Genomic DNA, 144,179 nt, shown 5'->3' with positions numbered 1-144,179 from the left:
AATCAGAAACCTGCCAAGAAAATGTATTTTTGTCACATACAACAGAGAAATAGTACGTATGTGTCAGGCTCTGGTGGACTTTAATGAACATGGATTAAGATAGCTATATACTAATAACATAGAATCCTAGCTCTGTATTTTCTCCACTTTTGCTCCTAATTACTCCATAAAACAAATCTTTCCTATGTCCATTCATATGGTTTAGGACCAAAATGACCCAGTGAGAAGAGGCAGAGGGAGGATAACATTGGTAAAACTAGTTTTGAAACTAGAACATGGCAGTAAGCAGTGGAAAAAAGCCCAGGCTTTGGATACTTCCTTGATCTGACTTTGAGAATCACATCTTTGAATAATATTCCCTCTGAATTACATGATAATTCCTAATACTTTTCATAATGAGGAGAATTAAATAATTATGATCCTGAAGATCTTTAGGATTATTCAGTTAAACTACTTAAATTCATTTATTTCTTCATTTATTTGATTTTTTAAATAATATTGGGTTTCATCATAGGACACTAAGAGCTGAAGAAGTTAGACTATATACTCAAAGTCAAGAGTTACTTACTGACTTAGTGGTCGGATCTAGGTCCCCTCATATTAACATCCAGAATATTTTACATTTTCTTTCCTGCCACTCTCAACTCCCCTTCTTGGTATGTGGGACTTTATGGCTCCATAAGAAATAAAGAACAATGTGTCACACTACCCAAGTGGAGCAAACAATTGTCTGTGAACTCTTTCTTCAATGATCATCTCTTGCCACCTTTCCTTGGTAAAATTTTCTTTGATTTTAAAATATGAAGGGAGGTTCTTCAACGGATTGTCGCAATACCAATAAAAACCACTCAACTTCTCCCCTACTTCAAATTGATGAATGAACTTCAGCATAAGGTAGAGCATGTTGATGAAGGATTAAAAATATTATAATTAAAGGTGATGGCACATCTTGAAGAGAATATGCGAACTTTATATTCTCTGGACTATTAAGTATTTTCAATAGGGCATCAGGGAGATGGATTAGTACTAGTAGAAGAAACAAGTAAGTATCTGGAGGAAGATATTTTGATGTATTGTTACATGACTCAGGTAACATACTAGGGCCCATCCAATGGATGTCTTTAAAGATCAAATTTTGCGGTGCCCCAAAATAACTAAAGACTATGGGCCCACCCATGGATTAGACTGAGGCCATTGGATCTCAACTTGGTTAAAATTTAGAGTAATCCAGAGAGCTTTTATAAGTCCTGTAGCCCAAGCAATGATCAGGATGAATTAAATCAGAATCTTGCACGGCAAAACAGGCATCAATATTTTTTTAAAATTTCCTCAGATGATTACTTTGAGCACATTAGAACTACTGATTAGAGGTAAATATGAGCCGCTTCTGGAATGATAGAGTAAGGAAATTCATGCAATCTGTCACAGGCAAAGTAGAAATATAAATGATAAGTGTAAAAAATAAAAAAAACAAAAAACAAAAAAACAAACTCTCTGGTAATTGCCCTAAGGGCATACAGCAAAGGAGAAACATCCATTCAAGCACACTATGAAATCTCAGTAAAAACAGTGAGAGTTTGTGTCTTTTGAGACACAGTTCACTCCATTACCATCGATCCTAGCCTTATGTTATAGAAACTCTGTGTAGCTGAGAAGACAAGGACCCTCCCTCCTACCAGCTTCAGTCTGGGGCTATGGTTTCAGGGATAGACTGCTGACATTTTTTCATTCCCCTACCTCTACCCCTTGACTAAATATCATGTTGTAGAAAGTCTATTCCAGGAAAACACAGCCCACAGAATTGGATCTCTCTCCTCCTCAGTCCTCATGCATAGAGAAGTCTATACTGGACATAGCAGGGTGAGAACATTAGGGCCTCCATCACCTATGTCCCAGCATACTTATAGGGTGGACACTCCATAAACAGGGATATGCAACTAAAAAGAGCAGGGGTTTCATCCTCCCCAGTGCCTATTCATAAAGCAGAAGTGCCACTTCGAAAAGCAGGTTCTACCTCCAGCTATAGTGCAGTGCTCTAAGGTTTCTGCCCAGAGAAAAAGGCAGGGTGAAAGAGCAAATAGCTCTACATCTCTGCCTGAGAGGATTGATTTTATTTGAAACAGAGAAAGGAGGACTCTAGTCCTAAAGTTGTTGTCAAAAAGTGGAGATCTTTGTGGATAGCAATTAAAAAAATGCAGGTAGCTTTTAAATTGGACAATATTTTAGAGCAGCCAGAAGTTTCATAGAAAGAACCAGGGGACAGTACAGCCAAAAAGAACTCTTCTAGGATCACATTTAACTCTGGGGCGTTGGAATCTTGTACACATGGGCTACAGTGCACTCACAAAGGAACAATAAAGCAGATGCATAATGTGGACTTGAAAACATTCCCCAAGTTGCACACAAATTTTTCACAATGAGGTGGAAGCCTCACTCGAACGAAAAACTTAAACATAACCTGTGACCAAACACAGACTGTGAACAATCAGCTACTCAGATCCAAGGATGTTCCTGGAGTCAGATTTATAAATATTATCATAATCACCCCTGGCGTTCTGTAAGATGGTGCATCCACATACAGAACACACTCAGGAATGATCAGAGGGAACCTTCAGAGTTACTAGTTCTTGATTGAATATGAAGGAAAAAAATCATATTTTTTTAAAACTCTGAACTCATATCCCGTACACATAGTCAAAAGTAAAGGATAAATATCTAACTGGTTAGGGAGGCTTACACATAACATGCAACTCATAAATGGTTATGCTGATGCAAGGCGGATCCCTTTGATAGTATTTAGATAAAAGTTGTAAAACATAAAAGAAAAAGCTCAATGAGAACATTAAAGGCTTAAAAACACAAGACAAATATTTTGCAGAATTGGTGGCATTCAGAAAGAAATGAACAACTATAAATATTATATTAAAAAAAGATTTCAAATAATACCTAAAAGTCAGCTTTAAGAACCCAGGTAAAGAAGAGGAAATGAAATCCAAAGAAAGGAGGAAAAAGGAAATGATGAATATGACAAAAATAAGCGAAATAAAGAATGCAAAAATGTTACAGAAAATTGTTTTAAAAATCATAATTCAACTAATAATTTTGAACTAACAAATTTGACAAAACTTTAGTCGGGCTGATCAAGAAAAAGTATGGATAATTCAAATTACTAAAATTGGGACTTAAAAAAGTGCTAACAATACCAACCTTACAGAAATAAAAAGAATTATGGGCAAATACTTTGAACATTACTCCCAAAATTGATTTATAGATTCAATGAAAACATATGTCTATTAAAAACTTGTACACAAATGATTACAACAACATTATTCATAGTAACCAAAATGGGTAAATGAACCAAATGTTAATCAACTGATGAATAGATAAATCAAATATATTATAGCCAATTACTGAAATATTATTTAGCAATAAAAAAAAGAAAGAAAGGACTGAATCATGGTACAACCTGAAAATATTATGTTAAGTGAAAGATGGAATTTATAAAAATTGGCTATCATGATTATATTTATTTAAAATGTCTAGAATAGCTAATTCTATAGAGACAGAAAATAGATTATTGGTAACAGAAGAATAGGATATTCAGATTAGAGTAAAATGAGAAGTGACAGCTAATGGGTAAGACATTTATTTTGGGAAGTATCTGTAAATATTCTGAAATTAGATTATAGTGATGGTTGCACAGCTCTATGAATATACTAAAATACATACAACTGGACACTTTAAATGAATGAATTGTATGTTACATGAATTGTATTTCAATAAACTTGATTAATAAATAGCCAGTGAAAGGAAAGAAAGAGAAGGAGTAAACGTTAATAATTGTTCGCACATGCTCCCTTGCCCCCACTCCATGCACATCCATCTGAGGGTGGGAAGGTTAATGGCTTTACAAATATCAATACAAAGCCATGAATGCAAAAATTCTCATTTTGTTGGTCTCATGTGGGCCACACTTTGATACTTGTTAAAATATCCTCAGATTATTCTAATATGTGCTTGCTTACTTTAAGAACCATTGAAATAGGAGAATTGGGGGAAGAAATAAAAGGAAGACTGGAAAGAGAAATATTTGGCTTGAACAGTGTGTGATATCAGTTTTGACAGGACTTTTTTCTCCCTTTTTTGGTCTAGTTAGAATTTTTTATAATGATATTTTGTACTTCCTTATTAAAAGTCTTCTAACAATTTTCCATAGAGGATAAATACAGTATAAAGTTTTTTTCTGTTTTTCATGTAAGTAAATTTTATTATTATTGCTACTTGGAAATGAAACAGAAGATAGGTATATTGACCATCTAGTGCTATTAAAACAACTCAGTTTTTCTACATTTTTGAGATTTCTTCTTAATCACATTGGAATTTCAAATATTAAACATTATTCACTGCATAGGACCCATGTGTTGTGTCCAAGAATGGACAGTATACCATCCAGCTCTTATGTTTGTTTTTGTGTTTGGGTGTTATTTACCACAAATATGACATCAAATCTGAGAAGAAATTTCACAGGATATTTGGATTCAAAATACCTGTGTGCCAGTCTTTTCAATTTTGAAAGCTGTTGCTTTTTACAGCCTCACTAGCTTCATTCTCAAGAAAGATTTTTCCCTTAGTAAATATTCACTATAAATGTCGATTACTTTCATCCTACAAGAGTCAGTCCCACCCTCCACCCATTTACTAAACTGAAACTCATATGCAACAATTTATGCAAAATGCTGGTATGGGTGGTATCTAGCAAAAATTATAACTTCCATCATGGAAATGTGAATGCATAATCAAGATCAAAGGTCAAAATTTCCATAATGATGTAGCCAGATGAAATGTGTTCCAGGATGCCTTTGGGAATCTAGCAACTTTGTCACACATTAATGCTTATTAGATGAAAATGAGTTTCACTGTCCAAATTAGATCTTGAAAGCTATTCCTCTTCACTTTTGGGCTGATTGCTATCAAATATTAGCTGACGTAATAGTATTTATTCAATAAATCTGATAGTTATATTTTATCAATTAATTGCAATTGATTTAAATGTAAATATCACTATACCATAAAAGGAGATGAACAAAGTCCTTGAAGCCTAAAGCTTAATATTTTAAAAATAATACAATGTATATGCTAATGGGAAAATTATATATGTATGATATATACATGTAACATATAGAGCTTATTGTCTACAGTTAGTGTATTGTTCACTACAAATTCTTACAGAGTTGGTTATGGATTAATATGTTAAAATTGAAAGATTCATGCAAGTGTGATAACATAATAAATTAATGAACAGAACAAATGACCGTGACTACATCCAATGTGAAATCTTTTCTAAATCCACCATCCTTCATTAACTGTAATGAATTGAAACATTTAAAGTTGTGATATAGAACTTCACGTGTTTTTTGAAGCTTCTTTGGTCAATGTGGTAGTAGGCATTTTATCATTTGTCAAATATAAAAATGATTTTTAATAACGAAAATATAAATTTGACAATACTTTATACCTGTTAAAATATTATCGTGAAGGTAAACACAAATGGTATTCTGTTGGGTAAAATTAATGATGGATCATGGAAATCCATTTTGTTTTATTGATTATGAATGCTAAATATATTATGAGATTTTCCCTAAAAACTTCAAAATAGGGTTTTTGTATTAACTTCTAAACAATGATTTAAAAACAAATACTGAAATAGTTAACCAATAAAGTGAGCAATTTTGTTGTAGATAATTTGAGTTTATTCCTATATTATTCATTTGGGCTCATTGAAAGCAATCCTTGAAAAACTCTCAAAACCATCAATTCACTAATTTTCTAACTTGGCTGCTTCTCCAACTCTACTAAACCTGAAATTCTTTAATAGCAGGCAGATTATGTATTTATTTTTTATTCTGAAAAGTAAGCTAAAGTAGGCACTGAAATGTTTATGTAATAATAAGCAATAGATTCATTATTAGTGTAGAGGAATACAACTGATTTCTGTACATTGATTTTATATCCTGCAACTTTACTGAATTCATTTATCAGTCCTAGCTATTTTTTGGTGGAATCTTTAGGGTTTTCTATATGTGATATCATGTCATCTGCAGAGAGCGTTTTACTTCTTCCTTACCAATTTGGATGCCTTTTATTTCTTTACGTTGCCTAATTATTATGGCTAGGGCTTTCAGTACTATGTTAAATGAAAGTGATGTGAATGGACATCCTTGTCTTGTTCCTGACCTTAGGGGAAAAGCTCTCATTTTTTCACCATTGACTATGATGTCAGCTGTGGGTTTTCATATAAGGCCTTTATTATGTTAAGATATGTTCCTTCCAAATCTACTTTGCAGATGGTTTTTATCAAGAATAGAATTTGTACTTTTTCAAATGCTTTTTCTGCATCTATTGAAATGATCATATGGTTTGTATCCTTTCTCTTACTGATGTGACATATCACAATGATTGTTTTGCTAGTTTTGAACCACCCTTGTATCACGGGAATAAATCCTACTTGATCATGGTGAATGATTTTTTTTAATATAATGTTGGATTTGGTTTGCTAATATTTTGTTGAGGATTTTTGTTTCTATATTCATGAGGAATATTGGTGTGTAGTTCTCTCTCTCTCTCTCTCTCTCTCTCTCTCTCCCTCTTTTCTTTTTTGTGGTATCTTTATCTGATTTTGGTATCAGGGTGATACTGGCTTCACAGAATGGTTTGGAAATTTTCCTTACTTTTGTGCATTATTGTGTTTGTTTTTGTTTTGTCTGTCTGTTTTTGGAATAGTATGAGAAGGCTTGGTATTAACTCTTCTTTAAATGTTTGGTAGACCATGCTTGTGAAGCCATCTGGCTCTAGACTTTTGATTTTTTGGATTTTTTTAATGACTGATTCAATTTCATTGATGGGAATTAGGTTGTTCAAATAAGAAATTAAGAGAACAATCCCTTTATAGTTGCGCCCAAAACAATAAAATATCTAGGAGTAAACTTAACCAAAGAGGTGAAAGACCTGTACTCTGAAAACTATAAAACACTGATGAAAGGAATTCAAGATGATGCAAAGAAATGGAAAGACATTCCATGCTCATGGGTCAGAAGAATAAATATTGTTAAAATGTCTACACTACCCAAGACAATCCACACATTTAAGGCAATCCTTATCAAAATATTAAGAACATTTTTCACAGAACTAGAAAAAACAATCCTTAAATATGTATGGAACCACAAAAAACCTCGAGTAACCAAAGCAATCTTGAAAAAGAAAAACAAAACTGGGTGTATCACAATTCCAAAGTTCTAGTTATATTACAAAGTGTTAGTAATAAAACAGCATACTGGCATAAAAATAGACACATAGATCAATGGAATAGAACAGAGAATCCAGAAATAAGCCCACAATTATATGGTCAATTAATCTTCAACAGATACAAAGGAAAGAAAATACAATGTGAAAAAGGCAACCTCTTCAACAAATGGTGTTGGGAAAACTGGACAGCCACATACAAAAGAAGAAACTGGAGCACTTTCTTTCACCATGTATACAAACTAAACTCAAGATAAATTAAAGACCTAAGTGTGAGACCTGAAGATGTAGAAAGCCTTAAAGAGATGAGAGTGATCTCTCTGACATCAGCCATAGTAACATTTTTTCTATTCATGTGTCCTGAAGCGAGAGACATAAAAACAAAAACAAATTGGGACTACATCAAAATAAAAAGTTTCTGCACAGCAAACAAAACAATCAACAAAACTAAAAGGCAACTACTGTATGGTAGAAAATATTTTCAAATGGCTTATCCAATAAAGGGTTTGTAGTATGCAGTACATATAAAGAACTTATAAAATTCAACACCCAAAAACCAAACAATCCTATTAAAAATTGGTAGAAGACATGAACAGACTTTTCTCCAAAGAAGACATTGGATGGACAACAGACATGTGAAAAGGTGCTCAACATCACTCAGCATCAGAGAAATGCAAATTAAAAGTACAATGAGATATCATCTCACACCTGTCAGAATGGCTAAAATCAAAACATAAGAAATAACCATTGTTGGTGAGGATATTGAGAAAAAGGAACCCTCTTACACTGTTGGTGGGACTGCAAACTGGTGCAGCCACTGTGGAAAACAGTATATAGCTTCCTCAAGAAATTAAAAATAGAACTACCCTATGATCTGAGAATTGCACTACTGGGTATTTACCCAAAATATACAAAAATACTAATTCAAAAGAATACATCCACTCCTATGTTTATTGCAATATTATTTGCAATAACCAAACTATGAAAGCAGCCTGTGTCCACTGATAGATGAGTGGATAAAGAAGATATATCCGTATCTATCTGTATCTATATCTATATCATCTATATCTATATCTATATCTAACTATCTATATATCTATATCCATATCTATATCTATATCTCACATATATATTTTTATGCCATAAAAAATAATGAAATACTGCCATTCACAATAACATGGATGGAGCTAGAAAGTATAATGCTAAGTGAAATAAGTAGTCAGAGAAAGACAAATACCATATGATCTCACTTGTGTGTGGAATTCCAGAAACAAAACAAATGAGCAAAGGAAAGAGAGAAACCAAGAAACAGTCTTAGCCATATAGAACAAACTGGGGGTTACCAGAGGGGAATTAGGTGAGGCAATAGGTAAAAAGGTGATGGGGATTAAGGAGTACACTTATCATGATGAAAAAATAAAATAGAATTAAGTAAAGCTAAATAACATAAAATGCTACCTTCCTGGCTAGGAATGTCACTTATGATAATGATAATGGTAACAATAAGAAGAAGAAGAAAAAGATTGAATGAGTGAATGAATGAATGATAGAAAACTAAAGCATACCTCTACATTTAATGATTTCATCAGTTGAAATTTAACACAAATTTGCAAAATATTAGATCTATCTCTTAACATTGTTAAAAATAACAAGATGATTAAATTGGAAAAGGATAGTGTTTAATAAATGATACTGAAAAACTGGATATTTATATATGGAAGAGTGACTTTGGACCCTTATCTCACACCATATACAAATATCAACTGAAAATGTATTAAAAACTTAAATGTAAGACATCAGCTGTAAAACTACTGGAAGAAAAAATATAGGGAAGAAGCTTCTAGACATTGGTCTGGACAATGATTTTTAGACATGACCCCAAAAGCATAGAAAACATTAACAAAAATAGGCAAGTGTGATGCATCAAATTAAAAAGCTTCTGCAGAGCAAAAGAAACAATTAACACAATGAAAAGACAAGCTATGGAATGGGAGAAAATATTTGCAAACCATACATCTGATAAAGGGTTAATATCCAAATATATAAGGAATCCAAGCAGCTCAATATCATGAAAACAAACTATTTAAAAACGGGAAAAGGACCTAGAGACACATTACTCAAGAGAGATACAGATGGCCAACAGGTACATGAAAATGTGCTTAATATCAATAATTATCAGGGAAATGCAAATAAAAACCACAATAAGATATTACCTCACACCTGTTAGATGACTGTTATTTAAAAAAAAAGGCAAGTGTTGGAGAGGCTGTGCAAACAAGGTACGTTTTTAGTACACTTTTGGAACATTTATGTACTGTTGGTAGAAATGTAAACGGTTGGTACAGCCATTATGGAAGACAGCATGGAGGCTTGTCAAAAATTAAAAATAGAACTATGATATGATTCTGAAATACCTCTTCTGGGTATGTATCCAAAGGAAATGAAATCACTATCCTGAAGAGATAGCATCACTCCTATGTTCACTGCAGTGTTATTCACAATAGCCAAGATATGTAAGTAACCTAAGTGGACACTGATGAATGAATAGATTTAAAAAAAATGTGATGCAAGTTGTGTGTATATAAAATGAAATATCATTTAGTTCTAAATGGAAGGAAATCCTGCTATTTGCAACAACATGGATGAACTTGGACGACATTATGCTAAGTGAAATAACTAGATACAGAAAGATAAATACTGCAGTATCTCACTTGTATGTGGAACCTAAAAAAGTCAAACTCATAGAAGCAGAGAGTAGAATGGTGGCTGCTAAAGGCTTGGGGTGCTGAAAGAAATAAGGAGATATTGGCCAAAGGGTAAAAAATGTTAGTTATGCAGGATAAATAAGTTCTGGAGATTCTAAGGTGCAACATGATGACTACAGTCAGCAATCTTTCTGACTGTTCTCACCACACACACAAAAAAGGTAATTGTGTGAGATGATGGATATATTAATTAACTTGATTGTGGTAATCATTTCACGATACATATGAATATTAAAATATCATATTATACACTTTATATGCAATTTTTATTTGTCAGTTATGCCTCAATGAACTGGAATAAAATAAAATAAAATAAAATAAAATAAAATAAAATAAAATAAAATAAAATAAAACAAAACAAAATAAAATAAAATAAAATAAAAGTTACCAAGGCAATTAAATGAACATCCTTTTTTCTCTAATGCATTTAGCTCAGTAGTTTGAGATTATTGCCTTTTAAATTATATACATATTAAATTAATTAAATTAAATATTGCATGTTAAATTATACTCAAAGAATACTTTCTCAAGCGGTAATTATAACACTGGTCTAGTGATGAGTAAAAAGATAGGCTAAATCTTTTAGTTTGATTAATATAGGATGAATATATATTTGTTTAGAGACAAATTTCATGAAACCTAGCTTTTCTGACAGCTAGGTATATTTCATGGCAATTTAAAATATTTTTCTTCACTTTGTGCCATGAATGGAATATATTTACAGAAATATGTTGTTATGAGTCCTAATGGAAATAGGTAAACTATTTCAGCCCACATGTCATTTCAGTCAAATGTGACCAAATGCGTTGTATATGATCATGAGATTCTGCCCCTTCTAACAAGCTAATATATGATGTGTTGCATTATTTTAATCAAAAATTAACATTACTTCAGTATCACCCATTTCTAGAAAGAAAAGAGTTACATTTTTATTTTAAATTCAAAAGCAAGAAATGTGGCAACTGTTCATTGTATTAAAAGAAACATTCAACTTTAGTAAGAACATATATAAAATTTCATCTTGAAAAAAATAAGAAAATAAAAGTTATTTGTATTTATAAAATAATTTATACATTTTAATTGTGTTCATTCCCAATAAAAACCAGTAGGTGGTCAATTGTCTATCAGTATGCTTTATAATAGAAATAAATTTTATTTTTTCACTGAAACAAAATCCTACTATTAAAAAGCACACTCTGATGTGTGTATGCATGGCAGAGCATGACTGCAATAATACTGCTTTGGATTTGTTGCAGAGTTTTCCAGGGTTGACTCTGTCCCTGGCAGAAATCTTAATATAATGTTTACTAATAGCTCTGTATGGGAACACTATTTCCATAGCAACAAATGAACAATACTAGAGAGATTAATCGCTTCTACATTATCAGTGTACAGTTTTCTGTAAAGCAATGTTTTGTAGTTTGATAATTGCAAGTCTAGAATGATTGTACATTATGAGTTGATTAGCATAAACACTTAAGATGAAGAATGTCTCTGTTGAAATGGGGAGAGCGTTGCAAAATAGGCAGGACTATATAATAAATATGGCCATGGTTCAAAGACTGTGTGTAGAGCTATTAAATTGTAACATTAGTCATATTATTTGACACTGGTCATTTGATATGGCCCATTCCTGGTGGACCCTTTATTGGCAACATACACACAATGCACACGCGCGCGCGCGCGCACACACACACACACACACACACACACACACACACACAAAACGCATGAAAAGAATGACATTAGAATTTTAGGCAGAGATCCTTCATGAAATTATCTCTATACAGCCCTAGCTGGTCTCTAGAAATTTCAGCCTTGACTACAAGTAGATACTACATGAGACCTATCTCTAGGCTCTGTTTGCATAAACATCTATAATTCATTAAAGTTATCTGAGTATAGTATAGATCTATCATAGATTGCTTCAGGTTATTGTACTAACCCGGTAGTATCCTTAATTGAGAACTATGTACTTTTACAAAAGAAGGAATACTGTTTGAAAGCTTTGTGAACAGTAGCCCCGTAGAAGTACAATGCATGTTTCATATATGTATAGGCACAAAAAATTGCACTTACTTAGTAATTCACTACTACTGTTACAAAAACAATTAGAAGAAACATTAACTTTTTGTTGTATGGAGAGACTCTGCTGGTTTTGTTATTTCGTTTGTAAGAACAAAAAGTTCCATAAGGATGAATCAGAAGAAAACATCTACAAAAATCTATGAAATCAGAAGAAACAATGATTTCATTTAAATCTATTAAAATTGGAACTCATCCTTATATTTGAATTGTTTTTTTAAGAATGAGTGGCAAAATAAATAAGGGGAAAAGTATTTAAGTGATTACTATAAAAATTGTACATTTATATTTGTCATTGAGTAGCATAGTAAATAGTAGGTGTACCGTAAGCAACAATCTCTGCATTTTGGATATTATAATGTTTCTCATGTTTATTTTTTATTATATTTATAAGGATTATGTATTTTAAAAGAAATAAAAGGATACAATATATGACAAATGAAAAAATTCATTGCAGCTGTTCAGTAATCAGAATATCATTGACTGAACAATACTTGAAGATTTTCATTTGTGCTGAATATGATTTGTATATAGGGAGTACTGTCCAATTTGGGCAATAAATATTGCCCATATGATTCCATTAAAACTACACCACAGTTCAGAATGATTGTAAAGGAAACAACCACCACCAGTGCACCTGGGGACTATGTAGTTATTTAGCATCTTTGGAATGAACCCAGTAAATAAGATTTTTTTTTTCCAATGAGCAGACCAGCTGTTCTTTCCATGGTTTCCCTAATAGCTACTTTCCCATGCACTATGGATTAATTAGCAAATTGATCAATTCCTTCATTAACCCATGGTTATTCTCACACATTGTACTGAGGAGACTCAATTGGATTTTATAACACAAAATATCAAATAATTCTTCTGTGAGAAATAGCAAAATTAAAATTAAATGACTATTCTATATTCATTTATTACATATGTAGATTCCATATTGATATATTCTAAAATTTTAGTCCATACAATAAGAGGATTCCAAAAAAAATTGTGCCAAATTGTTTCATAAACAAAATTCTTTTCAGTCAAATCTGGAATTTAAATTTTATAGATGGTTGTATTGGTACTTGGTTAGTTTCCAATTAAAAGAGTACCTAATATGTTCATGAATTTCACTGACAGTGCTTAATAGGCTACAAATAAACAGATACCACCTGTAAAATTGCCACCAGAAACCTTCTTTGAAATAATTAGTATGCCTCTTTTAGGTTTTTTAATTCAGATTTTCATATATCTGACTTTATTAAGACAGAGATTACATGTGGAAAAATGGTGAATTCTCTAGAACAGCACAGGATATTGTTTAGTCAACCCTAAATAATACTGTTTGAATAACAACTTTTAATTACTTTTATTTTTAAAATAAGTTACTCATTTATTACATATTATTATATTATATTATATTATATTATATTATATTATATTATATTAATTATGCTGTAGTAGAGAATATAATGCATGAATTTAGATTAAAACCCTAAACCAAGACACTAAAATATAAATGTAAATCTCCAGATATTAATATTCATATTTGTTTTTCCTAAAACATTATTCAACATTATTCTGGTGGAGATTGTGAGCATGGTGTGTGTTTTGGGAAGGCAGAGGAGAGTGATTGCTGTTGTCGGTGATATGTGGCTCCTTATCCTTCTCTTTGACCCTCTTGGTGTTTTGAATACTGGTAATATATGTAGTATGCCTTTGAATAAATGGATTAATGCATCTGCTTTAAGAAAATATAATACATTTATTTTAGATTGACTACAATGTTTTAAATTGGGAGTAATCTACAAAATATTTTTCTTTGGAATTTTTGATAATTACAGCACTCTTAATATGTATTAAAATTATAAAAGTAACATATATGCAGTATGTAAACATTTGAAAATATGCACAAGTGTATACATACAAGAGTGCATGTATGCAAAAGTACATAAAAGTACATCTGACTATGTAAAATTTGATGCTTATTTTTTAAATTTTTCAGGAAGAGTTGTGCCAAGTCCTCAAAAATTTAAAACAATACCTTTTTTTAAAATTGATGTATAATTAATGTACAATGCTATATTAATCCTCGGTGTACAACATACTGATTCAAAAATTCTATGTATTACTCAGTGCTCACCTAAAGTGTAGTCACCATCTGTCACCAGACAGATTTTTAATGATTGTAAAATAATATGTTTTATTAATATAAAATATTTTAAATGTCATTCTGTAGTATTAACATTTATATATTTTTTCTATTTTTGATATTATAAAAGTGGCATAAAAATTCCTTTAAGGCATGCAAGTTATATCTACATAAATTTCTTATTATTTAAGATAGTATATTAGATGTAAAGTTATACTTTTTTCTACGTGCAAACCACAGTTTTTAATTAAGATTTTAGTTTGTTAGGACAGTTTAAAGTCCACAGCAAAATTGAGGGGTGAATACAGAGATTTCCCAATATCCCCTGCATAACATTCCCCACTGTCAACATCTCTCAACAGAAGGTTAAATTTGATACAATTGATGAACATATATTAATACTAACCCTAAGTCCATAGTTTACATTACAATTCACTTACTGTTATACATTCAGTGTATTTGGGCAAATGTATAATGATATATCCATCATTATGGCATCCTACAGTTTCTCCACTGTCCTAAAATCTTCTTTGCTCTCTCTATTCATCTGTTCTCAGATCGCCTGTAACTACTGATCTTTTTTATTGTCTCCACAGTTTTGCCTTTCCTATAATATTAGTTTGAATCATGCATTATGTACCCTTTTCAGATTGGCTTTTTTCACTCAGTAATATGCATTTGAGTTTCCACCCATGTCTTTTTATAACTTTATAAAGTCATTCATTTTAGCACCGAATACTATTCCCTTGTCTGAATGTATCACAGTTTATTTATCCATTCACCTACTGTAGGATATCTTGGTTACGTCTAAGTCTTTTCATTAAATAAAGCTGCTATAAACACCTATGTGCAGGTGTTTTGCTTTTTGAGTTTTTTGTTTTGTTTTGTTTTGTTTGTTTTCTGTGAACATAAATTTTCAACTCATTTGGGTAACACCAAGGAGCTTGATTGCTGGATTGTATGGTAAGAGTATGTTTGGTTTTGTAAGAAACTGCCAAACTGTCTTCCAAAGTGGCTATACCATTTCGCATTCCCACTAGCAATGAATGAAAGCCCCTATACCTCTATAACCTCCTCAGTATTTGGTGTTGTCAGTATTCAGATGTAGAGCATTCTAATATGTTTGTAGTGGTACCTAGTTCTTTTAACTGTTATTTCCCTCATGACTTATGATGTGGAGCATCTTTTAATATGCTTATTTGCAAATAAAAGGTCATTGCCCATTTTCTAAATCAGGTTGTTTGTTTTCTAATTATTGAATTTTAACAGTTCTTTTTATATTTTGGATAAAATAAGAGTTACAGTTTTCATCACCATGTAATGAATTGGTTTTAACCATTTTTAAAAAGTTAGGCAGGTTGAAGGAATATCAGTAATATAATTTTGTTTTTCAATTTGACAACTATAGAAATACTAAATCATTTAAATCACTTTCTTTAAATATTTTAATGCCAGAAATATCAAATTCATGAATGAAGATAGTATTTCTTAAAACCTGCATATATAATTTCTGCATTTTCAATTGTGAACTCAATTGAAACCATCCCTGAGCTCATACTTGGCTTTTAATATACTTTTTTTCCCCTTGATAGCTAGTCAGCTATTGAGTAAAAAAACATTAAAAAAAATAGTCTTTTATGGATTTCCATCCTCGAATATATTTCAACATGCAGCAATTCAATGTTAAGAATCTGCATCAACTTACATTTAGTTTACAGACTTTGCTTCTTTAAATTTACATAGAAAACTAGAAATAAAGTCTTATCTGCACAAAATACAATTCTATGAATCTATTTATTCCCAGCAGATGGGATTTAAATGCTTCCACCAAATAACCACTTCAGCCATTTAGTACACAAAAACTACTTTAGCCATTAGACATTTTCAGGGCTGGCTGTTGGAATCATTTCTCTAGAGAGGCTAATGCAAGAAAGAAGAGAGGAGACACAGATCAGGAAAAGAGAGAATAATGTATTCGAAAAAGAAATTCCTGGCAGGGCATAAATGAGAGCCAGACGATGGAGGAATAAAAGGGAGAACACAGGGTTGGTAGCACTATTATAGCTCAGCTTGTTCCTGAGATCAAGTTAACCTGAAAAAGGAGATATTTCTTGTCCAAGATAAGTTACTTTGGTGTTAAATAAAATTCAGGATGTCCCTACTTAAAAAAAAAGTGCCTTTTGGTGGGCTTGGATGTTGTTAGATACTTTTGGGGAAAAATAAGGGCCATTTTCTTTGGGCCATTTTGTGTTGATCACAGATTCAAGAAGTCTTAGTTTATTTGTTGTAATAGTTGAATTTTCTGGCATAGAGAAAATGTCAATTTAATAATTGTCAATAGAGCTCTAGTTTATTCTTTAACATTTATCAGTATGAGCCTGACTTGCTTCAGAATGTGAATAAAAATAACTGGACAAGAGTATGAGATCTGGAATCAATTAATCAAGGATTTTCTTCATTATTTACACATCAATTTTATACACTTATGATTTAGCAATTACTGACTTTATTATTTATGATGTAAACAATTTCTCACCAAATTAATAATATTGATATTTAAATTAATGTTACATTAAATGAATAAGGTATTTATTTTAAATACATTTTTAGATTTTTTAAAAACGTTTATTATTTTTGAGAGAGAGAGAGAAAGCAAGTTGAGGAGGAACAAAGAGAGAAGGAGACAGAATCTGAAGCAGGCTCCAGGCTGTCAGCACAGAGACTGATGCAGGACTCAGATCCACAAACCGTGATATCATGACCTGAGCCAAAGTCAAATGCTTAACCGACTAAGCCACCCAGACTCCCCATGATAGGGGCTGTATATAATGGAATACAATTCGACAATGGAAAAGAATGAAATCTTGCCATTTGCAACAACATGGATGGAACTGGAGGATATTATGATAAGGGAAATAAGTCGGTCAGAGAAAGACAAATATCATATATTTTCACTCATATGTGGAATTTGGGAAACTTAAAGAGACCATAGGAGAAAGGAAGGAAAAATAAGATACAGAGAGGGAGGCAAACCATAAGAGACTCTTAAATACAGAGAAAAACCTGAGAGTTGATGGGGCTGGGGAAAATGGGTGATGGGCATTGAGGAGGCTACTTGTTGGGATGAGCACTGGGTCTTGTATGTAAGTGATGAATCATGGGAAGCTACTCCTGAAGCCAAGATTACACTGTATGTTAGCTAACTTGACTATATATATATATATATATATATATATATATATATATATATATATTTGACAACAAAATGACATAATTAATTAAAGGATTGAAAAAAGAAAAGCATAATAGGACATCTTATATATAATAATATACAATAATATATAATATAATATAATATAGTATATATAATATAATAATATAGATTTATTATTGTCAGGTTAGCTAACATACAATGTATATAGTGTGCTCTTGTATAATACCCTCCAGTTTCACCCACATTGTTGCAAATATCAAGATTTCATTCTTTCTTATTGTCAAGTAGTATTCCATTGTGTATATAACCACATCTTCTTTATCCATTCATCAGTTGATGGATATTTGGGCTCTTTCCATAATTTGGCTATTGTTGATAACACTGCTATAAACAATGGGGTACATGTGCCCCTATGAATCAGCACTCCTGTATCCTTTGGATAACTAATAGTGTTATTGCTGGGTCATAGGGTAATTCTATCTTTAATTTTTTTGAGGAACCTCAACACTGTTTTCCAGAAAGGATGCACCAGATTGCATTCCCACCAACAGTGCACGACAGTTCCCCTTTCTCCACATCCTCACCAACATCTGTTGTTTCCTGAGTTGCTAATTTTAGCCACTCTGACCAGTGTGAGTTGGTATCTCAGTGTAGTTTTGATTTGTATTTCCCTGATGATGAGCGATGTTGAGCATCTTTTCATGTGTCTGTTAGATATCCGGATGTCTTCTTTGGAGGACATCTTGAGAATTTTGAGGTAAAGTATTCAGCTATGAAATCCTTTGGAGATTTGCTTATTGGCATGTATTCTCCAGGAACAGTCTTCCAGACCTATGTTATATCACATAGAGAATAATACATTGAGGAAGATTGAGCATATTTTAGTCTGATGTCTAACATAATTTCTTCATTCCTATTATAGTCAATTTATTTTTCACCCAATCAGGTAATTTTTAGTTGTAAATAGTTTATCCACCTTTAGGAAATGTTCCTGGCCAACATATTACTGAATATAAAATATCCCAACTTTTTAAAGGAAAATATCAGTAAGTATGGGATAATCTTTGTTTAGGTTGGTGCATTTTAGCAAATGCTATTATTAATAAGGAAAAAAGCATCAGTCTAATAGTTCTAAGGTGCTTTAAATATGAAAGTGACCCATGTTTAATAAATTTAAAAAACATTAAATAAAATTTAGAAACAAATGTAATATCAGTCACCATAATCAGTTTGAGATACATTCCCATCCTCTGTATTTCTAGCATTTTATTTATTCATTTTTAAGAGAGAAATAGAAAGAGAGAGTGTATGTGAGTGGGGAAGGGGCAGAGAGAGAGGGAGAGAGAGAGAATCCCACCCAGGCTCCACACTGTCAGCGCAGAGCCTGAGGCAGGGCTCAAACTCACAAACCATGAGATTGTGACCTGAGCCGAAATCAAGAGTCAGACACTTAACTGACTCAGTCACTCAGGTGCCCCTAAACTTCCCTTTTAGAGTTGCTTTTGCTGCATCTCTTAAGTTTTGATATGTTGTGTTTTCATTTAATTTATCTCAAGATACTTCCTTTTGTTGTTGTTGTTTTATGTCAAGATACTTTCTTTTTTTTCTTTTTTTTTCAATATATGAAATTTATTGTCAAATTGCTTTCCATACAACACCCAGTGCTCATCCCAAAAGGTGCCCTCCTCAATACCCACCACCCACCCTCCCCTCCCTCCCACCCCCCATCAACCCTCAGTTTGTTCTCAGTTTTTAAGAGTCTCACTTTCTGATTTAACTTTTGATTTCTATGTTCACCCATTGGTTGTTCAGGATTTTGGTGTTCGACATTCACTTGTTTGTGAAGTTTTCAGTTTTCCATACATTATTAATTTCTAGTTTCATACCACTGTGGTCAGAGAAGATACTAGTTGTAATTTCAATATTCATAAATTGATCATGGCTTGCTTTGTGACCCAACATGTGACATATTTACAAAATAATGTTTCATGTGCTATTGAGAAGAATGTATATTCTGGTACTGTAGGATGGCATGCTCTATATATGTCTGTTAGGTCCATTTGATCTATAGAGTTATTTAGATATACTGTTTTCTTATTAACTTTCTTTCTGGATGATCTAGCCAATGTTGAAAGTGGGGTATTAAGTTCCTTAGTATTATTGTATCGCTGTCTATTTCTCCTTAAGTTTTGTTAATATTTCTTGTAAATATTTAGGCACTCCAATTATAGATGGATATCTATATCTATATCTATATCTATATATCAATATAGATATATTCCATTATTATATCCTTTTGATGAATTGACCACTTTATCATTGTATAATGCCTTGTCTCTTATAACTAAATTTGATTGAAAATCTATTTTATTTGATATAAATATAGCAACTCCTCTCTTGGTTACTATTTTCATGGAATACTTTCACATCCTTAAAGCTAAAATGAATCTCTTGTATATAGCATTTTGTTGGATATTGTTCTTTAATTCATTCAACTACTTTTTGCATTTTGATTGGAAAATGTAGTTTCTTACATTTAAAGCAATTATTGATAGGTGAAGATTTGACTTACTATTGCCATTTCTTTATTTGCTTTTGTGTATTTTTTGTAGTTCATTTTTTCCCTCCTCTCTTACTGTCTTCCTTTGTGATTTTCTTTTTGTAGTGGTTTGCTTTAATCCCTTTCTCTTCATCTTTTGTGTAATTGCTGTAGGTGTTTTCCACTATCTATGCATCATTATGTCCATGTAATGGGGTACTTTATTTTAAAAAGAAAGGACTAGAGATACTGGAGAAAGACTGTTGATGTCTGTCATAGATACTGCTTTAGAAATGGTAGTAATATTCAAAAGCATGCAATATTATGAAATAACATTGGTTCTTTGTCCAGACACGAAAAATACATTGCCAATAACCATAGGGAGATATTATCCAAAGTTATTCACATAAAAAATGTTTAATGTCTGTTTATTTTTGAGAGAAAGAGAGTTGGAGCATGAGCAGGGGAGAGGCAGAGAGAGAAGGAGACACAGACTCTGAAGCAGGCTCCAGGCTCCCAGCTGTCAGCACAGAACCCGATGTGGGGCTCAAACTCAAGAACCGTGAGATCATTACCTGAGCTGAAGTCAGACACGTAACCTACTGAGCTACCCAGGATCCCCAAGTTATTCACTTTTTAAATGCTCATAATATGATTCAGGTCTTCAGAAATCTTGCAGTTCACAGTTTCTCATAAATCTGTTCTCTTTGTCCTATATTCTCAACATTCTTGTCAAAAATTGTTTAATGCAGTGGTTAATTAGAAAGATTTACATAAATTCATCTATATTAAAACTTAAATGAAGAAATATTTGAAAGTTTATACTGGCATTTTAATAGAAATTCCATCCTCTAATAAAACAATGAAACCTCAGTGGTAAAATTTTTGGCATCAGATGGAAACAAATAGATAAATTAAGGCAAACATTTGGGACATTCTCTGTGTCTCTCATGTATTCCAATATAGGAGGTTGACCTTAAGCTTCTACAGATAATGCTGATTCCATTTAATTCAGACAGAAGAAAAAACGTTTTCAGTTGAAGACCAAATTTACACACTGTCTAAAAATCTCATTGTTTTTGAATCCTATACTTACAGGAAATTTCCATCTGGCTAGTCAGAGTAAAGTTTATATTACCAAAGAAATAATTTAATAGTATCTTAAGGAATGTGATCAAATTAATGAGGTTTGAATTTGCTTAAAGTCAAAGTAGAGTTTGGGCACAGATAATTTACATTATGCTGTCTTTTGTGAACAATATAAGTTCAGATCAAAATTGCAATATTTTAAGTTTATTAAACTCAAGGAGTTTATCTACATATATAAATTGTCATATTGAATGCATGGTCAACTTAATATGGAATTAAAGACATCATGTCAAATTCATTTCCCATTACTAATGATGTAAAGCAAAAATATGTAATGGCACTTGCTTTATTCAATCTGCTTTGCATAGCAATGATGATTTATGTAACTGATAATGTTACACTAAGCACAAAGTGGTATTTGTAATCATCTAGGATATTCATTTACCTTCATCAACTGACAATATCCCAACATTTTGAAGGCAAATTCTCATGTTCCAATATTTTCTCAAGGCTTTAGCCATTTGCATGGAGTTGAATTATTTTAAAAACAGCCTTCCTTTTTTAGGCAATAATACTGCACTTTGCAGTGAAATAAAATATTCTTGTCCTACTAAAGAAATCCAACCAACAAACTGATAAGATCTGTTTATGCAAACCTTTATCCTTCCTTGTATGGATTAGGCTCATAGTTTGTTAGCTGAGTTGGAAAGAAAAAGTGCCAAAACTTTAAAATCACATGGAAACAGCTCTTTTTTTCCCAGTATAGTTAATGTATGGTGTTATATTAGTTTCAGGTGTACAGTATAGTGATTCAACCATTCTATACATTACTCAGTGCTCATCAAGTGTACTCCTAATCCTCTTTACCTGTTTCACCCATCCTGCCACCTACTTCCCCTCTGGTAACCATCAGTTTGTTCTCTACAGTTAAGAGTGTGTTTCTTGAGTTGTCTCTCTGTGTTTTTGCTGTTGTTTTTCCTTTGCAGTTTGTTTTGTTTCTTAAATTCCACACATTGAGTGAAATCATATGGCATTTGTCTTTGACTGACTTGTTTTGCTTAGCATTATTCTCTAGCTCCATCCATGTTGCTGCAAGTGGCAAGATTTCATTATTTTTATGGCTAAATAATATTCCATTGTAGATATATACCAACCACATCTTCTTTATCCATTCTTCTATCAATGGACCCTTGGGCTGCTTCCATCATTTGGTTATTGTAAATAATCTACTATAAACATGGGGGAGGTGCATGTTTAATTGCTGACATACAAAAATCATTAAAAGTAGCAGATGTCAGTATACAGTTATACAAAATTAATCTTATTTTATATATATATTTTAATTTGAATTAGTGTGCAAACAACTCTTTATAAAGGGAACACATGGTTAATTTCCTTCAAGATACTTCCATACTGCCCCTCAAATTAGGTACATTTGCAAAATACTCAAAGTCAAATTGCTGATTGAAAGCACCTGAATTTGAAGCCAGCCTTTGTAAATACAACTTCCCTGTTATTTTTTAAATAAAATACTGTTCTATAATTTAATAATCATCAAAGCCATCATCATAAATCTATTCAACCCATAATATGTATTCTATGTTTTACAAATATCAAAATGAAGCTTGAAAATTATTTTTTTAAGAACTCCAGAAAATAGTAGTCAAATGTTTACCCCTTTACATTCATAATATACACCAGTTATATTCCAGATGAGCTTCTGGAATAGAAATTTGAACTCTGGGATATTTACAAAATAAATTGGTAGAACATATTATTATGAAACACCTTCAATTTTATCTCCAGTATACTTTTCTCAGAATAGTCATGTACTCTTCAAAAAATGGTGCTGAGAAAATGGGACAACTATATGTAAAAGAATGAAACTGGACCACTTTCTTATACCATACACAAAAATAAACTCAAAAGGATTAAGGACCTAAATGTGAGACCTGAAAATATTAAAACCCTTAAAAACCTTAAAGAGAGCATAGACAGTAATGTCTCTGACCTTGGGAGTAGCAACATTTTTTACGTGTGTCTCCTAAGGCAATAGAAACAAATGCAAAAAATAAACTACATCAAAATAAAGTTTCTGCACAACAAAGGAAACAATCAACAAAACAAAAGACAACCCACTGAATGGGAGAAGATATTTGCAAATGATATATCCAAGAATAGGTTAGGATCCAAAATATATAAAGAACTTATACAATTCAACACACACACACACAAAATCCAAAACCAAACCAAACCAAAAAAACCAAACCAAAAAAACACACACTCAAATCAATTAAAAAATGGGCAGAAGACATATGTCCAACAGATAAATGAAAAGATGTTTATCACTAATCATTAGAGAAGAGCAAATCAAAAACACGAGATATTACCTCCCACCTGTCAGAATTAAAATTAAAATTAAAAACATAAGAAACAAGTGTTGGCGAGGATGTGGAGAAAAGCAAACCCTCCTGCACTGCTGGAGGGAATGCAAACTGACACAGCCATTGTAGAAAACAATAGAATGTTTTCCACAAAACTCAGTATTTTCCTCAAAAATGTTAACAATAGAATTACCATATGATCCAGTTATTCCATGACTGGGTATTTACCCAAAGAATAAGAAAACACTAATGCGAAAAAATATATGCACCCCTATGTTTATTGCAGTATGATTTCAATAGCCAAATTATGGAAGCAACCCATGTCCCTTGATTAAATGGATTAAGATTAATGGATAAAGGTGTGGTCTATATATAGAGATATACCGTATCTATTTATCTATCTATCTATCTACCTACCTACCAAGAAAGAGAGAGAATGAAATATTATTCAGCCATAAAAAAGAATGGGATATTGCCATTTGCAATAACATGGCTAGATCTAGAGGGTATAATGCTAAGTGAAATGAATTAGTTGGAGAAAGACAAATGCCATGTCATTTCACTCATGTGTGGAATTTAAGGAACAAAACAACGAAAGAAAGAAACAATGAGATAACCAAAAAACAGACTCTTAAGTATAGAGAACAAATTGGCAGTTACGGGGGGGGGGGGGCAATAGGTGAATTAGGAAAAGGGGTTTAAGAGTATACTTATCGTGATAAGTAATGTACAAAATTGCTGAATCACTATACTATACATCTGAAATTAATATGACATGGTATGTTAATTATACTGGAATTAAAATAATAAAAAATAAAATAAAAAGGAAAAGAAAATGTTTTAAAAAGTCATTTACTTCTCATTTTAAGAATCATTTCTGGGGGCACCTGGGTGGCTCAGCTGGTTAGGTGTCCAACTTCGGCTCACGTCATGATCTCACAGCTCGTGAGTTCTAGCCCCGCGTCGGGCTCTGTGCTGACAGCTCAGAGCCTGGAGCCTGCTTCTCATTCTGTGTCTCCCTCTCTCTCTACCCCTCCCCCGCTTGTGCTCTGTCTCTCTCTGTCTCTCAAAAATGAATAAATGTAAAAAAATTTTAAAAAGAATCATTTCTGGTTGCTATGATAGTATATCCTTCATATAATTTCTTTCACACCTACTTGCTTCTAGAAAAACTCTAATGAACTCTATCCACCTTTCTTCAAAACAATAAAAAACAAAGGAAACAAAAAGAAGAACATTTTTTTTAATTCCCTATTCTTTCCCCTGGTCGTAAAAGTGGGGAGTGCAAATGAAATCATATCCCCAAATGTCTTCAGTTTTCACATAATCTTCAAAACACATTATAACTTTTTCAAAGTCTATTTCTACATTAGTAAATAAATCTATAACAAAAATCTGTATCTCTGCATTAGTTTCTTGCCATTGTAACAACTTGCCACAGTATTAGCTTAAAGTTGCTGATGGACAGAGTGGATAAATGAGCCAAAATATAGTTAAATCTAACATATCCATGAGGAACACAAGTAAACAGCAGCAGCAGAAACATCAGCATCAGCAGCATCTCCAGCAGGAGAATATGCAGCGCCAGAGTTGAGGACTCCCACTCCCTGAGGAGAATCTGTGCAGACTCTTCAAACTATCCTAGGCCCTGACAGCAGGAAATCTGTGCTCCTTTTAGGCCAGATTAACACCTATGGCCAGAACCTCAAAGAGTTCACTGCCCGGAATTTGGCCAACTCTTCATGGCCCAGGATTTTTAGTAATACAGTAATGAAAAATAAAAAGGAAGTTTTTTTTTTTTAAGGAGTTAATATTTAGGACTCTTGAGATTACATGAGGACAACTCTTGGAAGAAATACACTTGCATAATGAAAAGTCTTTCTAGCTAGTAATAAAATAAAAATGACAATAATAAAAACATGGTGTCTTAAAAACATACAAATTTATTATCTTATTCTTCCCAGCCAGAAATCCAGAATGGGTTTTACTGGAGTACTCACCGGAGTACAATCTATTCCTGGAAGCACATCTGTATTCCTTCCTGAGGCTCTAGACTCCCATTCTCTTGCCGTTTCCAGTTTCTAGAGGCTGTCAACATTCCTTGGCTTGTGGCCCTCTTCAATCTTCAAAGCCAGCAATGGTCAGTCTTCTCGATGCTGCATCACTCTGCCTCGAACTCTTCTTTATTTTTTTTTAAAGTTTATTGATTTTTGAGAGACAGAAAGAGACAGAGCATGAGCGGGGGAGGGGCAGAAAGAGAGGGAAACACAGAATCCAAAGCAGGCTGTAGGCTCTGAGCTGTCAGCACACAGACCAATGCAGGGTTCGAACTCACAAGCTGTGAGATCATGACCTGAGCCGGAGTTGAGTGCTTATCCGACTGAGCCACACAGGCGCCCTCCCTCTGACTCTTCTGTCTCACTTATAGATACTGGTGATCACATTAGGCCCACCTGGCTAACAGGAGAAGCCCATCTCAAAGTGCCACACTTAATCACATCCACAAGACCCCCATGTTCCAGAATTTTCTACATATACCATTATGCCTTCTTAAATGTTTTATTAACTCTGTGAAGTTTGTACTGACATCAGCTTTCTAATTTTTTATATTAATTTGTATGTTCTCTTTTTTTCCTGATCAATTTTACTGATCTTTAAGAATTGGTTTATAGTTTCATAGAATTTTCTTTTTTTTTTCTATTTCAAATTTATTAGCTTCTCATTTTTATTATTTCCTTCTTTTGCTTACTCGGTGTTACCTTGCTATTTTTTTTTCTCGTTTCTTGAGTTGTAAGCTTAAGTTTCTAACTGTAAACAGTTCTTTCCCAATGTAAGTTTTTAATGCTATAGATTTCCTTCTGTTTAAGCAGTATCCCACAGATTTAAATATGGGGGTTTTGTTCATTCAGTTCAAATTTGCTAATTTACTGATTTCCCTTGAGAGTTCTCTGAACTTGGAATTTGCATTTGAGATTTATGTAAAGCTTTATTTAGTTTCTAAATGTTTGAAAAATCCAGCTCTCTTCCTTTCTTTTTTTTACTGAAAAACCAAACCAAACCAAACAAAACAAAAATTGTAACTTGACAGTATATTTTGTTTTAGTACTTTAAAGATATCTCGCCATTGATTTCTGACTAGCATAGATTGTGGTGAAAGTTTCTGTAGTCATTGTCCTTATTCCTCTTTATATGTAATGTCTGTTTTTTCTGACTGTCTCTAAGAATTTCTCTTTATTACTAACTGGGACGCTTGGGTGGCTCAGTTGACTCAGCCCGGTCGACTAGCGTCGGACTTCGGCTCGGGTCAGGATCTCACAGTTTGTGGGTTGGAGCCCTGCTGCATCTGGCTCTGTGCTGACAGCTCAGCTGTCTCCTTCTCCGTCCCTCCCCTGCTCGCGCTTTGTCTCTCTATCTCTCTCAAAAATAAATAAACATTAAAAAATTTTTAAAAAGAATCTCTCTTCATTATTGATTTTCAACAATGTACTTACACTATACTTTGTTGTATTGTTGTTTCAACAATTTACCTATGCTATATTTTGTTGTATTATTGTAGTTGCTGTTACCCTGAATAAGTTTTTGTATTTCTTGGATCTGTGAGTTTAACTTTTAAAAAAAAATCTCACTTGGAAATTCTTTAGCTGCTATTTTGTTAAATGCTTTTCCTCTTTCTCGTGTCCTTCAATACACATATATTGAATCACATGATATTCTGCCATAAGTCACTGAAATCCTGTTCATTTTTTCAAGCTTTTTGTTTCTACCTTTCTGAGCCGCAGTTTGGATAGTTTCTGTCACTACATGTGCAAATTTACTCATATTTTCTACTCTAGTACCTACTCTGCTGTTAAATTTGAATAAGTTTTCCCTTTCACACGTTACATATTTGTCCCTGTAATTTCAATTTGTTATCTTTTTCTTATATCTTCAATTCATCCCCTCATTATTTGATGTTTTTCTTATAATAGCTTATCACATTTATAATTGTATATTTATATATCTTTATCTGTCACTAAATTTAATAGAAATCAAGAATTTCTGTCATTTCTGAGGTTATACATAGAGATTGATTTCCATTTTTGTTAGAAGTTTCACTTTTTTTGTTTTTTCATGTGACATGATAGACAAATAGTGTTGTCATTTGCCCCAAATATGTTCATGTTCTAATCTCTGGAATCTATGAATATGGTACTTTATATGATAAAGGGGACTTTGCCATTATTGTTACAGACATTGAGGAATGAGGAATGAAGAAATTATACTAGGTTATGTAGGTGGGCCTAGCTTAATTACAGGAGCCCTTAAGAGTAGAAAACTTCATGACTGAGGTCAGGGAGATACAACATTAGAAAGAATGTACCTCCATTCCTGGTTTTGAAGATGGAGGAAGGGGACTATGTGCCCATTAATGTGATAGCTACTTGAGGCTGGGAATGACTCTGATGTTACTGTCAGCAAGACTGTAAATAAGGTAAATAAGGGGTCTCAGTCCTAAAGCCACAGGGAGCTGATACTGCTAACAATCCAAGTAAGCAGGAAACAAATTATTGGCTAAAGCCTCTAGTAAGGGATGGAGCCTGTCAATGCCTTGATTTCAGTCTGGTGAGACTCTTACAATAATTTGACCTACAGCCCTGTGGATAATAGGTTTGTGTAGGTTCCAGCCACTAAAGTCATGGCAATTCCTTATGAAAGCAATAAAAATCTACTATACATTTTTAGTTGGTTTTCATCTGTTGCCAGACATTATGAATGTAATATCATTGAATGTTCAGGTTTGGTGTTCTTTCTTAAAAGAGGGCTGGATTGATTTGTCAGGTAGTTACATTACTTGCAGAGCAGACTGTTTTCAAAGCTTGTTAGTAAATTCTTTTAGGAGTAATCAAATTTAGTCCTAATGCTGTGGCATGACCTTGCTGTGGCCTCCACTAATTTCCTAATTTAAATAAATGTCTGTATTCTGGCCGGATAAAAAACTCAGATGTCTCTCAAACTTATGTTGTTCTGGGAATTGTTCACTTCATAGCTTTCCAACAATTCTTATTTTCCTCCAGTGCGTGATTTGTCATTACTGACATGTGCAAGTTAGTATTTGGCCAAGATTCAGAAGGACCTCTGCAGAGTTCTTCAGCTATCTCTTATGCTTCTCCTTTCTGTCCAGCACCTACTCCACTAGTTCCAACTGCATCCATCTACCCAAAACCTGGTAACATTTTGTAGCTCAACAGATTGCCATGTCCTGCTTTCGGTCACCTTTCCCTTTCTAGGAAGTACATGCAGACAGAAATCCACAGCTGCCGTAGGAATCCTTTCATTTGTCTCCCTCCTCTGAGTGATCAGAGTTTTGCTCTGCATGATAGCCAAAATATGAAAATAATTGTTTCATAAGTTTTTATACCTTTGTCCAGTTTTCCCTCTGTTTACAGCTTTGTTTTGAATAGGAGAGTAAGTTACATTGTCATGAGAAAAAAAATGCAGTTTGGTCTGCCGATTTTTTTTTCTTTATTGTTTAGAGACAAACTCAATTTCATGATAAAGGTTTAGAAAAGTCTCACACACACACACATACAATCTTAATAGTTATTTTGAATAAGTTTTTGTGTAGTTGTGCATCTTCCAGAGATCATCCCCTAAATAGTGAAATATGCAATCTTTAACCAATTACATATACTTTGTAATTTCAACAAGAAATTTGTCAAGTGAGAAAAAGAAAAGATTGTTATTTGATAAATGGATTGTTTTAAGAATATTGGCTATAAATTTAGTGAAGTGTGTCGCTTAGTTCAGTAGATACACAGTTATCTATTTTTATACATTCATACATACATATCTACATATACATTTACATACATATCTACATTTTAATTCAATGGACCAATGTTTAGTCCACAAACACTATTTTTATGGTACGAAGTGATTCAGTAAGAGCTGTGATTTAATAAGATTGACCACACAGGGGCGCCTGGGTGGCTCAGTTCATTAAGCCTCTGACTTAGGCTCAGGTCATGATCTCACAGTTTGTGCCTTGGAGCCCTGCTTCAGGCTCTGTGCTGACAGCTCAGAGCCTGGAGCTTGCTTTGGATTCTGTCTCCCTCTCTGCCCCTCCCATGCTCACGCTGTGTCTCTGTTTCTCTCTCTCTCTCTCAAAAGTAAATAAACATTAAAAGAATTAAAAAAAAAATAAGATTGACCACACATAAGTGTGGAGAAAGGAGGCTCTAGAGCCAAAGAGACCAATTAGGAGACTATTGTTTAATCCAGGTCTAAACTTGATAAGGATTTAAAACACAGTAGTAGTAATGAACTGCAGAGAAAAAACCAAAGGTCCCTAACTACCTATCAGGGTTTTTTTTTTTTTTTTACATTAAAAAAAAAATATATATATATATACTGAAAAATATATATATATATACTGATATCTGTCATTATTATCACCAAAAACTTTGCTGTCTCACAGAAAGATATTCAAATTAATGGATTTTCAGAATAGTTAATAGTTTACACTTCAAGGGAAGAGAAATCATGAAAATCATGATTTCATGATCATGAAGATCATGAAAATTTCCTCCACTAATGTCTTGTAGTAAATCCATTAGAAAACCCTTTGTATCTAATTGTCTAGTCACAACAGAAGACTAAGAATGACATAACTCTATTGGGATGAAAGTAGATTATGGTTCAATACCCTGTACTCTGATATAGTCTGCAATAGCAATAACCTTGGAGGCCATTTCATTTAATTTACTTAGAGCTGAAGAAGAAAGCGGGGAAATTTTTTATTAAATGGATTCGTAATAATTAAATGGGCTCATATTAAACTCCATTAAAATGGAGTTTTTATTAAACAGGACTCATAATGGTTTGTTGTATCTTTAAAATGTAAAGTTAAATCTGGGCTATATTATTACGTTGCCCTTCAACCACAAAGAAAGGCTATGATTCAAATTGAGTCTCTAAAAAGAAGTCAGCTGAAACTCCTCGACTAAACAAGAAGCTGCATGAAGATTGGCTCAGTAGATTCTAAGTTAGATAAGAAAATAACTATCATTGCTCAGAGTAACTATGGTGCAAAACCTTAGACAATCTGTAACCCCTCTTTGCTCTTACAAAATTCCGTTTCCATTCTTTTCCTGAAGAGGGGATATTGGATTCGATGCAAGGCAATTGTTTTTTTTTTGACTCTTGTTGTATTTTATATTTTAAGATATACTTTCCTCCAGTTCTCTTATACACCCACTGTAAGTGGTTGGAGCCCACCACTCCATGAAAAGTATTATTTTCCAATATCTGCTAATAACTATAGTGACTATGGTATTGTTAAATCTAATAGTCTATTTTCAGTTTTTAGCTTGAATATTCTTCGCAATCATTTCTCCGCATCCCATTACTTCTCTAGCCTCATCTCTTACCTCCTTTCTCTTTACTCCACTTTAGTAGCATAGACCTTCTTCTCTGTGAGTTTCAGTATTGCTGAGCCCCTAAACTTTCTCCAGCATTTGTCCAAAGGGCACCTTCTTAGTGATAGTTACCCTAACCATTCACTGTGTGTGTATGTGTGGGTAAATATATACATAGCATAAAATTTACTGTTTTAACCTATTTAAATACAATAAAACCTTGGTGTGCAAGCATAATTCATTCTGGAAACGTGCTCATAATCCAAAGCACTTGTGTATAAAGTGAATTTCTAGAACCATTGGCTCAGTTGTGATCATGTAGCATTCAGTGTCACATACTACTCTATTGTAAGATATCACTCTTTTATCAAGTTAAAATTGATTAGAAATGTTTGCTCATCTTGTGGAACACTCACAGCACAAGTTACAGTCCAAGGTTTTACTGTATATAGTTTAGTAGCATTAAATGCATTCGCTTTCTTGTTCAGCCATCACTACTGTCCATCTCTAGAATTATTTCATCCCAACTAAAACTCTCTGCCCATTAAAACATAATAACCCCCCATGTCCCTCCCTCCAGTCTCTGCCAACCAGCATTCTACTTTTTGTCTCTATAAATTTGATTATGCAAGGTACTCCCGTACAAGTGGAATCATAAAACATTTGTCCTTTTGTGAGTGGCTTATTTCACTAAGCATAATGTCCTCAGAGTTCACCCCAAGTTGTAAACTATGTCAGGATTTTGTTTCTTTTTAGGCAGAATGATATTCTGTTGTGTATAGACCACATTTATTTATCCATTCATTCATCAATGGACATTTTCAGCTATTGTGAATAATACTACTATGAACATGGGTATGCAAATATCTCTTTAAGTCTCTGCTTTCCTTACTTTGGGGTATATATCTAGAATTAAATTGCTGGATCATATGATAGTTCTATATTTAGGGTTTTTTTAAGAATTTTCATACTGTTTTCTATAGCAGACGCATTATTTTACATTACCCGCAACAATAGGAGTTCTAATTTATCCACATTCTATGTAACACCTATTTTCTGTTTTTTTAGTATGTTTTTTCTTAACATTATTATTTTATATCCACCTAATTGTAAAATAGTTGTTAACCTATAGTAATATAAGGCTGGATAATGTATTTATGTGTATATATATATATATATACACACACACACACATATATATATACACACACACACACACTTAGATATAATATTTATAAAGCATATTAACATTCCAGAAGAGAGTCAAGAGACACTCAACTTTGAGTTAAACATGATGGATTGTACACACACACACACACACACACACACACACGTGTATATATATATATATATATATATATATATATATATATCTTACTATTGCAGTTGAAACCTCTATAAAATGGAGGAGGAAAAGGAGGAGTCGGGGAGATGAGAAGGAGAAGGAAAGAAAAGGAAGTTGTTGTTAATCTGGACAAAGACAAAAAGAGAAAAAAGGATAATTTATTTATTGAATAAGGATATTTCTTGTTGCAATATTGATGGACAGGAGTCATCCAGCTAAACAGATCTCTGAAAGTGGAAACTAAGTAGACAGTGAAAGAATCAAAAAGTCAGCTGATGTGCACTGAAGAACAGCATAAAACCTCAAGAATGGGAACATCAGGTCTCTCATAAAATGAGGTGTTGGATGGTGCCAAAATAGAATAATTTTTTATAGACTTTAGGTCCTGCAAATCCCTTCCCCAAGGTATTGCTGTCCTAGAGAACTGAGGCTCAAAACATGATAGGATATCATACCAGAAACAGAGGAAGGAAGTGAAAGATTAGATATTGAATGATGAAAACACTGGGATCCTTCTCCCACTCAGCTCATGAACACTAATCTCAAGTAAGAGATTAGAGAGTTCTCTAGGAAAACTGCTTAATCCAAGGAAAACCACTATAGAAATCTATATTTAGTATTATCCCAACTACTCACTCCAGCTAGATAACTGGGACAAGCACAGCTTCTACTCAGCTTTTTAATGTATCTCTTTAAGTGTGACCTCCTATCCAATGATTGCCAGATACTTCATCAAAACTTCTCTACCAGACAGATATTAAATAAGTAAAAGAAAAAAGAAAATCAAAATATACTGTGCAGATACAGGAATAAAATTTCAAAGAAATAATTTAAAATACCATCAGATATTTAAGAAAGGATACTGAATTCACAATACAAGGATAGAAGTTTATAAATAAAAGAACAACCAGAGACCAAAGTAGGTCTCATAAAATAAAAGCATGATATCAAGACTGAAAACAATATCACTCAAAAGTTTGAAAATTAGGGGCAACTAGGTGGCTCGGCTGAGCCTCCAACTTTGACTCAGGTCATGATCTCACCCTTATGGGTTCAAGCCTCGCCTCAGGCTCTGTGCTGACAGCTCAGAGCCTGAAGCCTGCTTCAGATTCTGTGTCTCCCTCTCTCTCTGCTCCTCCCCTGCTCACACTCTCTCTCTCTCTCAAAAATAAATAAACATTAAAAAAATTGGAAAATTAAATTTGGTAGTTCTTCTAAAAAATGGGAAAAAATATGAAGATGAAAAATAAAAGTAAAATATAAAAAAAATAGTGCAGTAAATTATAAAGTGAATAAAAAGAAAATCCCTAGAAGGGAAGATTCTGAATTTTTAGACAAAGAAATCCCAGCAACTACCCTGCATAATTTGTCCAAATAGACCTACTCCTTTGTAAATCATTAAAAAATTCCAAAACAGTGGGTAGGAAAAATATCCCAAATGCATATAGGGAGAAAATCAAAATAGATCTCATGTGACAACCTGGACATAAGAATGATAAAAGACTTCTTCACAACCTAAATGAATTTTTGACAATAATGGGCCTGAAAAATGGAGCTCTCACCTTTCAGCCACATCCTGGGAGTTAGCTTTAGCAATGAGTAATTAGGGGCAGAATGAAAAATGCTGATATCTTGCTTTTCTCAAGAAGAAGGCCCTTTGAATGGAAGCTGGGGGGAGAGAAAGACGTGTGTTCTTGGCTGTAGCAATCTGGGGTTCAGTCTTCACCTTATTGACCTGGGTCAGGGAAGGAGGAAACATTTTGTTGTTGCTGTTGTTGTTTAAATACCATATTCTTGATTTTCTTGCTGAATTTTCATAGATATTCTTGAATAGATGTTTCTTCATTTACTACTTTCCCTTAGGACCATTTCCAAAGAGTTTAAATAATTATTGTTTAGTTTTTAATGATTTTCACCATTTTCACTGGAGACCAGGTCAAAAGAGTCCCTCCCACAGTCATGTGGTAGTCAGTCTCACAGATGGTTTTTTATTTTTATTTACTTATTTTTTTAATGTATATTTATTTTTGAGAGAGAGAGACAGAGCATGAGTGGGGGAGGGGCAGTGAGAGAGAGAGACACAGCGTCCCAAGCAGGCTCCAGGCTCTAAGCTGTCAGCACAGAGCCCGATGCAGGGCTTGAACCTATGAACCATGAGATCATGACCTGAGCCAAAGTCGGACGCTCAATCAACTGAGCCACCCAGGCTCCCCTCACTGATTGTTTTTTAACTTGAGAAGCAACATATACATATGTGTATACACATATTTTATTATATACATATGTGTGTGTGTATATATATATATATGTGTGTGTGTATATATATATATATATATATATATTTAGAAAGATAACTTTTAAATAGATTTAACAAAGCCACGAAATATCTAACTAATTTTTATTATGTGTCAAGCACAGTTCCATTGGTAATCTGGAGATACAATTGTGAATAAAAGAGCCCTTGATGGGCTGGACAAGGATATTTGTGGAACAAGGCAGTGAGAAATAGTCAATTACATGCACATGAACGAAGTTGAACCTGTATGATATCCTTATGCATCTGATGTTGTATGAGAGAGAGATTTTTGAAAATAGAAGTTAGAAAAATGGTGTTACCATGTAATTAGATAAAAAGGTTGAGGGAGGAACATTTGGAGTGTGTGGAAGTAGAATTTTTTTTTTGATCCATTGAGTTTGAGATGATGCCTGAAAATCACATGTAGAAAATAAATTTTCAGGGAACAAGAATAAGTGGATATAGGAAAACAACTTAGAGATTTAACAAAGTGACAGTAAAAATGTAGAAGCTTTACTCTTAAATAAAGAGAGACTCTTAGTGAGTAGAAATAATAATATTGTTGATTAATAAATGAATGAAAGGGAGGAGTCCAGAATGACTTTGTATTTTGGCTTGGGTGACTCTTTGGAAAATAGTGCCATTTATCAAAATGGGAATTGCAGGAGGAAGTATACACTTGAAACTTTATTATAATTGATTTTTATAAGGATGCATATTAACTGAATAGTACTTCTATAATATCAAATGTAGTGACTTTGGGAGATTAAATATTACTCAGTTAAGGCCACACTGGGCTTTGAATTCTTGGAAGGGACAGTGCTCCCAGACTGAATTAAAAGATGATGTTCATAGCCACCAATAAGAATTTAAACAGCTCCTGTTAGACCACTAACTAGTTCTCCAGTTATCCTCCTTTGAGCACTAGTTTTCTATATCAGGTAAGGATATAGATGGGTCCAGTCAATCCAGTTGTCTTTTGGAAGGTTAAGGTATTACCAAAGTAGAAGAACTTTTTTTAATTGCACTTGGTGAACATTTAACGACCTGAGATTGAAGCTAAAAATCTTAAAATCATCCAGAGGAAGAACTGGTACCCTCAATGAGTAAAGGGTATCGATTTCTGAAAAATATTTTATAATTTATTGAAAAATATGTTTATAACTAAGACACTAAGACAAGTTTTATTGCTTTTCAATGTCAGGATATTCTCTGTAAACTCATGGACTGAGTCCTGCAAATTCTCATGGCCACCATGAGACAGCATCTTCTTCTGTTAAAGTCACTACATGAATCTTATGTTAACCTATGCACTTGTGTTTCCTCATGTATGGCTAACAAGATGTTATTTGATCAAATTGGCTTTTCAAAGTAATATATTGTGTTCTCATCATGTTTTAAACTTTAAATTAAAACTAAATTACTTTTAATTATCCTCAAATAAATAAGATTCATTTTATCAACTATCAAACAGTGAATGAAATAGTACACTCTACTTGTGATTCCTAGTGTTAGAACATTTACATATTTCATGAATCATTTAATAGAAAGCATTCATCTATGATCAACACTGGGTATACCCCTCATCTGTAAAAACTGTCTTCTATGCTCAGATTTTCTTCTTCTATCAGAGCTATTTTACATTCTCTTCTCTCTCTTGCTCTCTCTCATATCCTCCTTTCCTTCCATCTAGCATTTATTCTGTTTGTTATATATGGATATCTGCAAAGTATTGTGCCAGGTTCTGGAAAAACAAGATGAATAAAACACAGCCTCTGCCATATCAAAGATTTTATAATCCTGTAAACATATATAGATAAAAGACAAAAATCAATAATCAGTAGTGAGATGTTCCAAAACTGTAATGGAAACAGTGAGGGGAATAACATACTCTAAGTGGGAAAATCAGATTCCTAGTGGAATCTAAAGATGAGTTGATGTTTACCTGTTAGAGAAGTGGGTAAGAGACATATCTGATACAGAGGTCAACATATATAAATCACAAGGTATAAAAGAAATGTATTTAGGGAACCATGCTGAATCATACATAGTCAGTATTATAGGGAGTGACTGGACATGTCTCTAGGAATTTAAATAGAACTAGATTATAAAGACCTTGAATGTCATGACAAGAAGCTTAGACCTGCTCTTAAGAAGGGGCAGAGCCAACATATGTTATACCAGTACCCATGCAAACTCAGCTAAGAGGTGTGCTGAATGTGGGGACTAAGGCCAGGAAGAATTCTTTTACAACAGAAGGAAAATGAATATATTTAAGGAAGAAGTACTTATTAAATATTGATAAAGTTGAATTAGGTTAAATAAAAAAGTAACTGAACTCAAAATAGCTTAAATAATAAAAGAGTTTCATTGGCTTGCATAGCAAGAACTTAAGCAGTCTTCAGGATTTAGATTGAAAAATTTTTAAATATGGTTCTTGGACCTTGTTTCTTTCTGACTCTGCTCTTACTTCCATGGTACCTGTTGGCTCCCCATTGTGGCTGCATGATGATTGTAAACAAAACGTTAAGTGTCATTCCTCATCATGCAACTACAATGAACACCTTAAAACTGGAAGGTTTTAATTTGTGGATAAAACACAACAGCAATGGTTTCTTACTTTTACCATCATTGCATTAAGAGAACAATAGTATTTTGCATCCAGAGGGGACATATCTAACACATTAGTGTTAAAACAGAATACCAATTAGCAGCTGGAAATATTATACTTTCAATATAATACTCTAGTCCTGGGGTTATAAAGTGCTAGAAACTATGGACTCTAGTCTTATTATCTGACTTTAAAACTAAGCTTAAGTTCTAATAAGAAATTGAAGGGAAAATAAAAACTTGAAATAATTTCATTGCATGGACTGAGCACTTGATAGGGTAAAGGTTGTATGATGGGAAGGGCTCATAATTTAATTTACAATGTGTGTTTTCACATCCTTATTTGGCATATATATAGTACATACCAATGTTGGATGCTCCAGACCTATTTAATGTATATACTGACAAATAAACACAAATATAAAATTCTCAAAGGGATGTATATTGTACTTTCAAACTATAGATTAAGTATGCAAAAAATATAATTCTTTTTTTTTAAATGTTTATTTATTTTTGAGAGAGACAGAGACAGAGCTTGAGCAGGGGACGGGCAGAGAGAGGGCAGAGAGAGAATCCAAAGCAGCTCCAGGCTCTGAGCTGTCAGCACAGAGCCCGACACGGGGCTCGAACTCACAGACCATGAGATCATGACCTGAGATGAAGTCAGAGACCCAACCGACTGAGCCACCCAGCTGCCCCACAAAAAGTATAATTCTTATATTTAATCTACTACACATATTTAAATCCCAAATAATATAAAATGAAAATTAAACTATTTTATGTAACTTTTAATTTTCAACATCAGAGACTCATTTTATCAGAGAGAATTTTTGAATTTATGTAACACAGACTTCTGTAGAAGATCATCTTCTTGATCATACATGTTGTCTGAGAGGTGGCCAATGTTGAATCCATGTATTATGCTATCACTGCAAATTTTATCCAAAAGTACAACAAGTCATTTGTGTAACAGAACATTTTTTACTTACTCTCTTGGAATATCTTCGTGATCTCTGCTACATAACCATTTTCTCTATTGCTTCTTTAAAGTACTTAACAAGCTTGTTTGTAGTGACATGCAGCCTTTAAATCTGTGAGGTCACACTCTTAGGAATAATGACTAATTGGTGTTAATTTTCTTTGCTTCCTTTTTTACTTTTCTATTGGTGACCTCTATAAGTTTCCCAATTTAGCATTGATTGAAGTCATTTCAGGTTAATGTATCATCTCTCAGCATTACTTTAATTCTCCAAATAAAGTAATTGAAAAAAAAGTCCTCATAATAAGAAAGATGTGGTGTAGGGATTCAAATACAAAATAATTCTTTTTTTAGAGAATTTTTTTGCGGGGAAGGAGTGTGAGGGGAGAAAGTTTCTTATATTTAGGGGTATAATGTATTCAAATGCTTACAAGTTTCCTGAATGTTTAAAACACACATCAAATTAAAATTCAATAGACTAAAATAAGCCTAACAACTTTTTCTTAAAAAAAAATGGCTTTCCTTCCTATATTCCGATTCTCAAGGAATAACAATAGTTGTTATCAATTTCTCTTCCTTATTTTCTATATCTAATCAGTCCCCAAATTCCTCCATTTCTAGCTCCTCAGTATCTATTTTATATGCTTTCTGTTTCCGGTGACCCGGTTCATTTTAGACATCATCATTTAATCCCATTTAAACTATTGAAAAATCCTCAAACTTCTTTCCCTGTTTCAATTTTTCACACTCTGAGCCGCATTACATTGTTGTTCAAGCTAACTTTTAAAAATATACAGCTGAAAATGCGAATCTCTTGATTTAATCATATGTAGCTACCTGTAGTTCCTTAAACCCTGTATGTCTTTTATCATTTGCAAAATTGTTGCATGCTGATATTTTTGTTAGGAATATTCTTTCCAGTATGTGTGCCAGTATGTATTCATAATCATTTTGGCCTTCTCTGGTAGAATAACCCCTCAAAGCACTTACCATGATTCACATATTACTGCTTACATATGTGGTTTTCCAAAACACTCTGGAGGGGGAAGGACACATTCTACTCTTGCTTCTCCCATGTAAAATATTGATATTTTGCAGAAGGCAGAGTATACCTTTATGTTGAATGAATAAATTAGTGAAGGCAAGTAATTAACTCAAAGCATGATATCTGTTTTTTTTTTGTTTTTTTTTTTTTTGTCGTTTTGTTGTTGTTGTTGCTGCTGCTGTTAAAGAGGAAAAAAGATCCCTAGTTAGAAGTAAAAAGTAGATATTGGTGTTAGGAAATTTGACAAAACTGGTAAATGTAAAATGCATTGCAAGAACTCCATCTGTGGACAAGTATAATCATTGTCTAGCAGTAGTGAAGGTACTAAATTAGAGTATAAACTCTATAGTCCAATATACTAAGCAGCAGAATTTAATGTTTCACCCTGTAGCAGCATCAGGATTCAAGAGAAGAAAAATGACTTGAGAAATTAAAATAAAATATTTTATTTGAAAAGAGTCTCCATGGCTTTCAGAATGACAAACAATATTGAGAGTGGGAAAATTTAAGAGGAACTGTGATTTTTCAAAAGAGATTTCTAGGAAATGAAGGCATGAAAGAAGTGGAAAAATAGGAGATTGTAGCCATGGAATAGATTTCTTTTGAGGTTTTTTTTTTTTTTTTAGCGCACCACCATATTCTATGCTAGAAGGAACATGATCTCTGAACAGAAGGTCAAGCTTCTTTGAGGTTCTAGGACTGGAAGCATTTTTACATTTTACTTCTATTTAAATTTTCCAGCTGAATTGCTGAATCAAGATTCAAAAATAGACTATGTTCCCGGTATGTAACATCCATGAGCTGAAATGTTGAGACATTCTAACCATTAGGTAATTAATGATCATTTTATCTAGACGCTATGAGCCTTGAAAGAGAAAGAGCCTTGAGTACCCCATTTATACATTCATAGCATCCCTCCAAAAGTCCCAGTTTCCTGGTTTTGTATTAATTTTTCTATAGGTAATGTGAATTACTATATGATAAAAAAGAAATAAAAAAGGATAATCACATCACCATAAAGTATATAGCTTCTCAAAAACTATACATATTTATTCATGGGTCTTTTTGTTTTGTTTTTATGGAATATTCAGTGACATTTTCAGTAGTTAAAAAATCCTAAAAAACTTAAAATATTATTTTGGTTTTCCAAGAATTTAGTTATGAAGATAACATCAAGATAGTAAACATTTGTTTATATATATATATATCATATATAGTGATATATATATATTGATGCACAAAGGCATCATTTGTATTTTTCCATTTACTAGAAAATCCAATGCATTTGTGACATACATATACAAAGTCATTTCTGGCATAATGAGAACAGTAACAGGAATTGCGGCCTTTGTTTTCATATTTAAAAAAGTCTTGCACTTGATGAACACAATCACCTAAGGGAAGAAAAAAATTGAAAACAGAAGATGGGATTATCAAGTATAAAGAAATAAATTTAAATGACTATCCTTTAAATGATCTTATGCTTAAATATGTATTTTACATGCTACATTTCTAATGTTTTATTATATTAATTATTCCTATCCTGCTGAATTGCTTCCTTTCTTCATCTTGGTTTTCGTATAGAAATAATTTGTGCTTCCAGTATATTATGAAAGTAAAATTTTGATGTATAGCTATATTATTTGTAAAGATAACTCATTATCGAGTGATTAATCTTTTTACAGAATTACATATTTCAAATTACTGAAGAAATTAAAACTAAATTTCAAGGAAGTTTGCAATTTTTTCAAAAGAAAAACACCTCTCAGTTAGATGTCATCATTGTTTTCTCATGATTTTGAGACATCTAAATATATATCCCATACATATACCAAGAATATGTAGTGAGAGTGTTTTTGACTAAAGTCTATCATGAAAAATAACAGGCACATACATGGTAAAAAATTTTCATATCAATTAATGTGTTTGCATTGAAAAATATGAAGGTTTCTTCCATCCCAAATTTTCAAACTCACATGCAATAGAATATCTAACTTCAAAATCTATTGTGTCTCCTAAATAATATTATTCATTATTTGTGTATTTTTTTCAAACAACCAAGCAAACAAAACAAACTGCAACATACTATACCAGTTGTTTTGATAGTACTGTCTTAAAAATATATCATTTTTCACGTTTTTCTTTCGAATCACACAGATTCATCTCATTCTTTCAATGGCTACATATTATTTCTAGCATAGATGTGCTATAATGTATTTGTTCTCCATCGATGGACACTTATTTTCGATGTTAGATCCTGGTCATAAAATATTCTAGACATAACTTGTCTTTGATCTTTGATTACCCTGTCAATTATTTAAGTGTTATTGCTGAATCAAATTAATAATTTAGGTTTCCTGTATAATTTTGAATCAAATATATGTGTGTTTATATTTTTAGAAAGTAGGTCAGCCTATATTTTCAAATCTTATACTCTTACTTCAAGTCAACCAGAAAATTCCATTAGCTCTATCTTAATAATATATGTAGGATTAACTATTTCTCATTTAATGTCATCATTTTGGTGACGGTCACCTTTATGTCTCACTTATTTGTTTCCTACCTCGTTTCTTTCCTTCTGAACTTGCCATTCCTCCTTATATTCTACACAAAGCAGCCAAACTTAAATTTTTTTAGGCCATATTTCTCCACCTCAAGAACCCTCCAAAGCTTTTTTTTTTAAGTTTATTTATTTATTTATTTTGAGAGAGAGAGTGAGAGAGAGCAAGTGGGGCAGGGGCAGAGACTGAGGAAGAGAGAGAATCCCAAGTAGGTTCCACACTGTCAACAGTGAGCCCAATGTGGGGTTCAAACTCTCCAAACCTGAGATCATGACCTGAGCCAAAGTCCCATGCTTACCCGACTGAGCCACCCAGGTGCCCCACCCCCAATGGCTTTCTATCTCATTTCAAGTAAACCTCAGGTCCTTAAAATGACTTAAAAGGTTCCAAAGGACCAGGTGCTTTATTACTTCTCTGGCCTCATTTTGAACTCTTCAGCATCCCCTGCTCCCTTTTCTCTAGGGATCGCTGCCCTTCCTCAAACATACCAGGAGCAGCTTGATTCTTCTACTTCAAGGAGCAGCTTGATTCGCATAAATCTAAGGTATTGTAACTGGTAGGTGAGTGTTTGCTGTATGAATGGAAGTCTCCGTTCTTGGAGATGAAAGATTTATGAAAGATTTATGTGAAGAACGGCCCACGAATGAAAAACAGCCAGAAGGAAAGTAGCAAGCACAAAGCAGTTTGTTCAGGTCAGGACACTCTCAAGGTGGGAGCGCGGGCAGGCACAGAGGTGGCAACTGCACCTGGGTTAGGGGTGTCTTTTCTTTTTATGTTTTCATAGGTTATGGGTCATAGCTAGGGCAGTCTCTGACTGAGGTTGTTTCCAATCATCTAAGGGATTCCTCCTGGTAGGGAGAGGAGTTTTCGGCGCTACAAGGTTCCTGCTGGAACTTCCTCTAGAGGAGTGGGGGGTGGAGGGGGTGGGGTGTGTGTGGTCAAAACCACAATGTAAGTATATGATAATGAAGCTATTGATAACCTTGGGCCAACGGTTGAAGAGGACAGCACATGTTCTGTACCTGTGGTTCTTGGTCTGTCAGCCCTGAGGTGTTGGAAGCCATAGGACAGGATGCTAAAAGCCCACAAAGTCAGGCTTTGTGCCTTCAGTTTTCCTATTTGTCACCAACTTATCGCTGCATTTGCCTATAGCTCATGTCCAAATAACTGGCTACTCTCTCAATATGTGCATGATTTACTCAAACTTCTTTGAGGATTTTGCTCAATTTTACTTCTCTGAGGTCTTTCCTTACCACCCTATCTAAAAATTGCAACCCACTTTCTTATTTTATTGTTCTCTGTAGTACTTACTACTGTCTGATATGTTATACAGTTTAATAATTCATCTTAGTGATATACTGTCTCTACATGCTAGTGTAAGTTCTATGACACTAGGGATTCTGTCTGTTATGCTACTGCTACACTCCTAGCACGTAAAGCAATGTCTAGTACATAGTGGTTGCTGAATACTTGTTCCCTAAATGGATTATGCTTTCCTTCTCATTCATAGTATTGTTTATATTCTCTTTTTTCTTCCATTTCCTTTTTTTTCCAGGTTTTTCCTGTTTTATTGGTCTTTTAAAGATTTACATCTACTTTAAATCAAACCTTTTCTACTTAGTATGGATTTATATTATTATTTTTGTTTGTTATATTAGCTTCCTGATTTGAATGCCTAGTTTGTTGATGCATTTTTCCTTTAATAAATTTTCCTCCAGGAAACATCCCTCCTGATCTTATTTGCAGAGATTTTATTGTGTTGATTTCTAAATAATTCTTGTCCTGATTATCCTCTTTATTGTTTAAAAGAGTTTTTCCTTTGTCCATTGTGTTGTTATTGCCATTTGTTTATTGGTCGGTCAAGTAGTTTATATTTTCCAGATGAAGGGAGTATTTTGGTGTCCCTATCATTGATCATTTTTAATTTATTACATAGTAATAATATAATATTTTTGTATGATTTTCACCTTTTTTACAATTGTTAGTTTATATTTAAACTTTCTATGCCACCCTATTAATGAAATTTCTCTTACTGTACCGTTATCTCCCTAACTTCATCACTAGCCATTTTATTGCCTTCCCTGTTACCCTTTTTTCCTGTTATCTTTCTTTTCCATATTTTAAAGTGATTGAAAGAGGTTCAAGAAAATTTGAGGGGATAAACAAACTGAATTTATTTCCTCAGGAAGCTATAGGAAAACGTTTTTGGATAGTTTTCCTCTAAACTCTTTAATCAGTTTGGAAAAGTAACACAGGATATAACTTTTTTCTGTGTGGCAGAGATCTGGAAAATAAGAAACACTGATACAAAGGAAATGTTCAAATGGAAAAATTCCAGATTTCATGATATGGTCATTTCAAAAATAAAACACACATACACAGGAAAGCTGCAACTAAATTAAAGACTTTCCTTGTGGAAATTTCTTCTTTTCACAGAAAGAGAAAGAGATACATTTGCCAGTTTACCATGAGCTGATATTAAAAACAAGCATAATAAATTGGGTCAATCAAATGTTTCATCATATAGGTTTACTTTGGCTTATAGGTCCAAACATGAATCTAAACCTTTGAGTGCTGTAATAAATTAAACTTTATGTTTAATTAATATTTTCTATAAGTTAAACATTATTTCTAAAATAATCTCCCAAGAATTTATTTTTTTAATCTTCCAAAGCAAATATCCTATATACTTGGTGAAACTGGGTAATGAACTAGTAACTAATACAACTAATACAACTAACAGTATATCATACATAACAACTTCTATGACTAAGTTGGTATATATCAACATAATCTGCCTGAGCACCAAGATAAGTAAATTTGTAAGGTATAATTGATTTTTTTCTTTTTGATACTTTGCTGAAGGAAAAAAACAATAAAGATGCAACTTAAAGTCTTAAAGATAGAAAGTGGCTTGAAACTTATGTATATAACTCTAAATGATCTTTGAATTGAGCCTTTTTCAAATCAGAATCACAGATCAGTATTGTTCTGGGGCTAAAACAAGGACAAAATACAGGGTTTATTTTTTTTTAAGTTTATTTATTTATCTTGAGAGAGAGAAAGAGGATGAATAGAGGAGGGACAGAGATGGAGAGAGAGAATCCCAAGCAGGTTCCATGCTGTTGGCGCAGAGCCCCACGAGTGTCTCAATCTCACAAATTGTGAGATCATGACCTGAGCCGAAATCAAGAGTCAGACCTTTAACCAACTAAGCCCCTCAGGCACTCACAGGGTTGATTTTTAAATGGAATGTATTTAATCTAAAGAACCTTACTAAATTTTTAATTCCCTTCTCATTTTGTACGTGTGTGTGTGTGTGTGTGTGTGTGTGTGTGTGTAGGTAAACATTTATTTTGCTCTGACGATATGCTGATATAAGTTTTTTTTTTAATGTGCTCACTTGTTAAAATAGAAATTGGCAATCTTGTGGATTCTCAGAGGTGTCTCCCCACCCATAAAATCAAAATATGTGGGGATCTGGGACCTATGGTGTGCCAAGGGCAAGGGGTATTAATATTGACCTAAAAGTTCTGTGACTCAGCTTTCTTTTACTGATATACATAAAAGGGCTTCTCTTCATATTTATTCCATGCAGAATTATGAACTTTCCATGAATTGAAAGCTCATCCTAAGTTTTATGACCTGATATACCTTTTTCTGCTTTTCCTATTTTGAAACCATCATAGTTAAAACATAATAGGGACTGGAAGGAGTTATAGAGGAAACTTGTTTCTACTACCCTTCCCCCAAAAGAAAATGGCTAACACTTCCTGCTGTGTAGAACAGATCTTGCTGAATTCAAACTGGCAATTCACAAAAGAGCTTTCTGTAAACAGGAGCTTAACATTTAACTGCCAACATAAGAAATTTAGAGTAAATTGAATTTTCTATGGCCTCCCAGGTCCATCAATGGAAATCAAAAAGCTGAAGAAGCCACACTTAGCTGTTGCTAAGTTACAGTGAATACCCATTGTAATGCACGTGGATGTACATTAATTCCAAGTACTGTCATTATGCATTGTGGTAATACAAAGAAGAACAAATAGATTTAAAATGATTTTTAAAACCCATTAAATTAAACAAAGCCATATCCTCTAGTTCCATTTTTTTCCTTTTGTCTTCAAGTCTTTTTTTTTATTGTTATTATTAGAACTTAACAATAAGGGAAGGGAGGAAAATGTGGCTTTATAGGCAGAAATATAGCACATACTATGTTTTTACCTATAAGACAACAGCAAAGAAAGCAGATCTAAGAGAGAAATAAAGTGTGCATACACACAATAAAAATGTAGTACATATCTTCAACATTTTCTTCCTGCTCAGTGACAACACAATGCTATTACTGAAGCTTACTTAAAATGAAGTTTATTCTGAGACAGAAATTTACAATTCTACATGAAAACCCAATAACTGGCTCAGCTATCCTGAGTTCCTGAACTGAAAAAGAGAGAACTGTTAGCACATCATTCTGAAATAGATATTCCTTATAAGGTCTATTCACTCTAAAGGCCCAAATTGCCAGCATAAATGCCACATCTTCCAAAGAATCCTGAAAAGACATTTCACTCCTATCTTTAAAAAAACAACACACAATTTTAAAAATGGATTGCTCGTTGTGTATGAATTATATTTGACAATTTATTAAACAAGCTACCTAAGTTCTTTCTTTGTAACATGATATACTACATAGATCCTTTACAACATCTAACATGTACTAGATAAATACCATCAGTAATATGAATATACAGATAAACTTGATATTAACCCATAATCTCTATTCACTGCATCCCATGTTCCATTCTTCTTTTTTTTACTTGCTAATCTGCTTCTGCTCTTGTCATCCCATTCTCAGCATTTCATACTCTCCACATTTTATCTTACCTGTGTATTTTCTTATCTTTCATTTAGCCAATAAATATTTGAATACCAGGCACTAGGTCAATGCTAGATTCTAAAAAACAGAGTAGCTGGTAGTATTAGCTTGGGTTTCTGCCTTCTAAGGGCCTATGGCGTAAATGTAAATATTAAGTAAATGATTATATATGTGTGTGCATGTGTGTATACATATAATAAGTGCTATGGAGGAGAGTTGCAGGGTGCCTTGAAACCATGTAACTAGAAAACAGAGGTCAAGGAAAGCTGACTTAAAGAAGTAGGAACTGAAAGGGGAGCTGTAGGATGAGTTTATATTCCACCAGGCAAAGTGAGTAGAAGGTGAGATTTCCAATCAAAAGCATGAGGATAGGGACATCTGAGTGACTCAGTCTGTTAAGCTGGCTGACTTTGGCTCATAACATGGTCTCAAGGTTTATGAAGTTAGAGACCTGCATTGGGCTATCTTTTGTCAGAGCAGAGCCTGCTTTGGAATCTCTGTCTCCCTCCCTCTCTGCCCCTCCTCTTCCTCAAAAATAAATATGAATTTTTAAAACAGCAGGAAGATATATGACATGGTTAGGGAACATAAATTAGGCCAGTACAGGGTGTGAGTGAAAGGCCTATGTGAAATGACGCTAATGAGATAAGGACCAGTTAATATAGTGCCTTGAACAACAGCTAAGGAAATTGATATTTATCCTAATAGTTATGGAATATTATTGAAATAACCTGAGGTGGATAATAGAATTTTAAAAAGGGGACAAATAATTAACACTGATGCTCTACTGAGGAAGGAATTGCCCCAATATAGTTTAGAGAGGATAACTCTTTGCATTAAGGTAGTGATAAGATCCAGGTAAGTAGATGGGTTTGGAAAGGTTGAGAAATTAACATTAATAGATAATGGTGATGCATAGGATATAGGACATGGCGGGTGGATATATTAAAGACTACTTTATATTAAAGACTGCTGTGAGGATGACTTTCACAGGTTTGGGGGTGAGAGGCGAATTGGATTCTCCATACATTAAATTTGAAGGACCTTTGAAAAATTCAAATTGAAATTATGAGCGCAATAAGTTCTAGGATGGTGGTTGCAGTATATAAGTTGACCAAATGTTGGTAAAAATTGAAGCAGTGTGGGTATAATTCATTAGAGAGAGAATATGGAATGCAAAAAGAAGAGAACCCAGGAATAAAATTTGAGTACTCCCAGTGTTTAATGACTATGTGTAGGAGAGCATTTCCAAAAGAGAGACGAAAGAGTGACCACAAATGTCAGGGAAACTCAGGAGAGTGGGGAAAATGTTTCAAGGAAGGGGAATTCAGAAATGTTGAATGTGAGCTTTTTGGTCTTTTTGGGGGAAGCTTCCACATGACACTGAGTTGGACACCATACTCCAACAGGACAGAAGCTCCCTTGTTTGGGACCTCGGCCTGTGTATAACATCAGGTGGCAGTTTCAACATTAAGGCTACTACGAGAAACAAATCAAAGCACATCTGGTGGAGGGAATTCAGGAGCCCACAAATGTATAAAGCAATTAATCGCAAACATAAGCAACCTTCTTGATAAGAATGTGGTAATTGCAGGAGATTTTAATACTCCACTTACAACAATGGATAGATCATCTAGACCCGGGATCAATAAAGAGACAAGGGCCCTGAATGATATATTGGATCAGATGGACTTGACAGATATCTTTAGAACTCTGCATCCCAAAGCAACAGAATATACGTTCTTCTCGAGTGCACATGGAACATTCTCCAAGATAGATCACATACTGGGTCACAAAACAGCCCTTCAGAAGTATACAAGAATTGAGATCCTACCATGCACACTTTCAGACCACAATGCTATGAAGCTTGAAATCAACCACAGGAAAAAGTCTGGAAAACCTCCAAAAGCATGGAGGTTAAAGAACACCCTACTAAAGAATGAATGGGTCAGCCAGGCAATTAGAAAAGAAATTTAAAAATATATGGAAACAAACGAAAATGAAAATACAACAATCCAAACGCTTTGGGATGCAGTGAAGGCAGTCCTGAGAGGAAAATACATTGCAATCCAGGCCTATCTCAAGAAACATGAAAAATCCCAAAAACAAGATCTAACAGCAAACCTAAAGGAAATAGAAGCAGAACAGCAAAGACACCCCAAACCCAGCAGAAGAGGAGAAATAATAAAGGTCAGAGCAGAAATAAACAATATAGAATCTAAAAAAAACTGTAGAGCAGATCAATGAAACCAAGAGTTGGTTTTTTGAAACAATAAACAAAATTGATAAACCTCTAGCCAGGCTTCTCAAAAAGAAAAGGGAGAGGACCCAAATAGATAAAATCATGAATGAAAATGGAGTTATTACAAGCAATCCCTCAGAAATACAAGCAATTATCAGGGAATGTTATGAAAAACTATACGCCAACAAACTGGACAGCCTGGAAGAAATAGACAAATTCCTAAGCACCCACTCACATCCAAAACTCAAAAAGGAAGAAATAGAAAATTTGAACAGACCCATAACCAGCAAAGAAATTGAATCAGTTATCAAAAATCTCCCAACGAATAAGAGTCCAGGACCAGATGGCTTCCCTGGGGAATTCTACCAGACATTTAAAGCAGAGATAATACCTCTCCTTGTCAAGCTGTTCCAAAAAATAGAAAGGGAAGGAAAACTTCCAGACTCATTCTATGAAGCCAGCATTACTTTGATTCCTAAACCAGACAGAGACCCAGCAAAAAAGAGAACTACAGGCCAATATCCCTGATGAATATGAATGCAAAAATTCTCAACAAGATACTAGCAAATCGAATTCAACAGCATATAAAAAGAATTATTCACCATGATCAAGTGGGATTCATTCCTGGGCTGCAGGGCTGGTTCAACACTCACAGATCAATCATTGTGATACATCACGTTAATAAAAGAAAAGATAAGAACCATATGATCCCGTCAATAGACGCAGAAAAAGCATTTGAAAAAATTCAGCCATCCTTTGTTAACAAAAACCCTCAAGAAAGTCAGCATAGAAGGAACATACTTAAACATCATAAAAGCCATTTATGAAAAGCCCACAGCTAATATCATCCTCAATGGGGAAAAACTGAGAGCTTTCCCCCTGAGGTCAGGAACATGACAGGGATGTCCACTCTCGCCACTGTTGTTTAACCTGGTGTTGGAAGTTCGAGCATCAGCAATCAGACGACAAAAGGAAATCCAAGGCATCAAAATTGGCAAAGATGAAGGCAAGCTTTCACTTTTTGCAGATGGCATGATATTTATACATGGAAAACCCGACAGACTCCACCAAGTGTCTGCTAGAGCTGATACATGAATTCAGCAAAGTCGCAGGATAAAAAAATCAATGTACAGAAATTGGTTGCATTCTTACCAATACACCAATAATGAAGCAGCAGAAAGAGAAATACAGAAACCGATCCGATTCACACTTGCGCCCAGAACCATAAAATACCTAGGAATAAACCTAACCAAAGATGGAAAAGACCTGTATGCTGAAAACTATAGAAAGCTTATGAAGGAAATTGAAGAAGATACCAAGAAATGGAAAGCATTCCATGCTCATGGATCGGAAGAATAGAATAAATATTGTTAAAATGTCAATACTACCGAAAGCAATCTACACATTCAATGCAATCCCAGTCAAAATTGCACCAGCATTCTTCTCGAAGCTAGAACAAGCAATCTTAAAATTTGTACGGAACCACCAAAGACCCCAAATTGCCAAAGTAATATTGAAGAAGAAAACCAAAGCGGGAGGCATCACAATCCCAGACTTTAGCCTCTACTACAAAGCTGTCATCATCAAGACAGCATGGTATTGGCACAAAAACAGACACATAGACCAATGGAATAGAATAGAGACTCCAGACCTGGACCCACAAAAGTATGGCCAACTAATCTTTGACAAAGCAGGAAAGAATATCCAATGGAAAAAAGACAGTCTCTTTAACAAATGGTGCTGGGAGAACTGGACGGCAACATGCAGAAGAATGAAACCAGACCACTTTCTTACACCATTCACAAAAATAAACTCAAAATGGATAAAGGACCCAGATGTGAGGTAGGAAACCATCAAAAGCCTAGGGGAGAAAGCAGGAAAAACCTCTCTGACCTCAGCCGCAGCAATTTCTTACTTGACACATCTCCAGAGACAAGGGAATTAAGAGCAAAAATGGACTATTGGGACCTCATCAAGATAAACAGCTTCTGACTGCAAAGGAAGCAGTCAACACAACTAAAAGGCAACTGACGGAATGGGAAGAGATATTTGCAAATGACATGTGGGATAAAGGGCTAGTATCCAAAATCTGTAAAGAACTCACCAAACTCCACACCCGAAAAACAAATAATCCAGTGAAGGAGAGAGAGAGAGAGAGAGAGAGAGAGAGAGAGAGAGAGAGAGAGAGAGAGAGAGAAGGAGAGAGAGAGAGAGAGAGAGGGAAAGAGAAAGAGAGGGAGAGAGAGAGAGTTTCTTTCTTGGCTTCTCTTTAGGCATGGTGCTTACACATATTGCACTTTTCTTCTATTGGCAGCAAAATCTACATCTCTTAGAAAGGAGGAGGAAGATTTTGAGCCTTGCAGCTTTCTCCTTGACTGCATAGAGACTTTTGGATTGCTCTGGGGTTTTTCTGTGATGGGGTGATAGGTATGCAGTTCAGGAAGCATTCCCACAGAGAACCTCCATAGAATATATCAAGACGGTATACCTGACTGCAAATCAACTACCCAATTGTTAGAAAGAAGGATAATTGCCTGGGGATTTTATCTGTTCTTGTGGGTGATGCCAATAAGCGAGTGTGTTTATTAACAATTTATTTACAGAACACAGATTGATTTCACTGGGGCTGCATGGCCAGCCACTGCAAAGAAGAAGTAAATGATTTCTTCCAGAGCTTATAGGAATCCACTGTTGTGACTGAGTCAGTATATATTGAAGTGAATTTCAGGATGTAGCAGTAAAGTGATGATCTTTGCAATATAGGACACAGAATAAAATCTGTCTAGAAAACAAACTAGAATAGGTTTTGATTTACATGTAGACAATATAATCTCCACCATCCCAAATTAAAGGAAAAGGGGTGCAGATCAAATAGAGTCAACTACCTAATTATGCAAATTATATTGAAGATAATTACTATGGGATTGTGCAGTGGTACAAAAGTATGATTTGGTTTCATATTCCTTAATTAGTGAGAGTGATATGAGTGAAAATAAAAGGGACAAATTAGGAGAAAATACTGTTTGGGTTTATAATTTATATCATTTGGGTAAAGCAAAAAATTACAGGATCAGGATCCAAAGATATAGTATTTTAATTGTCTGATTAGTTTTAATCAAGTGTAAATCTGAAGCTTATTGCAGAAAAGGAAATCTACACTTAAATATATGAGTGTACAAGTAAATCATTTTATCATCTGCAACATCATAATTTCAAAGTATGAATTATTACCTGATTTTAAAAACAAAATAAACATATGATTTCATATTTGGTAAGAATTCCAAATACTGGTGGCAGTAGAATGGATGTATAAAAATACATTGGAAAGTGACGACAAGTAATATATGAAATATAGCTATGAGTATCTAGGTACTATTTTTCCCGCTGTGAATTCATTTGTACTCATCCTGGGAAATATGGAAAATATAGGTATCCAAAAAGTATTGGTAATTTGGCCTCAATTTTACTTTTTTTGCTGAAGTGAATTGTTGGTAGCTATAGCTCTTTTCAATTAAAACTGTGTGTGTGTGTGTATAGTCATTTACATAAAATAGTTATATATATAGCTGGTATCTATAGCTTTTTCAATTAAAACTCTTTTCAAAATAAAAATAGTTTATATATATATAAACTATAGACAAACACACACTTTAGGAAATAATTATGTTAATTATATAAGATTTTGGTTATTATCAGGAAATTACTAGGGAAGGACTACTGTTTTATCAATTTTGGTTATGAGGATATAATTCACTTTGGTTTCATGTTTATGTTTATAAAGATTTGAGCCTTGAAAACAATGCCACCCATGATATTTTTTGTAATACACTAACAGATCCAATTGTAACTATTAAATCTCTGCTCTTGACATAAAAATCTTTCAAATCCTGATCCACAGATGTTTTGATGATGTGAGATATCCCAAAGCATTGCTTATGAAGAGATTGTGAATTTTTTCACAGCTAAGCCAAGTTAAGTTTTCTCTGTATTTCCATAGTATTTAATAAATATGAAAATGCATGTACCCTATAACATGGGGATTCCATCTGCATTGTTTACTTTAGAGAAACTTACGTGTTTGTGCATAAGGGCACAGATTTATCGCAATATTGCTTATAATGAAAAATGAGAAGTAACTCCAATTTCCAGTGGTTGCATAAATTGTGGTGTATGCTTATGGAGGAGTACCATGCAATTACAATGAATGATCTAAATCTGTGAATTAAATCTACATTGATCATCAGGGCAACATGTCAAAAACAATGCTGAGTACAAAAAAAAAATGTAGTATGTCTCCTAAGTCACTTATGACAATAAAAGAATACACTCTCCAAACAAAATGTTTGTGGAGATAAACACACACACACACACACACACACACACACACACACACAGTGAAAGGACACACTCCAATTTATGACAATACCTTCCTCTGAGGAGGAATGATGAAGGGAACAACTTTATTTGTAAAATATTTTACATCTTTCATTTGAAAAAGATGAGGAACAATGATGAAGATTCAACACTGGTCAATTACAAGTTGTAAAAACATGAGAATTGTTGATTATTTACATATTTTAACTATTGCTCTTTTAACCACTATTCACAAATGGGGAGCCTGTGTCTATACTGCATTATGATTAACAGGGCACCATATTTTGAAATAGCACTGATATTGCAATGAAGATTATAGTATTGTGGAAGCAACAAAGTAAATATTTATTCACAACCATTGTTTTTTATAGTAATAATAGAAATAGCTAAAAGATAATCTAAATATAAATAATATATAACTTCTGTGCTGACAGCTCAGAGCCTGGAGCCTGCTTCAGAATCTGTGAATCCCTCCCTCTCTGACCCTCCCCTGCTTGCACTCTCTCTCTCTCTCTCTCAAATAAATAAACACTTAAAAAATATCCTTCTGAATGTAAATTTTATGGAAATGACAAGTCAACTTTGACATCTTGAAGGAGGTTAAAGAAATCAAATGGAGTTAAAATAGCTGATATCCTGGCATTTCTTATTTCCAGAACTCTAGTCATGTACATCTGCTCATCTAGAATTGGACTTTCATGAATTCGGGAGTTGAAATGTAAATCTTTGTTAGAACGTAGATCATGTGGTGTTACTATTTGTCGTGCAAGACAAAGTTGATGAATACATGTTGACAAAAATTATTGAGAAAGGATATTTTTGAAGCTGCTGTTGCTTGTGAACTGGCACTTTTCCCACTTGTATGACTCTCAGAACAGTTAAGGAAATTCCGTGCCAATGTCATAAGAAGCAAGTAACATTTGTAATGGAACACTCCAAGATTCTATTGGACTAAAGACTATACGTGACACATACAATCCTTGGACCTGTTTTTCCCCACTTCCAAAATTCTAGGCAAAATAATAGAAAGTGTGGATATTAAGTGGTGGGGGGGGGGAAGGGAAGGATGTGTGTGAATGTGTGTTTGGGAAAGAAATCAAAGATACCATCTTGAATGAAGAATGACAATGCCAAATAGTCTACTCCAGAACAAGTGGGTACTATTGCTAATTATGCCAAACAGACCTTAGAGCTTTCTGGCTATACATTTGAGAGGGAATGGTTAAATAAATCATGAAGCTGAATTTAAAAACCATAAATGACTGGATTACAATTCTGACAGTCATAGCAGTTAGCAACATAAAAATTATGCATTGTTTCTGTGTTGCTTGAAACATCTGATTCTGATCTACTTGCTGAAGACATGGTATAACCTAAACAAAGGTTGATGATTTGAAGCATTTATCTTAATCTGACAGCATTAGCTTAAATTTATGGGGAGACAAACTGTCAGGAATGGTTAGTCTTGCCTGAAACCCTGTTTTTCCTTGGCAACATCTACTGTATTTAACAATTCAAACAAAGTGTTCTTTCTTTACTAAATTTTGTGGGAATTCTACCAAATAAGTCAAGCTATTGCTTCTGACTAATTCCAGTATTTTCCAGAATTCAATTCTATGATATAACTATGTCAAATTGATAGAGGAAAGATTAGACATAAAATGTATCGTTTGTCTCTTTTTTTAATGTACACATGGCCTTTTTGAACTTTCTAAATTCACTGAAAAGCACATGAAAAAAAGAAACTTTCAGCATATTTTTCTTAATTGAATTAGTATATTGAGAAAATAAGTGTTATTTTTCTCCAAGACACAATTTGTCCAAGTATTAAATAAGGAAGTAGAGATGTCTGGGTTGGGTCACTTTCTATATTTTCCATCACACATTTAACAATTAATTTTTCCTAAATGATTTCATTTTGGGGACCTAATATATGGTCTCACTTATTGCTCCCTTCACTGTGTTTTATTCACTTATTATTAAAATAATGAACTATATTTTGCCTACCTTTTGTTATATTACTCCATCGAGATTATGTTTATTCAAGTAAGAGTCCATGTGATGGGGGAGTAAAGACTCAGAAAGACAGCAAGTACGACTATGAAGGAGAAAATGATTGCTATTCTTTTCCTACCTGGGCACCTCCTCTATTTTGTTATGCTTCCAGGAAAATTAGACAATCCGTGAACTCACATATGAGCTTTCTCTGCAGATAATGGTAGGTTGGAGTGTCTGGATTTTCCTTCCAGCTTTTCAGGGGCCTTCCGGAGATAGACTTCTACTTGTACCAAAAGGTGTAAATGTCAGTCTGGGCATGAAGAAAGGGTGGGCTCTCAGCAGTGAATGCAAAGACGTACTTAGGGGCCACTGAGATCTTGTAGTTCTCAATACCTAAAGTTACATTACACTAAAACTGCTCTTGGCAAGGTCTTATCTGTCTCAGCAAAATGATCTCAGTCCTTCTTAATAGAGTGATGCTCACGTTGAAGAAGAAGCTGGAGGGCACGCATTTTGTTAAACTTAAAGTTAACTTTGTCACAGGAATCTGTTGGATATTAAACAATTTTAATACAGTTTTTATTTTAGATATGAAAGATTTACTATATTTCTGTGGTAGCACAATGTAGTGTTAACCTTTTATCAAGCAGATTACTTATTTGGCACATTAACAGCTTAAATAATATTAAATATTGCACAAACACACATATAGGTATTTTTCTTTATATTCTACATCTTATATTATTTAAAGAGCATTTGGAAGCATCTGGAGGTCCAGATTGCAGATGACCTTCAGTCAAACACTGTAGAACATTTCATAGAACCTGAGGTTAAAAAATATTTTTAAAAAAGATAAATTCAAAGAATGCCCTTATAAATATGGGACATTATTTTAACTAAATGACTATGGTTTTGCCTTTTGCCTCTCCTCTACAGGCAATATTAATGAAACAGTGATTTTTCAAGTGTGTATGTGTGTGCTCACACATGTTTTTAAATGAATCTGTTTTATACATTTATGCATACATGGAGTTAGAGTGTTGGGAATCAATATACTCTAACTGTTGGGCACTCACATAGTTCTTACCACCAACTTCAGTTTCTCCAAACTTGGTACTGATGTTTTCATGACAGTCGCTGTACACCTGTCCACAGGGCCTTCCTTACCCTGGCTTGAGAGACCACTAATTCTACTACAGAAATTAGGTTGCATCTAGTTCTTGGTCCAATTTTCCATTACATATGAGTTTCTTTTTAGATGGGAAAACACATTGCAGACTAACCCAACCTTCATTCACCTCCTGGCACCTACATTTGTAGATCTTCCCTCAGCTCTCCTATTCAATCTTGGCCACTTCCAAAGAGGCCACTGACCCATTTATGTGTTATAACCATAACCACCAAGTTGCTGCTGCTACGGTATAGTCCCCAGAGTTCAAAAAGGGAGGCAGAAGTGTAAAGATGAGAGTTTCTTCAATCTCTGTTTTTAAACAGAGGAAATTTGCTTAGGAAATTTGAGGGTAAAATTAAGGACTTGTAGGGAAGAATATGATGTCTTACCAACTTGCTTTATCTCCTCACCTCACAAAGTGAAAGCACTTTATTATTATTTTTAAGTTTTTATTTTAATTCCAGTTAACATATAGTGGTATATTAGGTTCAGGTGTACAATACAGGGATTCAACACTTCCATACATCACCAGATGCTTACCACAAGTGCACTCCTTAACGCCCATCACCTATTTAACCCATCTTCCCACCCACCTCCCCTCTGGTAAACATCAGTTTGTTCTCTGTAGTTAAGAGTCTGTTTCTTGGTTTTTCTCTCTCTCCCTTTCTTTCTTTAGTTCCCATTGCTTGCTGGTTTTGTTTCTCAAATTCTACATGTGAGTGAAATCATGTTATTTGTCTTTGACTGACTTGTTTCACTCAGCATTATACTCTCTAGCTCCATCCATAGCAATGTAAATAGCAAGATTTCACTTTATATTTATATCTGAATAGTATTTCATATTTTATATAGATATAAATATTCCATATTTTATATACCATATTTTCCTTATCCATTCATCTATCAATGGAGACTTGGGCTGCTTCCATACTTTGAATATTGTAAGTAATGCTACAATAAACATAGAGGCGCATATATTACTTTGAATTAGTGCTTTTGTATTCTTTGGGCAGATACCCAGTGGCATGTTGCTGGATGGTGGGGTAATTCTATTTTTAACTTTTTGAGAAACCTCCATACTGTTTTCCACAGTGGCTGTACCAGTGTGCATACCCACCTCGTCAACACTTGTTATTTCTTGTGTTTTTTTTTTTTTAATTTTAGCCATCCTGACTGTTGTGAGATGATATCTCATTGTAGTTTTGATGCATTTCCCTGATGATACATGATGATGAGCATATTTCACGTGTTTGATGGCCATATGGATTTCTTTTTTGGAGAAATGCCTATTCATGTCTTACTTGGATTATTTGGCTGTTGAGTTTTATAAGTTTTTTTTATACATATTGGATACTACTAACCCTTTATTTGATATGTCATTTGCAAATATCTTCGCCCACTCTGTAGGTTGCCTTTTAGTTTTGTTGATGATTTCCTTTGCTGTATACAACTTTTTATTTTGATGTAGTCCCAATAGTTTATTTATACTGTTGTTTTCCTTGCCTCAGGGTACCTATCTAGAAGCAAGTTGCTATACCTGAAATCAAAGAAGTTACTGCCTGTGTTCTCTTCTAGGATTTTTATGGTTTCCTGCCTCACATTTAGGTCTTTCATCCATTTTGAATTTATTTTTGTGTGTGGTGAAAAAACGTGATCCAGTTTCTTCTTTTGCATGTGGCTGTCCAGTTTTCCCAACACCATTTGTTGAAGAACCGGTCTTTTTCCCAGTGGATATTCTTTGGTGCTTTGTCAAAGATTAATTGACCATATAATTGTTGGTTTATTTCTGGTTTTTCTCTTCTGTTCTATTGATCTATATGTCTGTTTTTTTTGTGTGTGCTAGTACCACAGTGTTTTATTACTATAGTTTTGTAATATAACTCGGAATCATGATGCCTCCCGCTTTGCTTTGCTTTTTCAAGGTTGCTTTGGCTACTTGTGGTCTTTTGTGGTTCCATATTTATTTCAGGATTGTTTGTTCCATTTCTATAAAAAATGCTGTTGTTATTTTGATAGGGATTACATTAAATGTGTAGATTGCTTTGGGTAGTATAGATATCTTAACAATATTTGTTCTTCTACTCTATCAGCATGAAATGTCTTTCCATTTCTTTGTGTTGTCTCTAATTTCTTTCATCAATGTTTTACAGTTTTCAGAGTATGATCTTTCACCTCTTTGGTTATGTTTACTCCTAAGTATTTTATTATTTTTGTGCAGTTGTAAATGGGATTGCTTTCTCAATTTCTATTTCTACTGTTTCATTATTGGTGTACAGAAATGCAACAGATTTCTATACATTGATTTTTGCATCCTGAGACTTTACTGAATTCATTTATCAGTTCTAGCAGTTTTTGGTAGTATCTTTTGGATTTTCTTTTTTTTTTTTAATTTTAGAGAGAGAGAAAGAGAGAGGAGGTAGAGGGCAAAGGGAGAGAGAGAGAGAATCTTATGCAGGCTCCATACTCAGAACAGAGCCTGACATAGGGCTCAATCCCATGACCCTGGGAAAGTGACCTAACCTGAAACCAAGAGTCTGCACTCAAACAACTAAGCCACCCAGGCAACCTTATATTTTCTATATATAGGATCATGTCATTTGCAAATAATGAGTTTTATTTCTCCTTTGCTGATTTGAATGTCTTTTCTTTTTTATTGTCTGATTGCTGTTGCTAGTACTTCCAGGACTATGCTGAATAAAAGTGGTTAGAGTGGCCATCCTTGTCTTATTCCTGACCTTATGGGAAGTGCTCTCCGTTTTCCCCCACAGATGCTAGCTGTGGGTTTTTCATATATGGCCTTTATTATTAAGGTATGCTCCCTCTAAATCTACTTTGTTGAGAGTTTTTACCATGAATGGATGTTATACTTTGTCAAACGTTTTTCTACATCTGTTGAGATGATCATATGGTTCTTATCCTTTCTCTTATTGATATGGTATATCATGTTGATTGATTCATGAATGTCGAACCACCCTTGCAACCCAGGAATAAATACCACTTGATTGTGGTGAATAATTTTTTAATGTATATTTGGATTTGGTTTGCTAGTATTTTGTTGAGGATCTTTGCATCAGAGATGCTGGCCTGTAGTTCTCTTTTTAGTGGAGTCTTTATCTGATTTTGGTATCGGGGTAAGGCTGATCTCACAGAACGAATCTGGAAGTTTTCCTTTCTTTTCAATTTTTTGGAATAGTTGGAAAAAATAGGTGTTAGCTCTTCTTTAAATGTTTGGTAGAATTCACCTATGAAGCATCTGGTTCTGGACTTCTCTTTGTTGGGAGTTTTTGATTACTGAGTCAATTTCTTTGCTGGTAATCAGTCTGCTCAAATTTTAAAGACACTTTATTTTTTTTAAATAAGACAGGGAAGGCTTTTCCAAATGTGTATTCCAGCAACTATGTATATCCCACATTCTCTATCTAGTGCTCTCCACTAAGTGGTGCAAGGTGGAAAATACTAAAGTGGAGCAAATAAGAATGATAGAAAAAGAAATATTTGATATAATTTCCTTCTGCATCTAGAAAGTAGTAGGTTAGTGTGAAACACCTGAAATGTGGGCATAATCAGAATCACAAGTCAAATGAATAATGTATAATTTTTAAACCCGAATGGTTATAGAGAGGCAGAAGCAAGCATAAAACAAACAAATAAGCCAGCACACAGAGAATAAAAACTCTAACAAATTAAAGAGATACATCTCGTAAATTACTACTCTGTTGTTTTTTGCTCAATATTAGTAAGATCTATGAGGTATCCCCAAGTATAAAATGATTCCATTCTGTAGCATTACTTTTGGAGGGAAGAAACAACATAACACCTATGCATCACAGGTTAGCATGCATATTTTTCATTATATGATAAGAATTAAAATAATAGATTCTCAGAGACATATTCAAGATTGAATTTTGAAATACTGACAACCTAAGACTTATGAAAATGATTTTCTGTATTTCCTTTTCTCATTGTTTACCTTCTCATTCACTTTCTGACCCACTCTACTCTGCCCTTAATTCCAGTTTTTATTAGGATAATTAATAAATAACCTCCTTGTCTCTAAATTTGGTAGGAATATTCTGTATTCATTTCAATTTGCCTCCAAGAAACACTCAACATTCCTTTTTTAATTTCAAATCAATGTTTTTATTTTTTTGTTTTTCTTGTTTTGCTCTTTATTTTTTTTATACGTAATTTATTGTAAAATTGGTTTCCATACAACACCCAGTGCTCATCCTACAGGTGCCCTACTCAATGCCCATCACCCACTTTCCCCTCTCCCCTACCCCCCATCAACCCTCATTTTGTTGTCAGTATTTAAGAGACTCTTACGGTTTGCCTCCTTCCCTCTCTGTAACTTTTCTCTCCTCCCCCCATCTCCTCCCCCCCGGTCTTCTGTTGAGTTTCTCAGGATCCACATATGAGTGAAGCATATGGTATCTGTCTTTCTCTGCCTGACTTATTTAATTTAGCATAACATTCTCCAGTTCCATCCACGTTGCTACAAATGGCCAGATTTCATTCTTTCTCATTGCCAAGTAGTATTCCATTGTATATATAAATCACATCTTCTTTATCCATTAATCAGTTGATGGACATCTAGGCTCTTTCCATAATTTGGCTATTGTTGAAAGTGCTGCTATAAAATTGGGGTACAAATCCTTCTATGCATCAGCATCCCTGTATCCCTTGGGTAAATTCCTAGCAGTGCTATTGCTGGGTCGTAGGGTAGATCTATGTTTAATTTTTCAAGGAACCTCCACACTATTTTCCAGAGGAATCTCCACACTGCTTCACCAATTTGCATTCCCACCCACAGTGCAAGAGAGTTCCCATTTCTCATATCCTCAAGCATCTATAATTTCTTTATTTGTTCACTTTAGCCACTTTGACAGCATAAGTTGTATCTCAGTGTGGTTTTGATTTGTATTTCCCTGATAAGGAGTGATGTTGAGCATCTTTCCATGTGCCTGTTGGCCATCTGCATGTCTTCTTTAGAGAAGTATGTATTCATGTTTTCTGCCCATTTCTTCACTGGATTATTTGTTTTTTGGGTGTGGAGTTTGGTGAGTTCTTTACAGATTTTGGATACTAGCCCTTTATCCCACATGTCATTTGCAAATATCTCTTCCCATTCCGTCAGTTGCCTTTTAGTTGTGTTGACTGCTTCCTTTGCAGTCAGAAGCTGTTTATCTTGATGAGGTCCCAATAGTCCATTTTTGCTCTTAATTCCCTTGTCTCTGGAGATGTGTCAAGTAAGAAATTGCTGCGGCTGAGGTCAGAGAGGTTTTTCCTGCTTTCTCCCCTAGGCTTTTGATGGTTTCCTACCTCACATCCGGGTCCTTTATCCATTTTGAGTTTATTTTTGTGAATGGTGTAAGAAAGTGGTCTGGTTTCATTCTTCTGCATGTTGCCGTCCAGTTCTCCCAGCACCATTTGTTAAAGAGACTGTCTTTTTTCCATTGGATATTCTTTCCTGCTTTGTCAAAGATTAGTTGGCCATACTTTTGTGGGTCCAGGTCTGGAGTCTCTATTCTATTCCATTGGTCTATGTGTCTGTTTTTGTGCCAATACCATGCTGTCTTGATGATGACAGCTTTGTAGTAGAGGCTAAAGTCTGGGATTGTGATGCCTCCCGCTTTGGTTTTCTTCTTCAATATTACTTTGGCAATTTGGGGTCTTTGGTGGTTCCGTACAAATTTTAAGATTGCTTGTTCTAGCTTCGAGAAGAATGCTGGTGCAATTTTGACTGGGATTGCATTGAATGTGTAGATTGCTTTCGGTAGTATTGACATTTTAACAATATTTATTCTATTCTTCCGATCCATGAGCATGGAATGCTTTTCCATTTCTTGGTATCTTCTTCAATTTCTTTCATAAGCTTTCTATAGTTTTCAGCATACAGGTCTTTTCCATCTTTGGTTAGGTTTATTCCTAGGTATTTTATGGTTCTGGGCGCAAGTGTGAATCGGATCGGTTTCTGTATTTCTCTTTCTGCTGCTTCATTATTGGTGTATTGGTAAGAATGCAACCAATTTCTGTACATTGATTTTTTTATCCTGCGACTTTGCTGAATTCATGTATCAGCTCTAGCAGACACTTGGTGGAGTCTGTCGGGTTTTCCATGTATAAATATCATGCCATCTGCAAAAAGTGAAAGCTTGCCTTCATCTTTGCCAATTTTGATGCCTTGGATTTCCTTTTGTCGTCTGATTGCTGATGCTCGAACTTCCAACACCAGGTTAAACAACAGTGGCGAGAGTGGACATCCCTGTCATGTTCCTGACCTCAGGGGGAAAGCTCTCAGTTTTTCCCCATTGAGGATGATATTAGCTGTGGGCTTTTCATAAATGGCTTTTATGATGTTTAAGTATGTTCCTTCTATGCTGACTTTCTTGAGGGTTTTTGTTAACAGGAGGATGGCTGAATTTTTTCAAATGCTTTTTCTGCGTCTATTGACGGGATCATATGGTTCTTATCTTTTCTTTTATTAACGTGATGTATCACAATGATTGATCTGTGAGTGTTGAACCAGCCCTGCAGCCCAGGAATGAATCCCACTTGATCATGGTGAATAATTCTTTTTATATGCTGTTGAATTCGATTTGCTAGTATCTTGTTGAGAATTTTTGCATTCATATTCATCAGGGATATTGGCCTGTAGTTCTCTTTTTTGCTGGGTCTCTGTCTGGTTTAGGAATCAAAGTAATGCTGGCTTCATAGAATGAGTCTGGAAGTTTTCCTTCCCTTTCTATTTTTTGGAACAGCTTGACAAGGAGAGGTATTATCTCTGCTTTAAATGTCTGGTAGAATTCCCCAGGGAAGCCATCTGGTCCTGGACTCTTATTCGTTGGGAGATTTTTGATAACTGATTCAATTTCTTTGCTGGTTATGGGTCTGTTCAAATTTTCTATTTCTTCCTTTTTGAGTTTTGGATGTGAGTGGGTGCTTAGGAATTTGTCTATTTCTTCCAGGCTGTCCAGTTTGTTGGCGTATAGTTTTTCATAACATTCCCTGATAATTGCTTGTATTTCTGAGGGATTGCTTGTAATAACTCCATTTTCATTCATGATTTTATCTATTTGGGTCCTCTCCCTTTTCTTTTTGAGAAGCCTGGCTAGAGGTTTATCAATTTTGTTTATTGTTTCAAAAAACCAACTCTTGGTTTCATTGATCTGCTCTACAGTTTTTTTTAGATTCTATATTGTTTATTTCTGCTCTGACCTTTATTATTTCTCCTCTTCTGCTGGGTTTGGGGTGTCTTTGCTGTTCTGCTTCTATTTCCTTTAGGTTTGCTGTTAGATCTTGTTTTTGGGATTTTTCATGTTTCTTGAGATAGGCCTGGATTGCAATGTATTTTCCTCTCAGGACTGCCTTCACTGCATCCCAAAGCGTTTGGATTGTTGTATTTTCATTTTCGTTTGTTTCCATATATTTTTAAATTTCTTTTCTAATTGCCTGGCTGACCCATTCATTCTTTAGTAGGGTGTTGTTTAACCTCCATGCTTTTGGAGGTTTTCCAGACTTTTTCCTGTGGTTGATTTCAAGCTTCATAGCATTGTGGTCTGAAAGTGTGCATGGTAGGATCTCAATTCTTGTATACTTCTGAAGGGCTGTTTTGTGACCCAGTATGTGATCTATCTTGGAGAATGTTCCATGTGCACTCGAGAAGAACGTATATTCTGTTGCTTTGGGATGCAGAGTTCTAAAGATATCTGTCAAGTCCATCTGATCCAATATATCATTCAGGGCCCTTGTCTCTTTATTGATCCCGGGTCTAGATGATCTATCCATTGTTGTAAGTGGAGTATTAAAATCTCCTGCAATTACCACATTCTTATCAAGAAGGTTGCTTATGTTTGCGATTAATTGTTTTATATATTTGGGTGCTTCTGTATACAGTGCATAGACATTTATTATTGTTAGATCTTCCTGATGGATAGACCCTGTGATTATTATATAATGCCCTTCTTCATCTCATGTTATAGCCTTTAATTTAAAGTCTAGTTTTTCTGATATAAGTATGGTACTCCATTTTTGTTTTTACTTCCAGTAGAATGATAGATAGTTCTCCATCCCCTCAGTGTCAATCTGAAGGCATCCTCAAGTTTAAAATGAGTCTCTTGTAGACAGAAAATAGATGGCTCTTGTTTTTTTTACCCATTCTGATACCCTATGTCTTTTAGTTGGAGCATTTAGTCCATTTCCATTCAGTGTTATATGGAAAGATATGGGTTTAGAGTCGTTGTGATGTCTGTAGGTTTCATGCTTGTAGTGATGTCTCTAGTACTTTGTGGTCCTTGCAACATTTCACTTACAGAATCCCCCTTAGGATCTCTTGTAGGGCTGGTTTAGTGGTGATGAATTCCTTCAGTATTTTTTGTTTGGGAAGACCTTTATCTCTCCTTCTATTCTGAATGACAGACTTGATGGATAAAGGATTCTTGGCTGCATATTTTTCTCTCTTCATCACATTGAAGATTTCCTGCCATTTCTTTCTGGCCTGCCAAGTTTCAGTAGATAGGTCTGCCACTACTCTTATGTGTCTACCTTTGTAACTTAGTGCCTATTTATCCCTACCTGCTTTCAGAATTTTCTCCTTATCCTTGTATTTTTCCAGTTTCACTATGATATGTTGTGCAGAAGATCAATTCAAGTTACGTCTGAAGGGAGTTCTCTGTGCCTTTTGGATTTCAATGCCTTTTTCCTTCCCCAGATCAGGGAAGTTCTCAGCTATGATTTGTTCAAGTACACCTTCAGCCCCTTTCTTTCTCTCTTCCTCTTCAGGAATTCCTATGATACGGATATTGTTCTGTTTGATTATGTCACCTAGGTCTCTAATTCTCCCCTCATATTCTTGGATTTCTTTTTATCTTTCTTTTTCTCAGCTTCCTCTTTTTCCATAATTTTATCTTCTATTTCACCTATTCTCTCGTCTGCATTTTCAATCCGTGCTATGGCCGCCTCCATTTTATTTTGCACCTCATTTATAGCATATTTTAGCTCCTCATGACTATTTTTTAGTCCCTTGATCTCTGTAGCAATAGACTGTCTGCTGCCCTCTATGCTTTTTTCAAGCCCAGTGATTAATTCTATGACTATTAGTCTAAATTCTTGTTCTGTTATATTGCTTAAATTGTTTTTGATTAATTTGTTAGCTGTCGCTACTTCCTAGAGTTTCTTTTGTGGAGAATACTTCTGTTTGGTCATTTTGGGTAGTCCCTGAAGTGGCTCCAAACTGCAGGGCACTTCCCCTGTGCTGTCGGAGTAACTTGTGTTGGTGGGCGGGGCCACAGTCAGACCCAGTATCTGCCCCCAGCCCACCGCTGGGGCCACAGTCAGACTGGTGTGTACCTATCTTCCCCTCTCCCAGGGGCAGGACTCACTGTGGAGCAGTGTGGCCCTGTCTGAGCTATTTGCACACTGCCAGGCTTGTGGTGCTGCTTGGATGGGATTTTGCGTATTAGCTGGGGTGGATCCTCAAGGTGCACAGGGGCAGGAGGGGCAGGCTTAGCTCACTGTGCCATCACTAGTCCCATGCAGGAGAGTCCCTGCAGAACCGGAAGGGAGGCAGAGCCATCAGAGGGATGGATCCACAGAAGCACAACATTGGGCGTTTTGTGCAGCGGACTCAAGTTCCCTGATGGGAACTGGTTCCCAGCTATTCCATCTATTCCCTACTATTTTTATACTGACTTAGGTCAAGAATAAAATTAATGTTAATAATCCAAGAGAAGTATCAGGTCAGTTTTTACATACCTGTTCCAAGTGGCAGTGATGTTTTCTGGTAGAAATAAGGAGATGTGAAAAAAGCGTATTGCAAATTTTCAATCTAATCCAAGTTACCATGCTTAATGTTTTCTAAATATTTTCAGGAGTGTACTATATGAAGAAGGAACTACTGATACCAGTAACTCATCCCTCACCATTCTATCACCCTTGGATCATAGTTGAGAGTAGTAGATATTTGCCCTTAGGATAGATGTGATTAGTAACAAGTGTGTCAGGACTCATTTACATTTGACTGCTGTTGGCCACTGTTAGGGCCACTCTCATTGCCTATACCTGGGCCTCTAATGATGCACTTTTAGATCTCAGTGTACGATCCACACAAGCAGGATGAAAAGCCACAGATGTCGTAACTCATGATCTTAGCTTTAGTATTTTTATATGGTCTAATCTATTTTTAGTGATTATGGCTTTTGGTGATTGACTTTACTAATAGCATTTATATAATATAATAAAAATAATCACAAATATTTTTTAAATCCCTGAAGAAATACAATTTAAGTCAACTTTAATTGCCCATAACCATCATTATTAAAGAAGGATAAGCACCTTGAAATCAAGGACCAATAGAAACATCATTTTAATACTTGGTAATTTCATTTACACATATAGCTTCTAATTCCAGAGGTATATTGGTGATTCATAAATGCTATTTCCAGCTCAGATCATTCTGCCAAACTCCTGAGTCTTAAATCTCACTTCAAACTGAATATATCCATGTGGATTTCCACTAAAAGCTCAAAACTGACATTTCCAAAACCAAAATGACCTTTCCCTTCTCTAAACAAATTTCTACCACAATAGTCTCACCATTGACAGCACGTATTCACCCATTTACATAAGTTATGATTCTGAGTGTCATTCTTGAACTTTAATTTCCCCTTTCATTCAATTAGCTACACAGTTTTATTGATTTTATCACCTGGAAATGTCTCAAATGTGCTCTCTCTTCATCCTTTCTGTTACAATCTTAGTTTAGTCTCTTACTGTTTTGGACTTCCACAATAAAAATCCCATTGCTTCTACCCCTTTATCTCATTTGCATTCTCCACACACCAACACAGCAACCCATTTACAATTTAGACCCCCTCCTGTGTGATTCCCCATTGCCTATGTTGATGTGTCCTCCCCTGGTTACACAAAAGTTCCGGAAGTTGTTGATTGGTACTCATTAAAGAGACAAGACATACATGCAAACAAATATATGTGTGAAACGCTCAGTATCATATCTCCGTTTTGGATGGGCACAGTATGTGCCAGTTTATTACATGTTTGAGAAGCCCTGCAAGAGGGATGCCTGTTTAAATTTTTATCCTCCAGCCTGAGAATTTTCTAAATATCTATGATCAGAGAGCCCCCTTTTATTTAAATAACAAGTAAGTAATCAGGGAATGCTATGTCCAAATGAAGAAATGCAGGAACAAAATATGGAGTCATGACAATGTGTGATATGTCTGAGCAGCTCACTATGTCTAAAGCATAGAATCTATAAAAAAAAATCAATGAGTTAAGAGGCTGGAAAGTCTGGTTAGATTAGCTTTCAGGTGTTCTGAATGCTATTCTTGGGAGATGATCACCTTTGTTACATTCATGGAGTAGATAGAATATGAAAGTAAGTTCAGAATAATTCCTGGCTTTTCTTTTAATTGTAAAAATAATTCACATAAAATAGTTTTGAAGGCATTATGTTTGGAAGTACATTGTATGTAATATTTTATATAACATATAAATGTATAATTTATATAATAATTGTATATTTATCCAGGTGTTAGAAAAGAGAAAGAGAAAGGAAAAAAAATGAATAAAACCAGGACATTGTATCATCAAAGGGAACACTAACACTTCCACAAAAAATTCATCTTAATTAAAACATTTGCTCTCCTAAGAGGGGTCAACTTGAAGAAGGCCTGAAAAAAGAAATTCTCATTATCAAAAATGACATATCCAGAGACTTCAGAGAAATTGAGTTTGAACAGGGAGTGCAAGGAGAGGGGTCTTGAAAAGTTGAGCATCTAAGAACTAAAACAGAATTTGCACATTTTGAAAATCAGATTACCACCACACCATGCCCCACCCACACCCAAAAAAGAGAGCGAGAAAAAAGAAAAGCGCTTACTCTGCTGAAACATTGAGTAGCTTAACCATAGACAAGAAGGGAATAAGAGATATGTGCTAGTTTCCAGCCAAGGATTTAGGACTTAAGCTTGAAATTAGATTTCACTGATCTTTTGGATCTAATTTGCACCCTCACTAGGGGAAATGGATGTGAGTTATTTGGAGTATTATTTATAGAGATAATATGAAAGTTGTCCAAAGAAGCAGGGTAAGGAAATAAGAATTAAGTAATCAGCCAAAACTGTTTACAGTGGAGCCAGAAAGCAGGCAAGGACAGGTGACAACTCCAGGTAGCCCTCAGTAGCTCCTTCAGAAGTTTTTGTTGTCATTGTCCTCTCCACCCTCTATCTGGTGTCGCTGGAAGATAATGGAGTCAAGAAAGCCAGAGACGTTATAGCAAAGAAACTGAAGGGAAACAATAATAAAGGGACTTTGTTACTCTGTGCCAAATCTCACAGGGTGAAACTGAGAACTTAAATGGTGATCTGAATAGTTCAAGCAAATAAAAATACTTTCCATTTAGTATCTTGGATTTTATAAGAAAGATTTAGAATGAAATCGAAGACCATTTTCACTTTGTCTTTTTAGACAATTTGCAGTGGAAACTTTCACATTCAATATTTTCAAATAAGTTTAAGAAAAATTAATATTTGTATATTAATACTGACTTATAAATTATATTTTTTCTATAAACCTAATTCTTCTTTAAGAAACAGGGTTTTTTGATATAAAATTATGACCATAAATATGATATATATTTAGTATATTTATAAGTGCCTTTGACCAACTATTTTGTTCTCAAGCAACCATAGTTAATTCTTTTTGGCATGTCTTCCGTTATACCTCCTAGGGGGAAAAAAAAACAAAACAACAAGCCTTTAAAACATTAACAACTACATTAACTAACTACACATTATGGGTAAACCAATTTAGGGGAATTTTAGGGGAATATCACAAGAAATTCTAATTGTGGAAGTTGCTAATTGCTTTAATTGGTTACTTGGGGATATCATGTTGTGATGTCTTTTATGAAAGATTTAATCTTGTTTCAACACTCCTGATCCCTTCCAGCTCTCAGCCAAATGGTTACAAGGGCAAACTGGAACCCATTATCAATGAAGAAGAAGCAAATTAAAAAGAAAAAAGTTAATAGTCATTAAACCATATGAAGTGGAATATAGAGGTGTGTATCTCCAACACCAAAATATGGAATTTAACATTTTATGCAGGAAAATTCAAAATAGACTTACATTCTAGAATCATAAAAATTGAATATGTGAGCACACACACTATGACATTTACACAGGAGGGAGAGACCTGAGAAATATAAAACTAAACAGGTTTTTTTATTAAAAATGAATTGGACAGACATTATCAGAGGTTCTTGATGGGAAGATTTATGTTTACTATTGCATCTTTCCATGATGGAATCTGTGTTAGCCTTTGTCCCTTGTTCTCTAATATTCTTTCATTGCCACATAATTTTGCTGCATAGATTTTATACGGTGTACGCCTTCAGTACCTTGCCCTTCAGATGCTATTTCGATTTGTGTTCTGCTTGACTGGATCTGCATCATCAGATGCCTCCTTGTCAGATAGTCAGTGAAGATGCTGGTTTTATTGCCCATAACAAATAAAAGTTATCTCCACTCTTTAAAGCTTATCTGTGAGTCTGAGACACTACAAGTTCAACAGCACTCAATGACAGGAGGCTATAGCACCAAGAAGTAGATGAGACAATGAGATTGTAACCATTTGTTTAAAGGATTTAGAACCTCTTTATAGCCATAGCAAGCCACTATGAATGCTTTATTGTCTTCCTTGAGAAGGACAGATAAGTCAAAAGATAATCTTAAGGTGTGTTTATGAGTAGATAAGACTGAGAAATCATTAGACAAAGGTTTCTGGGTGTTAAAAACTCAGACAATGAATATAAAATGAAGGATTATTGGAAAATAGTTCATTAAAACCAAATGAAATAATATACATTAATGTGTAACCTTTTATCATTTAAACCTGTTGACTTTAGAATATTTCAGAAACTGCCTGTAAAACAATTTACACAATATAGGTAGTATTTTTTGCCAAACATAATTTTGTAAATGATGATGCATATTACTACTGTGTTCTTATATGATGTGGCATAGTATGGAGGAAATACAACTTTGAAAACATGATAGGGGAAATTCATTCCACAAAGCATAGAAGATAAATAAAGGTGATGGTGATGCTGACGTCTGGACCTAAATCATTAGCTACAGTTCTCAAAAGTTTAAAATATGTAGAAAATTACACTCAAAAGTTTCATATTGGAAAAAGTTTATTGCCTTCCCTCTGAGTTAGAGAGAAAGTTTTGGCCTTATGATTATGGCAAATATGTCTTTGCTTATTATTTGCCAGTTTTTCAGACCAGTTTACATTGACCGTCTGATTTAATCCTCATAATAGTTTATGGGTTGAGAACATTTACTAACCATGGTAATCCATGTTTTATAGATTAGGTAATTTAAGTTCAAGTAGTGTACCCAAAATTATATTTTGTTTAGGGCTGATGTATCAGGATTTGAATACAAACTGCTTTGAAAATTGAAGAAAACTTGTGTAGTGATACATTTGATCATACAAAGTAGACAAAGCAAACTTATATTGGTTCAGCAGAACTGAATTTACAGGAAACTTGATCACATTTTTAAAAAATTACACTTTGCTAAAATGGGAAAACCAAAAAAATAAAATAAAATTCTATAATAACTCATGATATTATGAAAATATATAAACCGTAAGAGCCAAAGGGATATTATAGGCTATCTGTATAGAATAGTTTACTTCAAAATTTAAAAATTCAATATATTTTCCTTAAAGGGTTAATAAAGGAATATAATATATTTAGTAAATCTTTATGGCTTGCATAACCACACACCTTTTTCCACTGCAGTGGCAGAATTACAATGCAATAAGACAAACATAGTTGTGTCATGGCCAAACAAAACGTGTGTGTGTGTGTGTGTGTGTGTGTATACCACACATATATACATGCATATATACCTACACACATACACATAACCAAAAACCCCTGTTTATTATGCGCACAGAAGAACCCACAACAAATAAGAAATAATTACTCCTATTAAAAAAAGAAGCTCAGAATCTCAAATTAAGAATTTTTATTAGAGAAATTCTATGGAGTTTTTAAATGCTTATTCTTAGACATAGTTCAAATATCTATTATATATATAATATATGGTAAAATCATATATATATATTCAAAAACTCAAATAAAAATCATTTATCATCAGTAATTGTGTAATTAATTTCTGGCAATATTTCTACATTATATGCCTCAAGAAGACATTATTTCCTTAGCCTGTGCCTCTAAGAACCTTTAACGCAAAGCTCCACTATTTATCAATTAATGAGAATTGATATATAAGATTTAACTCACCCATCAGCTCAGACTTAGATATAATTAACTTTCCTAGATTAATGTAAACACTCGTGTTCTTAAATAGTGAAAATATATTTAAGAAGACATGTATCAAACTTATGGTTTTATTGAGCTGTTGTTTAAAGTTAAACACACTATTAACTTTATGCCGAATATGGAAAATAAAGATCAGAAATAATCTTGTTGGTTCCATTTCCCTTATTGGTGGTTGAAGTATGATGTGCTAGTTTTTCACTTGTGAAGAATGAGGCCAGGGAAAGACTGGAAAATAGACCCATGTTTATATGAATCATGGGAGTTTCACAAATTCTCACAAAGAGATGCTTCAACAATTTTAATTCTCTTGGTAGGTTTGTTAATGTAAGCTTACTATAAAACATGCCTATGTAATGAGTTCTATTTTAGAATAAACACTGATCAAGTTGTAAAAAAATATAAAGTTCTGCTAAATATTAATACTTAACTGTTTTCTTCAAGATACCTTAAAATTAAGATAAATTGTTTTTGAGCTAAAATTCCATCAATTTTAGTAAGAAGTAGGTAAGCCTGGGTGGCTCAGTAGGTTGAGCGTCTGACTCTCGATTTCAGCTCAGGTTATGATCTCATGGTTCATGGAATTGAACCCTGTGGGAAGCTCTATGGTGATAGTATGGAGCCTGCCTGGGATTCTCTTTTTCCCTCTCTCTGTCCTTCCCATCTTGTGCTCTCTTTCTCTCTCTCTCTCTCTCTCTCAAAATAAATAAACTTTAAAAAAGTAAACCAAGAAGTAATATTTTATGCTTAAAATGTGGTAGAGTCATCGTCTTTGGATACTTTTATTTCTTCTATATTTTGTATTTATGGTGATGATCCCATCCCTCAATTGCTATCATAACTACTGTTGAAAGTAAGTAGGAAAGCAATTTACATAATTTTGGTTTGTAATTTCATTCTATTATGTGATTTTCTTATTGTTTACATAGTTTTCAAATATAAAATCATCCTAACCTCTTATCACATTTATTTGATAGAATTGAATAATCAATTTTATCACTGAGAGATAAAATTAATATATAATTTTCAATTTTTTTTCATGAATTATCGAAGGTTATTTAGAATCTTTTAGGGAACATTGAGCAGAAGAAAGGAGGAGAGTAAGAGGGCAAGATCAGTTTCAATGAGGAGGGGACAGGGAGTCCGGGTGGCTCAGTCAGTTATGCCTCGGATGTTTGATTTAGGCTCAGGTCATGATCTCATGGTTGATGAGTTCCAACCCCACAAACCTCATGTCAGGCTCCGCGCTGGCAGTGCAGAGCCTGCTTGGAATTCTGTCTCTCTCCTTCTTTCTCTCTGCCCCTCCTGCACTAAATAAATAAATAAATAAACAAACAAACAAATAAATAAATAAATGGAGTGATGGAGCTGCCCATTACTCCTGCAATCAGAGCACTTCTGTCTATGTGTATAAATGCTTCTGTGCACAATCACACATGTATGTGTAGGAGTCCTAAATTTTAACTGAAGTATGTATTCTTCTGCTAAATGAAAATATTTGAAATTCTCTGATGCATATCTGGAATCACATGATCTCTTCTATCAATTAAATTACTTGGGATTAATTACTCTGAGCCTCAGTTTCCTAATCACATAATGGAAATAAGCCAAAATCTCTCTAGGATTCATTATACACTAAAGATTTATAAGCCATGGTTTACACAGAAGTACCTCATATCCGAATACACACAAAGAATTGTGAGACTTAAAAATTATCTCTCTATATTTTAAGATTCAATACTCACAACATCAAAAATTAATAAAATAAGAAACCAAGTATATTATACTTTTGGCAAGTCTATATTATCATCAATTAAGTTTCCTGATCACTTTAAGTGTCAGTTATTCATTTGTTAAATAACTGAATGACTATTTGGGGGATATTTGCATTGATTTCCAGTATATAGAATATAAAATTTTATGATATGCCAATTGTGAAACATTATGAACTATTTGTATTTTATGCATCACAAATACACTGTCTTTTATAATAAAAATTAAACTTTAAAAATGTATTTCTGCCTGCAAGTCTCAGCTAAAAGTGAAGAAAATATATTTGTCATATACCAAGGACCCACAGAAGTGCCTATTGATTTTATAAGCATGACCTCATCACCCTGACTTCAGCCTTCAACGGAGTTAACAGAGGTTTGGAAATGTGTTTAACATCACACAGACTGCAAATAGTAGATCTCAGATCCAAACCAATCTTGTCTAATTCCATATCACATCCACCTTCCACTGTCAGGTACTGCCTGTGGTTGTGGCAGGAGAAATCGGCTAAAACTTGCAGGTGCTTCTCCTATTCTATCCAGGTATGGAAAAGTGTTTCACTATGTACTTTTTTTTTTTAATGTGTATTTATTTTTGAGACAGAGAGAGAGCACAAGCAGGGGAGGGCAGAGAGAGAGGCAAACACAGAATCTGAAGCAGGCTCCAGTTTCTGAGGTGTCAGCACAGAGACCAATGAGAGGCTCCAAGTCATGAGCCCAAGTTGGACACTCAAATAAACCACCCAGGTGCCCCTACAGTCTGGCAACTTCTAATTATCCATTATTATGTTAATAAATGAAATGGATGAAAACATTTTAGGAAACTTAATATTAACATGGCATCATAGTTATTATTTCTTAGGAGAGAAAACAATGGTACTCTAGAGAAAAACATCCATTGTAGAAAATATAAGAAAGTAATACTTATCATGATAGTCTTAATATTTGTTTCTACCTAGAAGTACTCTAGCTATATTTCCTCTATTCAGAGAAATTGAGACTCCCTTTTACACATTCTGTTAAGCAACAAGTAGAAACTCTTCCTGAAAGGTTTATCAAGCCATTATTTTCTCTCTTCCCGATTATATGCAACTGTGAACTGACAGTTCGTGCAGAACCACACAAAAGGCAGCTAATTCATCCAACAGAACACTACACAGAGGCCATTTGTCTGACATGTAGCATTTGGGATTTTCAATAGTTGCTTATCTACCAAGGAAACACGCATACCAAGTTCATCCTTTAGAAATGGTAAAGGGAAGTATGCTGGCTGTGTGCCCTAAAACACAAGGATACCATTTAGTTCAAGATCTTAAGAGTATGGTTGGGGTGCCTGGGTGGCTCTGTCGGTTGGGCGTCTGACTTCAACTCAGGTCATGATCTCATGGTTCATGAGACTCTGTGCCCAGCATCAGACTCTGTGCTGACATTTGAGGAATCTGTTTTGGATTCTCTGTCATCCTCCCTCTCTGCCCCTCCTCCTCTCCTGTGCGCGTGCTCTCTCTCTCTCAAAATAAATGAATAAACTTAAAAAAAAAAAGCATATTAAGAGTACGGCATTAGAAGACTAGCTGAAGAGTAGGCAGCCAAACTATATTATCTTGAATTAAAACAGACCTTGAAATGTTTCATTAAACAAAATATACAATTGTAGTTATTTATGCATTTGCAACTAACCCATGAGAGCTCAGACAGACAGACAGACAGACAGATAGGTAGATAGATAGACAGATAGATGTATTTCCCCCAACTATCAAAATCAGTCTTGACTCTTGCTATTTCTCTCTCTATGAGGTAACCATTATAGCATCCACCTTATAGTGTGTTATTAGGATTAACTGTAAAACACTAAGAATAGTAACTTGTTTTTAGTAAGTACTCAATAAATTTATCTATTATTATTGGTGCTGTTATTGTGATGGTGTTTTTTTTTAATTTTTTAAATGTTTATTTGTTTTTGAGAGAGAAAGAGAGAGCACAAGTGGGGAAGGGGCAGAGAGAGCCGGAGACACAGAATCCAAAGCAGACTCCAGGCTTTGAGCTGTCAGCACAGAGCCCAACATGGGACTCAAACCTACAAACCTCAAGATTATGGCCTGAGCCGAAGTCAGAGGCTTAGCTGATTGAGCCACCCAGGCGCCCCTGTGATAGTAGTTTTTAATTAAAAGATTGGTTTTTAGGACAGGAGCCTTTTGCTTTGATCAATGCATACCTCACTCAATGCCACAATTATAATAGAGTGGTCTGATTACTCCTTCTTACATTGCCTCCCTTGTCAGTAAACTCTTTGAGGTAAAGGCTGTGTTTTTTACCTGTACCCCACCCAGCATGGTGCCTGGCACAGAATCCAGAGTCAGTAGGTATTTACAGTATGAGTGAGTGAGTGAATGTACAAATGAATAAAAGTTCTACTTAGTGTTGCTATTTGGGATTTTTTTCTTACATGTGTGAGTGAAGTGTAAAAAACTTCTGAACCTTGTTCAGTAATTCTAAGATCATTTTAAATCAGCAAAAATATTTCCCTCCTATAATTCACCAAATAGAATGGAACCACTCCTCATTTCTGTTCAGTCATATTGTCATCAGGGTCCTTACGAATTTCTTGATCTGCTAGTGATGGTATGTGACACGTTTGTTTTCATTCATGGTAGAGGGTTAACATTTGAGCACCATTTAGGAGCCAGATATTGAACTGGCAGTCTCCAACAACACTGTATGATCAAAATAGAATGAAACAAAAGAAAGAAAAAAATGAACAGACTGGGTGAAAATATTTGTAAACCATATATTCAACAAAGGACTAGAATCCAGAATAATATTTTTAAAACCCTCAAAATTTAGCATTAAAAAAAACAAGCAATCCCACCAGAAAATGGACAAAACACATATGCAGACATTAAACTGAGCAAGATATGCAGATGTCAAATAAGCACATAAATAGATATGCAACATCATTCGCCAAGCAAAAAATGCAAATTAAAACCACAGTGAAATATCACTACACATCTATCAGAATGCTACAGTGAAATATAATGAAAAAACAAAATTCTGGAGAAGATGTAGGAAAATGACACCACTTATATATTACTAGCAGGATGTGAAATGGTACAGCTACTCTGGAAAATTGTTAGTTCACTTCAAAACCAAAAATCCCAGTAACTGCACTCTGCAATTGAGAACTTATTTTCTTGCTGGAATTAGTATACCAATGTTCATAGCAGAGTTTGTTTTATTATTATTGTGGTAAGAACACTTAACATGAGGTCTACCCTCTCAAAAATTTTTGAATTGCAAGCAAGCTATTATTATTTGTGGACGCAGTGCCGTAAAGCAGGTCTCTAGATTCCATGACTGCACTTGCATAATTGCATGACTGAAATACCGTAGTCACTGATTAGCATCTATCCATTTCCCCCTTCTCTCATACCCTGATAACCACTATTGTATTCTTTGATTCTATGAGTTTGACTATTTTAGATTCTTCATGTAAGAAGAATCAGGCAATATGCGTTCTTCTATGGTTGGCCGATTTCACTTAGTGTAATGGCCCCCAGGTTCATGGATGTTGTTGCATCTGGCAGGATTTCCTTCTTTTCTAAGGCTGAATAATATTCCATTTTACATATATACCATGTTTTCAATCCGTGCATTGGTTTATGGATATTTAAATTGTTTTACATTTTGGTTATTGTGAATAGTTCTGCAGTGAACATGGAGTGCTAAAGCCCTTCAAGATCTGAACTTCAGTTATTTTGAATAAATGCCAGGAAGTGAAATTGTTGGATTGTATGGCAGTTCTGTTTTTATTTTTTTGAAGAATCTCCATACTGTTTTTCATATTGGCTGCATCACTTTACATTCACAGCAACAGTGGAAAAAATGTCCAATTTCTCCATATCCTCACCATTACTGTCGTTTGTTTGTAGGACATATTATTCTGGAAGGAATTTACAAACATAAATTTTGGAATCTGTCAAGCTGTTTTTCAGCTTCGGATTTTCTGACCATGCGTGTAGTATATATAACTCCATACCATAAATCTGTTTGAAGTTTGTGTTTATTAATTCTTAGAGTAGATCTTTTTCTCGTACAAAGCCTGTACCAAGATAGACAAGAATAGTTGAAATGTCTTTCCCTTCTAGGTAATTCAGTCACAGAAGTTTCAAACCTTTGGGGGTTCCAGCATTATATGGCAAATTCAATTCGCACTGTCTATTTTGGGAAGGTACAAGCCTTGCTCTCTATCCCTTCTGTAGTCAGTGTAACTAAAAATATAAGTCATGTAGCTGTTTATACACTACCATAAAAAGCAGAGCATCACCTCAAAAATAATTTTACTAGTCTCCTGATTTCCATCTCCATGTTACTATTTGATTTCCTGCGGATTTCCATGTGTGTATGTGTGTGTGCAATCATGTGTGTATAAGATGGATAGAGAGAAACAGATAAAGAGAGAGAAAGAGAGACGTGTTTTGAAGGATATATGTTATGTACCACCCAGCACTTCTGAGGGCTGTTAAGGCGGGAGGATTTTTCAGAATATTTTGTTTGCCATCATCTCACATCTCACATTCCAATATAGAGCCAGGTCTTACACGGTGTTTGGAGCCTCCTGCCTCGTGCTGACGTTGAAGATATCTAAACAACAGCTAAGAAACTACCCAAAAGCTTAATTTAATGCCTATTGGTAAGGAAGGGTCAATGTCTTTGCCACAAATTCCTATGAAGTCTATAAAGCCCTCTCTCAGATTGGCCTTCAACAGTAACCTCAAACTCACTGCCAGCTGTCATATCTGAAAACCATTAGATCCACGCCATCCCTCTCAGTGTTTTTTTGCATTTCTTGTCCATTTTACAATACCAGAAGTTATTTACATTTACTTTTTTAAATTTATAATGAGCTGTGCCTCTGACTTTTTTCATATTTTATATACCATTTCTAAGTGTTGCAGGCCAAGTGTGGTATCCAAGCATTCATTGCCTGTTATGTCTTCACTGGATATCAGATATACATTTTTAAAAGAACATTCTTGAAGCAGGAGAGAGCAGTAGAAGTTTTGGGCCTGATTTAGATATAATTTTAAATTATTGAGTGTTATCAGAGAGCTAGAGTGGGCACACCCAGGATTCAAACATAGGTGGTACGTTTCCAGGACCTCTGCTCTGAATCTCAGTATTATACTGATCTGTTGTGTAGAAGAAATAACCATGATATGAGACAGCTATGAGTGTGAAAGAGCTTAAAAATGAAAGAACAAGCATAACATGAAAGAATGAAAGAAGGAAAGAGAAAGCATAAACGTGGATAACAACAAATAAGAAAAAAAAAACATCTCTTTACACAAATGATCTCTAGCCTGCTCTAGCAGGCAGAATCTAAGATCTTAGGCCGAACCACAGCTTGGCTGGGGATATCTTTTATGAAATCTCTTCATCTGTCTTTGTCAGATCTGTCTTTGACAGAAATCAAAGACGTCTGTCTTTGTCCTTTCTTCACCTGAAGAGAAGTGGTACTGAACTGATTCTTAAATTCTTTGTTTCCTCTGATTCTATGCTTTAAGAAGTAGATTTTTAAAATATATATTCATGCCAAAAAGAAAATAGCTCCCTAAAGCTATAGCTCATGAAGATTCTGAAGTCTGTTCCAATGGCCTGTTTCCTTAAAACATAAATAGAGACAAGCTAGCCAAAATAAATAAATAATTTAGAGAAAGACCTCACTATTCTCAGCTATCTTCAAATGATTGACCTAAAAACAGATTTTTGTCAAAAAAATGATTTCTGAGGTAGTAAACATGGAGACATAAGTTGCCTTCATTTTCTCTGTTCCTTCCTACTCATTTAATAAACTATAACTAAGGTGAAAGAACAAATACTTTTCAGTAATTTATGCCAATAGGAAAGACATAAACTTCTGTGTAACACATGTACACTATATAAAAGAATTATAATTCTGGGGTCCATATTGAAAGTGATTTTATGTACTGTTTTTGTATTTTGAACCTCAGGTAAAAAATACACTTTATTAATTAAAATGACTTATTCTATTAACATTTATTTATTAAATACTTTTATGTATTGTGTTGTGTCCTAGTGGCTGACAGGAAGAGTGAGGTAAATTTTAAAAATATTATGATCAACAGGAAAATAAGATTTCTTTTATACTGGAGTAGTTTGGAAAGGCATTTAGAGTAATTGGTGTTTGAGTTCCATCCTTGAGCATAGGAGGATTTCACCTTGTGAAGAAAGTGGAGGAGATCTTGTCACATGAGCATGAAGATGAAAGTGGAGGTGGGAATCCATATTAGTTGGTAGTAGGGACTCCACCAAGTGAGTTAGTACACACTTCACTGGGACCTCAGTAGTACAGATCTGAGTAGAAAAGCAAAGGGGTCAGATTGTGTAGCAGATCATATATCAGGTAGGCAGGAACTTGTCAAAATCTTTATGTCGGTGTGTGTCGTTTATGCTCATATCTAAAAGCTCTAATATCCCTCATTTGTGCCTGTTGAAAATAACCTTTTCCTCAAGCTTGTATTTGTTTTTTCTTTTTCTTTTTTTCTCCAGTGTTTACATACATACTCTGTATATCTGGAATTTTGTGTATCCCTTCTAGAAGACTAGAAGCATTATTATTTACCATTTCTATTTGTGTGTAAGTGGATTGATTCCCCACTTTTCCCAGAAATGATCAGACAAAAATATCAGAAGGTGAATTCAGTATAAACATTAATCTCTCTCTACACCTCCTGTGTCCTTGTCATTTCTCATCTTGATTACCATAAAGCTAACTTCATATAAGCCACGACTTGATTTAACTAAAATTAATCATTTTAATAAGATGAGAGTTATTGTGAAACAACTATTTGAAAAGCAATGTCATTAATTTAGCTACTGCTATGAAGTATTCTCTCACACTAGAATCAAAACTTCAAATATTCCCGATTCTTTGTGCTTAATGAAGCATAAGAGGACTTTGCCATTTCCTTAGAAAGATTAAACAATATCATAAAGCAAATTTATTTAGTAAAAATATGTGATACATTAAAGTTTTGTTAATGGCTATGTATTTATCTCATGAAAGACAGTTGGAAAGGTAATTATAACATGCAAATTAGTTTCCATTGGGCTGCGTATTAAAATTATATATTAATGTACGTATCTGCAATTGCAACCCGTGCTTGGGTTTTTTTCCAGGTAGGCAAATCACTGAGGCTTTGTCTTAAGTTTGTGTTTTTTCTACCAATCATTTCTGTGTGTTATTTTATTTAAAGTCCTCTAATGCTTTTATCTAAAAGCCTCCTTTTTTTTCCTGTTAGTCAATTAGAGAGATGTTTTTCTAGTCCCCTATTTTTTGCTTCTCTCTCATGTATTCATCGTTTCATTACTAGAGTTTTTTTTTTTTAATTCATCAATATGTGCAATGTTGTCATTAGAGTACAACCCAAAGCAGGAAGTAGATCATTTTCAAAGAATTTAGTGATAGGAAATACAGAATATCTTTGTTAAAAGTATTCAATTTTGTGACCTATTAACATTTACCATGAAGTTGTTGGTTTATTCTCAGACAAAAATATACCTATCTTTTTAAGGAATTCAGATTATTTCTTCAACTTTATTTTCTCATTACAATCAACAGTCATTGATTTCATCTTTGTTTGAAACATCCATATCTCATTCTGTGCGTGTTCTTTGGAGCTGTTACTAGAAAATCACTGAATAGTACCGTTTCCATAATATAATCCCCCTCCTTGATTTCACTGCATATATGTATTATCACCTATTATGGTTTGAGAGTAGATTGCTATTTGGGTTATTAGAAAATTCCAAATACCGGAGTGCCTGGGTGGTTCAGTCGGTTAAGCATCTGACTTCGGCTCAGGTCATGATCTCACAGTCCATGAATTGGAGCCCTGCGTTGGGCTCTGTGCTGACTCCTCGGATCCTAGAGCCTGCTTCAGATTCTGTGTCTCCCTCTCTCTGACCCTCCCTCGTTCATGCTCTGTCTTTCTCTGTCTCAAAAATAAATAAACATTAAAAAATTTAAAAAACTAAAATTCCAAATGCCTAATTTCTACAGAAGACTCTGATTTTCCTTCACTTTACTGTATACTTTATACTTCCCTAATGATAGCTTTAACATTTTATAGCCCCATTTATATCCGCTGCCATTCCCTCACTAAATATATTTGTCTCATTATATAAGTTCAGAATCTTCCCGTTGAAACTGAGTTGTTGTTTTCCTTTTTTTTAATGTGTGTGTGAAAATGTTCAGGTGTGTTAAATATAAAGGATGCCCTTGTGTTTAGTACCCCCTGTATATTAGATACAAATAATACTCTTGTATTTAGCATCTAGCTTTATTGAACCTTAATATTTTTGCCAAATTTCATTGAAGTTTTTAGAAACTAGTAAAATGTTACAAATAAGTAATATCGTCCGAGTACTGTATCTGTTACCATTCTTGAACTTCCAAGGTAGTAGTTATTCTGACATAACTGTTATTTGACTACTTTTTCTAAAATTTTATGACTACTTCAAAAAAATTTTTTTAACCTTTACTTATTTTTGAGACAAAAAGAGACAGAGCATGAACGGGGGAGGGTCAGAGAGAGGGAGACACAGAATCCGAAACAGGCTCCAGGCTGTGAGCTGTCAGCACAGAGCCCGACGCGTGGCTCGAACTCACGGACTGCGAGATCATGACCTGAGCCTAAGTCGGACGCTTAACCAACTGAGCCACCCAGGTGCCCCTTATGACTACTTTTTATTATTTTATGCATATATAAGTATCCACAAAAAATAGTTTGTTCGATAAATGGCACATATCTTTTGTGACTTGCTTTATTCACTCAATGTTATGTTTTTGAGATTTATCCGCATTGATGCATGTAGCTTTCATTTACTTATTTTAATTCATATATTATACTTCAGTGAATGAATAAAACAAAATTATGTTTATTATTGCTTATATTTGCAGATACTCATCTGTTTTCCATTTTTGCAGCATTATCAAAATGCTACAATAATACCTGTCTCTTTGAACAAATCAAAATTAAATAATTCTAATGACTGAGGCCCATCCCCAGAAATTCTGTATTAATAGCACATTATGGAAGATTGTTATTTTTACAAGTTCACCAAGTGATTCTAATATGATTCCAGGATGGGAAGTCACCGTTTTTGGTTCTTAGAAATGGAATTGCTGGACTGTAAGATATATAGATCTTCCGTTCAGATGGATATAAACTTACTTTTCAAATTTCTTATACCACTGTATAAGCTCATACAGGTATATGAGAGTTTCTATTACCAACACTAAGTATTTTCAGGTTTTTTTTTCAATTGTGCTAAAATAAAAGCACACTAGTGTTTTAACTTGAATTAGTATGATTATCTGTATGATCATGTTTATTAGGGACATTACAATGGACATAAGGGTTTTTTTTTTTTCTTTCATTTATTATTTCCTGTTTACATTTTTTTCCTTCATTCTTTAACGCTTTTCTTTTTCTTTGGTGAATTGCAGGACTCGTTTCTCTAATTTTAATCTTAATCCTTTATCACTTTTCATGACATACATTCTCTTCAGTTTTGTAGTTTGTTCTATTTTATTTTAGCATCTTTATGATAGTAAGTTTTGGGGTTTTTAGTGTTCTAATATATCAAGCTTATCAATTGCTTCCTTTATATTTTGTGCATAACAAATGGTCTTAACACCATTAATTTGGTAGTCACTTTTCACTTCATCATGTTCTTATGAATTAGTCAGTCAATCGACTAACAGACTTTCTTAATTATTATGTGTTCATAATCTATATTGTTTCTGGGATATAATCCTAGTATCTTTTTGGGGGTTGTGTGTGAAAAACTTTTAGCTGTTATTAAAACTTCAGTATACATTTTAAGAAAAAAACAAAATTTTACACACACACACAAAAACACAATTTCAGTTGTGCATAATTGAATTTATACGTTATGGTTTGGAAGATTTGACATCACATCTACTTTTTTTCATTTATGAACATAATGTGCATATTTATTTATTTATATACCTTATATTAATGAATTGACATAAAATTGTATAACATACTGAATATATATTGTATCTTCTCCTTAGATATATCTTTAGGTGCTTTACAAACATTTTTATTACACTAGTGTAGTTTTTAATTTTTAAATGAATTTTAATTTTAGAATAGTTTTATATTTGCAAAAACATCACAGAGGTAGTATAGAAAGTTCTGATCAACTCTACACCTGATTTTTTCTTATGAGACAATTTTTATTTTAGACAGAAAGAGAAGACAAGTGTGGGAGAGGGGCAGAAAGAGACAGTGAAAGAGAAAGAATCTTAAGCAGGCTCCATGCTCAGTGTAGAGCCCCACATGGGACAGGATCCCACAACCCTGGGATCAAGAATTGGATATCGAGAGTTGGATGCTTAACCCACCCAGGAGCACCTTATTTTTCCTATTTTAAGCCAATTTGTTAAATATATAAGAACTACGTTTTTGGATCATACGGTAAGATTATGTTTATGTTTAAATTACCAAAGTGTCTTGCAAAGTGGCTGAACCATTTCACATTCTCACCAGCAATGAATGAGTTCTCTAGTTTTTCTAGAAATTGGTGTTAGTTTGTTTGTATTTTAGCTACTCTTACAAGTATGTAGTGATATCTCATCATTGTTTTCAATCTGCATTTCCCTAAAAACATGTGACGTAGACCATCTTTTCATACAGTATTTGCCATCTGTATATATTCCTTGGAGAGTTGTCTATATAGGTCTTTCAGTCATACATTTAATTGGGTAGACTTTTTTTTGACTCAGAACTGTTCTTTCCATGTTTTAGATACAAATATTTTACAGATGTGCGTTTTGCAAATATGTTCTCCCAGTCGGTAGCAGTTATTCCTTTCTCCTAATCATATCTTTTAAAAAGCAGAAGATTTGAATTTTAATAAATTAGATTCAGTAATATGATAATTTTAATAAAGTTTGAACTCTCAATTGCTTTCTTGTATAATACATTTTGTGTTGTATCTCAGAACACATATCCAAACTGAAGCTTCCACAGATTTTCTTATACGTTTGTTTCTAGAAGTTTTATATTTTCGCATTTTACATTTAGATCTCTTATCCAATTTTAACTTAATTTTTGTATGAGTTGTTAGCTGTATGTAGGTTTATTTATTTATTTATTTATTTATTTCTCTTTCTTTCTTTCCTTCTTTCTTTCTTTCTTTCTTTCTTTCTTTCTTTCTATATGGATATCCAATTGTTCTTGCAACACTCATTGAAAATCTATCCTTTCTTTTTATCATTATTTTTTAGTTTAAATTTAAGGTAGTTAGCATATAGTGTAGTATTGGTTTCAGGAGTAGAATTTATGATTCATCACTTACATATAACATGAATGCTCATCCCAACAAGTGCCCTACTTAATGCCCATCACCCATTTAGCCCATCCCCCCACCCACCTCCCTTGCAGCAACCCTCAGTTTTGTTCTCTGTATTTAACAGTCTCTTACAGTTTGTCTTCCTCTCCATATATATCTTATTTTTCCTTCCCTTCCCTATGTTCATCTGTTTTGTTTCTTAAATTCCACATATGAGTGAAATCATATATTTGTCTTAACTAAAGTGTATTATATGAAGAGAAATAAGTCAGTGAAAGACAAATATCCTTTTTTTTTTTTTTTACCTGGATTGCTGTTATGCATGTGTCAATATCTACAAAATAGACTGCTGGGATTCTGATGGGGTTGCATTTAATTAATAGATCTAGTTGGGGAGAACTGACATCTTAAAAGTACTGAGTCTTCCCATCTATCTCACACAATATCTTTTCATTTATTTAGATTGTCTTTGTTTTTTTTATAAGCGTTTTATAGTTTTCTGTATACAAAGCCTGCACATATTTTGTTACATTTATACATATCTTATTTTGAGGGTGCTATTTTAAATGTATTGGGGATTTTTTGACATGTTAACTAACTTTATTGTAGTAATCGTTTCACAATATATACCTGTATCATATTATCATATTGTACACCTTAAACTTACACAGTTATATGTCAATTACATCTTTTTTTTAAAATTTAAATTCAAGTTAGTTAACATAGAGTGTAATAAGGATTTCAGGAATAGAATTTAATGATTCATCACTTGCATACAACACCCAGTGTTTATCCAAACAAATGTCTTCCTTAATGCCCTTGCCCATTTAGCCTATCCCCCCACCAATACCCTTCTAGCAACCCTCAGTTTGTTCTCTTATGGTTTGTCTCCCTCTCTGTTTTTATGCTATTTTCACTTCCCTTCCCTTATGTTCGTCTGTTTTGTATCTTAAATTCCACATATGAGTGAAGTCATATGATATTTGTCTTTCTTTGACTGACTTATTTCGCTTAGCATAATACACTCTAGTTCCATCCATATTGTTGCAAATTGCAAGATTTCCTTCTTGTTGATCACCAAGTAATATTCCATTGTATATATATATACCACATCTTCTTTATCAACTCATCAGTCAATGGATATTTGCACTCTTTCCATATTTTGGATAGTGCTATTATAAATATTGTACCCCTTTGAATCAGCACCCCTGTATCATTTGGATAAATACTTAGTAATGCAATTGCTGGATCGTAGGGTAGTTCTATTTTTAATTTTTTGAGTAACCTCCATAATGTTTTCGAGAGTGGCTGCACCAGTTTGCATTCCCACCAGCAGTGCAAAAGATTCCTCTTTCTCTACATTCACACCAACATCTATTGTTGCCTGAGGTGTTCATTTTCGCCACTCTGACAGGTGTGAGGTGGTATCTCATTGTAGTTTTGATTTCTATTTTACTGATGATGAGTGATGAGCATTTTTTCATGTGTCTGTTAGCCATCTGGATGTCTTCTTTGGAAAAGACTTTATTTATGCCTTTTCCCCATTTCCTCACTGTCTCCTTTGTTTTTTGGGTGCTGAGTTTGATAAGTTCTTTATAGATTTTGTATACTAACACTTTATCTGATATATCAGTTGCAAATATCATCTCCCATTGTGTCAGTTTGCTTTTAGTTTTGCTGTTTCCTTCACTATGCAAAATCTTTTTATCTTGATGAAGTCCTAATAGTTCATTTTTGCTTTTGTTTCCCTTGCCTCCAGAGATATGTCAAGTAAGAAGTTGCTGTAGCTGAAGTTAAAGAAGTTATTGCCTATTTTCTCTCCAGGATTTTGATGACTTCCTGTCTTACTTTTAGTTCTTTTATCCATTTTGAGTTTATTTTTGTGTATGGTGTAAGAAAGAGGTCCAGGTTCATTCTTCTGCGTGTTGCTGTCCAGTTTTCCCAACACTATTTGCTGAAGAGACTGTCTTTATTCCACTGGATATTCTTTCCTGCTTTGTCAAAGATTAGCTGGCCATACGATTTTGGGTCCATTTCTGGGTTCTACATTCTGTTCCATTGATCTATGTGTCTATTTTTGTGCCAGTACCATACTGTCTTGATGATAGCAGCTGTGTAATACAGCTTAAATGCCTCCAGCTTTTCTTTCTTTTTCCAGAATTGCTTTGGCTATTTGGGGTCTTTTCCGGTTCCACACAAATTATAGAAAACAAAACAAAAGACCAAAAACAACAAACACCAGAAAGGACCAGAGAACAGCACCAGAAACATCAACTCTACAGGCAACACAATGGCACTAAATCCATATCTTTCAGTACTCACTCTAAATGTCAATGGATTAAATGCTGCAGTCAAAAGACATACAGTTTCAGAATGGATAATAAAACAAGACCCCTCTATATGCTGCTTACAAGACCCATTTTATACCTAAAGACACCTGCAGATTAAAGTAAGGGGATGAAGAGCCATCTGTCATGCTAATGATTGTCAAAAGAAAGCTGAATTAGCCATATTTGTATCAGACACACTAGATTTTAAAATACTGTAACAACAGATGAGGAAGGGTATTTTGTCATAATTAAAGGGTCTTTCCACCAAGAAGATCTAACAATTATAAACATTCATGTCCCCAGTGTGAGAGCACCCAAATATATAAATCAACTAATCACAAACATAAAGAAACTCATTGATAATAATACCATAATAGTAGGGGACTTCAACACCTCACTTACAGAAATGGACAGATCATCCAAACAGAAAATCAACAATGAAACAATGGCTTTGAATGACACACTGGGCCGGATGGGCATAACAGATATAATCAGAACATTTCATCCTAAAGCAGCAGAATACACATTATTCTCTAGTGCACATGGAGCATTCTCCAGAATAGATCACATACTGGGACATAAATCAGCCCTCAACAAGTACAAAAAGATTGAGATTATACCTTGAGTATTTTCAGACCACAACACTATGAAACTTGAAATCAACCACAAGAAAAAATTTGGAAGGACCAGGAATACTTGGAGATTAAAGAGCATCCTACCAAAGAATGAATGGGTTAACCAAGAAATTCAAGAAGAAATTAAAAAGTACATGGAAGCCAATTAAAATGAAAACACGACAGCCCCAAACCTCTGGGATGCAGCAGAGACAGTCATAAGAGGGAAGGATACAGCAATCCAATCCTTTCTAAAGAAGAAAAAAGGGTCTCAGATACACAACCTAACCTTGCGTCTAAAAGAGCTAGAAAAAGAACAGCAAATAAAGCCTCAAACCAGCAGAAGAAGGGAAATAATAAATATTACAGCACAAATCAATGATATTGGAGAAAAAAACAGTAGAACAAATCAATGAAACTGGGAGCTGGATCTTTGAAAGAATTACCAAAATTGATAACCCCCTGGCCAGATTGATCAAAAAGAAAAAGGAAAGGACCCTAATAAGTAAAATCATGAATGAAAGAAGACAGATCACAAACAACACTGCAGAAATACAAAAAATAATAGAATATTATGAATTATATGCCAATAAATTGGGCAATCTGAAATAAATGGACAAATTCCTAGAAACATATAAACTACTAAAACTGAAACAGGAAGAAATAGAAAATTTGAACAGCTCATAACCAATAAAGAAATTGAATCAGTAATCAAAGGTCTCTCACAAAACAAGAGTCTAGGGCCGGATGGCTTTCTAGGGGAATTCTATCAAAAATTTAAAGAGTTAACACATATTCTTTTGAAGCTGTTTCAACAAAAAGAAAGGGAAGGAAAGCTTCCAAACTCATTCTACGAGGCCAACATTACCTTGATTCCAAAACCAGACGAAGACCCCACTAAAGTACAGAATTACAGACCAATTTCCCTGATGAACATGGATGCAAAAGTTCTCAACAAGATACTAGCATTGAATCCAACAATACATTAAAAGAAGTATTCCCCATGATCAAGTGGGATTTATTCTTGGCTTGCAGGGCTGGTTCAATATCCACAAATCAAGCAATGTGATATACCACATTAATAAAAGAAAGGATAAGAACCACACGGTCCTCTCAATAGATGCAGAGAAAACACTTGACAAAATACAGCATCATTTCTTGATAAAAACCCTGAAGAAAGTAGGCATAGAAGCGTCATAACTCAAGATCATAAAAGCCATATATGAAAGATCCACTGCTAATATCATCCTCAATGGGAAAAAACAGAGCTTTCCCCCTAAGGACAAGGATGTCCACTCTCATCACTATTATTCAACATAGTGTTGGAAGTTCTAGCTTCAGCAATCAGACAACATAGAGAAATAAAAGGCATCCAAATCGGCAAGGAGGAAATCAAACTTTCACTCTTTGCAGACAATGTGATACTCTGTGGAAAACCCAAAAGAGTCCACCAAAAACTGCTGTAAATGATATATGAATTCAGCAAAGTTGCAGTATGTAAAACCAATGTAAAGAAATAGGTTGCATTTCTATACACCAATAATGTAACAGCACAAAGAGAAATCAAGAAATCAATCACATTTACAATTGCGCCAAAAAAATAAAATACCTTGGAGAAAGCCTAACCAAAGAGGTAAAAAATCTATACACTGAAAACTGTAGAAAGCTTATGAAAGAAATTGAAGAAGACACACACACACACACACACACACACACACACACAAATGGAAAAACATTCCATACTCATGGATTGGAGAACAAATATTGTTAAAATGTCAACACCGCCCCAAGCAATCCACGTATTCAGTGCAATCCCTGTCAAAATAACACCAGCATTCTTCACAGAGCTAAATGTAATGGTTTTTTAAGACTTAAAATTCCAACTGCTAATTGTCAGTGTATTGGAAAGCAAAAGACTTTTGTATATAGACATTGTATACTGAGAGGGAATATATTTGTTAGCTCCAGGAATTTGTGTATATATTCTTAATATTTTCCACTTAGGCACTCATGCCATCTGCAAAGAAAGATAATTTTATTTTTCTTCCTATGTTGTTTACATTTTAGTCAATCTATATATATGCATATATATATATATATACACATATATATGTTTTGATACACTAAATAGGACTTCACATATGATATTAAATTGGACTAATAAGAGAGGACATCCTTGCCTTGTTTCAAATCTTAGGGGAAAAACATCTAATTTCTCACATTAATTATGATAGTTGTAGGCTTTTATAGCTACTCTTTATTGAGCTGAGAAAGTTTTCATCTCTTCTTAGTCTGCTGAAGATTTTTATCATGATTGAGTTCTGTATTTTGTCAATTTTTTTAGTCAATTGATATGAACTACGTTTTTTCTTCATTATCCTGTTTGTATGGTGGATTAAATTGATTGATTTTTGAATGTCAAACCAGCCTTGTGTACCTGGAATAAATACCACTTGGATGTGCTCTATAATTAATTTAACACATTACTATATTTAGCTTTCTAATATTTTGCTGATGATTTGTGAATATTTGTTCATGAGACATTGGTCTGTACTTTATTTTTTAAAAATTATTTGAAGCGTATTTATTTGAGAGAGAGAGAGAGAGAGAGCACTAGTCGGGGAGGGGCAGAGAGAGACAAGGAGAGGCACAGAATCTGAAGCAGTCTCTCCAGGCACTGAGCTGTCGGCATAGCCTGGCACAGGGCTTGAACTCACGAGCTATGAGATCATGACATGAGTGAAGTCAGACACTTAAGGTACTGAACCACCCAGGTGTCCCTTGTTCTGTACTTTCTTATAAATGCTGTATGTGGTTTTTGTATTAGGTTAATGCTGATCTCATAAAATGAATTGGAAAGTATTCCCTCTGCTTCTATTTGCTGCAAGAGGTTGTGAAGAATATATATTATTTCTTTCTTAAATTTTTTGTCGAAATCAAAAGTGAAACTAACTGAGCTTACTGTTTTCTTTTTTGGAAGGTTATTAATTACCTATTCAGCTTATTTAAAAGATAAAATCCTGTTTGGCTTATCTGTTTGTCCTGTGAATTTCTGTTGCTTGTTGCTTTCAAGAAATTAGTCTGTTTTATCTACATTATTAAGTTTGTGGGCACAATTGTTCATAATATTTCTTTATCATCCTTTTATTTTCCATTGGATCAGTAGTGATGACCCTTTTTCATTTCTTATATTGGTAATTTGTGTCCTCTCTTTTTTTCTTGATTGGCTTGGCTATAGGTTTATCACTTTAATAATCTTTTAAAAGAACAAGCTTTGATTCATTACATTTTTCTATTGTTTTTCTATTTCAGTTTCATTGATTTCTAGTTTAGTTTTTATTATGACTTTTCTTCTGTTTGCTTTAGCCTAATTTATTCTTCTTTTTCTAATATCCTAAAGTGGAAGCTGAGGTTGTTGTAGGTTTTTTTTTTCTTTTCTAACATATGCACTTAATGCTATAAATTTTCCTTTAAGCCCTGCTTTTGCTGCCTTCAACACATTTAGTTCAAAATATATTTAATTTCTCTTGAGACTTTTTGATCCATAGGATTTTAGAAATGTGTCTTTTGGGAATTTTCCAGATATCCTTCTATTAATAGTTTCCAGTTTAATTCCTTTGTGTTTTGAGAACATATACTCTGTATGAGTTTTGTACTTTTAAATTTGACAAAGTGTGTGCTATGTCAGTAAATTATGCAAGACTTCACCTTACACAAGACTCTGTTAGTAACTCTTTCCCAAAACCTCAAACCTGTAGTATTTTAAAATCTACTTTAAAATAGGGCTTTGGAGCTGAAAACTGACCACCCAACTACCAATGAGAACCATATCCCTGATGATAGGTGGAGTATCAGTAGCCTTTGACATGATATAGCTGTGCAGTTATTAAAATGTGCACTGTCTTTAATGCCATGTTTTTCTAGGTCTTTTGTAGGGAATGCACTAGAGGGCTTAATATCTCAGGCATTTGAGAGGTGTGGGGGGTAAGAACTCTGGAATTAGATTTCTGTTGCTCAGTGCTATTTATAAGGGAAAGACAAAAAGGGTTTTATGAAAGACAAAAAGGCTGAGAGTAATTAATCATGGATTTGAGGTACATTGTGAACATCAAAATGCCTCTTTGGAAGCATAAAACAAAACTTTCACTTCTTGCAGCTGGAGGGCAGAAAATAGAAAGCCAAAGGTCTGGCACATAACTTAAAAAGTAGTAGAGTTCCAGAGAAGATTAAACTCTTAACCTAGGCAAGACTGCTCCACTAAGGACAGACTTGGGAAGGAGTAGAATGATTACATTTGGAATAGCAACATATGGATTGATGCACTAGCAATTCCTGAATGCTCAGATGTCCCTGAACTTTTTGTGTCTATGTAATTGGCCCACTCCTCTCTGTTAAAGGGTCACGTCCCCCTTGCTTGAAGGTGATTCACAGACTACCTTGAAAGAAATGCATGCCTCCTTCTTGCTTTCCTCCTCTCTTGTCCACAAAACCAATAACACAATCCATCCAGGGAAATGTTGGGAATGGGCCTGCTATAGAAAGAAAAGGTTTATAACCGAAAAGAGATGCAGAACCTCGCCAGTAAATACCAGCAGGATCCAAAAGAGTATATATTTAGGACTGAATCCTGAGGCTGCTAGATCAAGGGTTTTGAAATATACACTTGGATGTGGAAACCCTGTCAGTGTGTCAGCACTGTGCTGTGATGTAGAATTTTATACCTTTGCAATGACCCAACTCGTATGACTCTGGATTACTCTTAGGAGAAATAGTCCCAGATTAAATGAAGTAGAAATGCCAGAACTGTTTGAAATATACTCCTAGAGATTTAAAAACTCTCAGAGAAGTGGACATACTGGAGTGGATAAACATCTCATGTGAAGGCCTGCAGAACACTCTAGTTACCAAGGTGATAAGGGATGCTCTCATGAAAAAAGCATCAGAATCAGTGAGAAGCTCAGCAGTACCTGTCATCTGTAAGCCCAGGGTAATGATAAGAGATGCTATTGAGAACTTGCCTTTCTGATTTCAGTGGGAATGACAGGATCTCAAAACTGGAGAGGCCAGGTGGCAGCATTTTAATCATCACAAGTAAGGTGGATGCAATTATATAATAAATGACAAGTCCACAATTCTAACCAGATGGCCCGACCCAAAGAGAGCTATAGAGATATTAACAGACAAAATTTCTCTCGGGAAAAACAGATGGGCTATCAACAAGTATATTGATCAATGCACACAATAAAAGTAAATCAAAGATAGATGATTATGAAACTGAGGGCAACTGAAATGATATGTTTTTTTTTTTCCATTTCATGGAATGTTGTTTTCTGACCTGGACCCATTTGAAAAACAAGGGTGTCAAATAGAAAAAAAAAAGTCCAAATGTAGATAAAGAGAGACTTTATTCAACAAGTGTATTGCCATAAGAAGAGGGGTACTATTGCATTAAGAGAACAGTCATTTACCTACCCCCAATAGGGATAGGCTCCAAATAGAAGATCTACAAGCATCCCAGAGTTCATTCAGGAAAGAGATTTCTTTTTATAGAGGGGAGTAAACAAAGCTAGAAAGAACTGAGTTTGGAGAGTGGGATGAGAGGATGGCTTGGTCAGACAGTTGAAGTTTCCCCTGAAGTCAGTTGCCAGGACAAATGGAGGAGGGTGTTAAGGAGAGATTTTTCCATGTTCCAATGCTCATACAGGCTCATGGGTGAAGGAAATTTCAAGATCCTGTGAGGAGGAGAGAATTTTGTCAACAAACATTTTGTTCTGATTGATCAATAAAAACAAATAGTCCAGCAATCATTTGTGAAACATTGCATGGGAATTTGGAGTGTTTTGTTTGTCCTCATCATAGGTGAACATGAGAGTTATCCAGGAGATTTATGTAAGTCATATGGGGAAAATTGGTTCCTTGAAGTAAGCAATTTCCCTGAAAACAAAGTGTGAGGGGACTGTGTGGGGGTCAGGGGGTGTTTTTAAACCATCACTGTCTTCCAGGATCACAAGGCTCCGGTCATCTTTAACATTGTTAAAAGACAGGACCTGGTGATGCTATAGTAAGTGAATATGGTAATGATCTGCTAAAGGAAACCATGACCACTTATTCAGGAAACTATATACTGGGGGAAAGGAATACTCAGAAAGAACTCTTTGACAAAAAATTTGAGCCAGTATTTCTAGTGAAGGAACCGCAGCAACATCATGGGGTCTTTGTTAGAATGGAAGTATATGTAGACCAGTTAATAAATGAGGTCACTGTATATGTGTAGTTCACAGATTTACAACTGAATTGGACATAGTTGTTGACAAAACCACATTTATTCCTTGGCCTTGGAGTAAAAACTGTGGTTGAGGAAGGCCAAATAGAAACATCAGAATCTGCCTTCACATCAAGACAAGGAGTAATTAAAAAAAAATATTCCAGAGCAATAGCAGGAATTAGTACCTCTCTCAAAAATCTAGATGATCTGTGGCTGGTAATATCAGAAAATCATATATGATACCTGAGAATACTGGATTAATTCTAGAGGAGAGCATTGTACAACTACAAATAAAACTAATTAGTAGCTTAAATTGTGGGTAGCTGTTGTGCCAATTGTGATGTATTTGCTAGAGATGGTTAATAAGCTTGATCTTATTTACTTATATCCCATTCTGGAAGAAGGAAGAAAAATAGTTCATGTTCACTTGGGATGAATAACTAAACTATACATTTATGGGTTTTTTAAATGGGCTATATTATCATTCCTGCTCACTATCATAATATAGTCCAAAGGGACTTAGACTTACTACTTAGATATTCTGCAGACCATCACATTGGTTCTCTATTTTGATGACGTGATATTAAACAGGCCAGAAAAGCAAGCAGTGGTAAGTATATTAGAAGCCTTGATAAGACTCATGAATTCCAAAAGTTGGGAAACAAATTCTATGAATATTTAAGGACCTAACACATCAATGGAATTCTTAAGGTTTCAGGAGTATGGCAGGACAACTCCTCCAAAGTAAAAAACAAATATTTAAATTTACTCCTGTGGTTAAAATAATGGAAAGCCCAAAGTTGAGTAAACTTCTTTGGGTTCTGGGAGCAGCAAGTTTCATGCTTGCAATTACTTGTCTGAGTAACATGGAACTTTGCCAGATTGAGTAGCACTAGTGGATTTAGTCTGTGTTGTAAACAGCTCTGCTACTTTGGCCATACAGCATGGCAGATCCTATAGTATTAGAGGTATCTGTGGTAGAAAATATACTCTGTGGAATCTATGGTAAGCTCCAACAGGAGAGTCCCAAAGTTGATCCATGGTGAAAGGGGGCCAGGTCATGCAATCTACAGCAGATACTTAGCCACAATAACATTAGGACCTAGTAGATATAGAGTGTTTGTCTAGGGAACTAGAAGTGGCAATGTGGTAAGAACCCATCAACTCATAAATTCAGGCAAACCAAGGAGCAATTCAGTCTAAGATGAATGTAGTATATCCCAAATTGGGCGTGTCAGGGTCAAAGGGCAAAATTAAGCCTCAAGACTAGTCCAGATTCCCATGCTATCTACCATAGCTGCACTGTCGTGTCTTCCTCAGGTCATACCTGTGGCCACACGAGGAGCCTTTTTGTAGCCATCTTTAGAGATAGAAATGTCAAGCCCAATTCATGAGTAACTATATGAGTGCAAGCCAGAAGTATACTATTGCCATAATATCTTCAGGGGTGATCTGCAAAGACAGAAGGATGAAAAATTCTCCCATTAAGCCATCTACTTTGTGTGGAAAGAGAAGCAGATATAAACTAATGGGCAGGGGCAAGTAGCCTGGCTGGTTAGTCACGGTCTATAAAGAGAAAAATTAGAAGATTGGGGACAAGGAGATCAGAGAAAGAAGTATGTGGATGGGCTGAAGAGAGAGGCTATGAAATATGAAGATTTTTGTATGGCAGGTTAAGGAAAGCCAGAATAGTCACTATGGAAGAGGCATTAACAACCAATTAGAGGGAATGGCTCTTCCAGTTGACATCAGCCAGTCTCTACCATTACTACCAGTCCCTGCTCTCCATCAGCCAATGCTAGCAAAATGGGATCATGAGTGGAGTAATCCATGTGAGAAGGATGGAGGTTATGCATGAGCCTACCACCCTGCTGCTGTCAAATATCCAAACTACCCCTAACAGAGACCAGTCAATGTTGAGCCCTATATCTGGAACCGTCTCTCAAGAACACCCAATAACCACAGGTTGATACTTTAATTACTTTCACCATATAAGGGACAGAAGTTTATCTTGACTGGAATATGTAAATATTATGTTGTGGTTTTCCTTCCCTTCCCACAGGGACTCTGGAAGCCCCACTATCCAAAGGCCTACAGAGTGTTTTAGCTGACTTACAGAGGATCCCACATAGCATTGCCTTGCAACAGGGTACTCATATTACAGCCAAAGAGGATTTACATGACCATAGGACCCAGTATCCAGTTATATCCTATCCTGACAAAGAATTAGGATATTTAACAAAAAATACAGCCTGCTTAGGTCAGATACCTGTAGGATGGGAAGTTATCATCCATAACAGTATATACACTTTGGTGATCTTTATATGGCATTGTGTCTGCAGTAAGTAGGAAAAAATGGAGGTTCAGAGATCTTGGTTCCAAAGAAGAAATGCCACAAATGCCACCTGATCACTTCAAATTCCTCATGCACTGAGCAAAGAAAGGAGCCATATTATGGCAGGGGTAATTGGTCCTGTTCATCATTAGAAGTTCAAGAGATATGTGGTCTTAGGCATAGTGGTGGCTGAAATAAATAGAACATAAGACATCATTAGATTTCCCGTGACGGTTACTCCCTAGAAGGGGAGTAAATAGTCAGTTTTAATTATAACTTACCTTTAGGAGCTGGACTTTTTGGCAGATTATGGTCTTAAGGGAGGGAATATATGTGTGTGGCGAGCCTTGCCAGGAGCACCCTCTTTATTCCTGCCAATGATGGCATTGAGGTAGGAAGAGGGGCATATTGCCAGGGTCACGTGGTGCTCTGTGCACCCCCTGTACATTTCTGCTAGTGAGTATCATCATTATCATTATCTTGGTAGCAAGAAGCCACAGCAGGAAGGATAACATCAACACATTAATAGATTAAAGGAGAAAAAAACATTTGATCATCTCACAGAGGCAGAAAAATAATTCATGATTTTTTAAAAAATATGTTAAGCACACTAGAAGGAACTTTTTCTTAACCTAATATAGGATCAAAAACTTGTAGTCAGTAATGTTCTTACTGGTGGTACATTAGAAACATTTTATTAATCAGGATGGTTACATGAATGAGTGTTACTATCACTTCTACTTATTGTAATAGTGGAGATCCTAGGGAGGGAAGTATGTCTAGAAAAACAAATAAAAGGAACATGGAGAAAGGAAGAAACAAAAATATCATTAATGCTTTACATATTTTATAAGATCACATATGTTTGAGACTACATGTGTTATAAATTCATAAGTATGATATTTTTAAAATCCATCCATCAAATTCATGATTATAAGTTACCACAAGGGAGAGAAGATAATGAGACTGGGGATGATAACCAAGTAGTTTCAAAAATATCTAGAATATTACTTAAATAAAAAACAAATCTAGGGAGGAAGGGGAGGGTAGGGCGATGGGTATTGAGGAGGGCACCTTTCGGGATGAGCACTGGGTGTTGTATGGAAACAAATTGGACAATAAATTTCATATATTGAAAAAAATAAAAATAAAAAAATAGAAAACAAATCTAAAGCAAAAACTGTAAAATTTTACACTTAAGAAAACTAGGGGGTAGATACATGGAGGGATATTTACTATATTAATTATTATGATTTAATTTTGAAATATTTCTTAGCAAAAAACCTGTGTCTATCTATCATGTGTCTGTCTATATACAGATATATCTATCTGTGTGTCTATATAACTATATATCTATCTCCTCATGCCAATGTACTTTAAGAATCCTTCCTGAATAGAATATTATGCGTAATATATCATTCATCATCTGTTCCCAGCAGTCTTTAGGCTTGGTAAATGCACTTCAAGATTCAGAGTAAGTGTCACCTCTTACAACTCTACTTTATCTCACTATTCTGGGTAGGATTCTCCTACTTTGTACTGTGTTAACACCCAGGGCTTGTACCTATCATGGCACATGTCATTCAGCATTGTAACATTCTTGTTATTTGTATGTGTCTCACCAAGTAGACTGTACATTCTTTGAGATAGGAACTATATCCTTTACCTTTGTGTATCCAACTTCTGTGTATACAATAGCATATATTAGAGAATGAATGGCTTTTGAACGAATAGAGATCTACTCAAAGTTAAGGAAGTCATATTCAATAGAAGCCGAAATTGAATTAGGAAAGGCGGAGATAAATATTTAAAGTAATTTCTAAAAGATTTATTTTCCATTAAAAAGAAAATCTATTATTTTTAGTTACTACCAGAACAGCATTACTTCGCTGCTTTGGATTTCTGTTATCTCTGAAATTAGAGGAGACAGATATCAACCTGCTACCTCCTTACTCCCAAACTTAGAAAATTGTTTTGAACTCATGATGCCCCCAGAAAATCATGAACACCTAACGTCATCATGCACTGTTTGCGAACACTGGAAAGAATGTACTAAGGGGGACGGTGGCAGGTGCCTTTGCAGAACTCAAACAGTGGCAGAGAAAAATATCATATATGTGTTAACAGGAAAAAGTACATAGTTACCAACCACTACAGGTGCTATCAAAGAAAAATGCAGGGATTCATGAAGTGTTCTAATGGAATGATTCTAGTGCAAAATCTGAATGGAAAGAACCTAAAAATAAACTGGTCAGAAATAGAAGGTAATGGAAGATTATTCTCCCAAAGAAGTATGTACAATATCCCTGAGGTGCTTGAGATATTGATTAAAGGCCAGTGTGGTTGGAGCCAAACGAGGATGGAATAGACCCATGACATGGGGCTGGGGGCGGTGGAAGGGATGCAGAGGAAACAAGGCAGGGTATTTCTAACCTTGGTAAGGAAGCTGCTTAGAGCACTGATACATGGGAAAGAGTGGAAGTGGGAAAATTATTTGCAATTTTTTACAGTAGAAAGAAGCGAATGATTCCAAGATACATGTCGGAGATGGAATGAATAAGATTGGGATAGGGGCGCCTGGGTGGCGCAGTCAGTTAAGCGTCCGACTTCAACCAGGTCACGATCTCGCGGTCCGGGAGTTCGAGCCCCGCGTCAGGCTCTGGGCTGATGGCTCGGAGCCTGGAGCCTGTTTCCGATTCTGTGTCTCCCTCTCTCTCTGCCCCTCCCCCGTTCATGCTCTGTCTCTCTCTGTCCCAAAAATAAATAAACGTTGAAAAAAAAATTAAAAAAAAAAAGATTGGGATAATGTAATGACTCCAATCTAACATAAGTAAGTCTCATTTCAACCATAGTTAATATACTAAAATACAAATATTTATTTTAAGATTTTCCGAGGTCATTCCTAGTGAACCTCTTTCCCAACCTCCTTTCCACATAGCAACTCCTATCCCATTACATGTACTAAATTCATTATCAGGAAGGATTGGCTGAGCTGGCCTGACCAAACTTCTATGTTCTCAGTTTGAAACTGTATTAAAGTGTTTTATATAGTAATTATTTTTTTTCTTTTCTTTTCTTCATTTTTTTTCTTTCCTTTCGATTTCTTTATCTTTTTAAAAAAAATCCATTGACATCTTGTAATTCTTAAGAACTGACAAATAAAAATTTGATAAATCAGGGCTTTCAAAGTCTTGATTTCAATAGTGTGACTCATTACCATATATAGACAGAAATAAGATCACTTGAATACCAAAAGTTACATTGATCTTACATATCCATAAGAAGAAAGGGAAAAGCAATATATTCAAAGATTTTAAGGAACAATAGTTAGAAGCGGCTGGCCTTGAATAATGGAACTTCAGAATGCTAGATCTTAAATTGAGTTAATTCTAGAGAACAACAGGTAAAAAATATGATTCCAAGCCCTTCCTCCATGTGCTTCCTTAACTGGGAAATTCAGTATAGCTTCCCCAGTTCTGAGTGAGCACTCCTTTTTATTCCCCCTTAGTACAATTAACACCTTGTTTCTGAAGAGGAAACAAAATATATAGATATATATATGTATATTTTGATAGGTAGATATATTGGTAGATACATACATACATAGATAAAGAAAGAGAGAAAGAAAGAAAAACCAATATGGATCACAAATATGCACAAGTTAGGAAACCTAAATAAAATTTGAGGTGAGGAAGTGTCTAATGTTTTTAAGTACTTTATTTTTTGTGTTTAATTATTGTTTGGTTTGTTGGTTGGTTGATTGATATTGTGTGAATATGAGTGTAAGGACACATGAGGAGCTATATTTTAGGTTCAGTCTTGCCTCCCAAAATAAGAAATAAGCAACAGTCCCTTTCTTGTGCCTTAGTCAGGAAGCATGCTAAATGGCTTGTTAACTTTAAATGTATAGCTTAGTGTTTCTTTGTTGATGTATTGTTAAGAGCTTGGAAGAAAAGTTTGCATTTCATAATCATGGTTGGATTTCTGGACATTCAGTGAGTATGGAGAGCATTAAACTTTAACTGAAGAATAATTTGAATGACTCATGTGAGCTCCTGGTTTTTATAGCTTACTTTATATTCTTATGCACTCCAAGAGACTTTTTGTCTCACTCTTATAATCTGACTGTAAGTGTGGTGATGCACATTTAGTGTTGTTTTATTTGTTTGTTTGTTTGTTTTTGCATTGTATAAAGATGTCAGAAGCAAGAAAAAATGGTCAATACAGAGATTATGTGGGATATCCTTTTTTATTTTATAATAGTATTAATAAACAACCAGGGTCTATAATAATTTAATTTCAAAATAAATTGGTGATAGAACAGGCTAATAAAAAATATCCAAACTGATATATAGATAAGATAAATCAATGGCAGATATGAAAATTACCACTTAAACTGGCTATTAAATTATAGAGATGATCATCTCCCAGTGATAACATTCCATATACCACATTTCATTAGGTTCTCTTTATAACGTACTGGTTTCCACGTATGTCTTATAATATTTTTGTGATAAAGCATCTCTCCTTTATCTTAGATTGCCAATGTGCATAAGTACATTCATAAACTTAAACTTTGTCACATTCTTTCCTTGTCATTCTTCTATTCCTATTGATAACATCAGTAAAACTTCTGTTTTATCAGATGACTATATCTTCCCATATTGGCGATTTTCCTTCATCAATACAATAGCTTAAATAAAAAGATGTTTAGAGAATATTATTACTCTGAAAGGAAAAATCCCTTCTTAAGACTCTGATGGGGTCTTACAGCACCTACAAAGTAGCACCATCCTTAAGGAAAAAAAAATACGGAAAAATAGTGAATAATTTTATGCATAATTTAGAAATATCTGCCTTTATCTAGAGATAACCATGTTTGTTAAACTTTCCTTTATACTGTTTTTTTTAATATAAATTTTCTCCTTTTTTGTTTCTGTTTCTGTTTCTGTCAGCCACATGTTTCTTTCTAAGGTAGTCATGCAGAAAATATTTCCCAGCTATTAGTAATCAGTGTTTGGATGTTTCTCCATATATCCAAAATGACATTATAAAGTATGAACACTATTTAGCTATTTCATTCTGGATCTCTTTTTAGTATCTGTTCGTGTTCTCTGGGTGTTCATATCATCACTCAATTTAGTATCATTTGTGATTTGAATTAATGTGTTGTGTACCTCTATGTCCAAACTGAAAATAAAAGTATTAACATTCTTCTGGGATACTTTAAATTGAATGCAATTTAATACCAATAAAGCGGTGCCATCATGTTTTTCAGAAATGGATTGACATAATATTTCTACCTAAGGCAAGTGTGGCAGCATATTAATCATGAAAAGAGATTTGGAACTTCCTTAAAAAGAATCCCTTAAAGCCTTAGCTTAATCTACTGTATAGCTGCAGTAAAGAAAGATAACAGTATGGTTGGGGAAATTATTATTTTTTTTAAGGCACTTAAATTGAAAAGGAAATGACTAGAGGAGATAATCTTCCATGTTATCACCATGAAACTTTGGAGACAGTAATGAGCATAACAAGTGTGAAATATCCTTAACATACTAACATGAGAAGTACTTCCTATTCAGAATTTCCACCATTTAAAAGATAAGCTATATCCCCACTATAGCTGTATTCCTCAGAATGCCTGATTTTATTACTTTACACACAGGTAAACAGAGAGACTTCAAATTTCAATGAGCATGCCCTATATGTATTTTCTCATTCAGGGAGCTTTATGCTACCTCAAAAATGCCCCTAAAATAGTATGGAATAAAAATCCAGAAGCAGCAACACCCATCCATATGGCTGGAAATCCCACACCTGGCTGTGCTGCTTACTTGTGACATACTTTATATTCTTCCAGCAGAATCTCATTGCATTCAGTTTTTATAGGTATTGCAGTAATATAATTTTTCACTATTTCATTCTTACTTTGGAGGCAATGAAGAGGGAAGAAGGTTGGACTATATGGAACTAAGGAAGCATGACCTTGATTCACTGCCCTTCTGAAACACATTTATCAGCTTTATATGGTCAACCATAGCATATTGAGCTTTAAACACTAAAGGACTCTGAAGACCCTAGTGTATTACTTATCACTGCCTTTGCAAAACAAAAAATTTACACTGTCTTGAGATATATATATATATATATATGTATATATATATATGTATATATATATATATGTATACACACACACATATATATATACTTTGCTATGTGAATGAATTCTGAGTTTCTTGTATGTTTATAGACTTATATGCTATACCTTTTCCATGATGGAATTTTAAAATCCTTTTCTACTGTAAAGCTCTACTTATTATCACCAGCACTTTCCATGTTTCACTAGTTTAATCGTTGATGCAAATGATGGACTATATTGGATTGTGTGTGTGTGTGTGTGTGTGTGTGTGTGTGTGTGTGTATGTGCGTGTGTACTTGTTTCTTAATACGGAAAATTTCAGGTAAAATATATTTCCAAAATTCTGTCTTCTCTCTTACCTATTTTATAACAAATGATTCCAAAAGACACTACTTAGCCAGCAAATAGACCAGCTTAATTTTTCTAAGACTAGAGATACTGTTTCATCTAAAAGTATGCAAACATGTAGAATTTGCGTAAATAATAACTAGAGCATCCGGGATTTGAAGACAGTGGACACTCCCTCTAGTCCCTTTTGAAAGGCAGTCAGGGCAATTTAGAGGCTGATCATTCTGTTTACCAGGAGTTACAGTACTTGCAGAGTAGACTATCCTTAAGGAAAAAAATACTGAAAAATAGTGCATAATTTTATGCATAATTTAACCCGCCACCTAGAAATATCTGCCTTTATCTGAAGAGATTAATTGCCAGCAGAATCTGCATACCCAATACTTCTAGGAGACAGCTTATACAATACACTTTGTTGAATGAAAAACAGTATTACAATAGTATTTCAACTATTAAGAAAAACATTTTCTGTTGAAAGTAATTAAGGTAATGTTAAGACTCCAATAAACTGTCATGGAATTGTGAATGGAGAAATATGGAAATAGGTGGCATTCCCTTGTCATACATGTTCAAGACAATTTTGGAGCTTTCACATATTTGACAGTGTGGTGATCATCTAAACCATTATTAAGTATACAGTTCAGTAGTATCAAGTACATTCATATCATTATGCAGCCAATCTCCACAATTTTTTTTCATCTTGCAAAACTGAAATTCTATACTCATTAAACAAAAAATCTTCATTCTTCTTCCACCAGCTCTGGAAAACCCCCATTCTACTTTTTGTTTCTATGAATTTGACTACCCTAGGTACTTTTAGTGGCATCATATGGTATTTGTCCTTTTGTGACATGCTTATTTAAGTTAGCATAATGCCTTCAAGTTTCACTCATGTTATAGTACATGTCAGAATTCCCTTCCTTTTTGGGGCACCCAGGTGGCTCAGTCAGTTAAACATCCAGCTCTTGGTTTTGCCTCAGGTCATGATCTCACATTTCATGGGTTTGAGCCTGTGTCTGGCTCTGCACTGACAGTGTAGAGCCTGCTTGGGATTCTCTCTCTCTTCTCTCGGCCCCACCCCCACTCATGCTCACTCTCTCTAAAAATAAATAAATAATTATTAAAATTATTTAAATTAAAATTATTATTTTAAATTTATATTAAAAATATTATTTTAAAATTATATTAAAAATTAAAATTATTAAAAAATAATTTCCTTCCTTTTTAAAGGGGGAATAATATTCCAGTGTATGGATATACCACATTTGTTTATCCATTGTCAATGGACATTCAGGTTACTTCTATCATTTGGCTATTGTAAGGAAGGCTGTTATGAATGTGGGCTTACAAATATCTCTTAAAGACCCCACTTTCAATAATATTTGATATATCTCCAAAAATGGAATTGCCATATTATATATAATAATTCCAGTACTTCTTTAAGAATAGAGAGATATTACACTAGAGTAATCCTAGAACTCATTGGATTCTCTGCTTTGCCATACATGTGGCTGATTTTTCTCTACCTGGCTTTTCCCTCTTCTCTACATCAAATAGCTGAACCATGCAGAAAATGGGAGAGAATAAGAAAACAGAAATAAATTACATGTAACCTGAATTCATGTTCATAAATGAGTTTTACAATACTATGAAATTTGGCATTATTATTGATACATAAAGACAACATTGATAACTCCTTCATTAAGACAGGAAGTCAGGTTTTTTTTAAGTACTTGGATTTATATTCATTTGTATATATTCTATGACCCAGGTTTTCTTGTGACACTGGCATAAATTAGAAACAAAACCTGTGCTATCCACAGAATCATAAATGTCAATAATAAATCTACACTTTGTGCAAAAAGAGAAAAAAGAATGTCAGTTATAAAGCAAAATGACATGATACAAAGAACTCTAATTTCTTTACCTTTGCATTTAGCCAATATAATGGATATTTCTTGGGTTTGGGCCATAAAGAATCTGCAAACTTTCCTAACATTTCAATTTTCTTTTGGAAAATTACCCATTTGCCTTTAGATATAGTCTGATACCATTGTTAATTATGTTCCTTGCCTTACTGACCTATGGGAAGGCAAGAGACTTAAGTTAGATCAGTCATACTGACACTCCCTAACTGAGGAAGAAGGAATAGATAATAGTTGGCATTATTCATCCCATCAAAAGTATTAGGACCCAAATATTAAATAATATGAAAAGTTTTCCCTAACATTCATGATGACTAATTCTCCAAACTCCAACTAATTCTCCAGTTGAAAAGGGGGGAACACCTCTCTGTATCTGTCCCCATATATGTATAAGGTAAAAATATAATGATGTACGTAATTCTTTTCCAAATGCCACTCAAATTACGTAACAGTTACTGGGACCCAGTTCTGCTTCCATTTAACTGTGTCTAAGTACCTTGCATTATCTCTATCACAGTGTTCATGAAATCTTCTTAATAAAGGGTTTTATGTTTTGATTTGGTTTGTTGGTTTCTGTATTATATTCACTATCACAAAATCTTCTTAGTTTATGAGTTTTCATGAAGGATACTTATCTGTAATAGCCACAGTGGGGCAATAGTTTCTTCCTTTAATTAAGCTATATAGAATTTTATACAGCAGTATATCTATCTGCATAATATATATAATTTATTATTGTTTTATTATTATATATCATTGTATATAATGTAAAAGATAACAGTATACAGTATTATCATGCAATTATATATATATATATATATATACACATGTATATATTTAATAGATTATATATGATGATAGAAGTTTTCTTCATCACTTTATTTTCATAGAATCACAAGTTTATATCTTTCAAATATAGGATTATGTAAATTATTTTATAAGATAAAAATAATTTTGGTCCATTTAACCAGTATGTTCATACATTGATCTATTAAAACAACAATTATTGAGTACATACCATGTCCTAGAAAAATGTTATGGACTAGGAATAACAAAATGAATAGAACTATACCCTGACCTGACTCAATCATACAGGTGAGTTTGTATTGTTTGTTTTGTTTAAGTTAAATTTCCTGAAGTTTTATACTAGATCTCAGCCAAAAGGCCGAGAAGCAATAAATTTCTTGAAATTTTGTGTTGAAAATGGACATACCTACGGTGATGTGAACTGAGAGTATATGATATTTTAAATGTTTACAATGAAATAATTAACAGTGATAATTCTGGTATATTTGAGAATGATGGTTACTTGTTTCTACATTACAATGACTGATAATTTGTGCGAGAACAAAAAGGAAAGTATGTTTTTTCTAAATTCTGTAGGACCAAAATATAGGTGTCCAACAGATTAAAAGTAATGGGGCCCCTGGGTGGCTCAGTCAGTTAAGTGTCCAACTGTTGATTTTGGCTCAGGTCATGATCTCATGGTTCATGAGATTGAGCTCCAGGTCGGGCTCTGAGCTGACACTGCAAAGCCTGCTTGGAATTCTCTCTCTCCCTCTCTCTCTGCCCCTCCCTCACTTGTGTTCTCTCTCTCTCTCTCTCTCTCTCTCTCTCTCAAAAATGAAGAAACTTAAAAAAAAAAGTATTGACAAGATATCTAAACATTCCAGAAATGATGCATTTTGAAAACTATTTCATAATGGTGATAATCAACATTTTATATCAAGTAAATTGCTAATAAATGATATTAAGACTTAATAAATGATTGTTAAAATGAAAGAATATATAGATACATGTAAAAATGTAAAAAAAGAGATTATTGTTTTTTGAATAGAGACGGTAAATAAAATAAATAAATGATTGCTTGATGCATGCAATGAGGAGAGAAATGCAAAATATAATCTTATCTTATTGACACGTTCATCCCTAAGTATCATATGAGAAAAAGCATACCAGAATTGTTGATTGGTAAGAAGAGAATGTGGCTGAGATCTAGACATATTTAGAACATAGGAGCCTGTAGAGAGTTGGATTTAGGCAAAGAAATATGCATGAGTCAAGAAATGAGTATGAACAATAGTTAGGCAGAGAGTTATGGAGCACTCACAGTGCCCATGGCTAAGATAGGGTATAAAATCCACTGCTTTTACTCATTTATGTATTATTCAGCAAACATGTATATTATTCAGTAAATAATATTCAATGTCTTTTATGTGCCAGACACTGTTGGTAGGGGAGGTGGGGGGAGAGATTACAAAAACTTTCTTCTGTTGACATGTGGAAGGAATTATTCTTGCATTCTATACATATTTATTGATTTATTGTGTGCTTGCTTTAGGGGGCAGGGAATCACAGAGAATACTGCCATAAGAAAAAGAGAGAGAATTCCCTGCATTGTAGGTTCTAGATTCTAATGGTGATGGATTGAAATAAAACAGTCTTTTAGAACAAAAGACTGTGGCAAAAAAAAAAAAAAAACAAAAAAAAAACAAAAAAAACCCACCACAAAAACCCAGAATGGGCAGGAGAAACAGAAGTAAGAGTATAATTCAATTATCATACATGTGAGATTGAGTTCCATTAGGCTTCTATTAGGTATCATTAAATAGTACTGAGGAGTAGTTCAGGAATAATTTAATTTTCTAGAGGTAACAGAGTCATGAAAAATCTGAAACCCATCCTGGAAATAAGAGTGAATTAGACATTCATAGAGAGAGAGATTATTTTCAGTTTAGTGACAACTAGAAGCTTGCTTACACTTTACAAGCATAATATGAAAACTGAAAGTAGTTTAATGGTTGATGTCTGTAAAAACAGCCACAGCCTCTCTATCATCTACCAAAAGGAGCATGATGAGGAGATTTAGGAACCGAGCCCCTCAATATGTGTCCTTAATCCCAACTGGAATCTAGATAATCCCGAGCTTTTTACATCTTTCTCTGTTCCATCAATAAAAAAGAACTCTGGCTGAAAAAAAAATCTCAATAAATACCAAGTGGTTTTAATATAGATACAACCTTATTTTCAAAAAAAATTATGGGGTCATTTTAAATTGAAGTCAAGTGTGGTTTTCTGTTGTGTATTCTCCACACTGACACACACTGGCACTGCAGGAACAAGGAGCTTTCTCCCTTCCAGGAAAAATCAGATTCTGGTTTTGACTATCTGATTTTTCGTTTGTTAATCTGTTTGTTTAAATTTTGATACCAGTAATCTTCAGAAGTGAGATTTATTAAAAACCATAAAAGAAGATAATGTAGAGTGTCCCAACATTCAAATCTCTAGACACCTAAATGTTTCTTTATATACTTTATATTAACCATGGTGTTTCTGAATTATTGCTGTAATATTTCAGTAATGGGATAGAAACTGTCAAGGTCAGAACAGCCTCATAAGGGAGATGTGCAAAGAGAAAGCATTAGATCTGAAAAGCACAATTGTAGCTGTTCTAAGGAATCTTTTCATTAAAGTAATGGACCAAATGATATCATGTAGAACTGTGAGATACCAGAAAACGCCATGTGGCAAGTGTGCTTGGAGAAAAAAGTGAGTTTTCTTTTCTGTTTCCTTTACATTTTCGCACATAAAACACCTTGGCTCCTTTCATTCAAAGTAAAGCATATATTTTAATATCTATAAAGTTTAATGAAAGTGCTTTTTACACAGAAAGATTGAGTTAAATGACTTTAAATTGGATTTTTAACCCACAGAACACAGCAATATTATTTGCAATATGCATGGTGGTCGGCGGGAGGGGCCCTGGGCTGTGCAAATGTCCGTGGGTGCAGCCTCTTCCAGTTTCCATATCATACCTTTCTCATCCTGCTCTGGAAGATCATGGGTATTGGGTACAACCACTAGGAGCATAGCTTGGTCATTACTCACTTCTTTCTCACTAGGAAACAGAATGTTTTATCTAGTAGCCCTTTCTCAGATCCAAGTGTTTAACCAGTGACCCGATTCCAGGTCATTGGATAAGTCTTCTACCTTTCTTTGTCGTCGCCACACTGTTACAAAAGAAACAATCAAAAAAGAAAACAAAACTCAGCAACATTCAATTGTAACTCCACAAACTGTAAGCATTTAAATGGCATTCACAGTTTACTAAGTCTCTTACCTGTGTTCTCTTTTGCTATTCCCACTACCCCAATACCCTACTATTGTCTTTTTTAAATTTTTATTCATGTATTTATTTTTAAGTAATCTCCATGCCCAACATGGGACTAGTACTCATGACCCCGAGATCACGAATCACATGTTCTAACCACTGAGCCAGGCAGGTGTTCCCTTACTATTATCTTTATTTGTCATCTAAAACTGAAGTGCACAGATACAGCTTAGTGGATGGTTATTAAGTCAATAGGTGTTACTTTCAGGACCCAAATCAAGACACGTTTACATTAGATTTTCTAGCCTTTTCTCTGCAATTACACATCCTATAAAAATTCTCCCATCTTTTCTTTTTTAATGTTTATTTATTTATATTTAGAGAGAGAGGGAGAGAGAGAAAGGGAGGGACAGAGAGAGAAGGAGAGAGAGAATCTGTTAGCACAGAGCCAGATGCCAGGCTTGATCTCACAAACCGTGAGATCATGACCTGAGCTGAAATCAAGAGTTGGCCCCATAACCAACTGAGCCACCCAGGTGGCCCCTCCCATGTTTTCACAGTACCATGATCCCAAGGAGACCCAGATGAGTCAGAGCCTGCAAAAGCTATGTAATCCTAGAGAAGGCTGAAATATTCCACCGTGTTTTTGTTATTTTTCAAAATAATTTGACAATAAATTTACAAACTTTTTTTTCATAAAATTTTATTATCTATGACAAAGTATTCTATATAGATGTTTACATTTTATTTCTGTGTAGGTAATAGTTATATTAATACTACCAAAGGAAAGAACTCTTAAATTATATCTCTCATTTTTTTTCTTTGTTGCTCTAAGCCTGAAATAAGCTCTTGAATTGACTTTTTCACTAAGGTTTTTTGAAATCCAAAAATAAGGTCATGTTAATATTATTTAATTGTAAAGTCCCTTGCCATGACTTACTAAGTCAACACATACACCTGATGCATCAAAATGCTGTGTTAATGAAATCACTGGACCACAAAATGATTGTTATGTTTTTCTCCATCATTTAACCAACAATGATTTTTGTAAAGTTTCTCTATGTAATTAAATGTGTCTGTGAATCATCAATGCCATCTAAAAATAAAATATCCATAAGATTATTGATTTCACTGTAATATAAACATGAAGCATGAATGTTCTCAGGTTTTCTGAGAGGCAAAGCTTCTCTAGGGCAACATTAATATTTTGCCATTATGGGACTTTTAATTCTTAACCAAATACAAAGCTAATTAGTTAAATGGCATTTAAGAAATTCTATTCTGGCATAGTATTTCAAATATTATTGACTGGCAGATTATTCTAGATGATCAACAGTTTCTAAGAGCAAACTCATCTTCAGTTTAAAATAATCATGAACTTACTCCAAAACGAATTTCAAACGATAACCATTATTAATCTGAATAATAATTAAATATCTCAAGTAAGATTAGCACAAGGCCAAACAAAAGGCTGATATGTACAGAAGAATTGTATGAGCATGGGCTATATAACCATGGTTTATTAGGCCAATTATTCCCTGCCTCCCAAATTTGGTTACAATTGAGCAGAACACTTAAAACATTTTAGTTTTCATTGATACAGTATACAAGGAAAGGCATGGTGTTTGCATCACTTTGACTTAACTTCAGATACCAGCTCTGCCACCCTTAGTTGTTTCATTGCAAATAAACCATTTAAACTCTCTTAAACTCAATTTGTCCTTCCTTAAAATAAAGAATATAAAAATATATGCTTCACATATCTCACAGATTTCTTAGGGTAATCAGATAAGATTGTGTGTCCAAAGCACCCTACCATTCCTAGCATGTAATAAATGGACAATAAGTAGTGGCTATATTTTGCAAATCCTTCCTACAGGGAAGTGTTTAGATCACCTAGATCACTTGTTTACAGTGTTCAGATGTCTTAAGTAATTGGATTATCACATCCCTTTGACAGATTCTTTTGTTTTTAATCATCCAGTCATTTAATAAACATTTTTGAATACTTATTATGTGTCACCACTATATCGAGATACAGAAATAAAACAAAATCTTTGACTCAGAAATTCACAGTATTATTAGAACTAAAATACCTCCCATTTATCAAGAGCACATCATATGAAAAGCCTTTAATTACGCACTTTGAAGATACAATGCTATTTAATGAGAACTGTTCTTAAAGTCAGGATTTGCACCTCTGTTGTACTCTGACCTTTAAGCCCAAGATCTCAGTTGGTAGAACATACTACTATGGAAAAAGGAAGCACAATTTGATACAGAGAGAAAAAGCAATAATTGATATGCATACTGAAACAAAATCCCCTTTTTTACCATTTATTTTTCAACTTTATCATGATTTCAGGAGAGGAAAACAAGTGGGTTTGATTTATTTAAGTTTTTCTTTAAACAACAGACATTTAGTCTCTCACATCTAAATGCTAGAAGTCTGAAATCTAGGTGTCAGTAGGGTCACACTTCTTCTGAAGTTTCTACAGAAGAATCTTTACTCGCTTCTAGCTTCTGCTGGACCTAAGCATTATTTGACTTGTGGCAGCCTAACTCAATCCCTGCCCTCATCTCCCCATGCCTTTTCCGTCTCTGTGTCCTCTCCTCTTGCTATGAGGACGCTAGTCATTAGACTTATAATCTACTCTAAATTCAGTAGATCATCTCAAGGTTAGGTACTTACTAACACATCTGCAAAGACTCTATTCCTTAAAAAGGTCATAGTCTGAGTTTCTAGGTGACCAAGAATTTTGTGAAGGAGAAGACATTATTTAACTTACACAATTTATAATTTGTGATTTATTGGAAATAGCAGAAATTTCCTATTGAAAATGCATCAGTATGCATTCACTTATTAATTTAACATAATTTATTAAATTTCTGGGGCATACATAATACAGAGTTTGTCTTTAATTAAAAGATGTCTTGATATTTATTCCGCATGTCTATTACTATATGTGATAGGTATGTATAGAGTTCCAAATTCACGGATTACCTTTAAGTCAAACAGTCTAATAAAAAATCCAAGCATGTAACAACTAATCCCAAAGACACATTTAGTTATATATGTGGTACGTGGAACAACGCAGAAGGACAAGTACTATGAAAACTTATATAAGGTTTATATATCTGGTGTGCCTGACCCAATCTTGAGAGTTGTATTCCTTGAGGAAGTACTATTTAAATTTATGTTAAAAGGTAACTAAGAATTAACCAATAAAGATAATTTATCTATGCCTCCACTATATTTCCTGAGCAATCTGTAGTATAATATAAGCAATTCCAATTTGATGAGAAGCATGGTAATTATACTCCTTTCTTTATGCACCTTTATAAAATAGCCTAATATCCTGCAAAGAGAAACTGATATATTGTCTTGTGAGTCGTCAAAATAAGCTCACGTTTGCATTAACTTTTGGTATACAGATGCAGCTGGACAGAAACAGTTGGAAAACTTTATGGATAGAAGACCCATAATTTGAATTATAATTAACAGTAGTATATAATATTAATAATATATTATGTATTATATTATTATAATTATGTTATCTCTTATTTATGTATAATTTTTATCCAGCAAGGCTTTTACCACCTATAATATACACCTTAAATAATATACCTATAATATAATATAATATAATATACAGTAAGACTCTTAGGAGATTACTGTTTCTGCATATTCTCCTATTTCTTCAAACACCTTTGGTAATTTTGGGAAAATGGAGATATTTCAAAACAGATCAGAGTCTCTGCAAGCTTATTTCCTAACACAAAAGGGGATTGATTGGAAAATCTCATTGACCGTAACATTCAGGTTAATTAACCATAATAAAAATAAGTCAAAATATCCCTTAAGATTGTCCCATGTGGAAACATGTCTACTTCCTGATAATATGGTTGAATGCTTTCCATGAATCGCTTCCTCAGAATATCCTAGGAGTCCAGAGAGCAGATACAAAATTTAATAAATAAGCTTCTGCTATAAACAAGGAAGTCCATATGAGACAAAGAAACTTAGAAGACCAAAGGTGACAATTTAATTTAATTTAATTTAATCATATTATTATCTCTACTATAACAAATAAGACCTTCCTTTAGCTAGAGATTGTTTGCACTTTTTTTGGCCTCTTATCAATTAAACAGTCAATCGAGGTCCTGTTTCCAGCATGACTCAATAATAACATTTGATTAAAGAGACTCCAAACAACTCTTCTTTGTTGGTTTAGGAGAGTTTTGCATACATCAGTTGGGAAATTATGCATGTGCTTTTGTTGAATGCATGATATTACTCTTTCTACTTTCAGCATTGAAAACCAGTATAAAAAAGATGTTTGATTATATACTCCATAGCTCTAAATCAGGCAAAATTTCCTCCTTTATTTTAGAGTGTAATAACCCACTGCCCAGAACTGGGTGTACATTTGCTGTATACATCTGTCCCACTAGTGTCTAAAAACCAACTTCTTACCTTTAGATTGCAAAATTCATTTAAATTCTAATCACCAGATATAAATCAAGGACTATGTTTCAAGCACTGAGCTGGGCTCCACAGGTGCATGAGTAAATTTGTCTTTTCTCCTAGAGCCATCTGTACCGTAGACAAAACAATTATGCAGAACATTTCTATACAATTTTAAAATTGCTGTAAAACAGCTGATATGTATTGGGTTCTCACTCTGTGCCCGGAACTGTTCCAAGCATTCTTCATGTACTGATTTAATTCTGTATAGTGTTACTGTCGAAAAAAGCAGCATGGAAATTTTAATTTGCCAAATGTCCCAAAACTGAAAAATAAGAAAAACACAATCTTTTTTATACTTAAAACATATCACTAGTTATTATGTTTGTGTATTGGCAGATATATTTATTGATCCTTTCATCTCTGCTTTGTATCCTAACTCTTTCCACCTTCTAAAGGACTGTCAATCATCTCTTGGTTCTTCCATTTAAAACCTCTCTCTGAACATTCTTCACATTAACATAAATATGCTCATGCTCATCTCCTACCTTACAATGAACAATACTAAATATAGGAGTATGTTAAGGTCCTAGACTATGATTTTTTTCAATATAATCTTTTCCTGGGAAACTTTACCCTTTCTAAGACTTCCACTCTCATTAATATGACAATAAGTTCAGATCCGTATGTTCCATTCTTAACTCTTGGTACCAAGCTATCACTGATTTTTATTATCTCCTACTCCAGTGAGTGGCATCTTTATTCTTCTATTTTGCAAGCTAAGAATCTAGAGTTACTCTATTTTCCAAGACTTTCTTTCACAACCACAATGTCCTGTAGCTTTTACCTTCTAATACTGAAACGTATTCACTTACCTCCAATTCAAATGACATGATCCTAAATCAAACTATTTTTTTTTCCTACTTGGATAGAAATAGCATCAAAGTGGATTTCTTTCACTTTGGCCATTTCCAATTTATTCCACACTCTGTAACCAGGATGATTTTTTTAAAACATAAATATAAGGAAGACAATTCTCCCATTACATTCCTTTCAATAGCTTAAAATATCTCCTATGATAGACATTCTTAGCATAGCATGTCTCATCTACTTTGGCGCCTAACTGCTGCCCTGACCACATTGTATAATGCCGTCTCTGTTCATCTCTGCACTCCAGCTACATTTCCCTGCATTCAGTTCCAAATTCCTTTGTCGCAGACTTTGAGTCTGGAGGTCTCTCTTGTCCAACAAGAGAGGAGAAGCAGAATTGACTACAAGAGAGGCTAATGTCAAGGAGGAGACAAGAACCCTGAGTAAGGGTCCTTGCTCCATATTTACTAGGATCAGGAGACTTACAAATGTGATGGACGTGCAGAAAGAGACAATGAAACAGTGATCATTAACTCAAGTGTGTGAGAGAAAGAGGGTTTTGAAGATTTGTGGTGTTAGGGGTTTGGGTCAATACAAAACAAAATCCTGGGGCCAAGCAGATGGCTGTTTACAGCTAGCACCAGGCACCAGGTACCAGGCACCGTGTCTGTTTATCTTAACTTGCCTAGGGGATAAGACAGATAGAGCATGCTACCTCAGGGTCAACAAGGCATCTGTCTTTTGCTAATTAGCTCCAGGTAATTTCACCTTGCTGCAGTGGTCTATTGCCCTGTTTACTTGTTTACCTATTCTGGACATTTTCGTCCTGTGGAAGCAGCTTTCTGCTTCTACGTTTTTGTTCTGTGCAGGGGGGCACTTTCACCGTTTATCTATTCTCAGATGCTTTCTGCTTTAAGCGTTGTTAACCCATTGGTGCAAGCGCAGGGAATTCTTAAACTCATTCCCTACGTTCCTTCATATCAGAGACAGTACATGCTACTCTCTCTATGTAGCATTTTCTGTATCACAACTCTATTTTCACTTCAAACAACAAATTGGGCTTGACTTCCTTAGGGAAACCATACTTTGAGCCTTCAGAGTATCTTAGATCTGCTCTATGTCCCTTAGAAAACCTATGTACATTTTAAAAATAATACTGATGAGTTCCTCTGACATATTTGTATTTATGATTATTATTAATATGTGTGTCTCTCTAACTAGAAATGCGCTCTTTGAAGTTAGCTAAAATGCCTTTTTAAAATGTTTACATCTCTATCATTCAGCCTGTAAGTAGCATGTAATAGATGCTCAATAAACATATGGTATGTAAGTAGGTGAAAAAATAAGTTGAAGACTTATTTTCCACGGCTTTGATAGATTTTTCTATAATCTATGTTATGTATCCTAGGTTTTCTTTCAGTTTAAAATATTTTTCAGAAAGGATTTCTATTTTTTAGCTAAAATTTTAAGTTTAGGGTCTTAGAAAGAACAACTGTTTCAAAGTATGAAAGATAACTTAGAAGAACTCAGGAGAATTTTTCAGGGAATTTAGTCTATTATGCCTCCACTTTCTTCAATTTTCTAAGAAAATTATTCTTACCTGAAACTTGCTGGCACTGAGATTTAATGGGCATAATGCATATGACAGTCTTTCTCGGAAAATGAACACAAAGAAAATGAAAAAGAATGATTGACAGAAACATAAATACAAGAGAGCAGAGAATAAACTGGGAAAGTACATATCTGGATAACTATATGACACTAAAAGCTATTAAAAGTGACAATAGCTTCATCGTTTGTCTACACTGTCTCTTATACCAAATACACTCAGACAACACCTGGAGTGACCTCTCCCCAAATGGCACCGCTTGGGGTTTTTGAATGCATCTTGGATTGCGATTATATTTTATTCATTTTTGTGCCGGCAGTTACAACAGTATGTAATAATATATAGACTGTAGGCTCTGCCTGTATGATAGTCAGGACACTTCTACCAGACCCTCTCTATTATAGAAAACTATGGTGTTGCCTATCTGGATGCACAAATTGGAGACAAGGGGTGAGATTATGGAAGAAGAGCTTCAATACTCACTAGAAGCAACTTTTTGGTTTCCTATAAGTGCAAAAGAAATCAATAATCATCACTCAGGGAGGGAAGGTGACTGTGGTAGCACTTTCCGGGTCATAGGTCATCCCATCTAAGAAATTCTACAGAAGGCAAAGAGGTCAAACAAGCGAAATGCTTCCTACAGTGCCTTCTCCCTTTTCCACCTATTATATATTTTTCTTCAAAGTGTTTGACTATAACTCCTGACCTTCCTGCTTGTAATGTGAAGTCAAGTTATCTCAGAAATGAAGCTCTGCTAGGTATGGGATTTCCAATCCTCCTAGTCCTACAATTGTGTTTTCTTTTAGTACTGGTACTGCTACAGTTTGTCCACTTTTTATGAGGAGATAAATGCAAACTCTCACTTGCATACATTCAATAATACTACACAGATTTGAGAACCCAACTGTCAAAATTGTATAAAACTTTGACGTAAACATAATCTTAGTGGCGAAAATTGACTGAAACTATTGCTGACTTTTAGAACTACATACTTCCCAGCCATAAAATAGAAGGAATTCAACTGACTACAAAAAGGGGGTGTCACACAGTTGTTGCTGTCTGAAGATGAAATATAAAAGACGGCCTGTCATGACAGTCTTTTAATTATTAATTGGACAACAACATGAACAAGTTGATTTAGAAAGCCATCTTTAAGAACCTTATGAATGGGGGCAGCTGGGTGGCTCAGGTGGTTAAGCCTCAGACTCTTGATTTCAGCTCAGGTCATGACCTCATGGTTCATTAGATCAAGTCCCACGTCGGGCTCTGCGCTGACAGTATGAAGCCTGCTTGGAATTCTCTCTTTCTCCCCCTCTCTCTGCCCTCCCCCCACTCAAAATAAATAAATACACTTTTAAAAAAAGAACCTTATGGATGAAATATGTTTTCAGTCCATATGCAATTTTCCTATTTATTTAATGAAGACACGTATGTGTCAGTGAGTATTAGTAAGTTGATCAGAATGAATAAGGTAAAAACAATGGAAACACCCTTAGTAAAAATTCACTATGTAAGCAGAAGCACCTGGAATGGGAAATGTAGTTTGTGCCAGAGGGTGTTGACACTGAAGCAAGTAAGGAAGATTGTGTTTCTGGCCCTTTGAGCTAAACATAAAAGCTGCTGAATATGTAAAGTGCAAAAATATCCTGGTAGCCAAAAGAAAGAGTAACTGAACAAGAGAATGACCTAATAGCTATTGTGAATGCATCACCCATGTGGTTTGCAGAAGCCTGGAGAAACAAAGGGAGACATGAAGTAGGAACAGTGCCTGCAGGATCAGCAGAAAAAAATCAATAACGTATTTGGTGTGTGTACTGAGGGACAAAACATCTCTTCGTTGTGTTATTAAAATGGGATTCAGTTAAACTGGAAGACCCAAGACTTTGTTTAGGTGTGATAAATGGCATGCCATCAGTGAGTGTATTTAGAATTTCCAAGATTAAACTCATCTGAAGTTCTTAGAAGGCGAGAATGGAACAGTTGACCTTTTGCCGTGTTCTTCAGCCTTCCTTCTCTTTTTAGGGCAATTTTCTCTAAAATACTTAATAAAATGTAACCAAATATGAAATCTTATAAACAAACACACTTACAAACATTTTATTTATGGCATAAACCTAACATAGCACCATTCACGTGAATTAATATTTGGAAAAGCAAATGTTGATAGCCCCCCACAAAGCAGGTGGGTGCATGCTATTCTTTACGTCACAGAGGCGGGGTGCTAGATTCTCAAAATGCAAATTAAGTCTATATAATTAATTGGATGCTATAGTGAGATAGAAATGTTAAGCCATCAGCATCATAAATCATAATAAATCCTGTAGGATACTGTTCCAGAGCTATTGGGAGGAGATATATCATGACTCCTGGTCATCTATAAATCACTAGACAAGAGAGGACAGGAAGCATAGGAAACACTTCATGTTTCTGCTATTGCCTATTTTTCACCCTTAATATCAGGGAGTTCAAATGGATTTTTATGTATAATTGCTTTTAATCTTACTGTGAGTAGACGATATTATATAAACTGGTAAATTCCCACTTTCTTGAGAAAACTCACTACCACCAAATTACATACTGTAAGTTGAGCACAGGATCAGCTGGAATTCCATGAATAATTCAGGTTTATCAGTTCATCTATATCAAAGAGGATAAATTATGTAATATGTGCAAGTTGATATAGGGGAACTCACGTTATTGAGCATTCAATTTATACTTTGGTATAAATAAATACATGCCAAAAATAAAACATGGCCATTTACAAAGCAATGCTAATATAATAGAAGCATTTCAATAGAGGTATCAACATGTTAACAAAAAGCAGAGTGAAGGGGCTCTTCTTTATGAGACTGTACTAAATCTTATATCTTGGAGTTGTTCACTTAATTTTTTATTTGATTCACTTATTCAATAAATGTGTACTATTAAAATACTATTTTACACACAGTTCAAATTGTTTGAAAGAAATAGTTTGTTTTTCCTTCAAAAGGTTTAGAATCTGAGGGGAAACTGCAAGTAAATAGATGATTATAATAAAATGCGCTATGAGAGATAAAAATACAACATACTTTTAGAGCAGTTAAGGTGTTTCAGACATACGATTACATGAGTGCAAAAACCCTGAGTCACAAAAGAACACACAATTGCAAAGGAATTTCTGGCAAAGTGAGAGGAGCAGATGTGGCAAGAGATGAGATGAGGGAACTGGAAAGGATCCAGTTAGTGGAGAAATATTTCCTTTATGCGAGATGTTGATGTGTAGGCCTTGAGGGCCAGTTAAAGGACTTGAAGAGGGGCATGACACCATGAGCATTGTATCTGAAAAAATAAATTCCAGTAACTGTAGAAAATGGGTAGACATTAGACAAGTTTAAAGAAATGGATAGCAGGAAGGTAATTTCTTCAGAAATTCAAAGAAAATGATAAGATCCCAAATACAGGAGTAACGGGTGTTGGAGAAGAAAAAGAAATATAAAAAGGATAATCTTTTCCAGAGAATCAAGAAATATAAGAAAACAATCATTAGTAAGAAAAATAAAAGAATCAGCAGTGATGTGTAGGGCTCAGGGCTTGGCAGTTTTATGGATAGTTGTGCTATTCAAAAAGATAGAACACAAGAGAAACTATGAGGTTGGGCAAGGGGAAATAATAAGTTTATCTAAGGACATATTGATTGAAAGTATATTGAAGCATTCAAATGTAGATTCTCAGTACATAGTAGAACATATAAACCTGAATGAAGCTCAGAAGAAGTCTGGACTGAAGAAATATATTTGACAGTCATCAACATATAGGTACTAACTGAAACCATGGGAAAAGATAAGATCACTCACAAAGAGTGTACAGAATGGAGTGTAGAAAGCAGTTTGATGGTGAAACATTGGGGAACTCTGATGTTTGGGGAGCTGAAAAAAGAAGAATCCATAGAATAACTTAAGAAAAAAAATAAAAAAAGGAAAAGTGGAAACCAGACAGTGTTATCCATAAAACAAAGAAGAAAAAAGAATTTAATGAAGTATATGGCCACCAAAGTTAATACTTGTAAGAGCTTGAATTAGATAGAATAGGAAAAAAAATGGCCATTTTGTTCAACAACTTATAGTTCTTATTGAATTGGACTACAGAAGTCTAATGGTGATGATGAAATCTGAATTTATCTATTTCAATGACAGAATAGGAGGTAAAGACACTAGGAAAGTTGGTCAAGTTTTTCTTCAATAGCCTATCCGTGGAAGAGAAGAAAAAAACATAGTTTAGGAACCAGAGAGTGACATGAGTTCTAACGAAGATTTCAGACATGTGATTTAAAAGAGAAAGAGATGGGGGCGCCTGTGTGGCTCAGTCAAACACCTGACTTCATCTCAGGTCATGATCTCACAGCTGGTGAATTTGAGCCCTGCCTCGGGCTCTGTGCTGACAGCTCAGAGCCTGAAGCCTGCTTTGGATTCTGTATCTCTGTCTCTCTCTGCCTTTCCTTTGCTTGCACTCTCTCTGTCTCGATCTCTCTCTCTCAAAAATAAATAAACATTAAAAAAATTAAAAAGGGATAAGTTTAGAGCAATTACTAAGGAAAATGATATTTAGAACATTGAGAAACTTTAAAGACAAAAGAACTATCTTCTCCACTCAGAAAGGAGTTAAAAACTGACCATAGATATACTCTGAAACACATATGTTTGTGGGGCACAGAATCTAGGGCACCCATACACGATAGCCTAAAAGTTCTTTGCAGAAAAGGAGGCAGGGTACGTTGATAACTGAGAAATGGGAAGAGATACGAAAAGATGTTTGAGTATGATAATGACTATTTGGAAGGGTATTATAAGAAATGATAAGAAGGCATAGTCAATAATACTGTATTACAAATTTGAAAGTTGCTAAGAAAGTAAATCTTAAAAGGTTTTATTACAAAAAAATTTGTAACTTTGATAAAGATGGTAAGTAGACTTATCGCGTTATTTCATAATGTATACAAACGCCAAACTGTTATGTTGTATGCTTGAAACTAATGTAATGTATACAATTATACCTCAATTTACAAAAAGAAAAAAATGTGAACAAGTAAAATGATTGCTAATAGAACCGAGTGTCCAACTGAGCATAAAAAAATGTATAGAAGTATCCATCTGCAAAGATACGGGATTTTCTCCAGCAATTTTCAGTATCCTGAAGAAAGGAGGTACGATGGCTTGATTGGGCTTCTTTTAAGAATTTTTATGAAGTTTATGCCAAAAATTATATAACCAGCCAGAAAAACAACCCAAACAACCAAATCAAACAAGCAGTGTACAAACAAAATGATACGATCCACCACTGAAGCTGGGATCTATAGGAAATAAAAGAAGTGATGGGAATGGAGACAAATGAGGGAAGAATTAAAAATCCAAAGACGTGATAAAGATAAAACTGTATATGGTGAAAGTAATGAAGTGAGAAGCTGAAATGGATGGAGGCTGTGATTAGAGATTAGTATTTTGGAGTTTATTATATCGGAGGTAATGAAATGATAAGTGATGATATAATCCAGCTGTAACCATTTGAATGGTTGTGTAAAGTAGGGCAGGAAGTGGAGAGAACTGGAATCCAGGAAGTCAAACGTCTATGAAAATAAGGTGCCCAGTAAGCTAGCCACGTATTCTTTGAAGTCATTATGGAGGCTGTTGGGATTTGAAATTAAAAGAAATATTGTGACCCATGTGCCGGAGGGCCTCAGCAGACGACAGTATCAAAGAATGATAGAGACAAACCTTCAACCACAGGAAAGTTTTAGGTGAAGTAAACAGTAATGCTTGGAAGTGTAGATTCCACCTATGACAACATGGTAGATGGAGTCCGAATGAATGAAGGGTATCTTCTGCGGGAGAAACTAGCGGACACAAGAGAGAGTCAGATTGTCCAAATGTTGAAAAAAATATTTGGATGAGTGAGCTTGTAGTTATAGGATGGGTCAAACATGGAAAATCAGACAGTGAGGGAGGAAATGATGAATAATTTAGAGATGATATTAGGGAAGAAGAAAGTTGATCAAGGAACCTGAATTTTACATGTAGCTATAAATGGCAAATCATGATATATGAATTATGGTAATGATAGGGCTTGGGAAAGGTAGCAAAGTCCAAATAACTATATTTGCTGGACTATGTTTACAAGTTTTTCTTTAACCTGAGCACACTGGGGAGAAATTGAACATTTTGAGCAACAAAGTGGCATAATCAGATTTGTGATTTTAAATATTGTTCTGACTTCAGTGAGAATAGATAGGGGGCAAATAATACTTGAGACAGGCAGAACAATTAGGAAACTATTGCAGCCAACCAAGGGGAAGATTGTGATGGATAGATTTAGAATCGCTGAGTGGGATGGAGAAAAGTGGGTCAGTATAAGAGATACTTCAGGATGATTACTTGACAGGATTGTCGTGTCAAATTCACTGAGTAGTCAGACGATATATGAAAAATACTGATGTAAATGACACTGACACAACGTGGTGTTAAAAATAGTTGTCTAGGTTTTATATATGCATTGCCATTTTCAGACACTTAAACTATCCCCCTGTGTCATAGAGTCTGGAATACTGTATTTCCCAGAATCCCTTGCCAGCAGGGTCTTACTTTATATTGCAACAGTTACAATAATGTTTTCAGATTCAATAATCAAAAGAGAATATATATTTCCCTTCCTGTGGAGACTTCAAGGAAGTGAGTGAACAGACAGCTCTCATAAGGTTCTTGGGAAACTCCTTTGATTCTCCAGCTTTGGTACTCCAGGGGTCTGAGATCATTATCAGTGATTTCCTGCAATGTTTCCTAGTCACATTACATCCAGCAGAGAGAGTTTCTCCCTGGCCTGTGTTTAGCTAGCTCTTTAGATGTAAGCATTGAATTCCCTGTACTAAATCTGTTCCCTGTGAGATACCTAGAGTGACTGTAGGTGTTTTCTAATAAAACCCTTGACTGATGCAGATTTTTTTAACAAAAATGGCTCAGAGGTGGGAAACTGTAATTGATTATCTGACCTAGTTTTATGTGAAAACAATGACACCATTCCTAAGATAAATGAAATCTAGTAGACCCTGGAACGCCTATAGTTTTCTGGAAGGAAATGTTTCTTTAATATATGGCCTCTGAAAACCACAATGATTATTGCAATAGAATTTAATAGTGAAAGTAAAGCCTATAAATACTATGGGATGGCTACTACTGACTGTATGTATGGTATGGGTAGCTTGCAAAAAAAAATTACAAATTCAGGGCTTTAAAATTTTGGCTCCAGGAAAGACCAAAAATCCAACAATATTCTAGCTTTCAAAGAATCTCTAATCCCCTAGAACCTCAGGGTCATGTTAAACATAAGAGCAATGTTAGCCATTCATGGTCCAAAATTATAGTCAATTGATATATGCTGAGTCATTCACAGACTCTGTAGGGCTCTTGTATGAAACTCAAAACATTGAATGGGGGGAAGTGTGACACATAAGCTAGGAATATTGGGTGAATTCTTGTAATTGTGAATACATTAGTCCTCAAAAGTCTACTGTGACTTCCTTGCCAAAGGAGCCAGCTCCTTCTCATCTGTCTGAAATGAGTCTCCTCTTATTGGAAGACTATAATAAGGCAATTAACTTCTGGCAAAAGGTTGCTGTTTCTCCTCGAGATCCATCCTCACCCAATTAGGAGCCTGTATGCTCATTATAAAAGTCAAATCCCAGTTGATTTTAAAGAAATAAGTTTTCCTTTGTCCCACTCTGGAATGAGAGAACATATAAACCAAATAATTGTAATCATTGTGTCAGTTTATATGAAAAGAAAATTGGAGAGTATGTATAAGAATGTATTTTGAGACTAGATACCAGAGAAGAAGAAATATAATAAAAAGTTGATGAACAGGACATGCCTCTGGTTCATCATATTAAAGGTTATCCTGCTGATTGGATCAGGGAAGGAGAAGTAACAAATACCCTAATGGGCTTGGCAAGAAACATGATGTCTTCATAAAAGAACAGAATTCACAGGCATGCCACCTTGATGAAGTTTTTAGTCACCTAAAGGTTGCCAGAGTGTCCTTGAAAAATGAAAGAAAAATTACTGTGCTTTACTCCCATGCTGTTAAAAGAGAAAAGACTTGTTATGTTTCTTGAGATTCTGCAAACAGGTACAATATTTGAGTCTGCTGCTCCCAACCGTTACAAAGCTACTCATCTGAGTGAGGATCAGAGTAAGCAAATGCTCTGCAGGAAGTAGAGACATGAGCACAGGATGCTCAACCAGTCGTGAAGCAGAAGATGCCAAGATGATCAAAGTACATATCTATCACCAATCAGGATGTGATATGCAGTCACCATTCACATGAAGCAAAGCAATGCCCTCTTCCACAAATAACTATTTTCACTTTAAGAACCAACCCCTAGATTCCTATTATATTTGTACATATAGACTAAATTTACATTTTATCCTGCTCTTCTTCCCACATATTTGTATGAGGTATGTATATAGTATTTTTATTTAGCTTTTATTTTTTTCTTTTAAGTTAGAGAATGTAAAGGGAGTTTGTGACTAAACAGGAAGTGCAACAATTATTACACAAAGATGGATACAGTAATCTGTAGGACTTTCTCTCTCCCTCTCTCTCTCTCTCTCTCTCCCCCCCCTCACCCCTCTCTCATTTTCTGACCAGGGAAGAAAAAATATAACAAATTATCTACCATCATCTTAGATGGATACATGCTGTTGTTTTTAATTATTTTTAACAGTTTAAATGTTAATGGAAGTATTTTTTAGATACCAGGAATCCAAGGAGGAAAACTGAGCCACATATTGTTTTTTGATATTTATTAGAATCTGTATTATTCTACACCTCCCTTTGTAACACAGGCTTTAGAGCCTAAACCTATACTTTCCAGGTTCTTGACAGCAGAATTCCAGTTTAGATTTTTATTATAGGCATTTGTATGAAATTACGTAGGTAGAAAGCAGAAGTCATTTTTCTCTTCCAATAGTGGCTGATATATATGTAACTAGGCAGTAGAGGAAACTTTCAGAGGCACCCTGGCAGTCTTCAAATCACTTTTCTCAGTTCAGCAGACAGCCAAGTTCATAGACAGTTTGCACCTTCTGTTTTCCCCAAAGCCAGCAGTGGTTCTTTCTGACCATCACTCATCCAGCCGTTCCGATAGTTTTGTAAGACTCTAAATCCTTGTATTTCATCTTGTCTACCAACACATCTAGATTCTTGACTCAACTTGGACTTATATTAATATATAGCAACACGGATGAAAAGAGTGAACTCTAATTAACCAAGAAAGAACAAAACAAAGTTTGGCCTAACGATTGTGATATTTAGTTGTGACCTCATTTGTGCATCCTTCCAAAAGTATCGTGCACTCACTTGTTTTGTTTGTTTGTTTGTTTGTTTGTTTGTTTGTTTTTATCATTCACGATCATTCATTCCCTTACTGGAAATGTCTCCAAATAACTTATTCCTCTTTTTAGGATCTATGTAATTTGCTAACTCCACATCTTTCTGGGATTAAATGAAATGTTACTAAGGCAAGTAATCAAGCAAGAAACAGTATTTTTGAGCAACTGCTGTAAACTCTTTAAAATTTTAATGGTTAGGCAGCAATTAGGAGATATGCAGTGATTGTCACAAAGCACTCAAAATAATCTTTCTGAAACTCAGTTTCCTTATAAGTAACAGGAAGATAATAATACCTCACAGAGAAGGTATAAAACATAAATAAAAGAATATATGTGCAAATCACACCGTTAACAGTAATTTGCAGTACGATTGATAGTTACTGTTTTTGTTACTACTATAATGTGGATTTATAATATCTTTCTAACATTTTAATCATTATTTAAACAGATGTGCCTTATTATGTGGCGATTTCTTCACGATAAATCTGCCACAATTAAAAGAAAAATGAAGATTTATTTAGCATTCTTTCTGGGAAGACTCTTATTAAAAGAATTCAACTAATACCACTGTCGGCAAATAAGAAGTTTCTGAAAATGTAGTGTAAATTGGCCACCCAGCTGTTTCCCATCTCACCATAGCCACTGCAAGATACCAATGGCTGTCACTCTGTCTCTTATTTCTCTCCACCTGGCCCTCAAGGAAAGGCCAGCTGAATAAACCAGCTGAAAATGGCTGGTAAGAACACTAATAATTCTATTAAATGTCCTCACAACACATTTATGGCTGCTAATCGCAAACAGGACCTTGATGTTGCTGAACTTTTATTTTACATTTCTCAAATCTATTTACTCTCTTCATTGTCTTTTCAAACTTTTCCCTTTCTCTTGAAAGTTTGGCACCATTTTATTCATCCTAGAAAGCTTAGATTCTATTTAGCTTAGTTTTTTTTAATATGAAGAGAATTTCCAGCAGCTCCCACCATATATACATGTCTCCAGGTTTTGAATGACTACTTTCCCTGCCCCTTTTTCTTTTATGAATGAATTCATAAATGAATGACTTGTTCAAATTTCTAAGGGAGCCTCCCCAGTTTCTTTACCAAATGCTATCTCCTTTGGCCTGTTGGATGACCGCAGACCAGGAACTCTCTAAAAAAAATCAATTTATCCTTCCCTATTTGGATCATTCACATGAGTATATAAACGTGTTTTTTTTTTCCTTCCATGTTAAAACACTTCCAATCCCAATGAAATCTGCAGTTACTGCACCATTTCTCTACTGCTCTATAAACTGCTCATGAGAACTATGACAATGCCAGGCATCTTCACGTCCTCTCTTCTTATTATGTTTTAAACATCCTTCAGCAGTGTTTGCCTTTGGCCTTTCCATCAAAACTTATTCTGTTATGTCACCGATGCCTTTACTTTGTGAAATCCAGGGATTAATTTTTGCCTCCCATACAACTTTGACACACTTGACCAGTTCTTCCTTCCACAACTTATCACTTGGTTTCCAGGGCTTCATCTTCTAAAGGTCGTCATCCTATCACACTGACCTCCTTTTTTGGTTCTTGCTCATTTTTTCAACCTCTTAATATTGGGCCTTAGCCTTGAAATATGTATTAGTTTATGAGGGTAGCTACAACAAAGCACCGAAATGAGTGGCTTAAAGAACGAACATTTATTTTCTAACAGTTCTAAAAGTTAGAAGTCCAAGATCAAGTTATCAGAGGGTTGGTTCCTTCTGGAGGCTGAGAAGGACCATGTGTCCTGTGCCTCTGTCCTGGCTTCTGGTGGTTTGCTGGAAATCTGGTGTCCCTCAGCTTGTAGACATGTTACCTCATTTCTGCCTTTATATTCATATGGCATTCTTCCTTTGTCCTGCCCGTGTCGAAATGTCCCATTTTTATAAGGACAGGTCATATTGGATTAAAGGCCCATTCTACTCTAATACGACCTCATCTTAATTAATTTTATCTGCACTTACCCTTTTTCCAAATAAGGTCACATCCTCAGCTTCTAGGAGTTAGGACTTCAACATATAAGTTTCGAGGGAACATAATTCAATCCAAGAGAAACCACTTCTTAAACACATTGTTGCATGTCTCATCTAGATTTAGGCGTTATATTATGTCTATACACCAAAGACTCCCTAAATTTATACTGCAGACTAGACTTCTCTGACTTCCAGACTCATATATCCAAATGTATTTTCAATGTTTCTACTTCGATATATAACAGGCCTCTCAAACATAACAGTCTTATAAAATGAATTTTCATATAATCCCAAACCAGGATGATAACATAGACCATAACAAGCATCCCATACCTCCAACATGCCCAGTCATTACTCATTTACTTTCCCAGTACTAATATCCTGACTTTAATAGCTTTCACACCTTTGCCTTTTAAATTATGCATCTCTAAACATTACAGCCTACTATTCCCGTTTTTGAATTGCATATAATTGAAAATATGCGTGACGTATTCAGCTGTGTCTTGCTGCTTCTGTTCAAAATTATATCGTTCAGATTTTTTTCATGTTGTTGCTTTTCATTCTGTTTATTCATTGTCTAATGTATTTCATAACAAAGCTATCTCATGATTCATTTATCTATTATATTATAATAAACTTTGGGGATATCTTCATATTTTGGCCATTATAAATATTGCTGCTATGGACATTCTTTTTTTTAAATTTTTTATTATTTAAATTTTTTAACATTTATTCATTATTGAGAGATGGAAAGACATAGAGCATGAGAAGGGGAGGGGTAGAGAGGGAGGTAGACACAGAATCTGTAGCAGGCTTCAGGCTCTGAGCTGTCAGCACAGACCCTGATGCGGGGCTCGAACTCATGAACCACAAGATCATGACCTGAGCTGAAGTCAGATGCTTAACCGACTAAGCCACCCAGGCGCCCCAATGTTTTTTATTCTTGAGAAAGAGGGAGACACAGAGCATAAGTGGGGGGGTCAGGGGCAGACAGAGAGGGAGTCACAGAATCTGAAGCAGGCTCCAGGCTCTGATCTGTCAGCACAGAGCCCGATGCGCAGCTCAAACCCATGAACCGCAAGATCATGACCTGAGCCACGGTGGGACGCTTAACCGACTGATCCACCCAGGCACCCCTCTGCTATGGACATTCTTGATCTTGCACCCTGGTACAAATAAGCTTGGATTTCTGTGGGCTCCATGCATAAGAATACAATTAGGTGTCATGGGTATGTTCATCTTCACTTTTACTGAATATTGCAAACTATTTTTCAAAGTTGTTCTATCCAAATTTGGTAAGGAAAATGGAAGCTGCTTTTTATATCCTACTTAGGAGGGGTTGATAGTTCAAAACTATTTTTTTAAACATTTCAATAAAAGAAAAAATTAAGAAACTGAAAAGGCCACCCAAATGATCACCCCCATAGGTTTTTATGTTAGTAGCTGGTTAGGAAAAATTTAGAATATTCAAATATGAACAAGAGAAATAAAACTACGGAGTTTTAAACACAATAATATAAGGGGGAAAGTTAACAACTTAAAAATGGAAAATGAGAAATGAAATACACGGCAGATAAAATAACCAGAAATATACTAACTCAAAGCAGAAGGAATGTAACAAAGCAGTGTTATTCGGTGTAGTATATTTATTGCCTTAATGGTTCTACATAATAGCCTCTCTCTTTCCATGACCTTTGCCCTACAACTTTGTAGTCCTAGCCTATTCTGGATCTGAGCCTTGCCATATGACTTGCTTTAACCAATGAGATGTTAAAATGATATTTACAGAAACTTGAAAAAATTCTTATATGCATTTCTGATTGTTCTGTTTTTCCTTCACATGTGTTCTGAGAACAAGCCTGTGATGATCTACTGAACAATGAGAGGCTGCATGGGCAAATATTAAGACATTCCAGCTAGGGTGCCTGAGTGGTGTAGACGGTGAGCTTCTGACTCTTGATCTAGGCTCAGATCATGATCTAACGGTTCTTGAGTTGGAGCCCTGCATTGGCCTCTATGCTGATGGTGTGGAGCATGCTTGGGATTCTATCTCTCCTTCTCTCTGACCCTCCCCTGCTTGTGGGAGCATGCTCTTTCTTTCCTTTTCTCTCTCTCAAAATAAATAAACATAAACAAAATAAAAAAAATACATCTCAGCTGAGTTATTACAGACCTGCTAGCCTCTAATCTACCAGCCAGCTCAACAAAGACACAAAAGTGAGCACGGTTAAGATGTACTTAATCTGGTCCAAATAGCAGAACTGAGTAACTAATAGATCTGTTTTAAACCACTATGTTTTGGAATCATGTGTTATATTGTAGTATTGTTGCAATAAATACCAGATACAAGCATCAAGAAAAATAAATTTAAAAACTCAGTAAATATTATAAAATAACAATGAAAAGGCAGAAAGTAAGTTGGGGAAAAATGACAAAAGTATTTAATAAATGAACTTAATTATGAGATGTACAAAGGAGATTATATATGATCAAAAGCATATTAAGAGAAATTGACAATAGAAAGAAAAATATGGGGAAATCAACAGAAATAAGAAAATCCAGAAAAAAGGAGTAAGAATAATAGACATGAAAGGTAGTCAAAGGATCTCCAATATATATATATTTAATGTCCTGAAATTTAAAAAATAATTTTAAAAGATGTTGTTAACTGTATTTTATGTTAGTAGGTTTACCTCCATTTTTTAGATTTGAAGATGTGAATTTAATTGGACTTCTTGATTCTGAAGTTTTATATCTCTCATAAATTCTGGGGAAAATACCAGCCACTGCATCCATAACTATTACTTTTTGAAACTATTTCTTTCTGGAACTCAGCTTGATAGATGTTCTCATTCCATCCCTCTTGACTCACCTTTCTTTTGTGTTTTCCATTTCCTTGTTCCCCTGTACTGAAAGTTATTCATATCTGCTATCCATTTCACTATATTTTTCCTTCAGTTATTTTCAAACCTCTTTTAAAATTACCCATAGATTTCTGAGAAATAGCAGAGTAGGTAACTCTAGGGGTTTAATCCTTCACAGAAATGAGAAAACTGGCAAAAATTATCAGAATCAATTTTGTCAAAATTTAAAGGTTAACAGCAACCAAGTGAACTAGTAATCAATAAAAAGGTGACTGAAACCCAATAGGAGAGAGGTGGGGCATTTTAATTTACTCTTGTCTCACCAACTCTACCCAGCTCATTGGTGATTTCGTGTGGGTTTCTGGATCCAGAATAGCACAGCAGATTTTGTTCTTAAGGAATTGTGGCTGTCTTTTTTGACTTGTCTGGGACTCCCTGAACAACTAACCCAAAGAGCTTGCCTTTATTTTTAGTAACTCTGAACTCTATCAGCTTGGAGAATCAGCAATTCTGAAGGCATTTCAGGAAAACGTTGAAAGGCAACTGAATAAGCCATTGCCACCCAGGGCAAAGATAACAGATGAGTCAAACAATGCACACAGTGAAAGTCTAAGAAGAAAAGTTGGCAAATGTGGTAATTTAGGAAATAGGGGCTTTAAAAAGCTAGCTTGTATCCTGGGAAATACAGACTCATGTTCATGTCCACGTCAGGACATATGCTCAGAAAAAAAACGAAAAAACCCTAAGCATTCATCTCTAGTTGATTTTTTTAAACCATCTTTCCATTTTTAAGTGGTAAATATTGCTGTAAAACCAGTCTCCAGAATTCTATTCATCTTATAGAACTGACATTCTATGCCCATTAAATAACCCCTCACTATTCCCTTTCCTCCCAGCCTCTAGTAACCCCCATTTGTATTCTGTTTTTATGAAATTATCTTAGTACGTCATGTAAGTGAAATAGTATGGTGTTTGTCTTTTTTGGACTAGCTTATTTCACTTAACAAAATGTCCTTAAAGTTCATCCCAGTTGTAGCATATGTCAGAATTCCTTCTTATTTAAAGCTGAGTAATATTCCATTGTACTTATGTGCCACATTTTGTTTATCCATCTCTTGATAATATTTAGTGGCTTCTACATCCTGTGTATTGTGAATAATACTGCTATGAACATGGTTGTGCAAATATCTCTTTGAGATCCTGCTTTCAATGCTTTTGGAGATATTCCCAGAAATATAATTGCTTGATAAGACGATAATGGTATTTTTAATTCTTTGAGGAAATATCATACTGTTTTCCATTAGAATTGTACCCTTTTACATTCTCACCAGCAAAGCACAGGAGTTGACATTTCTCCACCTTCTTACTGACACTTGTTATTTTCTGGTTTTTGTTTTCTTTTGTTTTGATGATAATCATCCTAATAAGTGTGAGGTGGTATTTCACTGTGGTTTTGATTGGTATTTGTTAAACATTTAGTTATATGAGCATCTTTTTATATGCTTGTGGGGTGTTTGTATGTTATCTTTGGAGACATACTTGTTCAAGTCCTTTGCCCATTTTAAAATTGTGTTATTTGATTTGTTGTTAAGTTGTAGAAGTTCTTTACAGGTGTGTCTGGGTGGCTCAGTTGATTAAGCCTCCCACTTGTCTCAGGGTCATGATCTCATTGTTCGTGAGTTCAAGCCCGGCAAGTTCAAGTCCAGCATAGGGACTCTGTGCTGACAGCATGGAACCTGCTTGAGATCCTCAGTTTCCCTCTCTCTGCCCCTCCCCTGCTCCCACTCTCTCTCTCAAAAAATAATAACATTTTTTAAAAAAGAAATTCTTTACATATTCTGGACATTATTAACCTTATCCCTTAGGTGATTTCCAAATATTTTCTCCCATTCCATGGGTTGCCTTTCAGTGTGTTGATTTTGTCCTATGATGCACAGAAGTTGGAAAGTTTGATGTTCCATTGTCTATTTTTGCGTTTGTTACCTGTGCTTTTAGTATCATATACTAAATCTCACTGCCAAATCTAATGTCATAAAGATTTCCCTTGTGTTTTCTTCTAGGAGTTTTATAGTTTTAGGCCCAACATTTAGGTGTTTAATTCATTTTGAGTTAGTTTTTGTATTGGGTATACAGGTCCAACTTCATTCCTTTGACTTTTCATTCCAATTTTCCCAGAATTATTTGTTGAAGGGATAGTCCCTTCTCCATTGAGTAACCTCACAAAACCTCACAAAACTAACCCTTCTGAAAATTATTTGACCATATGGATGGGTTTATTTCTAGGTTATTGGTCTATATGTCTTCTTTATGCCAGTCCCACACTTTCCATAGCTTTGTGAAATGTTACAAAATCAGGAAGTGTGAGTTCTCTAAATGTGTTCTTTTTCAAGATTGTTTTAGCTACTTGGGGTCCCGTGAGATTCTATATGAATTTTAGGAAGGATCTTTCCATTTCTGGGGGAAAATGCCATTAGGATTTTCGTAAGGATTGCATTGAATCTGTAGATTTCTTTGAGTAATATTGACATCTTAAAAATATAAAGTCTTCCAGGGGCGTCTTGGTGGTTCGGTCAGTTAAGTGTCTGACTTTGGCTCAGGTCATGATATCACAGCTTGAGAGTGAGTTTGAGCCCCGCATTGGGCTCTGTGCTGACAGCTCAGAGCCTGGAGCCTGCTTCAGATTCTCTGTCTCCCTCTTTCTCTGCCCCTCCACTGCTCGTTCTCTGCCTCTCAAAAATAAATAAACATTTAAAAAGTTAAAAAAATATATAAATCTTCCAACCCATTACATGAATTATCTTTTCATTTGCATCTTCTTTAATTTATTTTGTCAATGTTCTGTTGTTTTCAGTGTGTAAGTCATCTCTTTGGTTAATTTTATTCCTAAGTATTTTATTCTTTTTAATGGTATTATAATGGAATTGTTTTCATATTATTTTCTGGATTGTTCATTGTTAGTGAATAGAAATGCAATTGATTTTTGTATGTTGTTTTGTAACCTGCAACTTACTGAATTTGTGTGTTACTCTTAAAAGGTTTTTTTTTTTTTTTTGTGGCGTATTTGGATTTTTCTGCATGTAAGTTTACATCATCCAAATAGCCAACATGTACCAGAAAAAATGTTCAAAATCACTAATAATCAGAAAAATGCAAATCAAAACCACAATGAGATATTACTTCACACTTGCTAGAATAGCTATAATCAAGAATATAAGAACTAATAAATTTTGGCAAGGATGTGGAGAAAGGGAACCCTTGTATACTGTTGCTGAAAATATAGATTAGTTCAGCTAATATTGAAAAAATATAGAGGTTCCTCAAAAAATAAAAAAAAATAGAATTACTATATGATCTAGCAATCTCACTTCTAAATATACACCCAAAGGGAATGAAATCAGGATATTAAATAAATATACTCCCATGTTTATTGCAGCATTATTCATAATGGCCAAGATATGGAATAGCTACATGTATGTGTGTGTATATGTATATATGATGGAATATTATTTGGCCATAAGAAGAAAGGATATCCTGCCATTTGCAACAACATGAATGAACTTTTAGGACATTATGCTAAGTGAGATAAGTCAAACAAAGAAAGACAAATACTTTCTGGTATCACTTATATATGGAATCTAAGAAAAGCTGAACTTATAAAAATAAAGAGTAAAATGGGGATTATCAACAGGCTGGGGGGTGGGGAAATAGAACATATGTTGTTTAAGGGTACAAACTTGTAACTAATAGATATATAAGTCCTGGAGAGCTAATGCAACATGCAGTGACTATAGACAATACTGTATTATATACCTCAAACTTGCTAAGAGACTATACCTTAATTATTCCCAACACAAAAAAGAAATAATAATTACATGACATGACAGAGGTGCTAGCTAATGAGACAAAGGCAATCATATTGTAATATGTAAAAGTATCAAATCAATATATTGTACATCTCTAAGCTGATTTGTTTCCAGAAACCATGGAGACCAGAAGGAAATGGGATGACATATTTAAAGTGCTGAAAGAAACAAAAGCTGTCAGCTGAGATTTCTATATTCAGGAAATCATCCACAAGAATGAGGAGAAATCAAGATATTCCCAGATAAACAAAAGTAAAGAAATTTGTCACTAGTAAATCTGCCCTACAACAAATGTTAAAGGGAGCCCTTCCAGCTAAAATAAAAGGATGTCAGACAGTAACCGAAGATAACTGATTAAATAAAATTTCTAGTAAAAGTGACTACATAGATAAATATAAAAGTCAGTATCTTTGTATTTTGGTTTGTATCCTCTTCTTCCCCTGTGTATCTTAAAAGACAAATGGATAAATCTATAATTGTATGTCTATATTAGTAGCTATACAGTGTAAAACAAAAATGACAGCATAAAGGGGTAGGGAAAAGCCTGCATGGGAGAAGATTTTTTGCATACTATTCAAATTTATTTGGTATTAATTCAAAATATTGTTATGAACCTAAGAGGTTAATCGTAATCCTTAGGATAACCACTAATAAAATACCTAAAGACATCCATAAAAGGAAATGAGAAGGAAATCAGAATGGTACACTACAAAAAACAATCAGTTAAATAAATAATAAAGCTATAATGGGAGAACTGAGAACAAAAGAGAGTTAAGAGATAGGGGAAAACATGGTAGAATGACAGAAGTAAGTTCTGTATCAGTAATTATTTTGAGGGTGAATTAATCTCTTTAATTTAAGGGCAGATATTAGCAGAATGTTTTTTTTTAATTTTTTAATGTTTATTTTTTAGAGAGAGAGACAGAGACAGAGACAGAGAGAGACAGAGCATGAGTGGGGGAGGGGCAGAAAGAGAGGGAGATTGAATCTGAAGCAAGCAAACTCCAGGCTCCGAGCTGTCAGCACAGAGCCGGATGTGGGGCTTGAACCCATGAACCGTGAGATCATGACCTGAGCCGAAGTCGGACGCTTAGCCAATGAGCCACCCAGGAGCCCCTGCAGAATGGATTTTTTAAAAAGTGATTCATCTATATGCTATTTATAACAGACTCACTTTATATCAAAAGACACACCTAGGTTGAAAGTGAAAGAAAGGCAAAAGATACTTTGTGTGACTAGCAACTGAAGGAAAGCAAGGGTAGTCATACTATATCAGAGGAAAAAATGATTTCAAGGAAAAATCATCACAAGAATCAAAGAAAGACATTGCATACTGTTAGTAACATCAATTCAGTAGAAAGATATAATACGATATATTATATATATATATATATATATATATATAAAATAAGAGCTATTATATCTATAGCTCTCTGATAAGAGCTCTCAAATGTATGAATCAAATATTTAAGAATTGAAGGAAAAAATAAACAGCAGCACAATAATAATAAGAGATTTCAATTCCCTGTTATCAGTAATGGGTAGAACAAGCAGAAGGAAAATCAATAAGGAAACAGAGGACTTGAGCAAGACTATAGAACAATTGGCGTAAGAGACATGTGCAGAATTTTCCACCCAACAACAGCTGAATACACATTTTTCTCAAGTGCACACGGAACATTTTCCAGGATAGGCCACATTTTAGGCCACAAAATAAGTGTCAATAAAGTTAAGAAGTCTGAAATCATAGAAAATATTTTTTTTCTGATGACACTGGGATGAAACTAGAAATCAATAGCAGAAGAAAATTGGAAAAATCCACAAATTAAATAACATGCACTTAATCAATATGCCAAAAATAAGTCTCAAGGGAAATTAGAAAATAATTTAAGGCAAATGTAGAAGGAATGCAGGAAAAATGCAAAGCTAGAAAAGGAAGGAAATAAATATAAGTGTGATGAAAAATAAAGTAGAAATTAGAAAAACAGAAAAAAATAATGAAAACAAAAATTGGTTCTTTGAAAAGATGCCCAAAATTGATAATTTTTTCCAGATTGATAAAGAAAAAAGAGAGAAAATTAAACTTAATCAGAAATGAAAGCTGAGACAGTATTACAAATCTTACAAAATATCAAAGATTCTAAGAGAATACTATGAGGAAAATGCACAAATTTTTTGAAATGTGCAAACTCACAAAGTTGACTCAAGAAGAAATAAAAAGTCAGAATAGAGCTATGAGAAGACACTGCAATCAGTGATCAAACACCTTTTAATGAAGGAAAATCCATGACCAGATGGCTCACTAGTCAATTCTACTAAACATCTAAAGAAAAATTAACACCAATCCTTCTCAAATTCTTATAAAAAATAAAAATAAAAGAGGAAGGAATACTTCCTGACTTAATGAGTACAGGGTTTCTTTTTGGGATGATGAACAAATATGGTATCTGGAACTAGTTAGTGGTGATGTTTGCACATAATTGTAAATGCACTTGATGTCACTGGTTAAGTACACTTTAAGTTGTTTGAAATGGTAAGCTCTATGTGAAGCTCATTTTACTACAATTTTAAAATCATCTTAGATATTTACATTTTAATTATTGTATTATCTCTAAAATTTAAATTTGAATTTTTTCAACTGTGTATAACAATGTTATGCTCTATCATTTGCTTTATCATTATTTTTGTTGAACATTCATGTTGAAAACAACTGTGTTTGTTGGGAATCCTTGTGACCTACACTGAGGTTTTATTCCTTCAGAGAATATTTGCATTTATTTCTGCTTAGTACCTGGAACAGTCATAGCACATGATCATTTCATGAAATGCTTTAAACTTTATTCTTTCCCCTGGGTTGTCAGACCACCTAGGTGGGGTGAGCTTCCACCACCAAACCACATGAACACCAGCTTGTGGTTAAGAATCCTGAAATCCAAGGCTGAAATAGACAAGCTTTCAAACGTTCTATCTTTGCAAATGATTGCTTTTCTGTTTTATTTATTTTTCCAGGTTCACTCTTTATTGAGATTGTTACACTTGAATCTCAGGTCTATGTGTGATCTCTGATTTGATCTTTCACTTTGTGTGGGCTGTGGGCACACATAGGTTATTAAAAGCAAAGCTCTATATTAAGAAATGTACAGCTTTTCCCAGGGAAACCATGGACTTTATTTCACTTATTACTAGGGATTTATGCTTTCTATTTGCTCTCTGCCTCTAGGGATTACTCTGGCTTTATTACCAACTCAGACATGTTCTTTATTCTTTTAAAAATTATTCAACTTTTTCTGGCATTTTTGGAACAGGATGATTTGGGGATATCCATTCTGCCATATTGCTGGAGGTGATACACTTTCATCTTGTTGCTATCCAGAGATAGAGGAAAAAGTCAGGGCCTAACACTGTATCATTGTCCAAATTATCCTATTGAGGAAACAGATCTACCAACTTTCATCGTCAGTTGATCACTAAAGTCAGTGATCATTTGTGCTTTCACCCAATATTTCCAGCTTTTTAGCTTTCATGCACAGAGTAGGATCTCTTGCCATCAGTTTAAAGTTAGATTTAGCCATGTAACTTTGTTTGGCTGTTGAAATGTGAATGAAAGTTAAATGTGTCTCTTCTGCCTAGAAAATTTTAGAGACAGTGAGTGATTGAATGCATACCACTCCTCCTGCTGCACAGGTTAAGCATAGATCACAATTTCAGCTTGTTCATTCAGGTCCCTCTGAGGGATTCTGATGACCAGAGACAGTCTGTCCCCATTGCTGTATAAGAAACTAGGTTTTGTTATCCTGAGCCACTGAAATTTGGTGGAGTTCTTGTTACCATAGCATATCTTAGCCCATGCTATTTGCTAAGCTGTCAACTACTATTACTTTTTAAGCTCAATTCAATGCCCACTACTTTATTATGTCTTCCCTGATATTGTTTAAAAAAAATCACTCCTATCTCTGTTATACTGATAAGAATAACACTAAAAGTGACTAATTGAGTAGGCTGTTAATGAGTTGTTGTGTTCAGTCTTTTACTCACATTAGTTCATGTAATATCACTGCAGAATTATGAAGATGTATCATTATTTCTTTTTAAAAAAATGTTTTTACATTTATTCATTTTTGAGAGACAGAGAAAGAGAGAGCACAAGTGGGGGAGGGGCACAGAGAGAGGGAGACACAGAATCCAAAGCAGGCTCCATGCTCTGAGTTGTCAGCACAGAGCCCGAAACGGGGCTCGAACTCACAAACCGTGAGATCAATGACCTGAGCCCGAGTCGGACGCTTAACCGACCGAGCCACCAGGCGCCCCAATGTATCGCTATTTCTATTTTACAAGTGAGAAAATAAATCTTTAAGAAATTAAGAAGTGTACATATTGCTCATATAACTTTGTCATATTTGACTGAAATTACAATTAGTGATTTATTCATGTATTTTCCCAGTTAAAATTAAAACACCTCTTTAATTTCATATCTACCAGTCCCAGACAGTGAGATGCACACAGCAGGTGCTCAATTCTTAAAATATATCTTTTTCTAATTTAAAAAATACACTGAGGGGCGCCTGGGTGGCTCAGTCGGTTAGGCATCCGACTTTGGCTCAAGTCATGATCTCACGGTCTGTGAGTTCGAGCCCCGCGTCTGTGCAGACAGTTCAGAGCCTGGAGTCTGCTTCAGATTCTGTGTCTCCCTCTCCCTCTGCCCCTCCCTTGCTCATGTTCTGCCTCTCTCTGTCTCAAAAATAAAATAAAAACATTGAAAAAAAATTTTTTTAAATAAAATAAAAAATAAAAAATACACTGAAAAAATGAAAGAAAATATAAATGATAAGACAACAAATACTGTTTTACCACTCTAAGAAAGTTTTAATAGGGATTTTCAGTTTATTTCTTTCCACTTTTTCTGTTCATGTGTAATATGCAGACTGTTGACACAGTATTCTGTGTGTAAATTTGTAGATTGAATTTTATACTTAAATTCAAATATTAAGCACTCCATGCTCTTTTTTTGTTACTGTTAAAACACTTAGCTTATTTTACATGTATATCTTTGTCTTCCCACCATTTCCGTTTGTCTGTCATGACTACTATGTCCTATTGTAACATTCCATACATACTTAAAAACAAACAAAGGGCAGAGTTCCATCTTTAAAACACTACACAGGTATTTTGGACAACGCATTCTTGGCAGTGGAACCTGAACATTTATCAGACATGGTAGGGAAAATTCTCACTCTGTGTTATAAAAAGAATAGCCAGATATCAACTAATATAGATATGAAAAAAATGGAAAATCTTTTTTTTTTAATTTTTTTTTCAACGTTTATTTATTTTTGGTACAGAGAGAGACAGAGCATGAACGGGGGAGGGGCAGAGAGAGAGGGAGACACAGAATCGGGAACAGGCTCCAGGCTCTGAGCCATCAGCCCAGAGCCAGACGTGGAGCTCGAACTCCCGGACCGCGAGATCGTGACCTGGCTGAAGTCGTAGGCTCAACCGACTGCGCCACCCAGGCGCCCCCAAAATGGAAAATCTTAACAAACGGTTTTAACTATTTTCTTAAAAAAATATTTTTTAAAATCTATTTTTGATTGAGAGACGGAGCATGAGCAGGAGAGAGAGGCAAAGACAGGGAGACACAGAATCCAAAGCAGGCTCCAGGCTCTGAGCTGTTAGCACAGAGCTCAATGTGGGCTTGAACCCACTAATTGTAAGATCATGACCTGAGCCAAAGTCGGATGCTTAATAAACTGTTTTCTTAAAGAGATTTCCTCCATGTCAGAGATCTTCAATAACATCCAGGTCAGTCATTCGGAGGCAATTCTTTACATAATTGATGAAGTTGGCTTCCACTTTGGGAAGAGAACCACCCTTTTCTATACTTACTTGCATTGTAACTTTAATGTCCTCTACAGAACTAGGTCCTTTGGGTGTTTGGGAGCTTCTTCCTGTTTTTTTTTGAAGGACATGAGACCTTTTGATTTTGGTGTTAATGGTTTTGAGTCTCTTTCATTCTGGCTTTCATTTTTTGCTGGAATGTCTCATATAGATTTTTTTACTGGAGCTCTTTCTTCAGCTTCCTCATCATTATCATGTTCACCATCATCATCATCACCATCATCATCATCTTCCTCCTCATCTTCCTTATCATTTTCACCAGCAATAAGTTTTGTTTTTTCCTGTGGAAATGTGCTACCACTTCCAAGGTTAGAACACTTTCCAGATATACTAAGGAGTTTCCCATCCTCTTCCTCTGCATCTTCCCACTCTGTGTCTTCCCCCACAGCTACTAAATATTGTCCACCACTGTGCATAGGCCTTAAACAATCTGTCAGTCATAAGACCACAGTAGTGTTATTTCAAAGCCTCCAAGGGAAACCTTGGTTGTACAGACATTTTTGAAGTTTCCGTTGCCTTTGCTTCATCAGTGTGCAATTCATCCTTTACACCAACCCCTGAACTATTCTTAAAGATAACTTGTGCTCATTTTCATGATTATCCACCTTAAAACTGTAATCTTTGCCAGACTTTATTTACAGCTAAAAAGATATATCTGGGACTTCAAAGGGCTCATGTCCATGTCCATCAAATCTTCCATGGGATGGTGATGCACGCATAGGAGGGAAAGAAGGCAGATGGAGATAAACTCCAGAATGGAATCACACCAGGGAAAGCAAGTACTCCATGCTCCAAATGTCTCTTCTATGGCTAAGTAAAACTTAGTCATATGGATAAAACATAATTATTTTTGTTGAAATGATAATATTTGAGGAGAGGGTAGAATGAGGTGAGAAATAAAATCATCTGGTTATTTGAGGGAAAAGAATGCCAGGCAGATGGGACAGCAAGTGCAAAGTAAAGTTCTGAGGCAGTTGCCTGGCATGCTACAGGAGCACCAAGGAGTCAAGATGTCTGGAGGAACCCAGTGGGTAAGGAGATCTGATAGGGATTAAATAGAGAAGCAGTATGGATCCAGATCTTATAAATCATAGTGGTTCCTGAATTTCACCTTAAGTCTATAGGGAAGTAATTGAATTATTTTGATCATAAAAATGATATGACTAGATATGTATTTTAACAGGATTTCTCTAGTTGCTCTATGCACCTTCTACGGTGGAGGATCAAAAATGCAGGAAAACCAGTTAGAGTTTACTCCAGAGTTCAGGCAAGAGAATACGGTGGCTCAGAGCAGAATGATAGTGGTTTACTAAGTGGTAACATATAGATGCTTTGATTATTTAGGATATACTTTGAAGGTAGAGCCAATATGACTTCCTGATGGATTGCATATCAAGTATAAGAGAAAAAGTTAAGGCTGATCTGTAGCCCTTGTCTGACTTATTTGTAATATATGTATATAATAATATATGTAATATATGCTAAGATTTCCAAATTATCTATAATAAATAACACCTCAATGGATGTCTTGTGAATAATTGTCTGCATTTCTTAGACATGTCTTCTTTCTGTAGAATATTTTCCTTGAGGAGGAATTACTTGTTACTGAGGAATTTTTAAGAAATCATTTTAAACTCATTGGCACACAATGGCTTTTGTGGAGGCATTTCTTTAATAACACATACTTTTTGTTATATATTTATTTGTTTGTATGTAATTTCTCCTTCTTGTATTGATTATATGTTAACTCATAAACTTTTCCTTTTCATTGATACATTTGAATTTGTGCAACCAATTTTCATCTACTGTATCATCTGTTTCTATATACATAGTCCTATCTCATTTGTTGTTCCTAAACTACTTTATATTTTACCTGGTTAAACTTGTAGAATTTCCCTCTACCCTCATCCTGACTAAATCTTCAAGAATTTTAGCTATTCTCAAAATTATATTTATGCTCTTCAAACTACTTTCCTAATTTTAATTCATTTTTCCCTAACTTTTTGAGTTGGATGTCTTATTCATTTATTCATCCTCATATGTATATTTATGTGCATGTAGATGTGGATGTGGAAACACTAGTATATGTCTGTAAAGCTACACACTTGAAACTATTAAAATTTCAGACAAATTTAAAATACATTCACATGTAATTTTCAGGACATCTCTTCTTTTCACATCACAAGTAATTTTATTCTTATTTCCTCAGACCATTTATGTAAAATAATGTTTAAACATTCCAAAATAGTTGTGTTTTTTTATATTTTTTTTAAAATTTTTTTCAACGTTTTTTATATTTTTTATTAACAATTTTTACTACAAATTCATAGATGTGTTTATATAATTTCATAGGTATGGTTCTTGTGTCAGTCTTGTCTATTATATTATGCAAACATCCTGTTAGCCATAGGTGATCTAAGTCCAATTAATATAATTTCCATCAGACATCCACTATTGTTTCGGGTTTATAAGTTAATGACCAGAAGAGACACAATAGGAACATGAGTCCTACTTATTTTTAACTCAGATCTGTTATCTCCAGGAAAATTTTTCTGTTATTCATGTTATTTATGAAAAGTATGTCTATACTTACTAGAAAAAGTCCTTATGTTCTCTCTTCTATGCTCATTATTTTCTGGGTCTCCTTCTTGGATTCATTTTGACTTTAACAAATGGAGAAAGGGCATGGAGGAATGGGAAACAATTCTTCCAAACAAATAGAAACCTCTTCCCAATTAAAGGAAGGAAGGAAGGAAGGAAGGAAGGAAGGAAGGAAGGAAGAAATTCCCTTTACCACACAACTGAATATGATCAAAGAAAAAAGAAGGCAAAGCCAACCAAAGAGATGGAACAAAACAGATACAAGGAAAGAATGTGATATAAGGGTTCTGCATGTATAAAAAAAAAGGCCACCATTTTGCTTTTTCCAGTGATTACATCATCCAGGGCCATTGCCCCGTAGTTTATCCTTGATCTGAGCCAGAAATCCTATTCACAAGAGTGAAATGTCCTCCCTAGTGTTCACGGAGGATGGAAACTATTGAACTTCTTCTGTATGTTTTATGGTGATAGGAAAACTACTTCAAATTTAATTCTTTTCATCTTTCTTCCTAAGTGTCTACTTCACAGAGTGGCATTTCTCCATATTATTCTGAGAGGGCAGTATTTCTAACTTACAATACCACTGCAAAGACTGCCAGGTGGTTTTATCTGTGAATATATTCTGGAAAGTACCTGCTTGTTGAACATTTCCACTCAGGGAAGAACAGCTACTATATGAGCTTATCCTACTATCGTGTTACTCTTGGGATGAAGCCCAAGAGTGGTGGGTTTCTGCTTTTTGTTGCTACCAATGCTGGGAGGAGTCTGTCACTTTGGCTTGCTACATGTGGAAGACATCACTCCTGGATGAAACCATGCTGCTATGTTGGGTTTCTGCTTTATGTGTCCACTGACTGCCTGGGTTATAACATGATCTTCTCCACTTACAGTGAAAGGAATAACTAATTATGCCTACAAGACTGGTGAAAGGATTTTCCAGAACAGATGGTATTTGAGTTGGCTATTTAGAGGATGAATTGAAACCTGCTTTATGGTGAAGGGCAAGGGAAGGATATTTTAAGTTGTAGAAAAACAACTGCAAAAGCTGGATTCAGAACTGGATATTTTTCATATTCAAAGCCAAGTATGCAATGGCATCTCTGGAATTCTGAGTTTTTATGACTTCCACAGAAGAATTTACATGCCATGTCAAATAGTTTTTATCTTATAGTATGATGGTGCCAAACAAGGTTACATAATTAGATTTAGAATGATAATTATGGCACCTTAATCATTGGCTTAATCACCAAGTCTTCTGCTAACTTCCGTATGTGTCCCCAGAATCAAGAGAATTCACTCAGACTGATCACAGTACTCACCTCAATAAAAACTGTGTTTTAGAGGTAGTGTCAGTTCTTTCTTTAAAGAGGGTTGAGTCCCAAAGTGGTTCAGCAATGAAGATAAACAGTAAATGCCCTGAATATTTAGGCTTAGTGCCCTCTCACACTCCAGGACCTGATTCTCAGCCAGATGACTTGGATTTCTTTCAAACTTTATATTCTTCTGAGTCCTATTTTGGAAGATTCTTTCAATGATCAAGTTGTGTCTGAAAATCTCACCAATTCTTTCT

General features: G+C 34.6%; 1 pseudogene; it reads right to left on the bottom strand.

Annotated features, from left to right (window-relative positions):
- Nucleotides 1–139,868: 139,868 nt before the first annotated feature.
- On the bottom strand, nt 139,869–140,708 carry LOC106983827 (nucleophosmin-like; annotated as a pseudogene).
- Between the last annotated feature and the right edge of the window lie 3,471 nt (nt 140,709–144,179).

This window comes from Acinonyx jubatus, chromosome D3 (assembly GCF_027475565.1).
Source record: "Acinonyx jubatus isolate Ajub_Pintada_27869175 chromosome D3, VMU_Ajub_asm_v1.0, whole genome shotgun sequence".
Lineage (NCBI taxonomy): Eukaryota > Metazoa > Chordata > Mammalia > Carnivora > Felidae > Acinonyx > Acinonyx jubatus.
The sequence above is the reverse complement of the archived record's forward strand: the minus strand, read 5'-3'. Positions and strand labels throughout refer to the sequence as shown.